This window comes from Corvus hawaiiensis, chromosome 7, assembly GCF_020740725.1.
Source record: "Corvus hawaiiensis isolate bCorHaw1 chromosome 7, bCorHaw1.pri.cur, whole genome shotgun sequence".
Lineage (NCBI taxonomy): Eukaryota > Metazoa > Chordata > Aves > Passeriformes > Corvidae > Corvus > Corvus hawaiiensis.
This window is the reverse complement of record NC_063219.1, coordinates 5326296-5439765: the sequence shown is the minus strand read 5'-3', so window position 1 is coordinate 5439765 and position 113470 is coordinate 5326296. Positions and strand designations below refer to the sequence as shown.

General features: G+C 38.8%; 3 protein-coding genes and 1 long non-coding RNA gene across 8 annotated transcripts in view; 3 read left to right on the top strand and 1 right to left on the bottom strand.

Moving 5' to 3' along the window:
• Positions 1-11997: 11997 nt before the first annotated feature.
• On the bottom strand, positions 11998-74163 carry NCKAP1 (NCK associated protein 1). Of its 4 annotated transcripts, none has more exons than XM_048308619.1 (32): positions 73961-74163; positions 63379-63396; positions 62150-62260; positions 52165-52257; positions 51913-51969; positions 50792-50934; positions 50614-50704; positions 48407-48544; positions 47719-47767; positions 47088-47244; positions 46443-46499; positions 45819-45915; positions 45468-45574; positions 44288-44420; positions 42939-43020; positions 42475-42533; positions 41769-41914; positions 40359-40491; positions 38570-38689; positions 38173-38312; positions 36864-36995; positions 34260-34478; positions 33779-33909; positions 33273-33370; positions 28864-28957; positions 28155-28237; positions 27617-27697; positions 22651-22744; positions 20976-21092; positions 17158-17267; positions 14230-14319; positions 11998-13639 (listed from the first exon to the last, which is right to left on the bottom strand). In XM_048308619.1, exons 1-32 carry the CDS (start codon positions 74066-74068, stop codon positions 13523-13525), a joined length of 3405 nt encoding a protein of 1134 aa, XP_048164576.1. In that variant the 5' UTR covers positions 74069-74163; the 3' UTR covers positions 11998-13522. The 4 variants fall into 4 exon arrangements, with proteins under 4 accessions (XP_048164576.1, XP_048164577.1, XP_048164578.1 ...); XM_048308620.1 differs by having other exon boundaries at positions 52165-52251; XM_048308621.1 differs by lacking the exon at positions 63379-63396.
• Positions 74164-79055: 4892 nt separating this feature from the next.
• Positions 79056-91352, top strand: LOC125328937. 2 transcript variants are annotated; one of them, XR_007204965.1, is made up of 4 exons: positions 79056-81937; positions 83698-83799; positions 85932-86163; positions 86901-91352. It is a non-coding gene; the product is annotated as an uncharacterized LOC125328937 (long non-coding RNA). The 2 variants fall into 2 exon arrangements; XR_007204964.1 differs by having other exon boundaries at positions 85893-86163.
• An 11396-nt stretch (positions 91353-102748) lies between these two features.
• On the top strand, positions 102749-109178 carry DUSP19 (dual specificity phosphatase 19). The gene is made up of 4 exons (XM_048309592.1): positions 102749-103040; positions 103139-103185; positions 104467-104619; positions 108277-109178. Exons 1-4 carry the CDS (start codon positions 102794-102796, stop codon positions 108496-108498), a joined length of 669 nt encoding a protein of 222 aa, XP_048165549.1. The 5' UTR covers positions 102749-102793; the 3' UTR covers positions 108499-109178.
• A 1096-nt stretch (positions 109179-110274) lies between these two features.
• Positions 110275-113470, top strand: part of NUP35 (nucleoporin 35) — a 9463-nt gene continuing 6267 nt past the window's right edge. The window contains exons 1-3 of the mRNA XM_048309860.1: positions 110275-110381; positions 111180-111350; positions 113304-113431. Of these exons, the coding sequence (XP_048165817.1) occupies positions 110348-110381; positions 111180-111350; positions 113304-113431 (333 nt within the window). The 5' untranslated portion in view covers positions 110275-110347. The remainder of the gene's footprint in view (positions 110382-111179; positions 111351-113303; positions 113432-113470) is intronic.

Here is a 113470-nt window from a genome sequence, read left to right as displayed (position 1 = left end):
GCACAGAGAAAACAAGCTGACGTTTATTAGCTGAATAAATTCTTTCCAGTTATAAACATACTGAGCAACTGCTCGATCATGCATTTATTATTCCAGTTTCTGCCACTAAATCAAACCTGTGAGTAGAAACACACCTACCACAAGCCACTGCTCAGAAACCAGACCAAAAACGTGAATGGGCTGTGAAACCAACCATGGATACAAACTCAAAAACACAGGGTCCTAAGCCTGGAAAGGCTTTCTTGCAGTTTTTAATTTTATGACTGCAGATGAAACCTTGATCCTTTAACTCAGCTGCTGATGTCCTGGCTCCAGCAAAGGCACATGCCAAGCAAACAAGGAGTTATAATATGGCCAGTGGAGTAAAGGTACCTTTTATTTGCCCACCTCCACAGGCAGTTGTTAGTTTCAAGGACCAAAGCCTTGTTCCCTGTACTCCTAGAAGAAAATTTGGGCCTCAAAGGGGGGAAGAAATGTTCACACACATGTGCATATGACAGCCTTGGGAGCCATCAGTCAGGCTGCCCCTGACCCTGAGCCTGCATCCAGGCTTGCAAAATAGCCAGGAAGGCAGGCAAAGGGAAGCTTGCTCATTTGCAGGGGGAATTAGAGAGAGAACTGTTTTTACTCATCTTCTCAGCTCTTCAAATTTAGTCATAGCAAAGCCTCAGGCTTGAGTTTTCCCTTGCAGTATAAAAAATTACATGTTAAAAAAGTATGTGGTTAATAAAAACCTTATCCAGCTGGTTGGGAACTGAATACATTGGGACCTTACCTGACTGTGGTGAGTGTGAGAGCGGTGCATCCCTGAGAGTCTGAGTCCAGTGAGATGGGCCAGAGCAATGCAAAGTACCCATTAACATGAATGAACTACTTGAACATGAATTTTCTGCTTCAATATGAAATTCTCCCATCTCTGTTTTTATTTCTGAGAATATTTTTTCAGATTGATAATTACACAGAACAGCTTTAAAAACATTTCCTGTGCTTTGCAGGAAAAAAGCATTGATAATACTGAATATTCCTATGCCTGCAGTAAGGCTATGAAGTCCAAAAATTTAATTTTTTAGCCCCAGGTCTACATGATTGACATGAGAGGACCTTGCACTTCTTTATTTAAATAGTAAAATTACTGAAAATTCTTTCAGGACAGCAAATGCTGGCATCCCCATGAGCTCACAAACATTAAAACACATTCCTATGCAATCTGGCTTCACATCTTCCAATGCTGGTGTGAAGATACCTCCCATCCATTCAGCTGGCAGAGCATCACCCACTGCCCTGCTCTGCTGGCAAGCTCCTGGTGCAGCTGGTGCCTGGGAGAGGATCAGCTGCCAGCAGGACTGGGGGCTGCTAGCCCACAGGGCTGTCTGCATTCATTACCTCTTAATGCTTCCAGTATAAATCAGCTTATATGAGGTGGTAAAAATTCACCTCTGGCTGGAACTAGGCAATCTGATTGCTGACCTGAAACACTGCTATTTTAACCAAACATTCACACCCCCGTGTCTGCCAAGTTATTTTCTGTAATACAGAAGCACTATGGCCAGTCTTGACACCTTTTTAAACACATGAGCAGTCTGGTAAAGCAGAAAAAGAGACAGTGAGGGAGGGCTGTGGTTTCATGCTATCAAAATGTGGCCACAGTGCTTTGCCCTGCATGTGGAGTTACATATGCAGGAAAATAAAATGGCTGGTTGGCAAACTACCAAGCTACTCTCTGTCTTCACATGCAGTTGCAGCACAACACCAAAACTGCTAATTGGAACTATAATAGGTTTACATACTGAAAATGGTGACTAGGGAGTTTGTATGTTAGCTGAGAAAGCATGTGCTGTGGTATCTGATATTTTCCACCAGTCTCAAAATAAAAAGTAGCTTTTACTCTGGGTGCTACCATAGTGCTGTCAGGAATGTCACCCCCTTTTCTCCCACCACTTTCTTAAGATTTACGAAGGAAACAAAATCTCTTTCTACAGCTTCCATCAATGCGGGCAGTGCTAAAACTCTGGGGGTGGGTTGTGACAACAATCAAATCCCTTATCTTGGACAACTCCAAAAGGGCTTAGTCAAACTATGGTATCATCATTCTATCAGCTGGATGTCATGCATGATCAGCAAGAATTTCTTAACCAAAGTATGCCCAGGCAGCAGACTGAGATCAGCACTGCATGCCTGTGAATTTTGTGGTAGACTTTGGGGGGTTGGTACAGACCTATAAATTTAAAGAGTAATAATACAGCCCATAGTATCACACAAAGTCATTTCCTAGAATAAACAAGGACTCAGTGGGGTTGAGGCCTAAGGCAGGGATTTGCCTCTAGAGTAGCTCATACAAAAATTACAGAAAAAAGGGGTTGTTTATTAGTAGTAGTAGTAGTATTATTAATCCCCACAAGAACTACTGTAACCCACAACAGTGCGTCCAACTTACTCATCCATAATGCCATTTAAAAAAACCAAGTTAGTTGCCTTGGAGTGCCATGAGGATGGACTTCAGCAGGAGGTGGCAGGATAACCCTCACAGCTCTGGGCATGGCCAACCAACATTATTTGGGGATACAGAAACAGAGCAAAATGAGGAGGGCTGCAGAGAAGATGAAAAGGGATTGTGGACTTTGTTGTTGCACCCTTCCCCAAAAGGAAACTAAGTAAGGAACGGCTTCCAGATGCCTGGCATTAATTTATTTCTGTGTTGTTTTTCCTTTACATAGTATCTATTCTTCCCCCCCTACCCCCCACTGCCTGCCCCCCTTTGTTCTTCTCTTGCAGGAGGCAGATAAACAGCAACAGGCTTAAGAAGCAAGAGCTAGTTTTCTGAGATGCTTGGATGTCCAGCTCCATTGTTAGAACTGTCCATTAGGAAAACTTCATGGCTTAAAATAAAAAAATACATGTATTTAAAATTTAGGCTGGAACAACTACGTTACTGAATAGAAATATAGAAATATGACCTCATTAAAAAATAAAACTGGAATCTGAAGCCTTCTTTGCAACAGTAAGAAACACATATGGGTTTGGTCAAGATGAACACGTTGCAGTCAAGGCAGTCCCAAGTGTATTTGTTAGCATCAGTTCTATCCTGAAGTGTTATAGTCTCCCTTTAGAGATAAGAAACATCCCCATATACACACCCCAGCATCTTACCTCTATAAGCAGGGGGTGCTTATAGGCCAGGGGAGGTACAGGGAGGATGAAAGACCAGATCAAAACAGGTCCCACCTATTCTGGCTTGGGGCAGAGTTCAGCAGATCAACAAATCTGTATTTACATTTCTAAGAGAAGAGGAACTAAGTATATACTGTGGATGCATTTAATTCCATAGTCTGCAAGTGGTTGAGACATGAGTATGTGTCTAAAACAAACTAGTACTGACAGGACAAGAGGGAATGGCTTCAAACTGAAAGAGAGCAGGTTTAGATATTGGAAGAAATTCTTGGCTGTGAGGGGATGAGGTCCTGGCACAGGTTGCCCAGAGAAGCTGTGGCTGCCCTATCCCTGGAAGTGTCCAAGGCCAGGTTGCACAGGGCTTGGAGCAACCTGGTCTAGTGGAAGGTGTCTCTGCCCACGGCAGGGGGGGTGAAATGAGATGATATTTAAGGTCCCTTCCAACCCAAGCCATTCTATGATTCTATGAATTTCAGAAAGGGAAAATCTGAGATCAGGAAAAGATGCAGAACAAGGGTGTTATTTTTCCTCGTCTAACAACTGCCCTGAAGATGCAGGGGCCTGTGTGCAGGCACATTTGTATTTTAGATACCATAAACCTCATTAGCACTGGAGTGAACAGCCTGCATTAGGCTGTAAGCTCTACGTGACATTATAATAAGTCATCTCTCCACTTTCAGTTTGTATGTTCTGCCAGACCCTTCAGAACAGTGACCTGTGGTAGTGTTCAGAGAAGATGCAAGCTCACTCTGTGCTTGGGGAGCTTCCCATCATCCCACTGGTTTAGGCTGCCCAAGGACCCCATGGACTGCTGTTTATAAACCAGGACTGTTCTTTATGGTCTGGTCCTGCCCATTCCAACTGAAAAAAGGTGACCGTATCTATTCAGAATGTTCCCAAGAATAAAACTAGCTGAGAAAAACACTTCTTTAGAACAGGTTTTTGTTCTCCTGTTCTCTTTCTTTGGCAATCTCAGGATTACACGTGATTTAATTTGCTTATATACACTGCCTTAGAAAAACAACCACAAAACCACAAACCAAAAACAGCCAAGAAACTCGCTGAAAACCAAACCCTAAAATACTTCTTACATGCCTGTTACTAAAACTATAAAATCATTGACTTACAGAGTCATAAAAATGGGATTTATTGTATATTTCCTGTTTCAGCCAGGATCTTGTTACAGCTCCCTCAGGTAGATAAGACACAGGGGAATATTAACTTATTTTAATAATCTTTTAGGCTTCTCCATGGATGGTGTGGAAGTAGCAAAGAAGAAAAGGTTCTTTTAATGCAGTCTTTCAGACTGCAATATTTGGGGCTGTTTTTATTAGACAGCTCATTATTAACTATCCCTTGCTCTTGGGGTCTGCATGCCTTCTAGATTTTTTTCCTAGTAATATTTACTCAAATTGCCAGTGTTCCTGAATTTGCAGCAAAACCCCTCTATTTGCCCAGTGTTTTGCATCCATGTTATGGGTAAAATTAGTAGTATGACTAGGAAAACACGCTGCTTTATCTTTAAACACCAAGAAGCCTAACTGACATGCATTTCAAAGACAGAATTATGCCAATTCTGTATTACAGGCTTTCAATTTATCCACAGAGACACATATGCACATAACTCTCCCATAGCAGTCTTATTTTGCAGGGTGATTTTGTTTGCTGCTTAGGACTTTTCCCAGATTTTTGTGGCCATGTCAGAGTTTACAGCTTCTGAATACTGAAATTTGCTACCTGCAGTGCTGATTTTCCACCTGGCCATTGGAACTTGGATTAGTGTTTCTGTGGGAAAACACTGCCAGATTTATTGTGAGTTGTATGTCCTTCTCAAAGCACTCAGCCATGCTGAAGGGACTTACAGCAGAAGACAGAAAGCTGGACCTCCTGATGTGTCTTAGCAACCTTCCCCCAAATCCTCCCAGATCATTTTCATTGTAAAATATTGTGCAGATGTGAGCCAAGAAATTCTGGTGGAACAGAAATGCTCCTGTTCCTTGTGTAGCTGAATTACAATGTCAACAGCTTTCCTGACCACTTGGTTTAGCACACATCAAGAGTGCAGTCACTTAAAGCAAGGGATGCAACTGCCATTATTTCTTTGGGAGAGCACATCTTAAATTCAGAGGCAATAAAAGCACAGTTAGTTGGTCAGTACCTGAACTCCGGGACTTCAAACTGGGAAAGCATTTGCATGTGTTTCAGAGCAAAGTAACTCCATTTTCACTCAATTCCACTGTTCCTCATCAGTCTGTATTAATATAACAATTCCCCAGGGCAAAGATGAACAACAATCTACAGTCACTTAACAGTACTGATTGACATGTAATTAGTGTCTTGAAGGCAGTTGTTTCTCCACTGGTTGTCCTGCTGCTGCTTGGGAGGGGACACAAAGGAGGATGCTTGGCTGCTTTGCTTCCCAGCATACAGTTTTTTTCTTTTTTTTTGGTTTAAACTCCTGCTCAAGTGTTTATGACTGTGAGACAGCCTCTGTGGTAGCATTATGTGCAGACATTCGATTTCAATATGCATTAAATTTGTTACTCTAATGTGGCAAATTGCTATACCCAATAGCAACTGGGTCAATTACAATGACCACGCAGATAATGAAAAATACATCCTTCTCTCCCACTGTGGACCACGACAGAGAAACAATTGCATCCACTGAACTCTCTCCAAGTTATAACTGCTTCCAGATGGAGCGTTTAAGACAAAAAAACCCAAACCCGCAGAGCTCTATAATACTCTACACATTACACAGCATTTCTAGCCTGGCCCCTGCAGAAGTAACTTGAGAGGCCTAGCTTAAAGGCCATAACCACTCAGAATTTAATTTCATTAAACCATAAATTTACTATTTCAGATTTACAGTCTCTCTGGTTGCATGGCCTGAGCCTGCCTCTGCTGCTGCTTACCCAGATTTATTAGCAGTGCTCAGCAGTATTAAGTACCAAATCACACCCATGCCTGAAAATAAGCCCCACACAAACAGCTGTGTTTTGCAGTACCAGCCTAATATCACCAGGTGCTGAAACTCAGACTCACCGCTCATTTCAGTGGGAGCTGATTGGGTTTGATGCACCAAGGATTAAGTAATACCTATAAATAGAGGCCAGCCCAGTTTCTGTGTATTTTTACTCATGTTTTTAGCCATTACCAGCAGGATCACAAAGGGCAACCTCAGCAAATTTGGGAGAAGAAGCATCACCTGTCCTGAGAGCTTTTAACACGCTTGCAGAGCCATACAAACAGCAGATGCTCCAGCATGCTGAAAACTATGAAATCTAGCCCTGTAAAAAAAATTTCATGTTAAAAAGCTAACCCACACACAGAGAAGTTTTTAATTCTCCCAGATTAAGGTTCCCAGTTGCCTTACCTGTATGCCTCAATTGCTCCATGCTCTGTCAGACCTTTGCACAGCTGATAGTGCTTTTCATATGCGTAGCTCCTGAGTGATTATTTTTAACTTCACAACTGAGTTTCTCTCATCCCATCTCTGATTTACTGAAAAGCTTTAAAACTGGGGAGAGTTGCTGAGGCTGCAGCTGCTGCTGTGACTTTGTCGGGGTGTTCCATGTTTTGCCACTTTATTTTTACTTCTGTGAGAGATAACAATGAAGGTAGAAAATACAAAGATACCCCAAAATTAAGGAAGAGCTGCTGGTCACAATATTTCAGTGTGAAGCCATTATACATTAACATAATCTACAGCCTAGTCTAAAATAAGTGCCCAGTCTCTAGAAAATCTTATTTTTCTGCAGAAGCCTTTCCTTGCCCACCAGATCTTTTAGCCCTTTGCAGCAGTCCACAGCATTCACCATGTCTAATGATTTACAGTCCCTTCAAAGTATGCACCAGGCTATACTGAAGCCCTACCCCATCCAAAACAGTGAGTTGAGGGATATTTTGGGAACTCTGGGACTTCCAGTTCTTTATCCCACACACACTTTAGTTGTGGTAGAATAAAAATCAAAGCCGGCAAATTATTACTATGCTTACTTTTCTCCAATTATATCCTGATGATATTAAGAATTTTTTTAAAAAAGTAAATAATAGGGTGACAGTGTTGAGAACTAAATGTTTTAAAGTTGCTTTAGTTCTCTACTCAACAAACTTCCATAGCTCAACTAATACCAAGGGGAAAAGCTAGTGGCATTTTTCTATGAATTATTTATAGGTTTTAAGTGTGGCCATTCTGCTGTCCCTCCCTTAGTATAAAACTAACCTTCCAACAAGCTTTTCTCAGGGTAGGGTGTGTTGTTTAGATTTTTTTGTCCCCACCTTTATAGACTGTTCTTACAACAACGCTGCTTTTTCCCCCTCCCTGAAGGGCTCCACAGGCTTACTAAAATTGGAAACACAAATCCTGTCTTAGCAACGTAGCTCATATGCATACACACAAATATTTACCAGTTTAACTGGTCAGGAATAAACTTGATCAACGTTTTGTGACTTAGAAAAGCTTGTGTATTTCACCTGCTCACTAAGGACTAATGAAATACCCAATGAGCCCATCCTCTGTTTGCAGGGCTGTCAGTCACCAAGCTGGAATAATTAGAATGTGAGCTTAGAAAAGGCCATTTTCCAGTACCATGGGACATTTTAATTGAGAGCTTTCCTTAGGAAGAAGGCAGCAGGGCTTTTATCTGCTTTGCATCTCAGCTCCAATACTTCTGCAAACTACCCTCACAGCTCCATCCCACTTGGTTCAAGCACGATAATTTTAAAATGGCCCTCAGATGTCATCACTGCTTTTAATTTCCCTCTCCTCTGCACACTAAGGTCACTGAGACCTTAATAGCATGTACATCTAGAAGCTGGGACCCAGGCACCTCAGTGTTATGCCATAGGCTGTGTCCTTAAATTGCAGTTCTTTGTCTCCATCTCCTACCTGCAAAATTACAATATTGATATGCAATTACTCTTTTGCTGCTTGCATCTTCTGCTAGTAACTGGGATTTTGAGAAGTTCTGATGTGATGTTGGTTTTAAATGCTCCAGCACCTTCCTCGAGAGGCATGTGATACCTATGGCAACTGTGCTAAGTGTCATCTCGGCCAACAAAATCCACAACACAATGTTCACTTCTACCATTTGGAGAGAGATTTGAAACAAATGAACTCTGATCCCAACACCCCTTAGCAAAAGACTGTGACCACCTTCAACCAGTGCCTGCGGAACCATGGATTAGCCAGAAAACAGTTAGTATTATATGATAAAATTAAAATTTATTGTAACTTCCTTGTTGCTAGTTTTTGAGTTTTTACTAGAAAAAAGTTCATGTGTTTTCTTAGCACTCGAACAAAAATTGTTATGGAAACAGTGGTGCAATTGTTCCCCTAATAAAGTTACCTCTAAAGCAAGCGCCATAGGGTCAGCTCATTTTCTTGGCCCTTTGAAGTGATTTGTTATCTAAAATAAGAAATGGCTGAGATGAACTCTTTCACTTACCTGATCTCACTGTAACACTCAACATCATTCCCGACATCTTCCAGTTTAGACATACATGGAACTAAATCCAAACAGTACATACCACCTTTAGTGTTTCATAACAAGCAGGCATGAGAGAGATGGTCCTATCTAGTTCTGCTGACTCGGTCTTAGCAAACACAAGTTCATGGTAAGATGCCTCAAAGTTTTACACTTTAAAGGATCCTTTATTTACAAACAGTCCTAAGGCTGGATAAGTTTGCTTCATGTGCAGTATGGAATAAAGAGGATACAGCAGCTGAAATTTTTAAGTGCAATTCTGAAGTCTGTGAGATACAATATAGATTTGATCCACAAAATGTCAAATGACTTCAGAGTCACAAAATGAAATCAGAGACACTGAGCAATGTCTTTTCCAACTTCTCTGATGGCTATGTGATAAGCACTTTCCCGTCTTACCTCCCTTTTCTTTTCAGGCCTCTTCTGTATAACCATAATTAGCATAATCTTAGTTTACAATGCATTTGTTGTGATACTTCTCTTTCCTTTGTGTGACTATGCAAGGAATGGTTTCACTGTTGCTGAGATTGTGTCCTTGCTATTGTTAAAATGATAGTTGAATTTGTATTGAGAAGTAATACTGCTTTTGCCAAACACAAGACTTCCATTCTCTGCACTGGCTGCCCATCGAGATTCCCTCAAATCCAGCCAGATTCAAAAGCTAATGACAAGGGCAGAGAGAGCAAGAAGAGTTTGCACGTAACCTGTGATATGGTCTTTCCCATATCCTGGTTGCCACGTGAGTGAGTACTGACAAGATAGCAAAGCATGTGGTTAGTGAAAAATGAACTGGATTCATGAGCACTGGGGTTTAAAACAGCTCTAATAGCTTTGCAGCTTGCATCTCTCTTCACACAGGTGTCAGTGTAATTTTTATTGCTTACCTTCACTTTTTGTGAGAAGGCACTTCATAAGATTACTAAGATCACGAGCAGGGCAACAACCTTAAAGTCTACACGAGAAATTACTCAAAATACCCTTACTTCATGCAAAGCTCAATAGAGGCTTTTCATTCTGAATTTAATACTCACAATTTCTCTTCTTGAATTGTGTAAGACACATTGACACTATATCCAGTGAACAGGTCATTTTGACCCAGGAGTGCTAGAAAAAGCATGACTAATAGCAAATGAATATGGTTTTGGACACAGGTCAGGGGGACATTTTGATTTTGTTATGAGTTAGTACAAATATTTACAGACTTTGTAACATGACAAATAGCAAAAGCATACAAGGAGTGGTCAATTAAAGTAAAAATGTTTTGTCACTTCAAGGGAAGATTTAGCTTTACCATTAAAATAATTTTAAAATTGTACTTACAGAAGAATACAGGTAGAAATTCAGTATTTTTGAAAATTGGTTATTTGACAACACTGAAAACCATTCTTGTCCATGAAACCAAATCATTTATGTGTGTAGCTTCCACTTCAATTACCTTGCTCTGGACAGCCAGCTGTGTCCATGTTTCAGGGCTAACCACAAGGACTGAAATGGAAGCAATTCCCTGCATTCTTCCAGTCCTTAATTTATCAGCCCCATTTAGTAGTGAATACAACTGCAATAAATTACTTCTGCTGAATCCAAAATGCACTATGGTTTTAAAGGATGCTTGAATTTGGATGTGAGACCAATTTGAAGTCTATGTCTAAAAAATCTCTTTCACTGATTGAACAGGATGACTTGCTACACGTAAACCCCTAGCTGTGAGTTTCATTCAGCTTGAAGGAGTCATTCACAAAAAAAAAAAAAAAAATTACAGCATTAGTTCAGACATACCCGAACTTTAAGAATTTATAAGTTACTAGTACGTAACTGAGGGTTCACTTTTAGTATGAGTCACAATGCTGAATCCTAGGACAAGGGAAGCTTTTGGAAAAAATACAGTTTAGAGGCCAAGCATATTTACTTATGGTCCGAAGTTCTTGAATCTGGAATGAATAAGCTCTGAAGTCAGTGAAAGCCCATGACGACCTGCTGAAGAAGACTTGTATCTTTCCTCAAATCACTGGCCTCGTTCCAACATTTGCTGGGGAGAATGCCTTTCTCCAGTGCAACAAAAGTGGCACAGTCCAAGTGTTACCAATTCCTTTTCCTATATAGAAAACAAATTGCTACAGCAAAAAAAGGTTTAGGAGTAGCCCTTGCTTTCAATGGTAATCTTTTGTCCTGGCACACAGGTCTTTTAAACTATAAAAATAGTTCTCTGGGCAGCAACGGGATGGACATTCTTCTTCTGCACTGTTTCTCAGATGAGGCAAAACCCTCCCCTGTGAACTAGACATTTGATCCAAACTGGCTCCATATGGGGCCAGCTCAGCCCAGCCATCTGCGCTTCGTGCTCCAGGAATTACAAACACATCTGGAAATGCACAAAAGGCCACCTGAGATGTCTTGATATACAGTAGCCAGAGCCGAACTTACTAAGTTGTGACAAAGTGTTGCAGGCTCCAGAGGAAAAATTCTTTCTCTATGTTCCTTCCCAACAAACTTGGTTCACCAGGCTTTTGATAGTTTGTGTAGTGCATGGACACAGGTTGCCTCGAGGACTAGGCCTGATGTGCTCTGCCTTCCATGAGCAGGCTGAACCCTAAATAGTTCTGTGGTAGCTCAGCTGAAACCAGGAACAACAGAAATGCAGCAAGACAAAGCAAAGAAACCCTTCCAGCCTTGCCCAAACCCAATCAACACATGGATGATGAGTCCACATGATTCTTCTCCAACTTTCCCCTTCTGTGGTTTGTTCTGAGCTTGCCCAAGTTCTTGCAGGAAGTAGTTAAAAAGCAGTAGTGTAGTTAAAAAGGTATCACCTCAGGGATTTGTGTGCCAGACACCACATGTAAGGGCTCCCACAGAAACTACCAAGTCTAAAAGGTTCATGTCTAAATCTAATCCAACTGTGTCAGAACCAGCTTCTTGCAGAGATACTGCACTCATTACCTATTTGTCAGTGATTACCTATTTTCTAGGTTTGGTTCACTAACACCACAGACAGTGGAAATCTAGGATCTGAGACAAATGGACACATACAATTGTTTTGTATTTAAAAAGATTAAAGACACAAAATAGGTTATTTCTTAAACTGGAGTTTTTCAAGAATCCATCCTGAAAATAGGCATTGTTTTCCCACAAAAGGCTACATCATAATCAAAATCTTAACTGAAATCAGAACATTTGAATGTATTAGATAATAAATATTACAGACTAGAACTCTTATGTCTTGCATTCAACCTAATTACTTTATGAACAAACTTCTTCAGTATGGTACTAACTTATCAATTTAAAAACACTCCCACAGTTATAACATAAATTGCACAATTAGGAAAAATATAGATGTACTGTCTTACTTCCTTAGGACAATTTTATTCCAATACTTTTTTCCTCTGGACAGAGGAAGCTATTGTAACTGAGCACACAACAGCTCTTTCATAATAGAAAAAGTTACCAGCATGCACAGAAGTTGCACCAAGAACAGGGGCTCTATACAATGTCCAGAGCCTGTTGAGGAACACACAGCTTTTATACATCGGGGATTACAGGGCACAACCATCTGGTCAGCTTTCAGACTAAATGAGCCCATGCTATCCTGCAAGGCCAATTTGCATGACTGATAAAAGAGGGACTATTATACATCTTTCTCCGTCATGCCTGATGTTATGGTTTTAGCAACATTCGCCTGTTCTAGGATTATTTCAAGTTTCATACTTTAACAATACACTTATTTCTATGGGTACAACTGGGATCACTACATGCTATATAAATGCTTTTCTTGCTTTATTATGAAAAAATAAGATTTAAAGGATAATGGCACTAAACTGACACTTTTAACATTGCTTTTAATTCCTTCTTCCAACTTTTTACAAGATTCACTATTGCAAAAGCCAAAAGTTGAAGGATTAAAAGAAGTCTTCACATAAAAGCTCTAAGGATTGATATTTAATGAACTGTGAGATTTAAATCAATGCACAACAGCACAGTTAAACCTTAAAATACTAGGATAACATTTATATTAAAAATAATTCACCTACAGATAATACAGTCTAGTGTTTATTGTATGTTATGGGAGGTACACTTGAATTTCAAAAATTTAAAACATATAAAAAGTGGTTAAGGGCTAACATTCTATCAACATGTGATAAATGTGTAAGAATGTTTATTATACAGCAGGGTACAATGGTAGTGTTAATGCCAACAGGGCACCACAGAAGTTAGTTTAAAAAAATTTCCACTATGCTTTATACAAACACCACCACTTGCAGTTGTTTAAGAGTATTGGGAGAGGATTGCTGTCTGTAGGATAAGCAGTCCTACAACATTTTTAATGTTAGATAGTGTCATAGTATGTAGATCAGTGAATGCTTCAAAATAAAACTAGAAATGCTGCAATTACTTCACAGAAATGCACATCCAATATTTGTTTTCAATAAGAATAGGTACAAGTTTATAACTCTCCCTATATGAAATAATTTACACACAGATGAAAACTACTCTATCTAAAATAATCACTACATACATTTTTCTTCTGGGAAATAAACAAGCAATTTTTGTTTTGCATGATCAATATCAAAAAACATATAGCAGAAGTAGTATTTTTAAAACACAACTGATGCTCTGAAGTTAAAAAAAAAAAGAAAGGAATGAGGAAAAAATTTTTCAATGAATGATGAATGTGCAACCTAAAATCAACCAAGCTTATATTGTAGTACAACCATATTAAGAAACCACTGTTTAGGAATACAACTTTATGGAAAAAGTTTATAATTCACAAAACTGTTTGTCAGGCCATAAAGTAAAATAGCTCCACAGTTTACGGATTAAACTGAGGCCACACAGATGCGTGCTATGTCTTATCTCCAGTAAGCAGATACTTAGGCAGAAGATGTAACACTTTGTTTGTAGACAGCATGGTATGCATTTCTCAGCAAGACGTAAGGAAAACAAGACTCCAAGAGATCCATTGTCAGGAATGGAGACTCCTGCACAATCTGAAAAATACCAGAAACACAAGGTTTTGCAGAGCATCTTCTACTGCATGCTACTGATAATCTATTTCACGTAGATCCTTCCGGCCTGCATCACACCACCACTCACATATTTCACAGCAAAAATAAATTGCACCAAGTTTATAGTAGTATTTCTCCCCTACATTTAAACACACTGCTTCTCAAAGCAAGTATTTCGCTTTCCTATATAAATAGTCATCTTCCAAAAGATACTGAATACTGAGAGGAAATCCTCTGAGCAGAGAGGATTTTCTCCTACACACTCCGAACACTGCTTCTTAAATGTGACATTTCGTTTCAATATTGTATGTACCAAGTGAACAATGAAAATTATCTGAAAGCGTGATACAATGTTCTAAGCAATAAAAAGATGATGGCAAAAATGTGTGCATGCTGGGGGAATGAAAAAAAATACTGACATTAGAATGCCAGGAAGAACAAAATAAAAAATTATTTCCACTGGTTTGTGAGCTACAACACTCAAGGTGAGACCCAAAAATCCTTGGCTGAACGACGCAGTGTGGAGCCTATTCCTTAAGTCAGTAGCACAAATAAAACACACAAATGCTCACCATGTCTAGTAGTAGGTAAACAGATTCTCGGTTTCTTGTAGTAGTTTTGTCTGTCTCCTGGCCAATCTTCAGTAGACTAGACGATGCAAGCTACATAAAATGAGCATTTCAAAGGAATAAATAAAGCATTGATGAGCTGCTGCTATTTTGTTACACAAAGCCAATGGACTCTGTATTGTACTAATAATGACAAAGGAAAGCAAGTAATCCTGAGCACACGAACCACTGGGCTTTAGTCTCAATGTGCCATATTGGCTTATTCCTAGTAGTGTTTAATAAATGACATATGCTATTTTAATATAAAAAATGAATTAATTTATTGCAGAGAACTTTTTGTTGTAATCATTGGTTGACAATTTATAAAGTCTCCTGAAATCAGTGACAGAACTCCCAGGGGATCAAGATCTCACTTCTCTGTCCTTCCCAATATACATTTCAACTTACTGCATTTTTGTAAGGTTTAAAGTGATTGAAATTTTTATCATTTGAAATTTTACCCATTTTGTAACAGAAGAAGTTTTACTTCCTAAGCTATGTTTTTAATTGAAGAAATGTCATCCGAACTGCAAATTAAAAATATTTTATCAATATACCTTCCGTACACACTCACTTCATGGTTACCAAACCGTGCCTGGATAAAAAATATTCATAGTAGCTGTAATTACAGCTGGCATCTGTATGATAGACGGTTGTGTAAACCGGTGGTGTGATTAAATATGGAGTAGAGACTAGACAAGGTAAAGTCTTGTTAGTCTCTAAAAAGGGAGGAAATTATGCCTATTGATTTTTGTCTGGTTTTCTTCTATGTATTCTCTGTATTTTTATACATACATTTGGAGCTCTTTAGCCCATTGTATTAGTGCCTAGTTTTCCCAGTACTTTTCCATGCCTTTTCCCTAGGCAGAAAGCCAACACATATTCCAGAGCTCCAAGCCCCAGGGGGTACAAGGCCCCTGTGCTATCGTGATTCTTCCTGGCTACCAAGGTTGAGAACAACTCTTCGAGATACATTTTTATAAACAAAGTACAGCTAGTACCAAGGGGGGGGGGGGCTCTGGAGAAGGGGCCTGACGGGGGGGGAAGGTGGGGAGGGGAATTGCATCATCACTTGTCCTCTTAATTGGTGCTTTTTGTCACTCATGCTAATTTGCTAAACTTATAATAACTGTATTCACCCCATGTGGGTGGGCTTTTGTGGACATTCTTCCATAACTGTCCCTGGGGCTCCAATAAAGATCCACTTTTATATTACCTCCCATACTAATATTATCTCGAGTATGTTGTTTCATTTCTAGGTTGAAAAAGGCATCACCATAAGCAACCCTAGAAACTTCTAAGATGCACTTAGGTATTTACAAGCTCAGGATCACAGAATACAGTAAAATGCTTAATTTGTAGATGTCTTGATACACCGTGTTTTCATGCCTAACAGAAATTTGAAAAAAAACCCCTTCCAACTTTCAGATGTACAATCATCATTTAGGCCCTCACATCAAGCAATGGCAACATGCCTAAACCATGTTTACCAGAAAAGGATTTTAAATTAAAATACTAACTTCAAAAATCTAACTCAACACTCCTCTTGAAAAAACTGTCATGAATCAATTTTTAATATGAAATCAATATGCATACTTCAAAAGATACATAGTACACACTCATCAGCATTAAAGAACCTCCTAAGTTCCTTTCATATTTAATTAGCTTGGACAGGAAAGCAGATCATCTTCAGCAGCAATTTTTTTCTCAAGAGAAATGTTTTTCTTTCAGACTAACAGTAAGTGTTAAAATAGAAAGATTAACAAAATATCTGAACCATCAAGTCATAGTCTGTGCAGTAAAAGCAGTGGTTGGAAAGCAGTCTGTAACACTGAAAGAATGCAAACCTCATACCAAAAGTGTTTTTATCATATGAAACTATACTGGTTTCCTTCACTTGTCAAATGTATGCAACTTGATACAACCATTTCTCTTTCATGTTTTACAGCCAACAGTTGCATTAGACAAGGTCAATGGCCATAGGGTTTTTTCTGTTTTACAAAATGCAATGAATTTCCACAAGTGAAAGATTCTTTTAAGGAAAAAAAAAAAAAAAAAGAAAAATTGTTTATGTGAACTTCTAGTCATACAAAGTTACCTAAAATAAAGAGGGAGGGGCTTTTTCTCCACACATTTTAATGCCAAACAGAAAAATCAAAATTCACTCAAAATCAACAGTAATTTTTAAAAATTAAAGTGATGCTGCTGTTTTAGCCTTTAGTTTCCTTCAAGTACTGGCTAATTAAGAGCCATTTAAAAAATTTTATTTCTACGCAAGCAGCACACCAAAATGTACTTAAAACACATCATCATGACCTAAAGACTTCTGATTTTTTTTCTAAGCATCACTAAAGATTACAAGTAGCTTTCATCATCAATCTCCTCTGAGGCATAAAAAATTTCATCTTCCCAACTAGCCCTGTAACATGCTGCTACCTGGCTGTTTAAGAAGGGCAGGCATGTCAAAAGGTACAACACAAAAGCCACTCTGAAGTTTATTTTACTTTTTCAAAGAAAGTAACTAGCTAAAGTATCCACCACATCATGGGAAAAAGTCAGCTAGACAGAATTTTGATTTTATATGCACTGCAATTTTTTTTATTCCAGTCACAGGCCACACAACATGAGAAATGGTATGTGCTAAAATACTAGAGATTATACTGAAAAAAGTTATGACACTTGCACTGATTTACTCCTCTAACTTTCCAACCTCCCACAAAAGTGTCTATAAAGAACTACTGCAAAGTTTAATCTATGTCTGGACTTGTATATAGAAGCATATAGAAAATACGCTTCTCTCTTGTGCATCAAAAGCAGATTTCTATGAAATCAATTGCATTGCATCCCGAATCAACACTACATCTTAAAAAGTAGCAATAAAGTTATACATACAGCCAAAAATTCTTTAAGACGGTCTTCAATGCTTCCCTTGTGGATGGTAAATAAAGCCGCAGCAATCTGATTGATAGCTTTTGCCAAGCAATGAATGTTGTTGCAATGCCCTAAACAAAAACATACTCAAATCACCTCAGCACCATGTTGGAAAAGACAGTATTCTTTGGAAAATATCACCAAAGATTAAAGACACTTGTGACAATGAAAGAACAACTTTTAGCATCTTACACAATGGGAGTAAGGTACTCTTCCACACTGAACTTGCTATCAGGAAAGCCACCAGAAGTACAGATGTCCCTTCCAAATCCTAATGATCACAACAACCTGAGAAAGATACTTTTAGAAATAATGGATATATTGGATAATGGGATATATATAGTCTACAAAACTTCAGAGTGTTAACACTTGACTAGGCCAAAAAGACTAGATTTTCACAAGTCAATTGACCATTTCTTTCCCTCTGTCTAAATGAACATCTCATGCTTACACAGTAATCCTCAAAGAGATCTAGAGCTGCTCAAGAACAAAGGTGTTCCATTTCTGATTTTCATATGTAACATCTTGCCCAAAATTCACCCAGGCTTCAGAGCCCTAGAAGGTGGTTAAATGACACCAGTTTTCAAAGGGAGAACTGCTCCTCAGTAAGCCTGATATTTCTTCCAGGCAAACTAAGTTAAATATACCACTTTACAACAAAATTAATATACATTTGGGCAAGTATCTTGGGCAAGTGTGAGCACATGAAAAGGTCTTTGAAGGAGTTAACAAGTACTCAAGTATGCAAACACGCTGATTCTTAACTTATTTTTTGACCATTGTTGAGAACTGAGCTCATCTTTTCATTCAGCCATTTATCATAACTCCAAGTTCATGCTTGAATAGTGAGGTCAGCTGGACCCCATCACTCCACATGAGAAAAATCCATTTTTTCTCCATGCATATCCCTGTTGTTACTTAAAATTAATTTTAGCTGTCATTTTTTTCCCCGTTTACTCAGTATCATACCTCTCTGCAGCTCTTCACTCCTCTAATACCCTCAACAACTTCGCATGATATATAAATTTTCTCACCTCACTCTTCAGGCCCCCCATCCAGGTGGTCTGTGAATATGCTGACTAGTAGGTCCTAGTGAAGATCCCTGTGGATCTCCATCAGCAGGGCCCCCAGATTTGATACTCCAACTTTGTCTCCTATTTTTACATGAATATCAGTCAAGAAAATCTGTTCTGCTTAATTCTGATTCAAATTTGAATTTGTCTCTGAAGAGGCTCGTTTTATTCAAGTGACTTCATTTTTATGTCTCAGGCTGTAGAAAAAGCATCAACAAGGGAATTCAGCAAAGGAACTGCTGTCTTCCAACTGCTTTCAAGTATTTAGAAAAGAACTATGGCTCTTGCAGACTTGCAGGTTCTATTCTATCCTCTAGTTGACAAATTAGACCTCTAGCCTGGTATTTTACTAGCAGTTCAGATTCTGTACTGGAAACAAAAGTAAAGGTCTGTTAGACTTTGATCTGGAACTAGTGTAAGAAACAGACTTGATCTTGAAGTAGGCAGAGGGAATGCAGACATTACTACAGCTGTCCAAGCACTGTCTGTATTTGGGAGATATGTCTTGCCAGACTAGAAAGCTGAAACTCCTTAAAATCTGTGACTTGTTGATGGATTAATTCAGGATTTGTCTAGGGAATTTACTTCATAAAGCAGAATTTATTAAGTTCACATTCTGGAAATACCATTTATATTAAGTGTTTCAAGCCAGATGTTCTACAATAAGGGCAGAACACAAGAAAAAGTAGTATTATGCAAGGAAGGCAGGAATGACAAGGTCTATTCTGTTTGTTCAGTTATTTTTGAGGAGCAAACATATTTTATGTATACCTTTTGCTAGATTTTCTCTCAATAAAAGAGCCCACTCAGTAAAGAATTATGTAATACATAGGCCATGTCTCACAGAACCAGTAGCAATTCCCAATATGGGCTTATTTGAGCTCAAGATGTAACTTCTCTCCAGTCACAGTTTCATGTCATCTATTAACCGTACTTTAAGGACTCACTTTGAAACAAGGCTTTGCCTGACTTCATCAGAAGAGTTATTTAATGTAAATGAAACGACATAAACTGGAACATTTAAGCTACATGATATAAAACAGGCAGAAAATAATTAACTGTTGTTTCAGCCTGCTAAAAACAATGACTAAGAGGGTCTCAGGAAGAGACGAAGTTTGAGGAAGGCAAACCCACCTGAGCTCTAACCTGCTGGAGAACCTCTAGCTAGCCTGACATATTCTTAGCAATTAATCTGAAGAGGGGTAAATGTGAAAATATGATCACCAGTAAAACTTTCAGTACTGCCCCCCTGGCAAGCCATACAGATTTTGAGACTCTACAGATGGTAAGATCCTTTGAAGGAGAAAATGGTAGCAGAAAGTGCTTCCAGAGGATTTCTTCTACAAAACTGTAACTAGGTAATTTTTAAGAGATGTGATCTTACATACACATAAACAAGTTCATTTGGACTGAGTAAAGACAGTCAACCTGATTGTCGTCAAACAAGGAAGTTTCTACCCGTGCCCCTCACCAATCACATTAGATATTCCCTGCTCTTGCCTATATTCCAAGATTTTTATTCAAGCATCATGACTTGGAAAAAGCTTGCAAAGAGCAATAGAAATACTACGAGAGCACAAATAACAGGAAACAACTCTGTAAGTTACAGATTGTTATCCCCATTCATGAGAAAAAGCTTTTACCTTGAAAATTCTTAACTTTTCAAATCAATATTCAAGTTCTACTCATACATCAGATTTATATAACATTTTTCACAACTGGAGAAGTCTACACTATCTGTTTTAAAATGAAACTAGAGTAAACAGATCCCTAATCATTCAAAACTGAAGAAAAGACTGATTAATCCCATGTAAAACAACAGTCCTGGGTCTCTAAAAAACGTGATTTGCATACTACATTGAGTGATACACAAAGCTTTCAAAATTTTTGGTATTTTCCTGGTACTTAAAATTTTCAAAAGCCAGTTTACACTTAATTTGTGTGTTACAATTTTGAGCAGATTAAAAATAATGCAACTTTAAAAACTAGTTAGAGAAAACAAGCATCCCACTGAATGGAAGCAGTATAAACATGGTCTTTTATGTGAGTCATGTTATACATTACAAAGGAAATAGCTTCAACAGCCAAAAGGTGACTTTTGTATGTATTGGAACAGCACTGTCTTTTTTCAACTTAAAAAGAGAAAGAAAACTTCTGTGGATTACCTGCAAAGAATTTTAATGAGGCAAAGATTATTTTTTTAAAATAAGGAAGTTGAACTATTGTGTAGGAAAGAATTCTGTTCACCACTTACACCTTCCGGATTCTGTTTTCAAAACTCTATGCTTGCCAATATGAACAACATATTAAATAAAGACACCTTGTATGACTGGCCCAAGGCCAATGTAAAGATTACTAAAATATTAATACTTACGAGAATATATTATATTAGATAATAAGTGTCACACTAATTAATGCAGAACGTGTGCTCCAACACTTACGTTAGGACAAGACTGCCCCCTGCAGTGTCTGAACTTTTCTGAAAATTGCAAGTACCAAACTAATTTTTCATAGAAAGTTCTCTCAGATAAGAGTTATGTAAATGCTTTTTACAGTACTTTCAGAAGAACTTGCCTGAATTAAGGCTAATTTTTAAATCTGCTCACTATAAAATGTAATTAAATATTAAAGGTGAATGTATTCAAGACACTACAAGAACTATTGTGAAGACAGCATTCCCAGCAAATACTGAGGTGACTACATTACCTTCGATGGCGGGGCTATACTGAGACATCACACTACTAGCCAAAGTTGGCAAGGAGACAGCCACGAAGACCATTAGAAGGCAAGCAATTTTATATTCTTCTTCTGGACTAATGTTTTCTAAAAACAAAAATAATAAAGTTCTTTAATTACAGAAGTAATCTTGAAATATTTCCTTTTAGTTGCAGGTAGATTAGAATGTAAAAGGTTTGACCAAATTGAAATATAAAGCAAAATCCAACAAAGTCAGTGTCTTTATTGTGAAAGGAGGAATATTAATTTCAGTCTTGCCTAAAGACACAGAGTAGGGCTGCAAAATGTCCAGTCTGTTATCTAGGAGAATAAAAAGGAGCCGCTGCCATGCTATTACTTCTAATGATTTAGTTACTAAGTCTTTAATATGATGAGCAGACTAGTAAACCTTTCATGCTGGTATATAAATCCAGTTATTGCTCTAAGGTAAGAAGAGCTTCTCTTGCACTCTCCCTTTGGCAAGTGAGCAGAAGGTGATGGTGTACTCATGTCAATTCACAGTAAAACCTTGTGCCTACAAAAATAGCAGCATCATCACACATTAGCCTAAGATTAGTTGACAAAAAAGGCAACAGTTGGTGACATACAGAATTTCTCTCTATGAAAACTGAATAGAAGCAAAATATTTCAAAATCCAAAGCTAACAATCAAAATACAAGATCATAAACCATTATGAGAATATACAGAAATTCTGTCTTGTTTACCTAGCTTAAACATTTCATAGTACCACAATGAAAATAATCTATTTAAAATGCCATTTCAGATATCAGATACCTTACAAAGATATACTTCTGTATACTATACATATAATGTAGACAGAACAAATGCACTTTGGGTTGCTTTTTTTTAAGTGCACAAAGAAATTGTGCTTGGGACTTAAATTCAAATATTGAAATGCCCCTCTGTATTTTCCCCTCTCAAAATAACTACTATTGAAGCAAGAAAAAACAACTTAGGTAGCATTTAAAATATTCATGGTCTCATTCTAACATTAACTATCCACGACGCACAGAGGGGGAAAAAAGTAATGGAATGCTCAGTAAGGAAGATAGGAAAAAAAGCTGAACACCATCAAAAAACACTTAGGAGTCATTCATGTCTTTGAACATGCCAGAGTAAACAAAACTGAAAAGCTTAGACAGCAGTGCCTTAAAGCAATGGAGAGGAAGCATGATATATGCTAATTCTCTAACGTTTATTTTACTATGTTTTCCCTTGTAAACTTCAAGTTAACAATTGTAGGACACACTGGTAACAAAATATTGTGAAATTCATGAGCTGCATTTAGCTCTTAATGCTTACTTAGGTGACAGATTCATCACACATCTGTGCAACAGAACGGATCAAGTTGTTCACAAGACACTCGTATTGTCACTGTTCTTAAATTACAGCAGTGGTCACCATTAAATTCCTTCAACATCTACCTGTTACCGTTTTCTAGGTCAGCATGTCCATTCATACATATTTGAAAAGATTCTCAAGCTAACACCAATAAACAGCAGGCACAAGTAATTCATCCTCTTGTGCCATTTATGAAGTTTATTGAAGGAATACAAAGGAGTCAAGATACACAAGTTTCCTCCCAGCACTTTAAACACTTCTATTCTTTTTTTAACATTTATGTTTTGAAACTGGAATGTCTTACCTGATTTTTGGGAAGACAGTGCTACGACCAAGGCAGGATCAATCTCACAAGGCAGTCCAGCAGCTGATGATAGTTCATATACATTCATTGCCACCTGAGGACCAGAAGAAAGACAACACTGAATACTTCCATGTAAAGATGATGAAGCACAGTTTTTGGGGTCATGTTTAAAATGAGTTTGAGGCACTAAGGAATTTCAGAGATTTGGCAAACATTAGACAGAGACTGCAGGTTTTGTTTGCTTCTAACCTCCAATGAACAGCTGCGTCTGTACTTCGGGCTCTAGATGGTAATTTTGTTGTGTCAAGTCAAACAAAACTCATATACTTTCCTACATTACCTCCAAAGCAACACCCTGACTTCCAATTAGCTGTTTCTACATCTTTCTTTAATGTTCAAAAGAAACTAACGTATTTTCTCTACTACATCTAAAGTATCAGCTAACATCTACAAATAAAGCATTTTTAACCAAGAGCCAAAAGTCACAATCTGGTGAAAGAGAGTAATGCAGAAATCTTACAAGATGCAAATGTTACACAGATTCAGAGTTCATTGACTCCAGGCCCCAAAAATTACAGTTTAAGTGGCCACAGCACTTTGAGGAACTAAGAACATCTTAAAATGTATTCCATTTCCCAGCCCATCCCAGGATGTCTGTTTTGTTACCATTAACAAGCATTCAACACTGTTGTTTTCTCTTTCCATTTACTATTTCAACAAAGTTTCTGAAACCACAGTTCAGACGACTCTCTGCAAAAGCAGGTCTACACCAAATACAAATGAATACAGGAAACACTAGTGATGTCTTACTGACATTAGTATTCGAGAAGCATTACACTTTTCCCATAAATTTTCATGTACAGTTGAGCAGTTCCATGTAGTGAATACTGTGCAGACTATCCTTGTGTGCTCCAGCCCGGCTACCTGAGGGCAAGCTTTGGTATGAAAAGCATACAATGCTGTTTGTACAGTCCTACATGAAAAGAATTATAGGGCATGCTTTACAGCCAACAGGCTCAAAAGAATCATAGAATCCCAGAATGGTTTGCGTTAGAAGGAACCTTAAAGCCCATCCCATTCCACCCCCTGCCATGGGCAGGGACACCTTCCACTATCCCACGTTGCTCCAAGCCCCATCCAACCTGGCCTTGAACACTTCAGGGATGAGGCAGCCACAGCTTCTCTGTGCAGCCTTTGCCAGGGCCTCACCACCCTCACAGTCACGATTTTTTTCCTAATATCTAATCTTAAACTACTCTCTGTCATCTTAAAGCCATTCCCCCTTGTCCTGTCAGTACATGTACAGTGGAACAAATGTAAGCCTGTTTCTAAAAGCCTGTATAGACAGCTCAAGAATTTAATATTAAAAATATCCAAATAAAAGGAGAACAAAATCCCATTTTGACTGTCACCCCAAATCATAAGTTTTGGGAATAGTAAAATAAAAGTAACATTTCATAACAAGTATTCATTTCATCAACAGCTTTAAGACTGTTTATACTTTGCTTGGTAAATTCAGTACATAAGAAATTACTGTTATTATGTCCTAAAATATGCCCAATTGGGCAACTGTTCCAATCCACTGTACTAAACCTTATAAAGATCTTGATGTGCTTTTCAAAAAAAAAAAAAAAAAAAAAGTTGCCTTATTGTCCCAAAAGAAGACACTGTTACCTACAGTTGCTCAGCTGGGCCAAGAGAAAGCTCACACAACGAGCTGCTAATTGTCCACAGGGCTTAATTGTTAGCAGGCTCTAAGAACAGTTCTGGCCCTTCCAACAAGATGTTTCCAAGACAAAGCTCTGGCAGAGAGTTGTGGGGGAGTACATGTCAAGAGTTTCCAGTACTCTCAACAGGCACTATGGACAAGATTACCCAGGTCTGGCTCGTCCATGCACAGTCCTCCAACATTATCCAGACAAGCTGTGAACTCTCCAACAAGTCTACATGGCATCACGTCACACCATAAGACACGACATCTATGGTTGGTATCATGTGTACACCAGCATGGTGGAGTACACCCACAGCAGTTAGAATTTATCTCAGACACTTAAAACTAAAAAAACCACACACCAATGCACAAAATAGGTATATTTAAGAATCACAGCAGAACTACAGCAGAGACAGAGAAGGCCAACAGCCAAATATTATGTGAAGCAGAAGGCAACTAGGTAATGCCATGTGGCAAGAGCCAGACAGCAGCCCTCAGCAAGGTTTTATTTTGCAGTAGATAGCATTTCTTCTTCCATGCAATTATTCCAGTGACTGTAAATTACTCTGCTGACTTCCAGAAAAGAAGCAGCAGTTACCACACTTTCTCGCATCTGCTGCTACGAATGAATTCAGTAATGTCTTTGGAGGTCCACTAAACTGTTTCAATCAAATGATCTGTTACCATCAGCTTAAAAATGTTAAGGGTAAAATACTGTCTTCAATGATTACTGTTGCAGCCTTTATCCCATCCTACTTTTTAGCACTTCCTTGATACCAGTAGGTGAAAGATGCTTTCTGAAAAGATCAAGCAAAGTAAGCACTGAACTTCCCATCTCATCTCTTCCGGATGCTGATTCCTCAAGTTCAATAATGTATTGAACATGATGCTCTGGAGATCAATCATTTTCTCCACAACTACATTAGGAATTTTAGAAAGGCTTTTCTTGAGAGGTACAAAGGCAACTTGCATCATTTTGATATAATTTTTATCATGAGCTTGTACATTTGAAGTTAATTTTCCATAGCATTTCCACAGAATTCCTCTGTTGTGGTATGAATTTCAGTATTTTCTGGGACATCTAATGTGCTGAGGCCTGAGTAGCAGGCCTCGGCCAGAGCTGACTTACAAAATAAATCCTGGGCACTGTGTGAACACCATCAGTATTATTTAGCTAAAAATAGATGACAAAGATACACATGCTAGCTCTGTATAACCTTGTCTAGTTATCTGCAAGAAATGTATCATTTTAAGAAACTTTCCCAACTGACATGAATAGAGGCTTGTTTGTAGGGTATTTTAGGGGAAAACCCTCCCAGCTGAGGCTTGGGCTCTGGCCAAACCGTGGCCCCTGCTGGCTGGGACGTGTGCCATCAGATCCAGGAGTTTTTGTGCTAAAAATATCATCAAGTCACTTTGACTTGCTGATTTGGGCCTATAAAAGCTGCACTAACTTTTGGGGCGAATTTGGAGACCTCACCTACGGATGGAGGCACCGCATAGGATTTTCCCAGCTGCTGGGAAGAGTTCACCAGGTCCTCGCTGCGAAACAGGGCTCCTCAGCTCCTCAGCTCCACAAACTGTGGACTCTGGGTGATGGTAAAGTATTTAGGCAATTGGTGATGTATCTTTCTCAATCACTATCCTTTCTCTCGTATTGCAATAATTAGGTACATTACCCTGCTTATTTTTGCTTGTTGCTAAAGCCGAGTGCATAGTTTTATTGAATGTATCATTTTACTTCTGTGTTGCCTTTATATTCATAGTAAAATAAGACCATTCTTTCCATTGGTGTCTGTGTTCTTTAAATTGCCCCATCAATTGGCAGAACAACATCAGACATTCACGACTGGTTTATCAGCATTGCAAGTTTCAAAGAGCATGTGATTATATTTTGGAATGAAATAGTATACATGTAAAATTTCAATAATTTTAACTGAAAATGATCCAGAATATAACTACTGAACTGCGTTTTCTGAAATCATGAAGCCCACAATGACAGACTCTGAACTTTTAAAAGGAGGAGGATGTTTCTTATTTGATGAATTTTCATACACACAGAACTTAGTTACTTTCCTCAAGAGCTAACAGCAAAATGTGAACTTCAAGTTCAGGGACAACAACATATTCTGGCCCTTAAAAACCATACTTAGCTCAAGAGCAGATTTCTAGAAGTTGTTTCTGGAAAAGTTAAAGAGATGTATGTGGATACAAAAATGCTGCTAGCAAGGATTTTCTTGCTATTTTCTAAGCCCATAAGAGACTTTTCTCTCTCACAGAAGAGGTAGCAGCGTTATGTAAACAACCAAATACCTGCAGCCTTGAAAAGTCTTGTTTATAGTACAGTAGAAAAATATTTTGACAATGGATGTTTTAGGATTTTAGCCAATCACCCCAAGGGGTGGCTGATCCTTTGTCCAATTAGATTATGAAGAAAAAAGTCTATAAAAGAGTTTGTAAAATAATTAAATAAATCAATCTTGCTGCACAATTCCTGCCTGCTGGATCTTCTCCTCCCTACGGCTGAGGCACATGGTAATATACCTTAGGGTTCTATTTTTTTTTAATAGATGTACATTGTATATCCCACTGCACATTCTCTACAAATCAAACTGCTGCAATACCATTAAGCAGCTGAAATCCTTCACAGACTCCAAGTTGCAATAAGAAATTAAAACCCTGCTAGACGTCAGCTACTGTGCATATGTGTTCAGAAGCCATGTGATGTGCCAACAAGGGTTTTTGGATGGAAACATACTGTCATTCAGAACCTTACTTAAGCTGCTAACTTTTTTTTCTCAAGCATTTCATACAGTGGGTTCACAAAAATTTTCAATTTAAGGTCAAAATCAGACTTGTCGCTATTACATGCACAGAGCTCCAACCACATACAGAGAGTCCTTGAAATATTTAGTTTTACCAGTTGTACTGCTCACAGCATGAAGCAGCTCAGCATTCTTCTGCTTGTCATGTTTTAACACTTGATAAATCTTGTTCTTAAGTCTATGAAAGTTCTTAAATGTGATCACAGGCATATAGAGATTTGTGCTTATCCTAGCAGTTGGTTGAGATTTTTTTCCCCAGAACATTAGGAGGCTGCAGATCCACAATTACTAAGCTCTTAAGGGGGGGGGAAAAAAAAAAAAAAGGCGTTCTTTTTGTCTGGATGTTCAACACTAAGCATGAAAGCCTTGCTGCTTACATATTTTTGGTAAACTCCAAAACGACACTATCACCCCTTCAGTCAAACATTACCTTCATGTCAGTCTCTCTTGGAATGTGATCTTTGAAGTCCTCAATGGAACTTACAAGGAAAGGAATGTGGTAGGATAAGACCTAAGAGACACAAACACATACAAAATGAGAAAAATTACTTCCCATGTTAATCATCAGTTAGACACTACCATTACTTTACTGGGCTTATTTTTTATTTAAATGGGTTTTTATTTTACGCATTTGTATTGCTTTGTAGATTTAAGACATTAAAACCTAGTAAATGTTTTCAATAAAGAAGTGAAATAAAAGCCTTTAAAATGAGTAAACACAGAAAACATGATCTAAACAAAATTTGATGTTTTAATATAACAGTTCCCTGAATAGTACTCAAAAAATAGATTCCCTCACCCCAAGTTGCAATCTGAAGTTCAGTTACAACTGACTATTGCCATTTCACCCACATGTTGTCAACCTTTTAAGAGGTAGCATTCCTGAACAGTGACGCTTTAAATATTCTATCATTCCATTTAGTTAAATACAATGAAAATGATTCAGAACATATTCAGTTCTTTCTTACATCTCTAAGAGCTTCCTGTGCCAATGACCGAAAAGACAAGATAACACCAATAATTGTCATTCTCTTCAAAACACTGTCAACAGCTGAAAAGAGAACAATGAACAAAGTGCTGATGTTTATTGTCAATGTGATTGTTGAAGCTCAATTCTTCAAATAAGAGAAACAAAGTATTTAACAAAATATTGAAAACAGCAAGGTACTGAAACAATGGCATTCCTTAGAAGAGCCAAAATAACCAGTGCTAAAGCAGGTTTTTATAGCTGAATCCACAATGGGATTTTCAGTAGAAGACTATCACAGTTACCACTTCCTGGAATGAAACCTAGTATACAGTACTGGATGCTAGCGCTGGTTCTGTGCTTTCCTGAGTCCAAAATTGTCTCTTTATTGTAATTATTTTTTGTTTCACATTCTACAGCTATGTACCAGGCTTCCAGATTACTGCTGCTACAGCTACGTATTATCATCCCTGAAATGATGCTTAAGACTCACCACTAATATACTGCCTGTGCACTACATAACACTGAAATCTCACTTTGTACATGAGAAGACCGGAAAAGTTTAAAATGATCCATCAGTTTACATGAGCTCACATACATTTTGCTGCTTATGGATACTCAATACAGAGAAATTAATTTTTCTCATTTTATTTACAAAGGCAGATATAAAAAATAACTGTATCTTTAGTAGGATCTTGTTAGTTACTCACATGATAATCTTTTAAAGAGTGCTGCCATCTGGTCTGGCTTGTCAAAGCTGGTCCTCATTTGTGTTAGAACTTCAACATTCTCCACCACAAGTTTCTATAAAGAAGCAAGGATTCATGTCAGCTATAGATTTCAGCATGTTAACTGGATAAATGCCTGATTTAGGACATTTCAACTTGGCAGAAAAGCAACCAACCCTATGGAATACAGATGTTCTTAATGTGTTCTTAATGGGACGACTATCAATATTATCATCAGTCACTACTATACACAAAAGTTCTGAATCAAAAAGCAGAGGATTAGATACCTCTTAGAACACGATTTTTGTACTGAGCAATGTGTACCACATCTTAAAGCAAAGGAATGTAACTCAGTAAAATCAGACAATAGGTCCCTGTGCCACTCAGCTGTTTAGAAGAAAAGTATACATATTGCAATAAAAATGTAAATTCACAAAGTAATCAATTCTTTTGGATTGCTGCTTTCAGTAATTATGCTGAAATTTAATGCTGGTAAAATAGAAAAATGGAATCAAGAGTGGAAGTCAGATTAAGCCCTGATGCAGTTTACTTGAAATTTTCTTCCACTATAATATAAATAAAAGCAAAGACATACCTTCAAGTCCCAACACCATAGCCTGAAACAGTTAAACTCAAGTGCAGTAGTTTTCATGTCAGTTTGGGCAAAGGAAAGAAAATGTGTCTGTTTCTAATTTTTAACAGCTCTCATACATGCAACTTGTACCATTAGAGTAAATGTAACAACTTTCCCAAAATCATTCTCCAAATATGTATCAGTTTAAATTTAAATTACAGAGATTGCATAATCACATCTCTAAAATGTCAGATCCAAATTTCCTGTGAGCTGAGGAACTTCAGCTGTGCTAAGCTGTATTTTTAAACTCTCTTCAAGCAAAAAATAGGCAGTTTATTCTTATAAAAATATTTTTGCAGTCTGAGTGCTAAGTATCCTATTTCAGAAAGGGAGAAGTGATTCTCTCTTAGAGGACAATCAACAGCTAAGAAAATGTAGATCTCTTAATGTTCTTCTAACATTGAAGAAAGTATTTCCTTCTATTTAAAGAAAACTTCAACTAATATTTTATATTAATAAATATAAATATACTAAATGATATCAAGGTAAAAAAGAACTGAAGGATGGAGGGAGAAACCAAGATATTTTGGATTGGGGCTGGTCTTCCAAAGTGATTATCAATAGTTTTATTTTTCAAGTAGGTACATTCCAATCCATCTTAATTACCAGAGGCAGCAGCAGGAAAAATTAATATTCATCAAACATGTAGGCTACTCTAAGCTTGGAACATGATTATATATATATATATATATATATATCATAAAACCTAAGAGACATACCTGCAGGAACCTACTGCTAAGGATCCACGAAGATCTAACCTTTGACAGTTTTGCTAGCTGCTTTAATAGTTTTATTTTACTTCACTTCAACCCACACTGAGAACAGGGCGAAACATAGCATCTGGCAAGCAGGCAGATTAATTTTAAGAGTAAATATTCCTGTGACCACAGGAGGAGAAAAAACCAATACAATCTATAATGCTGCTATGAAATCAATGGTGGTCTGTGTTTACTCCCACTTTGTAGTAAGTAGCCTGTGCAAAGCAGATCTGTCCAACAACTACACTGTATCATGATCGTACTATTCCCATAAGATCAAGTCTATCCATAATCCACCTACTGTCCTTACTTTCTCATTTTTAGTGAAAAGCAAGGAAAGAAGTATAGAAAATGCAGCAAACTAACCAAGAATCTTTAAGGTCACTTCTCTCCTGATACCTAAGCTTTTTATATATTTTTCATACATTTGTAGTTTTGTAGATTGCTAATGCATGGTTGTAGATCCAGTACTTTTCCTACCCTTTTCCCCTAGATTTTAGAACAAATAAGCTAACATTGTAATACATTCCTGAAAGTACTGTTTAGTCTTATTGTCAGGAAGAGGGCCTACAAGAACAACATTTTGTTTTCCAACCAGAATCTGAGAAGTCATAACAAGAAGTGGGGCAAAGAAGCCCTTGGATCAACTCCAAGGGGCTGACCCAGAGGTGGGTTACTGGGGCAACCAAATCTCCTACCGGATGTACCTGTTAGATATCCTAATTAATTAACCTTATAAAATTGTAGAAATCCGGTGGTGAGTGTGCCCATCACCACTGGGACACCTGTAAGCTTCCAATAAAGGTCTGCTTTTCACTTTACTATTCTAACACTCTTGCAAGGGTTTTTTCTCTTTTGATTATAGGCAACACTTCCAACCCAAACTGTTCAACGACTATGAGTAGAGTGCACATATGCATGCACATGATGTACTTCTATGCTGAAAAGCCAAAGCAAGACTGGTTTGCACTGAAATGGACCATTTTAAACTAACTGATGTATCAGAACTTGGCATTTTACTTTAAATCCCTCAAAGCTCTCCAGAATGCAAGTCTGAAGGCAATAGCCCATGCATATTGTTACTCAGTCAAGTTTTCAACTTTCCAAAGGATAACCAGCATATCAATTTAAGATTTAAAAGGAGTAGGCTGGAATACAGTTCAAATAGTGACTTAAATGAGGCAATCTTCCCCTTCTTGCCCCAGTCTTAAACTTCAGATACAAAACTGACACCTGGTCCCACTTTGCAGGAAGCAAAGTAAGCATGTTGAACCCTACTTGTAATAAATTCCCTGTGCTCTCCTTTTGCTGCTTTCTTCTCCCAAACACAGATGCTTCTCAGTGCTCTCTTGCTAAGCCAACTATCTCAGCCAAAGAGATGAACATTTTATTACTTTGTTTTTTCCTCCCAATATGTAGTCAGGCACATGTGGATCTACATTATGCTCTGCTTACCCTCAGAAGTATCAGAAAACAATGGATTTCAGACACAATTTAAGGTTGCTTTAAAAAAATACATCTACAGTATAAACTGTGCTGATTTTGAGGAAATATGATGACCCGTCAGTAAGTGCACAAACAGTACAGCAACAAACACTTGCTGAAGGCCTTTGTGCTTAACTTGAAACATGACAGATGCCATTTTGTGCATAGCAAGGAGTTACAGAATTTAACTTTAAAACCACACCATTCTCACCTGGAAAGCCTTATGCTCTAACTCAAGAATTGGAATAGGCATAAGGAATCAATTACCCTGGCAGGCTGGGCACTCAGGTCAGGATTGCTGCATGCTCTTAAGCCAGCTTGGAAAGCATAAGCAACCCCTCTTCTAAAGCTGTGAGAGTGAATAAAAGGCTTCAAACCTTTTTATCATACATCTCAGCCTTTCAGCAGCACTGCAATTCAAGTGTTTACAAAGAAAACAAGATCCTTGAAAGTGTAACACAGGATATATTAAAACCACACACTTCTAAAGGTCTGGTATGCTGACAATAAATTGTTATTGAATAAAAAAAGGAACTTCCTTAGATCTCTTAGGTATTCATGTACTTTTTCATGCATGCATGAATAGTTACAAAATACAGCATGCATGAATAGTTACAAAAAATTCCTTAGCTTAATCAGTGGTTAAATAAACTGAAAATTACGAGATGTTACAACAACTTGGAATTAAATTTGGAAATGACACTAAAAGAACAAGTCATATGAAAAAAAAAATCTAGGTCAATTAGTGATATTTTAATAGTATGACTACTTGGAGAAAGTAGTATATATTATTACATTTATTAAAACCTCTTTCCAGAAAGAGTTGCACAGGTACCAAGTGGTTCCCCTGACACTGTTTGCTGTTTTGAATATACATGAAACTAATTTCTTTGACATGTCCCCATTTCCAAATTTTTTCATTGCATCAACTTTATTATTTGTCTGTGTTGCTGTAGATGTGAGGTTTATTTATCAGAACACAGACTTTTATAATAAATTGTTACTGCTGAGCCAGAGGGAAAGACATATGTAAAAATGAGGAAAACTAACAAAGAAAAAAGAACCTGAAGCCTTTCATCCATGTAAACTAAACAATAGATGCATACACACATCATTAAGAAATAAGTCCTTACAGAGTACTAAGATAGATTTGAGATTTTCCTGCAACATTTGGAGAGTCAACAGTCTTGGGTAAGGGCTTCACGAACACCTGGAAATCTTGAGAAACATTTCTCTTCCCACTGATGATAAAGAGACTTGACTTCTAACTTACGGTATCTAACACAGAAATGAACAGTCTGCATAAAGTCCTGAACATTCAGCTGTCGAAGAATGTGGGATACACACATACTGGCTGTGCAAACTTATTACAAAAGAACAGTAAAATTCTCAACTTCATAGGTTTGATGCAGTTATTTTAAAAAGATGGCATGCAGAAACATAGGTATTAAATATGCTAAAGGAAGCTTAACCAGAAAACTACTGCCTTCCCACCCACCAGTTTCCAAGGTTACCTTAAGCTCAGCAACCTGCGAAGAGATGTGCCACATCAGACTTTCACTTAAGAACTTCATGCCATACGGTCCCAGAAGTTCAGAAAGGGCTCTCATTTCTGAGAAATAAAAGAAACTGTTATACTTCAAACATTCCGCCTTCATTTATTTGCAGCCCATCATGTCTCTAGCGTGGTGTTTTAAGTGCAAAAATATTTTATCCCTAAGTGTAACTTTAAAGACAAGAATTTGTATGGTAGTAGAATTGAAGCAGTAGTCACCAACACATAATATACCCATTTCTTTAGCTTAAATGCAATGCTACTTTGACCAAAAATAGGAAAAGTGAGGCAAGAGGCAGCATGAATAAAAAGTACTTAAAATACTACTGAAGGCTAACAAATGTTAACTCTAAGACTTAGCTGTTATTTCAGTAACATTTGCTCTGAGAGTTACTGTTATTCCAGTAACTCAAGCAATACAATAACTGTCCTTCACAAATATTGAGTAGAAATACCAAAGTTTACCTGATATGTCAGAGTATTCCTCAGCATTAAATGTCAATTCATTTTCTGTAGGCAAATTCACAAATGCCTTCATGGCTGGGAAATAGGCTATGTGACCATTGCTGACTTGCCGTAGCAAAGTTTCCAAATACCTTATCAGAAAGGGGAAAAGTTTTAGATGAAAAGGCACATGTTCATGGATACTCTATATAGATGAAGTATAGTTGTGTGACAAGGGACAACAAGGCTCATAGACTGAAGCTTTATTTTCATAGTTCAACTGATGCCTGCATTTTACTCTGTATCTTGTCCCTATAAAAAGTGTCAGAAGTTTGCCAACAGGCAAACTTTAAACTGCTTTTAACAGGTATAGAGAGAAGTAAACATGTGATGTTGGAAACTTAGCAAATGACTCCACTTCTCCAATTCCAGATTTTTCATTAAACAGCAGTAACAAAAAATCTCTAAAAAACTTGTAACAAGCATTCATATAATTACTTACCAATTTGTGTACAGACTGGTAATGGTTGGCTCACCATGACTATCTAAATGCTGGGTTTGCTGAAGCAGAACATTGTTGAACACTCGTGTAATGTCGATCTGGACATAGTTTTCTATTGACTGGAGGACTGTCATATAGGATCTTACACTGGTCAACAGCTCTGAAGGCTTTGCAATCTCCTGGGTTGCTTGATTGTACATAGTCATTCCAACAATTGACCTTTTAGAAACAAAAGGATTAGAAACAAATAAATTCATTTCTTAGTAAAAATTCAACAAAGAAGGAACTCTAAAGATGATTTCATATCCACGGAAATTCATAGAATCATAGAATGGCCTGGGTTGGCTTAAAGACCAGCTAGTTCTACACCTACCCCCCCCCCCCCCGCCATGGGCAGGGACACCTTCCACTAGACCAGGTTGCTCAAGAACCCCATCCAACCTGGCCTGAAATACTTTCAAGCATGGAAAATATTCATTTTACTTGAATACTTCTCAAATCTGCAACTACAAAACTCTAATCAATACACATACTACATTGTCACTTTTAAAAACTCTTTTAGGTTCCAAAGACAGCTGTATCAGTGGTTCCAGCAAAAATTTCATGAGACTAAGAGAACTCACCAAGTACTTTTCAAAGAAAGCTTTTTTCCCCCTATCTCTCTCTCTCTCTCTATCTATCTATCTATATATATATATATATGAGTGATCCACACTGTGCAAGGCTTATGTAACAAATATTTTGGAAAATAAATTAACGTTGACATCTTTTAAAATGAAGAACTTCTGGGAAACGCAAGAGCAATCATGTATTGAAGTATTCAAAGCATATTAACTCAAAAAATTATTTCACCAAAGCTGCTGTTATAATTTTAGTTTGAAATATCTTTAAAAAAACCAAACAGCTATAGTGTAGTATGAATTGAAAAATATATCCAATTTATACATTAAGTAAATAAATAGAAATCCTATTAATGAAAAATACATCTCCCTTTAGCTAACACAGTGGTTTCTATCTTTAATCAAGGAGTCAAGAAATTGCAGGACATACTTTAATTTGTTCAAATTCTCACTATAAATAAAACCAGGCTTCTAATAACAGATGTTCATAGGCTAGCTTTCAAGCTTGAACAGAACTGCATGAAGGACTGTATATTCTATTTTAACATACACGGACATGGACCTTACTCAGTATGTCACTGGAACCAGATCCTCAAACAAACTTTATCAGGGGATCCTTAAAAGCGAAGTCTTCTTAGTAAATAAATACTTGTTGTAGTGTTTACTTTAAGCTTATAATGGTCTCAGACTTTAAGAGCTAAGCTTTTAAGTAGTATGTACTTTTCAAAAGCAGAACAGGAATTAAAAAAAAGAAATCGTTAGATCACGACCTTCATCGTGAGTTAGTCTGGAGGAGAACACCACATTATTTAAAGTAACTTGTTGCTTGGACATATGTAAGTAAGTATTTTCTACAGTTTGCTTCTGAGGCAGTCTCTTATCTTAAAATAAATTCAAAATTGATACAATAACAAGATTAAACGGCATAATAATAAGCTCCAGTCCAATCACACGTGACACATAGCAGTTCGAAACAGTAAACAAATCCTAATAGTGAAACACAAACACTGTCTTTAAAGGAACACTGCAAACCTCTGAAAGAAATGCCACTTGAAGGTCTGAAAAATAATTAGAAATTGAATATCTATTCTGCTCAGCTAACAAGTTTCATTTCTTTCATGAAGCAAGAAGGAGGAAAGCAGTCTCAAAATAATGTGCCTGTTGCTTCAACCCCAGTTTACAAGCTGACCTCCCCCAAATTAAAATAATAAGCCAACAGTGGTCTAAGTTCATAAACCTGAAGAGCTGACTTCTTAAAATGTCATGAAGTTATCTTCACTTTTATGCCACCATATCTTATTGATGGAATGCTCCAGTGACCTAATATTATGTCTTGATGATTAAACTGATTAAGCCTTATACCCTGCTTGAAATATATAACTAGTAATTTTTGGTATAAAATAGTAGGATAGATGGCTCATTTAATATGAAGTCCTCTCCAGAAGTTGCCATTTGCCTATTTCTGTAAAAAATTATGAGAAGATCAAGGTAAGAACAGACAGCAACATCAAGCATCAACACTTTTTATAAAAAAAAAAAAAAAAAAAAAAAAAGTAATTGCACATATTCTCAGTTGGCTTTGTCAGGTCTTGCCTTCTGATTTTTAGACTTCCTTTCAGCAAGGCACTGGACTCAAACACTTGAAAACAACCCAGCACTGTGCAAAAGAATGGTGGGAATACATGTCTTCATAAATACCTAAAACCAGTCATCACCAGCTCCTACAAAATACACAGGACTGGGAATGCAGGATCTGGCTGTTAAATAGATTATATGGATTTCAATATATTTTGTTTTAAAACAGGAACTGACTATTGTGTATGTCTGCATATGTACCTTAATCATTGAGCTGGAATTCTAGTCATGGTTTTCACAATCCACCTTTAAAACCTAGTTTAATGTAGTAAGTACACAGTATTTCCAACATAAACTAGCAAAGGCTTATCTTGTGTATCAATGCTTCTAACTCTACAATATTTCTTACTTGGTAAAGCGGATTTCCAGGTGAGATGTCAAATATTCTCTTGGGGTAAACGTATGTTCCCAAACCACCATGTTTGGTACATAATTGATAGAGAAGCAGAGCTCAGAAAGTGCAGTATGCAGTTTGTCCAGGCTTTAGAATAGACAAGAAATTAAGAAAAATATTTAATATAACGTAAGTGTATATTATAATGGAAGGCACATGCTGAATGGATAATGCCTCAAAAGGAGGTACAGGTCTAACCCTTCATTATCATGCTCTGCTTTGAGGCATTTTTCTAGCATATTTAAAAAACAGTATTTTGGCCAAGAACACATCCTACAATTACATACTGATCTGCATTGCATACAGTGATATGAGATTTATTTTTTTAAGAGATAGATATATATATACACATATATGTTCCCCCCCCCCCCCCCCCAAAAAAGACTAGACTGTTAAAGTGACTTTTCCCTAACTGAACTAAACAATACAAATAATGTTTCCTAGTAGGCAGTAATAAAAACCTAAAAATATTGGGGGAACGAATCTTAAACTAAGTTCTTCTCCATCAACCTCTCTAATCTTTACATTTCTCTGCTGTTTGGTTGTTCCAGCTGTAGCAAAACCACTTGCCCCTCTTCAGTAGTGTGTGAATTTAGGCACCCCCAATCACAACACTTCCCTTTTTTTAGCTTACTTCCTCTTCATACTTTTATCACACTACCATCCTGATCTCTGATCTCTCCTTACACCTATCTTATAGCCATTCCTACCCTATAATCTCTTACACCCCAAACTGTATTTATTGACCTTTCCTCTTACCTCTTCCAGGTTTGCTTTTGGTTTTGCTACTGATTTGGTGGTGCTCTCAGTTTTTCTACAGCCACTAACAAGGAAACCTTCCCCACTTGATTCAGGCACTGGTGCCACAACTCCATGTCAGCCATCAGCCTTACAGCAGCAAGAACTTCCTGCCCAGCCTGTACTTAAGAGTGCTAAAGGTAGAATCGAAGATGCCGCCTACTCCTTGGACTCACATGCCCACAATTAATATGACTATTCAGGAAGCCTAGCTCCAGCACAGGGATTCTTTCTGCTCAGGAAACAGCCAAGGGGATAAATTCAAGTGACAAACATTCCTATTACCTTTGTAACAAAAGTCAGTCTCTATACAAGCCACAGAAGCATCATAAGCTCACAAACCACAAAGCTGTAGAACTTACAGCCAATTAAATTTATTCAAACAAATTAAGCAAGATGCACTGAATATGTAAAAACACATTTTGACTTAGGATTCAAGGTGAAAGGAACAGAAGAAGCAGCTTACTTTGTCACAACCAATCTGTTTTTCCTCATGCTTTCTACTCCTGGTTTCTCCCTTTCAGGTTCTCCTTTCTTTCCAGTCTGTTTTTTTGACTTCTTGTTCACTGCTTGACTGATGGTTTTGGCACAATGTTTTGGCAACAACTGGTAAACAAAAAGAAATAGCCCCTCCAAATTAAAATCCAATTTTTTAGCACACTTCACCACACAAATAACTCATTCTTCCTTTGACACAATATTAGTATTAAAAATTCTTGCTCAAATCACCTTCAATTTTATGAACAGAAAGCTTACCCAAAACAGAGGGAAAACATGTGAACAGGAAATAGAACCATAAAAATCCAGAAAGTTGAATGGAGAAAATCTCAAAGGAGAATTAAAATAGACACAACCATACTCACCTGATCACTCAGTGTACATTGTTCTGTGCAAATGTCGGTGATAAGATTTCGAGCCTGCTTAGCCATTTCATCCAAGAACATGTTACACAAGGAAAGACTACGATCTCCGATATGATGTCGCTGTAAAAAAGGGAGAAAAGGAAGCAGAATTTTCAGTTTCCCATCGGTCTTACAGCACTGCAGAGAACAGTTCACTAATCATGTAACTAGGATATGGAAAATGATAAATTAATTATTCCTCAATAATCTTGACTCCAGGCTAATTTTTTTCTTTTTGGAAGCAATTTGAACCATGAAATTTTCAAAGTCACCATTAAAAATATTTTCTGTAGAAAGAAGCAAAACCAAAAATTTTGAAGAAGTAGGTTTTCATATTTAATTTTGGAGCAAATCTACTTTAATGTGTCCAATACTCCAAGGTCTCTGTGAATGTCCTCTTCATTAATTTGTGCCAATACTAAGTCTAGGGGGAAAAGAGCATGCAACTCAAGCTACAGAGAAAGCAGTGTCCTTCAGACCACTGAAAAAGTCAATGATAAAGCCCTGCTACATTAATTTCTGGATTCTGTTCTTTTGTCACTGGATCTGCACAAGCACAGTCTCTGTCTTGCTGAAATCCTCCTTTCACCACTGATGTTTACTTTCTATTAGCCACACTACGACACATTATACACAGCACAGCAAAGATTATTTTTCCAATACGATAATAGTTACCAAGGCATACAATTCAGAAACTGAATTTCAATTTCTGCTGGCTGGGACAAAATGTGCTTGCTGTAGCTGAATGCACAGTAACTAGTGTCCAGTGGACTTTGGCTACTGATTCTTTACTGTTACTATAATTGTTCTCAAAGATGTCTCTTGTCCTGAAGGGTTAAGCTTTCCTGGAAACCTTTTAGTGCTTGTCTAGTATAAATAGCATTAGCAGCTATTTAAAGCAAAGCACACAAGGAAAATAACTATATAAATGTATATTGCAATGAAGTTTATGTTTAAATAAGTTATGTTAAATAGTATGTTTAATATACACAACCCGTATTGTGTATATTACAATAAATTTATGCAACTAATTGTTTCAGATGAGCACTCTTAAGAAGGAAAACACATTTGCATGAGCACTACATAAATACGACCAAGTTAACTCCCAGACCAATTCCAAAGTCAAGGCACGTACAGGAAATGTACTAAAGGATTTATGCCATTACAACAAAAATAGAAAGAATTTCCTCAGATTCAAACTGCTTCCTTTAACAAAGGGTCCATTTCTTCAAGCAACACTGTATTTTTCAATTTCTAACTATAACCAACAGAGTTTCCATTACCCAGTTCTGACCAAAGCAAATCCTTGCATTATACTGTGTATCACTTTTTTTTTTTTTCTTACTGAAGAAAACTATAACAAGCCATACAGAATCCCCAACTTCCTATTTTCTTCTCCTAACTATGAGTTTACAAACCATTTGACAGGAAAATGGTTGCTTCTAAGTTTTAATAGGCATATAGAATTTATTAGCATCTAAGCCTGAAAAGCCATCTAATTTTTGTATCTAACATAATCTCTCCTTAAAGCAAAGATCAAAATGCCTTCTCACTTCAGAACAGGATTTAGAGAGTTATGCATGAAGAGTCATGTAACAAAGTATCTACTTGTTTTACTTTCATTTTTACATTTTTAGCACTCTCCTCCCTCAAATCTTAAATTGCCATAACAAACACCTTCTTGAAGTGTTCGGCTCTAGTTCACTCTACATTGAATAAGAGACGAAAATAACTAAAATTTTAAAATTACCTCTTCAGGGCAGAGTTCATGGGTACAGCTCATAAAGTGAGTACAAAGCAGTGGGAATGCAATTGAGTATCTTGATTGAGAGGGAAGCTCCAAACACTGCTGAAACATCTTCTCAAAAGCACGACTATAAAAACTGAACAGAATTAATCAGTTATTAATCAGACATTTAAATACAATATATATATTTTTGCTACAAATAAGGTTTATTTCACACAAATCAGATGCGATTAGCATCAGATTTGTAGTTATACCAAAAATTGCCCCACGCTTTCATAACGTTTGTTTTCTGCATTTACTTCTCATGCATTTTATTTGGACTTCTATTTTACACTATTATTATCATCATCATATTTTTATTCTGACATTTACCACATAAGCACTATAAAAACTTGCACTTTTTGCAAAAAAGTATTAAGGAAGAATCTGAAAATGGTTCGTGGTCAATTACATGACTACTTGGAGAATATCTCTGACAGATGTTCATAAATACCTTTTTCAAACTAATTCTTCTAGAAACCAAAAATTCCTATTGATTCTTCCACTGGCCTATCTTCCTACGTGTCTTGGGGATGGTGTATTATCCCATACCATTTTTGGGGATTTTGGTCTGTTTTGTTTTGTTTGTGTCTGGGGTGGCTGCTGTTCCCGCCCCACCCTCCATCCTCCCCAAGCTGTGCGGAGGGTGTTTGGGGGCAGGGGGGGGCAGCCCCCCGGCAGGAAAATGAGGGTGTTCCTAGATCCTGGCAGGGCACGCACTGGCTCTGGGCTTCCCGACAGCAGAGCAGCAAAAGAAACCAAGCCGGCAAACTCAGTCACAGTGCCGAAGCAAAAAAAACCAAACCAAACCAAAAAAAAAAAAAACCCCACAAACAAAACAAAGCAAACAAACAAAAAAAACTCCAAAACCAAAAAAGCAGCAGGCAAAACCCACAGAAACAGCAGGACCCCTGGTCCGAGATACCGGCTGCATGTGTCCAGTCGAACCGCCTGCGCCGGAAGAAAGGGGCTGCCGCTCGCCCCGCCACCAACTCCCTCTGGGAACTGCGTCTTGGCTCCCAAACATCGCCATAGCCCCGGAACCAGGGAGGATGGGGGTGGGGCGGGGACAGCTGCCACCCCTGGGCACAAATCAAAACAAAACAGATCAAACCCCCAAAAATGGTATTGGATAATAAACCATCCCCAAGATATTCCATCCCTTATCCCATACCAGGGAGGATGGGGGCTGGGGCACAGACAGCAGCCATCCTAGGCACAAACACAACAAAACAGATCAAAATCCTCAAAAATGGTATGGGATAATCGACCATCCCCAAGACACTATGAAGCGTGCTATTTAAAAACTACACTTGCAAGGACAAACCAAACAGTAAGTAATAAAAAAATTGTACCGTCAGGTTAGTAGCATACCAAAAGATAGAAAGATCTGAGGTTTCAACCAACATCTCCACCAAAGAATCTACCATTTTTGTGTGGAAAATAATTGTGTTCATCATTTTTCCTAGTTCTCTATGGTCCGCAAGACCAAGTGAAGCTTTAGAAACACTGGTGTAGGCCTGGAAAGACACAACACAATTTATATGTTATATCTGCAGCTGCTTTTTTGCAAATTCCATTGCTATTGCTCAATACCAATGTTAAATACTGCTTGCGCAGTATTTAAAGACCATGTAGGTATCCTTCTCTTTCCACTACAGCTTAAAAAAAGCAAACTGCCTTTCAGTGAAGTCTCTAAATATCCGTTGAATACAACACTAATTCACAGATAAACTGCAGAACAAATGTATTGACAAAACACAAACTTGTAAGCACTCCTTTACCAGCATAGGCAGGCTGAATCACACTCTGCACACCCACCAAATGGCTCAGCCTCAACACATTCTATTTCTGAACTGTTATAAACACCTCCAAGGGATGATTTGCAAAAAGTGCCCAAAGCAGATGAAGCTATATGAAGACATAGCAAATTATCTGTTAAAGTATTTGTTTAAGAGTAGGTTATTTTAAGATAGCCTGTCACCCACTTGCAGTGTGACAATAATCTAGAACAGTAGTAATCTATGAAATATTTTGGTTTTAAGTCAGTGAAGTGTCATGCATATTTATCAATTCTTACCTGCAATCTAAACCAATCTAATCTCATTCCTCTGAAGTCAAATACCTCTCCATCTTCAACTGCATCAGGGAAAAATATAGAACAGAAAACCCTTAGAAAACAATTACAAATTCAGATATACTATATCAGACCTTCTAAAAACCCCAAAGTAGTAAAGAATGATATGGGTAATGAACCTCATGTTTTTACCCAAGAATTTTGATCCAGTGCAGTTACAGCAAAAGAAATTAAAATACCTAGATGAAAATATGTGTAATGTTTTCTATATTAAAAGGTAGGATTACTACCCAATAGCATTCTTTGGAAAAGGGACACACCACAAGAAGCAAATATAAAAATGAAAGAGAAACAAAGGAACAAATGCACTTTATCTGCTTCTACTGATTACAGGAAACAAAAGTGATGAAGCTTTTCAGAGGAATCTGCCAGTCTGTTACCAATTTTCCAAGATCATTTAAACTTACCTTGTTTCACACTTAATGAAGTCATTGTGTTTACAAAAGAGGACATGATGATTGATTCATCTTCTGGGCACACTGAAAGATTCTAAAATAAATGCTGTTATTATTATTATTATTACTTTAAACTTGGTTTACGAAACAATGTCAGTACCCATGCCCCGTTCATCAGCTATACTCTGAAATGTTCAAAAACCTACACAAAATAATTCAATCAATGGAATATTTCAAATAGTGCTATTTAGTAGTTTTCATGTTTTAATTCATTGGTTGATGACAAATACCTAGAAAAGATTGCTTCTAAAGCAACATCAGCTCAACATGAGAAAATCTTTCAGTAAATGTAGCCATGCTACATTTTCTGTCCTGTCTGCAAAGAAAACCTGGCCATGGCAGGATATAATGGAGCCCATGTCAGCATCACTTTGCCTCCAAAAAATTCCTCTCTCAATTTTTTTTTTACAAAAAATTCGAAAATTTTTTACTAAACATTCAAATTTTACAAAATCCAACAAAAATCATTTTAGTTTTAGCCACTAATAGGATCACATTTCTGTTAAATAATGCAACACAGAAGTTTCTCATAATTCCAGCAATAACTGACATTGAAACCTAAAGGCTGAAAAAATCTAAATTACCACTCTATCACTTGTATAATCTGGTGCTTGATAGCTATTATGAATTAATGACAACTAAAATTCACGTCCATTTTTTCCCCTCATTTCAGTTTGGGCTCCATCTAGTGGGGTCACTAGGGAATACAACCAAAGCACTTAAAGTTTATCATTTCTTGGTTGGTCTAAATAAGAAAAGGTTTCTACACAAGTCCTTCAGTGACAGTACCTGTTTCACTGTCTCTAAATATAACAGTGCTTCATAATATTCCTATATGAATACTGAAGTATATAAATTCATACCACTCATAATGGTATGAAGCTGTGTCAGGGGAGGTTTAGGTTGGATCTTAGGAAAAGTTTCCTCCCCCAGAGGGTGGTCAGGCACTGAGCAGGATTCCTGGGGCTTGGGTCAGAGCCCAAATACTGCCAGAGCTCAAGGATCATTTGGACAATGCTTTCAGGCACGGGGGGGATTGTTGGAAAACTGTGTCCTGTGCAGGGCTAGGAACTGGACTTCAATGAGCCTTGTGGGTTCCTTCCAACTGGGATATTCTGTGATTCTATATACAAACCGAAAGTACAACTCTAAATCCCAGAATTAAAGAACAAGTTAATTTGTCTTATTCCATAAAGTTCATCAAAATCCACAAACTGGGATGCCTTTCATGAAGTCATTTTGGACAAAAAGCCCTTGTTAAAATTTGCATTTGAGAACCCAGAACCATGATGTTGCCATACCTGCACGAGCTCATTTAAGACCACTGCATCAAAGCCAGAGAGATACTGTACATAGTATCTCTGCATCACTGGTCCGTATTTTCGCACATGTGCCCTGAGCTCCTCCATGTAGAATATTAGCTCAGCTATGTGCCTAGGCAAAAAGACAAGAAAAATCTTACAAGTATCACTCAAATTATTAAAATTTCTATCAGTGGGATGCTTTTCAAGGGGATTTCCTCCTACACCTTGCTTTTAAAACAATTACCAATAGGTAATTTCGGTATGAAAATATTTGTTGATGTTGTAAAAGGAGCTCACATAGGTAATTTTCTCTGCAAGACAAAATCCACTCAACAGCGACTAAGTTAGCAGGATACCATCATAGTAGTCCTCAAAGGTTTGTATAAATATTCAGTTCTTTTTTTGAATACGAAGTCCTTCTGTAAATCTCAACTTGAAAAAAATTTGTTTCTCAAAAAGTGGTAAAACCTGAAAAATACAAGTTTAATAATGGCTTTTCTGGTTTTTTTTCAAGCCATGAGGATGGTTAAGATGGTTTCAGAAAGGCTCTGGAACCTCCATCTTTCCTTAGCACCTAAGTCCAGCGAAGAGAACCCAAGATTTTCCCACTCCAGCTCTATAAATGGCCTTGTGATTGTTACTTGTTTAAATTCCTGCAGTCTTTCAGTTCAACCTTGTGTTCAATAATCTTGAGAAGTCTCCTGCCTAACCACACTTGTAAGATCTCGTAATCATATTTCTCATTTTTACCATCTGTTTAGGGTGAACTAACGCCATATTACATAAATAAAGCTTAGCTGATTTAAAAGACAGTTCTGCTATAAGAGACATTCTACAAATCAACAAATAAAGCTTTTTGAAAGTTTTCTTGCCTCCTTCATTGATTTGATCAATGCAACACAAAAAAGCTTTATTTTTGCCTATTCAAAGTTAAAAAACCAAAACTTAAATAGAATATTTTTATTTTATAAATGAATTTTCACTGATGTGCTCCAATTTCTAGGACAGTATTTCCAGTTTTCTGTTTTGATGGGACACTTAATACTCCCAAGTAAAAATTTTCTGAACATTCCTAACTGCTCCATACAGCCAACCTTTCCTGAGATTCCATTGCCTTCAAATTTATTTTGTCTGTGAAATTCTAGTACTGAAGGTATTGCATTAAAAATGAACATACTTATCTATGAAATCATCTGCGCTCTTCTTTGGCATATTATCTGCATGACGAAGAAGCCAAATAATTTCATCACGAGCAAAGGATAATGCCATAAATACAAAAAGTGCCTGAAAAACAAAAGTTGTTCACAAACTTATCAATATATACAGCAGCTGGATAGTTTATGCACTCAAGAGGCAACTAGTCTCTAATCTCTCAACTTCTCTAAAACCCAAGAATTTAAAAAATTAAGTAGGTTTTGTCAGAGTGAAGTGAGGGGTCTTTTCCCCCCAAAGAAAATAAATATTGGATTTACCATTGAGAAACACACTGGAAGATTGCACAAATGCAAACCATAAGAGCCATCATTACCTTGGGCCCCAACAGGCCTGGCTGATCAGACAAGACAGTGGCCAGTTCTTTGAGTGCAGAACGTAAAAACTTGCGTCTCTCTCTATGCATTGAACCGCTGCATCAAAAGAACATACATTATCCACTATGCTAGCCACAGAACATTTGATTTTCAAAAGCATTTAAGATCAAGCGTAGGCAGATTATTATACCAACTTCAAAAGTTCATAATTTTGAAGAATGTGGTTCAAAAAATTGGCATCCTCATCACCAACACCGTATATTCTTGAAGTATCATTAAATTTAAACCCCAAGTTCTCTGCCCCCTCTCTGTGATACGCATTTGACTACATTAAAACATTTCTATTTAATCTGCATTCACATTTGGTAACCAGACAAAACGTAACTAAAGAATAAACTAAATGATTCCATCCTGATAATTTGAAAAATAATCTAAAACTTGGGAAGTTCAATTGGTAATGACATTAAGCAAATCCAGATTTAAAAGAACAATCAGTACATGATCTCATTTGAAAATGCATTACTAATTCAGCATTTCACAAATTCTGTTTGTACAATCTTTATAAGTTTGTTTTAAGAAAACCAATACTAAAATCTGTCAGAAAAATTTTTTAAGACACTTACGCATGTGAAACAGCAGCTTCTTTGCACTCTCTGATGTCGTTAATACGCTTGTTGTAGCTACAAGTAAAAACCAATCAGATACGGTATAAGAATCAGTAGCACATTTTAGCAAGAGCTGAGTGGGACTTAAGAGGAGCTACAATGTAATCGCAAGCAGGGTACAGCAGAAAACTCACATCAGCTCCTGAGCAGAGCGAAATGCCAAAACTGGATATCCAAGGCAAAAATACTTTCTACCAAAGGGCTCCTGGTGTTTGCTGGTAGAGGTCTCAGCTTTGTTTCTGAGTTTTCATATAATGTACTGCAGAAACAGTGGCAGCAAGATGCAATTTCTCAAGCAAACTCTAGATTCGTAACATAATTTCCCCTCAGATTTGTGGGTGAGATCATTAATCCTAGAGACTTGCCATTTTAGAGACTGATTCGCCAGGCTTTCAGTACTGAGATAAAAAAAGGTGTGGTGGTTATGAAATCAGGTCCCTAAAATTTATGCATTAAAGAAACAGTCAAGATACCAAGGGGGAAAAAAAAAATCTTTGTGTACTTAAGCAGAACTTGTGTGAAGCAGAAGTAACCTGTTTGAAACAGTTCTTCAAGAAATAGGGTGTTTTTAGTAGAGATTCTGAAAGGAGAACAAAAGCTTACCCTCTTATGTTTACAAACAAATCTTCTGCAGCTTTGTGAATATGGAACACTTCGTCTCGAAACAGAGCCAAGCAAGAGCTGCTTTGAAGTGCAAGTTTCCAAAGATTCAAAGCTGTAGCATCACTATTTAGGATTCCATGGCACAAAATAAATCCAACTTCAGAAGTTCACATTGATGTATGTCACAAACCAGATGCACAAAGACAGTAAGAGAACAGTGAGATTATTATGTATTTTGTCTTAAATAGTTTGCATAGATCATTAATAAACTCTTTAATGAATAACATTTTCTAATACATAAAAAATACCTCCCTATTTCTAATGGAGGTATTTTTGCAATATTTTTGTAAAATTAATTACTTCATGCTGATAGTACTTGACTATTTTCATCAGAATAACTAAAGCCCTCACTTCCAGTCAAAGTCTGGAACATACTGATGACAAACTCTATTCCAGCAGCATGCGCTGAATTCTAGCTTCACTGCATGTATGTACAAATGAGATTTAATCAAGTCCTCCAGAATCTTATTTGAATACAACAGGTATCGTACAGTACAGAAAGCAAGTAGTCTTTTAAATGTTAACCGATTTTTTAATACAACCATGAGCCGTTTCAGAATATTTTACTCACAAATGATCCATTTTTCCATTGCATCCAGAGATAGGTATTCACACGGCATCTGTTAAAAAACCAGTAATTTGTAGCACACTAATTATAAGTACTTTTTAGCAAAAAAGGACAAACAAAGCCTTAAATGCTGATGAATCATAGAAGGCTGCTGACCGCTAACAGCGATTCAGTGTTTCAGCACTTCAGAAACTGAGGGTTAAAATATTATGTGAGTTTCCATACCCTCCACCACCTTGAACAAATTTTGACAAATATTTATTTTCAATAAACATTGTATTTAACAATATTTAAGAACTAAAAGCTTTTGATGGATACTAATCATAACTTGACAGCCGTTAAAGCTTCAATTTTTTTCAGAAAGATAACCATTCATATCACAACTGAGGCAGCAAGAGCAAACAAAAATTTTAAAGGAAGGACCAGTTCTGATTTCCAGTCTCCTGGATCACAAACACCTGAGAGGATACACAGGATTCCTTCCCTCTACGGCTGCAGAAGTCAACATTGCTTCCCTTCATCTTTTGGTCAACAAATACTGAAACTGAAGGCACAAGTTAACGTAACAGAAGAAACTAATCAGCCTATTTACTTCTCTGATTAAAAGTCACATAGAGGTAATTCAACAGGCAACTATTTTACAGAAAACCTTACTTAACTCTATCATATAATATAAATTAAAAGACCATACTGTGTCAGACTGTGCAGGATTAAGCATTGTACTGGGGGCACTGATGAGGCTCAGTAGTTGTGCATTTCTCCACTGGTCAGCTGAGAGATTTCGTCGAGGATACACCATCTGGAGTGAAATCAGAGCATCTGAAAGGGACTAGAAAGCAGTCTAATGGTTAGTTTGAATGGTTAGTACTATTTCATCAGTAGAGCTGTTTCCTCAGCATTATTACTAACAGTCATCAAAACATTTTAGTGAAGTAGTTCTGAAATTAAACCTGAGGTTAAACCCCATTGCATCTAGTTTATTTAACATATAAAAGACTACTCCAGGCTAGAGGAAAGATGCAAAGAAACAAGAGAGTTTGATTTCTATTTTTAGCTAGAGTTACAAAATCCTGAATTCAGAATTAGAGGACATGGAAAAAAACCAATAAGGCACAAAAGCCCTCTCACATACAACTGGAAGTTGTTCATTATTTATTCAAGTATTCCAATTGTTGTGTTACTCCCTTCCCTGCCACTTCCTTTAGTACGTTCTTCCCTCTTTGGTAGCAAACTATAATTGTTTTGACCAGATATTGTCTGCAGGAACATCTTTGTAGCAAATTAAGCTTATCCAGGCAAGTGTATCCAAAGTCTTTTCCCTGACTTTTGTACCAATACTGGTGCTTGTAAGAATCCTCAGGGAGACAGATCTGAGCACTGCGAGAGAAGAAGTCACTCACGCAAAAAGACCAAAGTCATCTGCCGAAGCTAATGTAAAGGACTAAACAACTGTCAGGTTTGCTGCAAAGCAGTGGGACGACAACTTAAAAGTGTGCATTTCCATGAGAGTGCAATATGGCACCTGAAGAGATCCCTGACCTCAATTTATACTTCTAGCACAAAATAAGCATAAGAGCAAAAATCAGACTGAAAGGCATTTTCACAAATGTTTCAATGAAAAGGACTGATCCACTATTAAATACAAGAGCATAAATAAAGATAATACTGAGAAGTAAAGCATCTTTGCTAAAATGTTATTACTTGTAAATATTACTTGTAGATGTTGTTACTTGTAAATGTAATATTACTTGTAATATTACTTGGAAATATTACTTGTAGATGGGATCCTTAGCTAAGTAAGTCATATCAAGACAGGAATCATGGAGAGGAAAGTGTAACAACAATAAGATTACAGACAAATTTGAAGTATTGGAAACTATTGCACTTCAGAGCACTTAGCAAAGTAGCTGGAAAACCCTGAACTTCTACTGACAATCCTAAAAGATTTAAGGAAATAGCAAAAAATCTCAAGAAAACTAGAGAAGTAAAACACAACCAGTACCTAAACTTCAAAACAGGTAAAGAAAAACGCAAACCTTAAAAACTTTAGGTAATAACTTAGAATTTAACTTAAGCTCCTGCCAAAGATTCCAAAGTAAGTTGTAATTGTTAGGCAATTAATTTGCAAGCACCTAGAAAGTAACATCTTTATAATAGTTGGTCAGTCCTGATCAGAGAAATCTAGTTTCCTTTGACAGGATAGCAAATCTAGTGAACAAATGGGAAGCGATAAAACAGGATCTACATTGACTTTGGCGAGGCTTCTGAAGCTTTTCCAAGGTATTCTTACATGAAAATACAGCCTAGATAAAACATCACAGAACTGCAACACAACCATGTAAGAACAGAAACTTAGAAACATCTGTACAGAATGGACTAAAGGAATTGAGCTCCTTTAACTCAGTGAAGGCAACTCAGCAGCTTGAGTACAGGAGCTACTGTTAAAGAGGCAGTGGTTATCTCCAGGGTTCCCAGTTTAAGGACAATACAAAGCAAAACCCCTCGGGTTACAAAATAGAAAATCATATTCATCTAGGACGGCAATCTAACAAAACAACCAACTTCACAGAAACACTGTGAATCTCTTTAATTTCAAGCTACAAGCCTACACAAAACACAGAAGTAGCTATTCTCAGATGATCTACAACTGATTTTTAATTAATTTCTAATCCTTAGTGAATAAAATGGCACCTTCCAAATGGGTCTTATCATTCCTGTATTTCTGCAGGTTCTGCTTTTAAATAGGGTATCAATCCCCAGCCCTAGATGTTCAATGTAAGCAGAAATCTCATGTAAATTTTATAACAAATGGCCTTCGACAGAACAAACTCCATTTACTTTTTATCTCTGTTTCTCCCAATTAAGGTTACTGCATGCCTGTGAAAAGTAGTTACATACTTTACTGTGAGGTACAAATTCCTCCATCATTTTCTTTAAAGGATTTTCATAATCCACAATCATCTGGCCAAGGCGTGGATATTCTCTGTCACTAAAAGCAAAACCAAACAATTCACTTAGGTGTAGCTGTTACTATCATTAACATTATACCCATCTTTTATACAATAATTTTTTTTACCTTGCTCCATGTGTCATTTCATGGGCATAGTTATACAATCCAATGATAGCCTTCCTTTCTTCAATTCGGGACAGCAGTATCATTAGAGTGGTGTAGGTTATAATCAAATCTAGGTAGTTCTTTGTTAAATCAAAGTTTACAGTCTAGAAATGAAAACCAGTACATTATCATTCTAAAACTTTTAGAAACAAGCATATAACATTTTACCTTACACTTCCATCAACTTTCAGAATTTTTTAAATACAATGGGCTGTCTTTTGAACAAAGTTCTTGTTCTGGTTGCACATGACTTTGTATAACCTTAATTTATTCATTCAGATTCCCAGAACTGTTTGTACTCATGAAAGCAAAGGATCCAATTAAATCCTTCCAGGCCTAAGTGTTACACATTACCTGACAGATAAGAAAACTTTTCTTGTCACTAAGCAGTCAGCGGTGCCGTGCCTATGAACTGTATTTTAGTAAGATCCTAATGTAAAAGACTAGCACATATCCCACTGGCCTTGTAACATCATTTCACAGAACACATACCTGTTCCTTTTTCATATTATGAATCTAGTCGAGCAAATTTAGAATAATGACAAAAACTTACAAGATGACATTATGAACATTAAGAAAGTTGAAACCAACAGGAAAAGGTGTTGGAGGTTTTCTTTTAGGGTTTTAGGGGGTTTTTTTCTATGGTTTTTTTTTGGGGGGGGAGGAGGGTCAGGGTGGGTTTAAATATAAGACTTTCAGATGCTTTTGTAGTTGCTTTAGTCAACCCCAAAAGTGACCTCCTCACATAGCTTAGGTGGACACCAGTAATATTCTTGTCTTGTGAGTCTCACAAGGCATAAGCATACAGATGACTGGGAATTAACTTGCAGATACAATAAATCAAAAATTACTGGAAAATTTTTATGTCTCGTAACAATACTGCTACTACTGTCTGTAAGAAGCGTACTGAGAAAAGTCTGTCTCTCTATTATAAAAGTTAGAAATCTGAACCCTACATTGTTTTTATTTCTCTTGCATTTATTACTAGAGACGTGATGTTTCTTGGACTAAGAAAAGCAAGTCCTTCTTCCCACAGGACTCCGAATAGAAACATTTTTGAAAATTTAAACCTAGAAACTTACAATATCAAAGAAGACTTGGCAAACATCAATAGTGTTCAGCAGCTCACAGACATGGTCCTTGAAAAACAAAGGAATAACTTCAGTTTAACAAGATATTAAATCACATTACTACGATTAGTGATGGAGCTTCATTTTTTTTAACTTGAAGAACAAAGCTGCAAGTTCAGCTATTTCATTATATAGTGTTATTTCATTAATAAAATTACAGAAACCTAATGTGACAGAACAACTTACACATTTGTAATAGCTTACCTTAAATTCCATAACATCAACGAACGTGAAGTAGTATAATGCCAGGTTCTTCAAAATCTCTGATTTTTCTTTCTGGAGCTGAGCAAGCTGTTGCTAAAAGAGAAACACAAACATGCACACTGTTCTTAGAAGATCTTGAGAAGACTGCTGAAAAGTAATACCTGTGAAGCGCAGAGTAACCACCAGGCTATGCAAAGAAGCTGTAACACAGTTTTCTAAGACTGAGGTCTGTGTGCCTCAAATACACACAGAGTACTCAGCACTGATCATTTTAACAGCTGCCAACCACATTTTGAAGATAAAAGTTACATTAGTACACGTTAGTACCAGAGTCATATTGTTTAGCTCAGCTAGAGATGAAAATGGTAGTTAGGAAAAGTGTTACCATATGTATGATTTGCAAAAGCAGAACAGTACATGAGCACAAACCAGTATGCCAAAACCAAAATAATTATGTTACTTGAGGTGGAAGAACATAATGTGGCAGGTTACAAACTTTACTACAGAAAAACATTATGCTTTTAAATTCTGAACTTACCAAAAAGAATATCCAGGCAAAGCCACGTTAAGCATGCAAAATAAAATGTAGATACAAACATAAAATACAGTAACGGTTCTTTGACCAGTTCCATATAAACACAATAATACATTCAAACAAAAGCGACAAAAGAAAGAAACATAAAAGAAGCAAAACACTAGCATTAGACACTGGTGGATAAAATGGAAGAGGCAAACATGAATACAAAGGTAAAATAGTTAACATGGATTTCTTTTTTCTTAATATTTTAAACAGAAAATGAAATATCATTTATTTTTAAAGATTTTCTGAAGGAACCAGATTGATCACTTAGACAATTAAGAACACAAAACAGCAGCTGTTAGTGAACAGCCATTCTGTTTATCTATGTATGACAGTCTCACAGCACTGCAAGATATTTAACTTGCAATATCCAGCTACAAATTACGTCTCCTTCCTGATACAGGAATTTAAATGAGTTAAAGCAGTCACAATAGGAAAAAGTGCCCTCCAAAAATCTGCACGATTTTAAATTAAAGATGATCAAGTTAAATAATATATTTTTCTCAACAAGAGCAATCAATTATAAGAAAGATTTAAAAATTGCTTCAAATCAATTAGCTTACTTTCATGAGAGGTTAGAACTGAGTATGCTTCTTCAGCTCACTCATTTATAAAGCTGTGCTCTGTATTCTCTGTTTTATGTAAACCATCAAAATTCCTCTAAATTCCTAAAACAAAGTGCCTGGACCACAACGAGGTATCATATATAAAATAAGTTTCGCTTCTTTCCTCTGAATTTTTAGAGGTGATGATAATTTTTTAGAAGCCTTGAGCCATAAGACTTTCATTATTGTCAAGGAAGACAAGAATAGACAGTTAAGAGCAAATCAGAATGGCTACATTATAAAAGACTCCTGCCTACTCTTAAACCATTGCCAAGGATTGGGCTTTGAATGCTTGCCTGTACATTATTTAAGTCTCTTTCACATAGCCATCAGTTGAGGCTTAATTGAAAGCGGTGCAAGTACGTGTTTTATTTTGTAACTTGTCCTGATAAATCTCATGCACCAGGAAATAGGTTATTTCCATTTAATCTGCTGCTGTACAAAAATTTGCTTTCAAATCCCATGACTAGTATTTTGATCCTCAGCATGAAGATTAAAGCTATACCTTTCCCAGTGTATAGCTTTAACTTCAGCTGCCTTGAGCTCAGAAAATAAAGCATCCAGCATCATCACACACAGACTCCGGAGCTCCAGCAGGTCTGTGCAGCTCCAGTACACTTTCAGGCCAGCTTGTGTCTATACTTGGAGCCACTCCAGAGGAAAGCCTGCTTTGTACTTTCAGGACTGCTTCATCAGTCAACAGTTCTTACGCAATGAAAATTCAGGTAAGATGTGTGGTTTTAATTTTGCACCCTGGCCCTAGTGCTTCAAGCATTTCTTGCCAGTTTGTAGAAGACTAAGCAGAAATAGGGGTTTTTTCTGTGCAACTAATACAAGTGTGAACCAGATGAATCTGAAAAGTCCTTTCAAGAATTTTCAGGAAGAGACGACAGGGCGTGACCCAGAAATAAGATTAATTCTAGTGCAGAGAGAAGACAAAACCAAAACTCATTACCACTGCACATAACGCCTTAACAACGTTTTTCCCACTGCAATCCTAACTCATAGTAAGCAAGGTGCAATGCTGAAGAAGACTCTCAAGATTATAGGTTGCTGTACACCACACCTATTTTTGGTATAACAAATAGTAACTGAATGTCCACTCCTGCAGGACACCACAATTTCAAGCCAGAATACATCAAGTGGGGAGATACGGCAAACAGGGAGATGGGAATTATGATTGCAAAAGAAATAATAGATTTTCAGAAATTCTGTGAAGCTGTACAGAGTATAGGGAGGTATTTGCCACACTCAGCTAAGGATTATGGAATCACTGCTGTGCATTCTTACCTTGCTACCTATATTCGCAGAAATATTTATACTTAAGCGATGCTAAAACTTTCCTACAGAGTTAAGATGATCATTCTTTGAATGCTGAGTGTTGAAGGGGTCAGTAAACTTTTACTTAAAATAGTACTATCAAAGTAAAATGATATATAAACTGACTGTTATATCAGTATGGGGCCAATAGTTCAATTTATAGAGCACAGCCTGATCAGTGATGTTTAGAAGAACAGCTTACAAGCATGCAGTGTCTTGGATGTTTATTTGCTTTTTTATCATTCAGGAATGTGGGTGTAGCTCTTTGCACAACCACAGCATTAAAACTTTCCATTACTAATTTCCTAACAGCTGGTTAGAAGTTGCTGGTGCTATTTTGATTTGTATTTGCTTTTTTCCTTAGCCTGCAATTCATTATTCAAAGTTTACAATAACCAACAAAAGTAGGTATATCCTAAAATAGGATATACTGAAGAAATAACTCTTTAACCATCATTCTTTTTACTATAGCTGACTACGCCTTGTAGACTGGTTAGCTGTAAATTGGTTTATTTATTCTTGGAATTTGAAGTACAAATTATACCAACAGTATTTTTGTTGCATGAGGTGAATTAGATTTAAGACCTGTGAAAACCTGTAGAAATTTCAGCGTAATATGGCAAGACCGAAAAAACTCCCAAATAATTAATCTGAGATTATTTCTTTTGCCTATTAACAAAAAACCACATCTCTGATCATGTTTTAATATTATTTATAAATAACAAAGAGTGAAGCTAACACTTTGTGAATATATTACCTACAGGAGAAGGAACTGATCTTTAACTTGTGCCTTTCCTTCTTTACATTAAATCCCTAAGATCCTTCACAGTCGATTATGTAAACAGAGAAAGGACATTAAAAGAAGCATAAAACAAATCAGAAAGTGCAAGACAGCCTCACTTAGAGCTTATATGAACACAATGGCTCAGACAAGGGAGAAATGATACAGCCCTGGCATACTAATCACGTGAATAAATACCAGTTTAATACCACAGCTTGCAAAAAAGATTAGACAACTAGAAGAGGTTGTTCAGAGAGGTTTATGTGTGTAAAAACAAAGGGTACCCCTAGTCCTAGAATTTTTTATCATGTTTATTTGATTGGTAGCAGTAGTATGTGAAAAAATTACTTATTTCATGATCCAGAAGTAGACAGTAGGAAGGGGAGTTTTCTGCTTCTTATATCAGTGTGATATTTTTCCTGCAAGTTTGATCATTAAACACTTGTATTTGTTTTCTACAATCCAACACCATAGATATTACCACGTCCTCAGTGAAAATACCATCAACTTAATCTTACCAGCTGGAATATAAGCCCCCAAAAAAGCAGTATTATAAATTCTGACTGTTAAATTTCTGGAGAGAGAGGTAAATCATCACTGCCAGTATTCTTACTGTCATGTTATACTCACTATGCTTGTCACCTATAGAGTCTTTAGAAGAACATCTGAAACAATTAATTTGAACAATGTTTTGTGTCTACAAAATCCATAGCAGAACAGCAGGGAAAGATAGAAGCAACTAAGAAAATGAAGAAAATTAGTTTTAAATTCTGTAAATTAACTCTAGAATTATGGATATGTCCTTGGTTTTCTTATTTCCAGTTAAAACAGTTTCTGAAGTACTGTGCTGCATATAAAAAGATAAAATAGAATATTTAAAGTGTTTACTAACGAATGTATGTCTACCACAAGATCTATTTTAGTTTGTTTTCAAGTTTCTAGCACTAAGGTAACTGTTTGGAAAAGGAAATAGCCACCCGTGGTGCTCCATAACTGTTACCATTCCCAGAGAATTAATAATGGCAGACAACTGGAGCAGGGAGGCTTCTCTTTAAAAACTCATCCGCCTCTCAGCCATAAGAAACAGTTTCCCCATTTTCTCAACTTCATTTACAACTTTTGCAAATTTTTTACAATTCATACTATTTTTTGAATGCCATCTCAGTGGGGTTTTTTTGTTTGCTTTCTTGTTTTTTAAGGGCCAAGCTCTTAAATTGTCAATCATTAAAACAAAGAGAGTTTTAGTGGATAAAGCAGAGGGTAAAATGTTACACACAGTCACTCCTCTGCAGGTACTGCAGACACTATAAAGCAACAAGGGAGCAAGATTTATTTACCTTGGCAAGTGACTTGTATGGACTTACATGACTTACAGCAGCGTACTACAATGATTTATTACAAATAATGATTAAAAAATACAACATTTGGATGCTATTCTATCTCAAATTCAGGCCCAGTCAAAGGTTAAACCATGTATATAAACTTTGTAGCTGACAGTACTTACTATTTTGAAAAAATATGTTATAGTATGAGAATTCTGTTTGGTGAAACATTTTGAAGATATTTCAGGATTTCACATGACCTCTTGGAGTTGCTATGAAAAAAATGCTCACTCACAAATGACTGTTAGACTGAAAAACTTTATATACTATATTCTATTATATAGGATATGTCATTTTAAGTCAGTCTTCTACCTGTAACAACTGAAGACATCAGACATGCTACTGCATACAAAACCAGAACAGTAAGTATGGTTGTATCAGAGCAAGGCATTAGCTGAGCAATTTCAATTCTGAATGACTTTTTAGTAAAAATGTAGATAAAATTTTATTATTTGTAGATATTTTGCAGTTTCTTGTGAAATAAACTATCATTAGTATATTCTGTTCTCAAGCATAAGACATCTTAACTGTTCATACAAAGCCGAACAGAGAATAGTTGCTTATCATCTGACTTCACTCATGCAGGGGAAACACAGATAACCTGAACTGCTGCCTCAGTGACTTCTGGAAAATTTATCTCTTTTGTGGTCCTTTACCACTATAAGCTCCCTGAGCAGGAACAGAGCTGAACAAGAAGCCGTGCATGGCACCCCCTTACTTGGAAAAGGTTTTGTCCTCACGGTCAGAAGGCCAGTTAAGTTTTACGGTGGAATATGGGGAGTTGGGGGTTTTTTGATTAAGAAAGCTGGAAGTTACCTGAAAAGTCAAGTCTCCCATGCAAGAGATCTAACACCCCAGAAAGGTGGAGAAAAATATTAAAATTTACTGAATATGGGGATAATTTAAGTTAGACTTAAGAAAACAGCTGTGATAACTTTAATGACCATATAATTTCCTCAAAAATAAATGACTAGTGAAAAGGGATTACCAATACATGAGGCTGAGAGCTGAGACCCCGAAGTTATTTTTCCAGAGATGACAGTTTCTAAATTATCTTCGCTAGTGCTATGAAAATTACAGTACTAAATGCTTCATTAGAAACAAAAACAAATGACATTTTCTTTGATGTACTGTACCACTTACAGGGGCTGAAAGAAAAAAACTTTGAAAAACAGGTTATTATTTGTATTAAGTATTTTGAAAAAGGCTAATTACTGGAAGCACCTATCACAAATTAAAAACCAAGACTGGTTATAAAGTGTGGGTTTAATTTTTTAAATAGAAGAAGGCATTTAATAAAAGTATGCATTAATAACTTCTAATAAGCTTTAGCCAAGGAGGTTCAGCCACTCTGTGTCCACAACACCTCTCCCACATCCAGCTAATTTGCTATGCAACCAGCTTATTATGAAGTGAAACTGTGAAAGACACAATAGGCAAACCAAGCACACACACACACTGGGATCGAAAAGGGAAAAGGCAAAAATTTAAAAAGTAAAGTGAACTAATTTAAAACTATAGAACCTAAACCTGGGAGGCTGGAAATGCTCACACTGCTTGTCCTCTGCTCCCAAGTGATCTTATTTCCAGTACCCACAGACACAATACAGCAGAAAAATAGTCAATACAAAACACAGATTGAATTGATATGAACATACCTACTAGATGATGAAGACTAGCATTATCTGGAAAACAGACCTTTCTCTCACTAGCCATACACTTAGAAACTTCAAAGTGATGTTCCACTGGTCTGCTTTGTGCTAAGCAATGACTGAACCTCAACTTTTCCAAGAGACATGTAAAAATATAAGTTTTTCTACAAGGAAATTGCTGAGGAACAAACCAAGAAAAACATATGTTCAAGAAAGAAGGCAGATATTCTCACTACTTGTCATATGTGGTGTTTGGGAAAGCAGAAAGCGGGCTACAACTTCATGACACAAAGACGTGGAGCTTTACCTGCACAGGCAGCAGATTTATCAAACCCTACTCAAAATCTACAAAAAATTTATGTCCTTTCTCTCTGCATCTCCAGTTCCCCATTATGAAGTACTTTATTATGGTTTTAAAAGGCATTAAGTATTAGCATTGACTGAGAACAGAGTAACTTTTAGGTCCTACAACATTTTTTTCGAGTTCATCTCGATTTTTCTGTGACAAGAGCCTCGCCTGTACACCCTTATAAGAGGATGAGGTCTAAACAGCCGTCAGAAAAATCAGGCTGCTTCTGCATCCCTTACTTTGGAACTTTCCTTCTGAAGCTAGTCCAGGAAATTCAGTAAAAATAAATGCTACTCTGAGTCAATACAAGTACAATCAGATCACAGACCTGACCAAGAACAATGGTGCTATAAAGTTTTTGGAAGCCATCTGCAGCTTAGAAGGCTTTTTCAAAACAAAGCTTTAGTCAATTTAAAATAATTATAAACAGTAAAGCTCCCCCAAACACAGAAGAAACTTTCCTTTCAAATGTTCTTTATAAACCTTCTTTATGCTCTTTAAATTTGGAACCTGTTTTGCCTTAAAGTATTTTTCCCCTGATCCTTATCTCACTCATGAAAATGAAGTTTTAATTCCCCTCCTCTGCTCAGCTATAGCAGAGGAAAGTAAGTGAATAGTTTTTCTTGGGTGCTCAGTGCTTAATCAGTGTCAAACCGCAACACAGGACTCTATCTATCTATCTTGTTTGTTTCTCACTTTCCAAATCCTTCAAGTTTTTGCTTATATACATTCCTTCCTTTGCAGGTTATTTCATGCACTATGCAGCAATATTACCCTGGCAGCCTATTTGATTAACAGTTTATTTAAGAGCCTGGTCTCCAAGCTGCACACTTTCAAGGTTATATGATTCACAATGGCTATTGGAAAAGAAAGGGTAAGACATCACAGGGACTGCCCTCACACAATGGGAGAGAGAGTTATGAACTGATAAGGTGCAGAGTTATCTATAATTAATACTTTGGAAGATGAACTACTCCATTCCATTTTCCAGCCTGGTCAGCTAAGATTGATCAGCCACTTCACTGTTTGAACTGTCCACAAACTTTCACTCTCAGTACAATACCAAAAATCAGCAACTGTCAGACATTGCTCAGTATGTCAAACACTGAAGGAGGAACAAAACCAGGAACTGTATTTTCCATGGATAAAGATGTAAAAGATATCAATAGCAAATATAACAGAATTACTTGCTTCAACAGAATGAAAATTCATGCTTTTCAAGATCATCTGATTACAGCAAACATTGCTCATACTCTTCAGTAAAATGTGTCACTCATTTCTAAGACACAAAACACTGTAGATGACAGTACCTGAGAAAAAACAGCTAAAATAGGTCAAAAATAAAAATCAAAAAAGCTGGCACTACCTATTCTCTAAAACTGAATGCAAGCTTTTTTGGCACCATCACCTACTGACATGTTAAAAGATACTACTAACAGCATAGGTACACAGTGCTAGGCAGTGGCAACTGCTGCATTTGAACATACAAAATCCAAAACCCCCTCTTGAAAGCGTGTCCTGGAATTTTCACTGCAAGGAACAAACACAACTTATGATTTCTTAGCTATTTTCACTGCTGTAATCCTTTGTGATATTTCTTTAACCATTAAATAGACATTAAATAATCTAAATTAAATAGACATTAAATAATCTTTATTTAATGTCTGTTCCAATTAGCTTCTTGCCCTTTTAAATCTCTGACCACCTTTTTCTTTTTTTGGGAGTTACAACACTCTGTGGGAAACATCTGTAAATAACTAAGCAAACTGCCGTCAGCTTTGACCACAGGATGGAAACCCCAGATACCTACTGCTAGAGCTCAAAATCCTACTTTAAACTGTGCTCATACATAAGGAGGGTAGGCTTTCGTCAACTCTGCTTAATAAACACAGGCCTGGATGGCTCATAGTAAATAAATACATGGCAATGTCAAAACATTATGAGTGTGTCCTATTTTGGAAACTGTGATTGTCAAAATATAGCAAGTTTTCTTTGATCTCTTTCCATAAACTTCACAGCACCAAATCCTTAAATATCTATCATTAGTTAAGGTCCAAATTCATAATCAACAACTGGAAAACATTTAAAGCATACATTCAAGTGCTATAAGTACATTCTATGTATATTACCTTTTAATAGCAGATCTGCCACCCAAGCTTAGAGAATACCATTTACCAAACACAGTTTAACGGATTTACTATTTTTATATAAATTCGATAAAGAATGTCCGTATTTGTTACTAAAACAACCAAATTCAATACAAAGATGAGCAATTAAAGAGTACAAAGCATGTACAAGTTTTAAAGTGAAAAAGCACATTGTTAATGAAATTGTTTCCTCCAATTGTTTTTTGGGGGGTTTTTTTGCCCATTGGAATTACTGAAGACATTACATACAAATTTGAGATGGCAATGTAAAATAAACTAATTATTCTCATTGCTATCATCACTACCATTCTGCAGAAACCTGAATGCTTAAAGCAAGCCTAAACCTCCCAAGCACACAGGCACCGCAGTTGCATGCAGGGAACATGCAAACCCAACACCTACCTCCATTTTCCACCTTTGGAAAGAAATATAAGCAGGTAAAACAAACATCTTTCCCTTGTCTTTCAAACTGAATCAGGGAAACAAGTGCACATCACCTGCCAAAATGCCTGCCTCTAGCCTAATAATATTAACTATCTAAAAAAAGGCTTCAAAGTCAAATTCAGCAATACTGTGTCACTCAAATGTAAAACATAATTTACTTCTGCAGCTAAACTCACTATATGAAGAGGAAACAATTATATTTCCATATTTTTGTACTTCACAATGTTTCTCCTTATGTACTAAAGCATTCTTTATTCCCACAGGGACTGACTCCATAGGCAAGGGTACCTGTAAAATACAAACACTTCTTCCCACCTTGCAGCCAGGTGTTTTTTACTGATATGCTGGTTAGGACACATCACAAAGTTATACAACTTCAACCTTCTGCAAATCAGTCTGGTCACCAGGAATTTCTCCTGTTAAAGTAAGGCATGATTTTTCCAAGGATTTCTTCCCACTGACAATTCTTTGAAACGGAATAGAAGAGAGCAGGCAAAAAGAAAACCAGAAAGTGTCCTGTCTTAAAAAAACCCATCCAGAATTATAGTATACTATTCTCTCCTTAGAGATAGGTCCTTCTGAAGTATCCTGTCAGACATTTGAATCAACAACTATATTCCAACTGCAACTGCCAGCATCAGATGCTTTTTAAGAAAATGTAAACCTCCCAGATTGTGCTGAAAGGCTAGCGAGAAAAACAGTTATACAGCCATTTGATTACTTACGTTGTTGTTGCGTGTTTCTACTGCTGGAAACTTCCTGACTATGAATTTGACAGCAGATTCCAGGTTTTTGTCAATTAGATAGGATGGTTTGGCTTTGGGGTCACCACATGCCTATAAAAAAATACAATACGAAATGAAGTAGAAACACAATCATCCATGTAAAGCTAAGTGATAGTTGCCAATCTGAAGATAAACTAGAAAGATTCCTCTTTTTGTTTGTTTGGTTTTAGTGAGCAGGTGATAAAATGAAAGGCAAAGTGCAGGGACTGTCACAGCTGAAATATGCAATGGGAAACAGTACAGAGATGCTCTTCTACTGAAAAAGATGCATGGAAGTATCAAAGCAGTTAGTGCAGAACAGCAGTGAGGGAAAAAACTCAATCCTAAAAGAAGGAGAAAAAAAATGTTTCCTTTTAATGCTATTCCTGGTTTGAGGTAGTGTTGTATTCATCTGGAGTTAACAAACTGTTAGAAAATTCAGTCATGTCATCATCTGTGGAGGACAGTGCTGGGTACATTAAATGATTCAACTATCCTTTGTGAAACAAAACTAAACACCCCACCACCAATCTGCATTTAATTTTTTTTTTCCAGTTGTTAACTGTAAGACCATTTTCCATCCCACAATCAAACCACCAATATTTGCCTAACATAGTCTCTTTCCTGAAGTTTTACCCATGTTCTTTATTCCTACAGCATCACAGGCTGAGCTTTAAAAGCAGGAATCAAAAAGTTTCACTAAATTTTAATGTGAAGTCGCAACTGTAAGGTCTCCTAAGTAACTTATGTAGATGGATCTGAACAGCTTCTGTGGACAAACACCTGAGGAAGCAACTACTGTTGCCGGCTACAGTGCATGCTGTCAGACACTACTTTTCTGCTACTCTGACTAGCGAGCCATGCGATACCATTTCATTTGGAGCAATATACTAAAAGCAGCATTACTTACATGACAAAATATGTGCTCAAACTGTAATTCTCTCAAATATTAATTTAGTTTTATTTTCCTCAGAGGGGTTTGCGAAGGAGTTTCACGTCTCATGCAAAACTGAATTACATGCTAGGCATTTCTATGCAACAGAGTGAACTCGAATGACAGCTCATTTAAAAACTTTTCCACATTGATTTCTATGACTGAGTTGTGGACTGTAGAGACAGAAGTCATGGAGTATGAGACCGATTCTGAAAGCGGGCAAGCGGGCAAAGGGAAGGTGAAAAGCTTTGCAAACCTTCCAAACTTGTCCTTGCTGGGAAAGCAGTGTAATAAAAAGAGAGAGAAATTACATATAAACAAATTACTCTTAAATTCTAAAGTATTACATTTATGTGAACTAATACACTATTACCTACATCCAAGAGAACATTACAACCATCTGTTACTCTAGTCAGCACACTTTCTACTAGATGTTGATTATTCTAATACTCACAAAAAACTTTATATGTACTTATTAGAATTTCACTATTGTGCAAAGCACTATATAGTGAATATACCAAGACATGTAACTACTAATAGTACTTCCAAACTAAGTTCAGGTAGAGAGGGAAAAGTTAACAAACATCACATGCAACTACAGGGGAAAAAAAGGAGAGAAACTCAGTGAAGTTTTACATACCTGAAAAAGAAACGGTAGCCAAGAAAAAAAAAAAAACAAAAGAGTCATTATTGAAAGTTTCTAAAACACCTACCAGTAGTACATGACCATCATGATGTATACTCATGTACTATTCTGATATCAAAACTCTCATATTTGCTAAGTTTCCCACAAAGGTACTAAACTTTATTACAGTATTGTATCTATAATATAAGAGGAATTTATAATGAAAATAAATTCAGCAACATCCACAGTACGTTAGATATTAAATTGTTGCTTCAATATCCTTAGAGCAGCAAACCACATATGCCAAAAAAAGACCTATTTTGTACACACCTTAAAGTCTATACAATTTCAAAAGTACAAACTATACTGTAAATAGGCAGTAAATATTAAACAAAGAGCTTCAAATTCACGAAGTTTTAATTAAATCCGTGTCATGGGTGTCAGAACCTTTGTCAAATTATTTTGTTGTTCTTGCTGCAAAACATGTAACTTTCTCTACTAACAAGATTCCTAAGAAAACAACCTAACAGACACATATTTGTGCCCTGTTAAATTCCAATATGGTTGCTGTTATATACGAAACAAGAAATCTGCCACTGTTGACTTCATAAATTTTTCAGTCTGAATTCAAACACTCCTTCCACATACACTCCTTATTTTTCCTAGAAACATTTGTTTTCCTTCCTATAAATCAGCTCTCCAAAATGTTTACTAAAACTTAGGTTCTATCCAAGCCCTTACACACACATTCACAAGGAAACAGAGATTTGAAAACATCAACATGCACATCTTCCTGTGGCTTCAGAACTCAGGCCCCAGAAAAGACAAGTGTAATCCTCAGTCTAACTGGCAATCCTCTCAATATATGTGAATATGCTCCTCGTTTGCTTCTTTCCATCGGTTGTTAGCTGACATTATACTTGAAGCAACTGTAACTCTTCCTACTAATAAACTACACTAGACTGATTGATAAATAAGAAAATTCCTGCAAGATGTTAGAAGTATCCCTCACACACACCAAAATTCCAACTTCTAGAAAGCTGTACAAGCCTACCTAGACAGACTGAATTAAAAGAGGACAATAGACATCACTGAACGAGTGGGTCAATGCTTTTCCTTCACTCTCCCATGTTCCACAGCAGCTCAGCTCCTTTCTAAGAACTGGTATTAACAGTTTACTAGCTGTTGTTCCATCAATACAGTTTTCATCCATACAGTTACCTGCATTCAGTATCACAGGTAAAACAGTCTCCATGAGTTAAACCTCTCCCAAAATGGTGAACAGACCTCAAACTCACTATAGTTTACCCTATAAAGCATAAAGAATGAACATACAAATCCCAAACCTAGCACTTTTGCACAAGCATGAACGTGTGTTAAGGCACACAAACAGAATTTTGCTCTAAAAAGAACAAAGACATTGAGGGCAATATTCTTAGAATGTAGATAAGAAATGTAGTTTTTGCTTTTAATGGTTGTATTAGGCAATACAAAATCCTTTGTGAGTACAGTAATGGATAGAAACATTGTGGTAGAACATACAAAAGCCATTTGTCCATATACAGCTCTCCAGTATTCACATAGAATTCTGAGCACCAGCCAAAACCAGTAGCCCTTTCTCAGCCTCATATACTACTTTTTTCCCCCTTGTGGGTTGCAATAACTATTCCTCAATTCATTTCTTATTAGGAAAAAAACACACAATCCAGAATTACTACAATTTTGAGCATTAAAAAGAAATTCACAAATTAAAAATGTTCTTACTAGTGCAGCATTCACAGAACACAGCTCTGGAGCTATGGGGTTCCAGCTGCTTCAGTCCTGAAATATTACACTGAAAGAATCTCCCAGCAGTCAATTCTGAATTTCTTTGTATATTACTAAACAGCTGTTAAGCAGCTATGCTGAAAAAGATCATGAAAAGCTATGGTTAGAAACTAATCTACATAATTCAAAAAAAAATTAATGGACTCAGATGCTGGGTTTCCTTCAAGTTACACAGCATTTCTTTCCACAGATCTTTAGAATGGTATCCTTCTATGATAAGCTCTCAACTAAGTAAAGTTATTCTGTGCACCATTCTGTGCAACTACCAACAAGAACAATATGATTTCTATAGTTAAGAAGTTTGCCATTCACAATACTCATTTGCTATCATATGCACAGTTATCAAGCTTCAGAGAGATCAGACTAATATGCACTGTTTCCACATGCTTCACTAGGCCATGTTTTGAATTAAAGCAGCATTTTCCTACCTAGTGAGGTAAATAATTATATTATTATTAAACAAAATTCAGATTCTCTTCCTCCCTTGATGCTATTAGATTCTTCTATACTAATTTAACTTTGAAAATTTAGAATACTACATATCTATACTTGCTATGTTGTACTCACTCAGAAGCAGCCAACAACAAATCATTCAACAACAAAAATCTTAATGCTTTAGGCGTACATCTAAGATAAGGAGCCTCTAAAGAGGAAAACAGAATATAGTTCAACTGCCTTTGGCCCAGAATACACCAACATTAATACACAGCAAAGAGACCTTTTGCCCCAATACTGTTACAGCTATCACTGCAAAAATCTGAGCTTAACATTTCACTTCCTACTTGAGGGCAGAGGATGTTGAAGGAGAAGAAAAAAAAACATCCATCAACAAAATTACTATATACATGCAGCTGAAGTGGCCTGAACAAAAGGAAGTTTATGTTCAGGTACAATCATTGTCAGTAGTCAGTGCCCCAAACTAGCATTTAAAACCCCTGAACCTCACTCATGACTCAACATCAACCTGTTATGTACCCTTGAATAAGAACACTGGGAAGTAGCACCTGAGTTACATGGCTTAGGATGGTAAAAAAATAAAGCCTAAATATTTACTGTATTATGGAAAGACCTATTATATATTTTCTTTTGTTGTTGCTAAACCCAACCTATTCCAAATTAGCAGCAAGGCTGTCTCCCAATAAAAGAGAAACAGGGCCATTTGAATTAAAAATTACCTATTTTCATCCCCCAAACCTCCTATATCAGCAGATTATCACAAACCATACTTTGCAGCAATTTAATGTGTTTATTACTTCAAGAAATCTTGATTTACTGTTACTGCAGAGCTGAGATAAAACACTGCCACTTGACTGTGGCAACATATACTGAAATAATCTCAGCCAACAAATCACTTCACCTTTAAGCTTCATTTACAAATGAATCTGCACTAAAAACCTCAGTGAATTTAACAAGGAAATTAATGGAATTTCTGTGACAGTATAAACTATGCCATCCCCCAAATTAGTAACTTGGATTCGTAAATGGAAACACTTTCAGGATGTCGCACATTCAAAAACAGGAAAAGCTCCTGTATGTCCCGCTTGCAGTTTACTACAGCCCTTTCTCTTGATACAGCAGAAAGGCAGGCACTGGCAGAAAGTCAGGCACTGCTCTTCTTTCCTCGTAAGAGCTGCTGGCACCAAAGACTTCATGCTAAGATATATCTCTAAGTTTACATGCCTGGTTTCCAGGTGTACCTCCTGTAAATTATATTAAATATAAAAGTCAAAGAAACATTCAAAGAGACATTTTCACCATTAATTACATTTTTGTAAGATAAAACCTATTATATACTCTTTGTTTCTGCCATGCATTTAAAACAATTAAGAATATGAACTCACAATCTCTAATTTTGAAAAAGCAAAACCACTGAGAAGGAGAGAGAGATGAATAAACAATAAAGAGCTGCTTTGAATAGTGGTTCACACTACATTTGCTTTAATATCTCTGATTAAGCCTACCACAACTGCTTGCCTGTATTTTAGGTTGTGGAAGCCTAAGTTCATTATTAAACAGGCTAGTCCCAGGTAAGTTTTGTGAATAAAGCCTTGTCCCTCTTAAAGTCTCTCCAACAAGGTGCAAGAATTAGTTGGTCACACATGGACAAATTATTATAGTTTAATACTTTTGATGGCTAAAATTTAACTGTCCTACACCAGCATCACTAGGATGATCTTGTTCTAAGTAAATTACATTACTTATTCTTGTAGTTACATAAATGATACTTGATGAAAGGTAAACCTGTATCTTGATACAAATTATGCTAATAGTTTCAAGCAAGATCTGGAAGCTGAAGAAAGTCTCTATGTAACTACGTCAGGAAGAGTCTCTAAAGGCCTGGGGCATATCCAAAATATGGCACAAAATTATTAGAAATTTAACAGCTGTTGCACTTTTTATTTACTAGGGTTCAAAACTTGAAAAATAATGTAGCTTCATTTCAATTCAAAATTAAGTCCAGTGTTTCCTAGATCTAAGCAAGACATCTTCCCTGCATTTACTCATTATTTGGTGTGTGTTGAACTCCAAGTATATACCTTACTTTAAATCCTAGTGTATCACTACTCAGAAATTCAACAAAGTAAAATGTAAATGCACGTGAAATCAGAAGAAAAGGCTAGAAAGGACCTCGAGAAATTGCCCACCTACCTCTCCTGTTCCAAGGCAGGATCAACTGTATCTGTGTTGCTCCCGGGACATGTCTGCCAAATCTTTACTTACAGGTCTCGAACATGCTACATTCAAAAACATTCTCACAATATCTTCCAATATTAAATTTCATTTTCCAATATTTAATGTAATCCACCACTTCTTGATCTCTGGTGGTCATACTGGATGGCACAAACTATTCCCCATCTCTCTAGAGCAGTTCTAAATATTTAAAAATTTGTATTACTTATAAGCTGACTTGAAAAAACATTCCCATTTTTTAATGGGTCCAATTTTCTGCACCACCTGTCCTTATTATTCTGCTCTGAACTTTCTCCATTTCGTCCACATCTTCCTTGAAAAGAGTAGTCAACCAGATACGTTTTCAATGAATCTCCATGAAGGAGATGTAGAGCAAAAGGATTACTTTTCCTTCAGATATCTTGCTCACAGATTTATATAACCTCATGTCATCCCTGATTTTTTGCAGCAAAACTTACCTGGCTCTTGTTTGCCCTGGGATGTCTCCAACCTTTCCCAGATATTTTCTCCAGACTTGATATCCCATTACTTCTCATTTTGTTCTTTAAATTCCACTAAGTACAAAATAGCTTACAATCATACCTGCTCAGCCACCTCCAAGTCTGTTAGACCATACCGACACTCAAGCTGAATTTCAATTAGATTCTGTAGCTTGGCCCAGTTTCCTATGTATAAATTTATTAAGCTCACTGTAGCCATCATCTAGGTTATTGATGCAAACAGTGATTGGAACCAGAGGTAATACACAACCCAACAAGACCCTGTTGATCTCTGTCTGACAACGAGATCTTCACAATCATTCCCTAATATGGTGATCCATCTGCTTTCATGATCACAACTTCATCCAGACTGTACTTCCTTAGACTGTTCATAAGAACAATCAGATGGTCACGTCAGCAGCCTTGCTAAGGTCAACACATAAAGTATCTTCTGAACTGTCCATACTAGAGTGACCCATCACCTTGTCGATGACTGAAATATACAGGGTTTGACACCATCTGTACAGTGATAAATTCACACTGTCTTCTTGTGTTTGTAGCACCCATTTAAGCACTTGGTTCTATTAATCAAATATGGGGCAGGTGAAATGCAAAGGATAAAAAAAATTAAGAGAAGTTTCACTGCCACAAAAATTTTCCTCAATGTAGGTTATAAAGTAACATCTTAATAAGAAGAAGCAAGGCAGTGGGAAAGCCTTGTCTATTCTGAACCTCAAATGGGAACTGTTACTACTTTTTAGGTGTATCTCCTCTGCAAACAACTTTAAAAATCTCTTGTAAGTAAAACTGGATTTGGTTTTGTGTCAACACAAAATGAACAGTGATTGCAGGGAGCAAAGTAACTTGTATTTGCAAGCCAAGAAGCAAGGCAAAATAATTCTGGGCATCTACTCTTGATACAAAAGGAAAAATCCACTCTGTATATTTTAGAAGATATCATGGGACATTTTTATTTTATTGGAAAGTCTTACTGTTTCTTTATAAATTTAATTGCTTTTCTGAGTGTATGATATAGTATCACCAGTCAGTGTTTGCTTCTTGAGCAAAGGAATTTTTTTTTTTTTAATTACCAGCACCGTGAGTTTGTTTGGGGCTTCCTCCTCTGCTTATCAATGAGACAGTATTATAAGCCATTCCTCCAAAACCACAGACACAAACATATACTACCATTTTAACCTTTAAAGAACTGCTGACACCTATGGAAGCAATACTACCCCACCCTGAGACACTTCCCAGTGACCTGAAGACATTACCTGACATTATCTGTTCAACACCAACCTTACAATTCAAAACTAAATTATTGGTAAGCTTTTCCTCTCAGCTCAAAGGTCCGCACTCCAGCACAGAGTTTCGTGTCCAAAGGGTGATCAAATCCTACACCATTCCAAACTTCAGAACTCTGCAGATTGGAAACTTCCCCATGGTCTTCCAGTCACCTAAAATCTCTCCCACTGTGTCCTGAAGAACCACTCAAGTGCCTGAGCAAAACTACTTACATTTAAATAACATCCTCAATATAGGTAAAAATCCAGTATTTTCACTATTACATCTTTAAAGAAAATATAAAGTCAGCTAAAGCCTCTGCAAACAGTTATTAAGTTCCTTATTTACGACTTCAGTTTGGTTATGCAGTTCACATCCAAGAATTGGTTTAAGAGTCTCATTTTTCAGATACTACGTAATCGAGTTGGGAAACTCAAAAGAATTTTTTTTGTTAATCACATTTAAAAAACATCTTGCAAACAAAGGTAAAACCTATACTGTGAAGAACAACAGAACACTGCTAGCAAAGCAATTCATGCTAAATAACAGACTCATCATGTTTGATTAACATATACTCTAAATAATTCAAAACCTTAACTTTCATCCCTAGCAGGTCTGTTGACTGCAGTACTACTTCAACACTCATCAAAATCACACCCCCTTGATTTGCTCTGGCTAAATCTCTACTTCAGGTATTTCAAGATCAAATTTCTTACTGTAAACACATCCTAGTATCCAAGGATTTTATAAACAAACAAAAGACAGGCCCACAAAAAAGATTATTCTCTGCTGCCACCACTCTGTAACAAAACAGTTGTTAGTAATGGCAGCATTTACACAAGGTTTACCAACACAAGACTCGGTCTCCTCTGGAAGGTAACCATGAAATCCAAGCTTCACCTGACCCAGGATGGCATGAAAAACCCTTGCTGTCTTTGGTTTATAGAGGTGCAGTTGTACACAAATAATGACAAAAATTACAGGGTAGACAATAACCTACATAACTGTGGATAAATTCTTAAAAAATAGAAGGAACAAACCAAGAGAGAAACCACAGTGTTAAGAGTTCCAAGTTCAGTACTAATACTGGTCCCAACACAAAAGACAGCTGAAAGCAGCAAGCAAAGGGCCATCCTTCAAAGTAACAACAGCAACAAAAAAATCCACCTCCTTACAGGGTGGAAATATAAGCTCTGTCTCATCATCCACTATTACCTGAGTAACTTCACTTTTCCTAATTTCCATGTCACTCTCAGAGGCAAAAAAACCAAACAGCCACACACTCTGTCTTAAAAACAATGAATTTTTAACTGTTTCAAAAGACAACAGTGGCACAGAAGGTCAGTAAACAGGAAACTATGAACAATTATAAGCTATAAGCACAACAGCAACAAAACTGAAATTTGTATAGGAAGATGAAGTATAAAAAAATCTGTGTTTCTAACTGCTTTTAACAACTTCTGCGATTCTTTGGGAAGTAAAATTTTCCTGCTTTGATTCTAATAGTTGAGAAAATTCTTAATCCTTGAAAATCTGTACTCTCTAGACAGCATCTACAGCAATCTCTACTGCTGCTACATATACTTCAACCTCTCACTTCCTCTTATTAAAAATGTCTTAACCATTTCCTTTAACCGCAAACCCACATATTGTGTGGTTATCAAATAGCTTGAGTTTCAGTATCATCTTCAACAGAGGCAGCTATGACAGAATCTTAAACAGCAGCTTTGGAACTGATAGCTTACAGAGAGGAAAAAAAAAGAAATAAACAGAAGTGTTCCAAGCAGTCAGTGATGCTGCAGCTGGGCTGAAGAGAGACTCACAATACAACAGTCAATCCCAAGACTTCTGGGCTCACCATCTGAGCTAGCCAGTTACCCCTGTCAAGCAGTACTGACTGCAGCTAAAGAAAACTACTATTTGAATCACAAATCACTACATGAATACACAAGAGTTGTGCCTGGGACATCTCCGTATTTGCAAAACTACACATGACACAATAATCAAGCCACTTGGTCATGCCTACTCTCTCTCTGTATCCAAGACCTAGCAATTTTGGACTCGGTTCTTGGCATTTGCAGGAAAAAGTGGTGACATCCCCAGTGCTGATGCTCCCCTGCAGAGAGCCTGTCCACCTGCATCACTTCCTAGACATAAGTAACAGCAGAGGCTACCACCATATGGGCCAACATGCTCAGGACTCCGCCATCCAAACATGCCAAGCAGAAACATGTCTGTAGGCACTGGATCATTTAACAGGAGTAAGTGTCCCTATATCAGAACACTGGGAATGAAAACAGAGCCCAGACTCACAATGGCTAAGGCAGAGCTATCAAGACAAGGTTTAATTTCTCCAGTCCTGTTTCCTGTCCCACAAAGCAGGGCTGTGCTCAGGAGAAATTCCCCTTGCTCATTTTCACCTGATATATTTCTCTCAAAGTGCAACAAGCACACACACAAACAACTTCCTCATTTTTATGGTTTTCCCCATAAATTGTGAATTTCTGTTTGTTAGAAGTGTAATTATATTGTTACCATTATTAAACTGAAGTGATTTTCCAATGTACAAAACTACAGACTAAAAGGAACCTTTCAGAAAGACAGGAACTTGTAATCACCTAGTCAGAATGCTTTATTTATGTCAGTGAAGATTTGTAGAAACACTCAATTGCACATCAAATACTGAAATGGCTTTGGATTAATACTGACTTATAAATACTTCAATCACTTGGTTTGTTGGGTTTTTTCCCTGAAAAACCATCTTAATTAAAATCAACACTGCACTTGATAGTCCTTACTTCTCTGGTCTCCCATATGAGCAAAACTTTGACAAAACACATCCTTTACCTCAGATCAGTCAGGCCACTCCTGACAGAAACCTGGGTCCAGAAGTCAGAGGACCAAGTAAATACCTAAAACTCTCAATCTCCCTTTGCCACTTCAGCTGAAGCCAGCATGGGAACAGCACTGAAGTTTTAATGTGCTGAACCCACAAAGGTGTACTTGAAGGTAATAACTAGCATTTTCTTTGAAATAAGAAAAACCTCTCAAATAATTGTGCTCAAGGCAAAGCAATAAAATCCTAACTAGTATTCATTACTGGAGGTGGGTTGAGGGGCCATACACTTTCAGACAATATTTCACTCATTAGGAAAATGAAGCTGGGAAGGATACAAGCACCCAGCACAGGGGTTGGAACTAGATGATCTTCAAGGCCCCCTTCCAACCCAAATAATTTTATGATTCTGTGGCCATGAACTACATTCTTTCCTACAGGAAAACATAACGATTACCTCCAGAAGAGAAATTAACCGAGCACGAAGGCGTGACCCATCCTTCTCTCAACATCCAGACCTACAGCTTCCTGCACCGCCGAGCCACCTCACCCAGGCCAACACCGATCCACTTCCTTCGGCAGCCGGGGAGCAGCTCCAGCAACCACGGCAGCCCCAAACACCCGCTCCATCTCACGCCGAGAGATGCTAAGCAACGGCGGGCCTCGAACTTATCGAAATCAACATTACGAATTTTACCCCAAACCTCTTTTTCCGTTCGGTAGCGACAGGTTTTGGCGTGGGAAAAGCCCCGCGGCGCTGCCCGCTCGTGTGAGTCACGCACGGCAGCGGGGCGGCAGCGGCTCCGGGGGCCGCGCCGGGACCAGGCCCCGCTCCTGCGGGCGCCGCGAGGATCGGCCCGGCCTCCTCCATTCCTTCATCCTTCTCTCCCGGTATCGATGCGGCGGCCGCACGAAAGCCCCGGCCCTCCCTTCCCGGGCCGGGCGGCGGCGACGCGGCTCCCGCCTAGCCTCCCGGGCCCCGCCGCTAGGCCGCCGGCACAGCCGCAAGCCCAGCGGAGCGCCGGCCTGAGCGGCGGTGAGGATCGCGCCGGGGCGGTTCCCCGTTCACCCCCCTCTCCGCCGGGGCCCCCCGCACCTTCTTGATGTTGTAGAGCCGGGTGAGCATGCCGACGCCGCGGTCGTTAAGGATGGTGAGCTTCTCCGCCAGCTTCTGCTGGCTCGGCTGCAGAACGGACCGCGACATCTTGGCCCTCCACTACCCCCACCGCCGCTCACAGCCCCGCGGCCGCCGGCCTGGCCCGGCGCTCCCTCTCCGCCTGGCCCGGCGCTCAGTGCCTCCGCGGGGCGTGGGCACAGGTCACGTGGGGCGGCGCTCGGGCTCCCCCTGCTGGCGGGCGGTGGAGGCGCCCGTGCTGAGCGTTCCCCGGTTCCCGCAGGTTTGGGGGCACGGATGGATATGTGAGGGGGGTTTCGGGTAGAATACCAAGGTGTGCTTCGAAACAGTGAAGAACGTCCGTTTTCCTTCAAGGTTTATACCGAATATAGTTATGGATGCCCCATCACTGGAGGTGTTGGCTGGATGGAGCTTTGAGCAACCTGGCCTACTGGAAGCTGTCCCTGTCCCTGGCAGGGAGTTGGAACCAGATGGTCTTTATGGTCCCATCCAACTCAAACCATTCTGTGAGTCTATGAAAGCCCCATTTTTTTACTTAATCAACTTCCCTTTTTAATTTAATCAACTCCATTTTTTTACTTAAACAATGAAAGTCCTACACTTTGGCCACAATAACTCCATACAGCTCTACAGACTGGGGCAGAGTGGCTGGAAAGCTGCCCAGGGGAAAGGCCCTGGGAGTGTTGGTCAACAGCAACTGAACCTGAGCCAGCATGTGGTGAACCTGAGCCAGCCCAGGTGAGCGAGAAGGCCAATGGCACCTGGTTTGTGTCAGGAACAGTGTGGCCAGCAGGACCAGGGAAGTGAACATGCCTCTGTACTTGGTACTGGTGAGGCTACATCTCAAGTGCTGTGTCCCGTTCTGGGCCCCTCAGCTCAGGAAAGATATTGAAGTGCTGAAACTTGTCCAGAGCAGGGCAAGGAAGCTGGTGAAGGGTCTGGAGCTCATGTTCCCATGAGAAGCAGCTGAGGGAGCTGAAGTTGTTTAGCCTGGAGAAGAAGAGGCTCCAGGGGGACCCCAACGCTCTCTAGAACTCCCTGACAAGAGGGTGGAGTGAGGTCGGGGTCAGTCTCTTCTGCCATGCCAGTGAGAGGATGAGAGGAAATGGCCTTAAACTGAGACAGGGGATATTCAGATTAGACATTAGAAAACATTTTTTTGCTGTTTGGGTAGTCAGGCATTAGAATAGGTTGCTCAGGGAGATGGTAGAGTCATCGTCCCTGAAGGTGTTTAAGAGTCATCTGGATCTGGCAGTGGGTGATGTGGTTTAGGAGTTACAGTGGCAGTACTGGATTGACTGTTGGACTGGATCATATTAAAGGTCTATTCCAACCTTAAAGATTCTTTGATTTTTTTACTTAACCAACTGAAATTAAGAACTGGGGCCCAGCAGACCACTGCACAGAGTAATACTGACACACTGTCACTGTTGGTGACCCTTGTTTTCTGAGGGCACTTCCATCAGCACCAGAGCATCACATCTCTGTGATGGGAAGAACTTGGGGATACCCCTGGGGCTGTTGCCATCCCCCTGAGCTGTTGCTCTAGACCAGTGTACAGCAAATTCAGAGAAACACCATATCACCAACTAGATGAGTCACATCGCTGCTATTTTTTTCACTTGAAGCCACGGAAATTAAAAGCATATATTTTTAAGGAATGATGACATTTCTATGCCGTGAATATCAACAAGAGACCTCCAGAAGAGCCATCCCTTATTGTAACCTCTTAGGGAGATGATTGCAGCGCAGAGATGCAGGGATGATTGCAGCTAGGATGCAGGGATTCCCAGTCTAGGGAATGAGAGACAGGCTTAAGAATTAACCTTCTAATCTCATTTTTTTTATATAGTGGCACCACCATCTGTGCTCGTTTTTTGCGTAATAATACTTCTATTTCATTTTCAGTTCACATTTTTGCACTAGAAATCAGAATCAGACAGTCTCAGTCTTTCAGATGTTTTAATCTATTTTTGGAAAGCATAGAAATGAATGTGAGAAGCCTGAATGTAGTTAAATTGTTACTGACCTCTCTCTTCACTTTAGCAATTACAAGACAATTTATGATTCAGAATAAAACCAGGAAGCAAGAACTTAGAGTTCCAATCTGAAGTCTGCTATTGACTCATTCATTGGCCTTTATCAGATGATTTTATTTCTCAGCTTCGTGTCCAAGAGTCAGGAGTACCTAGCAACAATGTTGTAATGATTAATTAGGTCAGACCTGTTAGACCTGACTTTTCACTACTGGAGTCTATGGAAAACATCAAAAATATTCAAATTGCTATTTAAATTTATAAAGCATAAAATGCTATATGATTTAATGTGATTTAATGAATATCTGTAGTAATACTTTCCACAAAGCATCTTCCTTCCATTATAAATTATTTTTTGAAGTATCGACTGTAATATTTCTAGTTGAAACAAAGATGTTTCTCACGTAGTTGTACTGCAAAATAAGAATCATAGAATGGTTTGGGTTGGAAGGGACCTTAAAGATCATCTTGTTCCAAACCCCTGCCATGGGCAGGGACACCTTCCGCTAGACCAGGAACTCCGTTCAACCTCTCCAGGGATGGGTAATCCACAGACTCTCTGAACAGCCTGTTCCAGTGCCTCACCACTTTCACAGTAAAGAGTTTGCCCCTAATATCTGATCTAAACTTACCCTCCTTCAGCTTAAAGTCATTAAAGAACAAATACTACTACTTTTTTTGTTTCTCACCTACACACCTATAGCTAACACAACAGCATCCCATTTTTAATTTCATAATCAATTATTTTTAGCCATATTGGATATTCTGGAAGTTTCAAACAGTAACAATCACAGAATTTGTAATTTATATATGGCCAAGCAAGTGGAATGACATCACTGAGCTGATTCATTGTGAGTTTTTGTGTGTCGTATTGAAACATCTATGATCTAACATCCTAATCTTTCTTCCTCTGGAATTAGTAGAAAAACTACAGATCACACTGGAGTCAGAGCTACTTGATTTGATAAGGCTTGTGCTTAACGGAGCTCACTGGAAAACTCTCAAACTCTCTGTAACTACTTGTAACTACTCTGAGACGTATCCATGCTGCATAGATAACAGGCTAAGGCACAGAAGGGAAAAATTACTAACTCTCCCCTTAGTAGTAGAATCCTGTTTTTAAACTCTCACATTATTCAGCAGCCTGTTTACAAGATCCTATTATAAGGAGCACCTTGAGTTACTATAATTTTTTTAATGTAAATATTGCCAAGTTATCTGCATTTCTTGAAAACATACCGAATATTGGAATAGGGAAAGGATCAATATCAGTACAAAAGAACTTTTGACACAAGGAATTTTTAATACTATGCCATGATACAGACCTAATACTAAATAGATGATCTGAATTATCGCTGTAACATGGTTACACACAGACTTTTAACAATGCTGTTGGTCAATGTCAATGTGTGTACTTAAGCACTCCACAGTTTTGTCACCAATTTTAATGGCAACAGTGTTAAGCCTGTGTTGTCATACTACTTTTGCTGCAATTTTATGTAGAAACTTCAGGAATATATGTAGATTTTCCAGTAGGAAAATTTATTGGATATTAGATGATAAAAATGTCTGCACTACACAATATGTGTTCACCAGTCTAGAAGCAAGAATAGCAATAACGTTGAAATAAAAGTTTTGTCAGTAATAGCACAGCTCTTACAAGTGTGGTAAAATTAAATGAACAAGAGAGTAAGGCTAAGAATTATTTTTAAAACAAACAACTTCTATTTCCTCGATGATTTATTAATGATTAAGATTTGAACAGCTTTCTATTTTTATTCCAGAAGTATGAGTTCAGGGCAAGTTTGAAACAGCACTTCAGATTTGGGTCAAGCTCAACTCTGGTCCTTTTAAAGTCAGTAATCTGTTCAGTACAGGGTTTAATTTGCTATGGGGGTTTCAGACAGTAATGAAAATCATAAAATTATTTGGGTTGGAAGGGACTTTAAAGATCATCTTGTTCCAAACCCCTGCCATGGGCAGGGATACCTTCCACCAGACCAGGTTCCTCCAAACCCCATCCAACCTGGCCTTGGACCTCCAGGGATGGGGCAGCCACAGCTTCTTTGGGCAGCCTGTGCCAGGGCCTCACCACCCTCACACTACAGAATTTCTTATGTATCTAATCTAAATTTCCTTTATTTCATTTTGAACCCATTCCCTCTTGTCCTATCACTACAGTTCCTGAGGAACAGTCCTTCTCCAGCTTCCCTTTAGACCCTTCAGATACTGGAAGGCTGCTATGAGGTCTCTGTGCAACCTTCTTTTCTCCAGGCTGAACAGTACAACGGGATTTATAGTTTTCTAGCACTGCTATTTTAAAACCTGTAGTGGGCAACTTACTACTGCAGAGTAGGCTATGTTGCCACCTAAGTCTTTGCTACAATTTTAACTTACTTCTCTGTAGTAGTATTTATATATTTTTTTTCCTTTCCTGTCTGTTTTTCCTTAGTTTAACTTCTGGCTTGGATTTTCATGTGAAATGGCCATGTGCTGGCCAGGATTTTCAGTGAAACGGCAATCATCAACTGCATTCTTGTCCTGGGTTGCAGTGTATTCTATTATCATCCTCAGGAGCTGTTGAAACCAGGTGGGGCAGTGTTTCCTTGCCTCCTCCCCTCAGACTATCTTTCTGTTAATGGTCCATCAATGCCTTGCCACATGACTCATCATCCCATTGTGAGATGCTCCACCCAGAAGGAGGAACCAAGCATTCCATCCTGGATATAATCTGAGATTCCAAACACTACAGACAACCTTTCCACTGGATTTCCAGAGGACAAGAGCTACATAGCCACCACTGGACTTTCTGAGGAAGAGCAGACCCTTCTACAGGACCACAGCTTCAACAGAACCACATCCAGCACTTCAGGAGGACTGCAGCCACCATTTTATCGGACTGCTACCGCCACCCTGACTAACAGTGCATCAGGTTGTATCCTGACTCTGTCAGTTTAACCCAGTGTTTTCTGCCTGTTTTGTTTTTTTTTTAAATTTCCCTATTAAATTGTTATTCTGACTTGGTGCCTCCTACTGGTTTGTTTTCAAACTAGTACAATTCTCCATGAGCAATTTAGCACAGCCCATTGCATGACTTCTGCACCTTTGGCCAACAGAAGTCAGGAAACAATTTTTATGGACTTGTCTTGTTCAATATTTCCTTTTCAGGTAGAAATAATTCAAAACAGGAAGACAAACTGTAATTTTAACATACCAGAATTTTTATATCGTCACCATAACCCCAATTATTTTGGTCATGTCTTAGTATTTATTTGTTAATAATACATAAGTATTTATGACATTATTGAACTTGCATGTAAAAGCACACAAGCTGAATAATTTACCATACAAAGGCTATAAGATTGTTGAGAGACCCTAAAAACATAAGTAGCATTGAAAAATACAGTTGCCTTTATCAGACAGACTTTTAATCTTATGTAAAGAAGCAACAGGTTCAAAAGACCTATCATCCTCACTAAACCAAGCTGACAGATCCATTAGACTTCAATCTATAATTTTCTGGATGAATCCAAACCTTTTTCACTATTTAATCCATCATAAAGCCAGCATAACTGCAATTTCCCATGTTCTCTTCTTTCCTCACTTTAAAGATATTTGGGCATTATTTTAATCTACTCTCCCTTTAACATGCAAGCTCATACATGTGCCAAGTCCCTGCTCAATTATGTGTGTGTCTTGGCATCCTTTTAGCTGAGGTTGTATATGAACACAGCAGTTGTTCAGAGATACCAGACCTTTGAACTTAAAAGAACATGAATGTAGGAGAGGGAGGACATAAAAGAGGTGTGCAAAGTAATTTTGAAACAGATGATAAATACCATAGCAGCTATTCTTTCATGAAGTGCAGATGCCTGCCAGTTCCAGAATGCACGAGCAATCCTGCTCATACCGGAGGGACAAGTATGACAACTCTGCTCCAGGACTACTAGCCCAACACTATGCGAATGAGTCTCGATCAGTAGAGAAGCAGGTTGTTACCAAGATTTGAGAGCCAGGTTTCTCAGCATGTCCCAGGTCCATTACTAACCCACGATGCTTAACTGGCTAATCAAATGTCAGCCTGCTGGCTATAGAAGTTTGGGACTGCAAGAAGAAATTTGTTTACACGTGAGTTATCAGCATGGCTAAACAGAATGAACTTAGAAGGCATTGGTGGGCTAAGATTTGGCCTGTTCCAGCCTGAGGCACTGCCTACTTTTAGAGCAGAAGAGGAATCAAGATTCAATTGTTTAGTTTCAGAGTTTGGATTACAATTAACTCCTGCAGAAACCATTGAGCAAACAGATTAGACTTTTCCCACCGGCTATGAAACAAAATTTAGGAGGGCTGTCAGAATGAGCTACACAACTAAATTAAGTTCTTGAACTGATACAGTTGTAGACCTTAAATTAGATTTCTAAGCAGGCATTACATTGCTAGCTTTAAAAATCTCCTGGCAAATACTGAAATCAGAAAGGGCACTGGATTAGGAGTCCACCTAGATTAGAAAAGGGCATTTTATTTGCAGTTTCCCTACAGGCTGAAGAGTCAAGTATACCCAGTGGTGATCTCCAAGATTTCTATGAGGCCACTAATTATACACAGAATGCTTAATGGCCTTCAAATCTTTGTCACAAAGATGAGCTAGACTATGCTAACTGCCCACTGACCAGAAAAAACACAAATACTCAGTTTGCAAAGAGCAATCTCTGACTTCTTTGAAACTGGGATGTGTTCAAAATATTGTGCATTGATGCTGGAATACAGATGGCAAAGCCCCTATTATGGTGTTCTTGCACACAGAAAAACTGTAGGTCTTCTGTTGGGCCTACAATTTTAACTGCCTTCAGGTACCTACAGAGCCTTTTTCGGCAGGCACTGAATCAGGGGGATGGGGAAGCAGAGGTTAAATGATTTACTAAGAATTGGTTTGTTAGAAGCAATGCATACTGCTTGCCCAACACTTATTGTGCCTACCAAAGCAGGATGAGAAGATATGAGACTATTGATAAGGTGAAGGAATCTTGACCAAAGATCCTGTTTTTAACCTAAAACTAACTCAAACCAGTCTTGAAGTTTGGACTTAGCCCAGGGGAATAAAGAGCATGCACAGGGAGGAAAGGTGAAAAGTTCAGGATGAGGAAGACTCTTTACTTCATCTGAGGAAGACTCTTATTTCATCTCGGAGACCCCTGCCCACGACCACCAGACAACACTGCACAAGCGCAACGTGGATATAAATGACTTTTGGGCTCATTGTAATACGAGGCGAGGCTAGGCGGGGCTAGGTGATGAATATGTATAGGCATATTGGGAAACTCAATGAATATGGAACTTGTAACCTGATATATACCAAGCTGAATGCAGCTATCGGCATGCATGACTTTAGAGGAGCTATGCCCCACGTGTCCCAGTGCTGGAATAAACATACCTCCTTTACTACTTATTCTAGTAGTGGAGTCTTTCCCGCTCATCATTTTGGTGGGCCAGCCAGGAGAAACTCCGTCTGATCGCAGGATCGGCTGAGGAGCGGACGTCCTAGGCATACCCCAGGGCTTTCCTGGAGGAACTCCGCCCCTCGGCTCGCTCACTGCGATGGAGGGACAACGATCTGCTGAAACTGCAGATAAAATGGTATGTTTTGCATTTAGAGTGCCTGTAAGTCGAACGCGTGGCCAGGACTGCTGGTAAGCTGCGAGGAGACGTCTCGCGCACATCATAGTCCCTGTGAGGTTAAGGTGGGGCTTGCAAGCAACTGGCTACAGGAGCCAGCAGGGGGAATTTCCAGCCGCCAGAGTGGCTGCCAGCAATCCTGAGAGTGGATCGGGTGATTCCAGGGGGGTCCCGCCGGAACTTGTTACCATGTTGGGAAAATATAAGCAGGACCCTGAAGCTATTACAGGTGAGTGTTGTGAACATTTTTGCTACTAGTAGCTGGTTTGAATGTTGCTGTGTTGCTTATGTGTCTGTGTTGGATTGCTTTTTTTGTGTCTGTGTTGGATTGGTTGTTGTTGGATTGCTTTTATGTGTATGTGGCTGTATATTAGCTCACCTATTCATTTGTAAATTGGAGACGTGCGTGTTGCCGTGTGTTATTTGAGTGTGTAGTATTGAAGCATTTGTTTGGGGTGGTGCTTGATTGTTGATTTTGGAATTGTGGCTAGGCAAGAGTTTAGAAGAACCCCTCCCCCTCAGTGGTTCGGTTTGGATTTGTGGGAATTTATAAATCCAATAGGACATTGGCTAGAGAGGAGAGGCGAACGAGTTCCTTTAGAGGGAATATACAGAACCTCTGCAGGAAGATTAGTGACTTTAGACTGGGAACAACCAGCAGCAGAGGATTTAGGGCTTGAAAGAGTACGTGGAATAGATTGTTTGTGTGGATGTGTCAGAACTTTTTATTCAATGGGAGGGTGGCATGTTGCATGGGTATTAATACAGTGTAAAGTTTGTAAAAGGAGGTGGTACTGCTCTTCTGCCAGGCGGCACTTCTCAGTGCTATCAGGGGTACTCTAGTGAAGTTGATTTTGAGCCTGAGATTTTAAAGACTGTGTATGGAAAGTCACATTTGGTACCTGAGATTTGGGAGGTTCAGGAAGAAAACTGGGAAAGAACTGTGAGAGAGTGTGAAGAAAGGTTTGGGTGGAAGCGAGATAAAACTAGGAGACGGAGATAGAAACAACAGTGGCTAAGCAGGGAGGGAGGTCGTTGCCCCCTCCCTCAGTAGTTATATGGTAGAGGTATAGCCCCGACTCTTTCCGTTCATGTGTCCTATCTGCATGAGTGGTAAAAGGGACTCCCTGCTTTGTGTGTGGGTATAAGAAGACTCCAGCCCCACACCATCTGTGGGTTTTAGCTCAGTGTGGATTTTGTAGAAGTCAGAGACATTACAATTCTATTTATTTAGCAAGCAAAGATCTGTGCCCGGAGTGCTGGCAAAGCAAGGAACATTTTGTTTTAAAACTTTTGTGTGGCAAGGAGCATCACATTCCTAAAATAGTGTGCTAGAAACAGATTGGGAGGAGGTAGTAAAGACTTTTGAAGAAGATTTCAAGTGACAGCGAAGCAGGCTTGGCAGAAGGCATAGGAGAATTTATAAAGAGTGGCTTATCACTATACAGGCGACCCCAAAGGGGTGGCACAGTATTTGAGTGAACTCAAACTCTGAATAGGATGGGAACCAGACAGAGTAAGGAAATCCCCAGAGCAAGCCCACTTGGCTGTGTTTTGGCACATTGGAAAGAGATAGTAGGAACTGGAGGCACAGAAAATAAAAGAACTCTTATAAAATATTGTACCCAATGGTGGGCACTGTATAAATTAGAAAATGGAGCAAAATGGCCATCTAATGGAACTCTAGATTATAATACCTTGCTACAGTTAATGCTGTTTCTGAGACGGGAAGGTAAATGGGAAGAAGTTTCCTATGCTGATGCATTTTTCTCTCTCCAAAATCACCCTGAATGGCAGAGAGATTGTGGAATTAAACTCCCCAGTGATCCTATGGTGTTAGCTATAGAAAAAGAAAATAAAAAAGGCTGAGGAAGAATTAAGTGGTGTTGTTCGTCGTGCAGTATAGGTCAGAGATGCACAAGGTCAGACAAAGTCTATCAGGCAGCGGCTCAGGGACAAGACGATGACGAACTAACCGATTTGCTTAAGCCTCCCCTTAGGTGAAGGGAAGAGGATGCAGATTCGGAAGGAACACCAATGCCAACCCCCTCTCCCCCGGGCAGTCCTGTCTCATCCCGAACCAGGAAGCAGGTACTGATGGTGCCCCTGAGAGAGGCAGTGGCACCTGATGGGAATACAATGTTGATTAGAATACCTTTCTCTACTGCTGACCTAGATGCATGGTATAACATTGCCAAAAATTACCGAAGTGATCCAGCGGGTACCGCTGAACGCTTGAGACTTATAATCAAACAGCATAATCCAGACTGGGCTGATATACAATTATTATTGGGTGGACTAACAAACACAGAGAAACAGTTAGTTTTGAAAATGGCTCGAGACCTGGTAGAGGACTATTACAAAACACAACAATTAGATACAAAAGATTACTTCCCACTCCAGGAACCACACTGGAGTCCAAATAGAACAGCTGAATTAGAGAAATTAAAAGGTTATCAAGAATGGATAGCAAAAAGGATGGAAAGGGCTATTCCCAAGACCCTAAACTGGTCAGCTTTGTATGCAGCAAGGCAGGGTCCTTCCGACTCACCATCCAAATTCCTGGATCGTCTGAGAGACGCAATGTGCTGCAATACATCGCTGGATCCTGAGACCGAGGTAGGGGTACAACAGCTTGTATCCTTGTTTCTCGGACAATCCACGGGAGATATCAGATGTAAATTGCAAAAACTTCAGGGGCCAGAAGGGAGGAGCCTGGAAACTCTATTAGATGTAGCTTGGAGGGTATTCAGTAATTGAGAAGAAAGTTACAAGCAAGGGATGAGGAAATTAGTAGCAGTAGTAAGGGAAGGAAATAGAGAAAAACCTAGACAGAGACCCTCCAGACAAGGACCTCCCAGACAGGGCCCACTCCAGCTAGGTAAAGATCAATGCGCAATTTGTGGGAAGTTTGGTCATTGGAAAAACGAGTGCCCAGAAGGAAGACAAGAAGACCGCCAGAACAGAGGAGACCAAGAAAGATGGAGGGCGGTTGCACATGTGAAAGAAGATTAAAGAGGACTGGGGGATTTTACCCTAGCAGATCCACTGGTTATAATGAAGCTAGGGGAAAAGGAAAAAGAAATAGAATTTTTGGTTGATACGGGGGTATTACCGCTGGCCTGGTTCCTACGGTATATCACCGTGTCCTGCAGCCATAGGGAGGAGGAGGAGGAGAAGATCCAGCAGGCAGGAATTGTGCAGCAAGATTGATTTATTTAATTATTTTACAAACTTTTTATAGACTTTTTTCTTCATAGTCTAATTGGACAAAAGACCAGCCACCCCTTGGGGGTGATTGGCCAAAATCCTAAAACATCCATTATCAAAATATTTTCTACTATACCATAAACAAGACTTTCCAAGGTTGCAGGTGGCTTGGTTGTTTACATTCCCTGCTACCTCTTCTGTGAGAGAGAAAAGTCTCTCACAGACTTAGAAAAATAACAAGAAAATCCTCGCTAACAGCATTTTTGTACCTACACGGGGGCAGCATATTCAGTTTTAAATAAAGCTTTAATGCCTGTGGGCGATGACTATTGTGGTACATGGAGCAACTGGTCAATCTGAAAAAGCTTATTTTTGCAAGCTGTTGAAACATAAAATTGGGAAACAATGAGGTATTCACAAGATTTTATATTTACCCAGTTGTCCAAAAGCACTTTTAGGATGAGATCTATTGGAACAATTACAAGCAACCATTATTTTTAGGAATGGGGGAATTATTCTGGAGGTAAAAGACCAACAGTATGTGGAGATACTGAGCTTAATATTAACAACCAAAGACTCTGCAAAGGAAATTAGAGAAGAGAGAATGAGTCAAGTGTTCCCAGGAGTCTGGGCCACAGATGTACCTGGGAGAGCCAAAAATGCAACCCCAATACACATCAAACTCAAAGAGGGAAGACAACCAGTCAGAATTAAACAGTACCCCCTCAAAAGGGAAGACAGAGGAGGAATTAGCCCAATAATTGAAAAACTCTTACAGTTGGGATTGTTAAAAGAGTGCCAGTCTGATTTCAATACTCCTATCCTGCCTGTCCGTAAACCTGATGGGTCTTACCGGGTGGTACAGGATTTGCAGGCTGTTAACAAGATAACTGAAGATCTCTGTCCTGTGGTAGTGAATCCTTACACTCTGTTAACATGCTTAACACCAGAGCTAACTTGGTTTACTGTTTTAGATCTAAAGGATGCCTTTTTTTGCCTCCCTCTCCATGAAGTCAGCCAGAAGTTTTTGCATTAGAATGGGAAAGCCCTAAGAGTGGGTGCAAAACCCAGCTCACATGGACCGTGTTGCCCCAGGGATTTAAGAACAGTTCCACCCTGTTTGGAGAACAGCTCGCAAAAGACGTAGAGTCCTGAGAAGCCTCACCAGGAGAAGGGAAGCTATTGCAGTACATGGATGACCTTCTAATAGCTACCCAAACAGAGAAAGCTTGCGTAGCCTGGATGGTAAGCCTCTTAAACTTCCTGGGACTCCAAGGGTACAGGGTATCTAAGAAAAAGGCTCAGGTGGTGAAACAAAAAGTGATCTATCTGGGCTATGAAGTCAGTGCTGGGCAGCGAACTTTAGGGCAAGACCACAAAGAAGCGATATGCCAAACCCCAAAGCCCCAGACAGTGAAAGAGTTATGGACTTTTCTGGGGATGACAGGATGGTGCAAACTGTGGATTTACAATTATGGGCTGCTCGTGAAACCACTATATGAGCTCATTACAAAGGAAAGCAGAGATCTCCAGTGGACAAAGGAGGCCACGCGGGCCTTCAGCCAGCTAAAGAATGCCCTCATGTCAGCTCCAGCTCTAGGACTTCCAGACGTGAGTAAGCCATTCTTTCTATTTTCCCATGAGAAGCAAGGGATCGCCCTGGGAATACTAGCACAGGACCTGGGCCCCTACTGATGGGCAGTTGCCTATTTCTCTAAGCAGCTAGATGCAGCAGCCAAAGGATGGCCTGGATGCCTCAGAGCCATTGCAGCAGTCGTGCTAAACATCCAAGAAGCACACAAGTTCACCTTGGGTCAGAAAATTACTGTGCTGGTATTCCACACAGTGTCCACAGTGCTGGAAGTGAAAGGTGGTCACTGGCTCTCCCCACAAAGGTTCCTGAAATATCAAGCCATCATGGTGGAACAAGATGATGTAGAAATAGTGGTAACTAACATTGTCAACCCAACTTCCTTTCTTAGTGGGAATCAAGGAGAACCGGTACGCCATGATTGCCTGGAAACTATCGAAGCCACCTACTCCAGCCACCCGGATGTAAAGGATACCCCTTTAGAAGATGCAGAGACCTGGTTTACTGATGGGAGCAGCTACGTCATCAGTGGAAAGCGGCATGCTGGGTACGCAGTTACCACCTGCCGCGAGGTGATAGAATCTGGACCCCTGCCAACAAACACCTGTGCACAAAAGGCTGAAATAATCGCCCTAACCCGTGCCTTAGAGATAGCAAAAGGAAAGAAAATAAACATCTATACAGACTCAAGGTATGCATTTGGAGTTGTACACGCACACAGTGCCATTTGGAAAGAAAGAAGACTGTTAAATTCACAGGGAAAGAGCATCAAACATGCACAAGAAATAATGTGACTGTTGGAAGCAGTCCAGATACCTGAGAAGGTAGCAATCATGCACATAAGGGCACATCAGAAGGTGAGCTCAGAATTGGAAGAAGGAAATGAACTGGCGGACAGAGAAGCAAAAGAAGGAGCTAAAGGTGAGGTAACAACAACTGGAGCCTTGATCCCAGATGGACAACTTTCCCTAGAGAGTAAGCCAACATATGATAAAAAGGACAAGAAATTGATTAAAGATGAAGGGGGAACATTTAACCAAGAGGGATGTGCTATCACTGCAGAAGGAAAAGTGGTTATTCCCTCTCATTTGCTATGGTCAGTAGTTAGGGAGGAGCACCAGAAAACACACCAGGGAACAAATGCCTTATATAACTACTTAATTGGGAAAATGATTGCTAGAAGCTTATACGAAACTGTTGTGCAAGTAACTCGACAGTGTAACCTTTGCCTCCAGACTAATCCCAAAAATACCCCCAAACCAAAAATGGACCAGATTGGGAGAGGCCATGGGCCTGGACAGCAGTGGCAAATTGATTTTATAGAATTTCCAAGAAAAGGGGGGTATTGATATTTACTAGTGCTGACAGATACTTTTTCAGGATGGCCAGAAGCTTTTCCTACTAGAACTGCTAAGGCTCGAGAAGTAACCAAAGTGTTACTACAAGAAATAATACCGCGCTTCGGAGTTCCAGCCACAGTGTCCTCAGACCTCATTTTATTTCAGGGGTGGTATAACAAACTAGCTGACATTTAGGCATAGATTGGGAACTCCACACTCCATACCACTCCCAGTCGAGTGGTCAAGTAGAGAAAATGAATCATTTGATTAAACAGTAAATTGTGAGATTAGGGCAAGAAGCTAACCTACCCTGGCCCCAATCTCTTCTACTTGCATTGTTACGAATTCGAACCAAGCCCAGAATTAAAGAAAAGCTAAGCCACTTCGAAATGCTTTATGGGAGGCCATATGGCGTACAGAAAGGCATATCTACCCAAATAGGGGAAGAGACGCTAGCCACCTATATGATTGCTTTAGACAAACAGCTTAGAGAAATTGGAAAACATGTGGCTGGAACTTGAAGTTGAGACTTGGACGGTCCTGTACATGACATTCAGCCTGGAGATTATGTATATATTAAGTCTCTTACAGAAAAGACTCTAGAACCACAGTGGGAAGGACCATTCCAGGTGCTTCTCACCACTTACACCGCGATTAAGATCAGAGAGCAGAGTGCCTGGATTCACCACACCCGAGTAAAGAAGGCTCCAGAGGCCCCTTGGAAAGTGACCCCTGGGGATGATGAACTGAAACTGAAGTTTACCCGAACAAAATGAAAATGTCAGGGTGGCACGCAAGTATAACCCAGAAAATTGTTTTTTTCACAGTCATAATTGTAGCTTCCAGTTGGGAAGTTATTCATAGGAGAGAAGACATATGGTCCCAAGCCTTTATGCGGTTTACTGGACTCATGGGGAAATATTCTGATTTAAAAGATTTAAACCTGCTGACTGTGGTCATGCACAGAAACCAAGTGTATACAAAGCAAGAATGGGAAAAACAACAAAGAACTTGGCAGCTTCAGGGAACTGTAGGAGAAGAAATCAAAATAGGAGGCCGAATGATTAACGGAACTACTCATAAAAAAAGCAACCCAAATTAGTGTCTCAACTACTCCTACAGACAAACATAATGAAATCTGTAGTCATTCAAGTGAAGTAGATTGTTGGTATAATTTTACATTAGTACAGACAGTTGAAGTAGTTTGTCTTTGGGGCCAGGACAGTAATGGGCTCTCATTCAAATTCCAGATAAATGTCATGGCTAGGCCTAATATGACCTACACCAGCAATCGGATCCAAACCTAGGTCACATCACTTAAACTTGAGCCAAAAGTTTATGAGATTGGCTCCTATGTAGTGAGGAACACAGGCCAGCAATTACTGCTGTTTAATCCAGAGTGGTCTCTTAAGCACGTAGAACTACTAATGCAAATTAACATTTCTGATATCCAACCAGCCTGCTCCCCTTTAATACAAACATCCTTTGAAGGGTGGACAGCCTGGCTGCAAAAGCAAACACCCCTCAAAGGCAGAATGCGGAGAGACATGACTGACATGCTGGGAACAGGACTGGGAGTCATAAATGGAATTGATTCAGAGATACTGATGAATAAATTGGCCACGGCAACCAGTGACCTGACCAAATTAAAACAGCCCCTACAATCCTCCCTATTAGCATTAGGAAACAGCCAGTGGCAAGTCTCAAAAATACTCCCAGACCTCGCAAATATCAGCGACCTGGACCACGAACTGATATTAAGCACACTTGGCACAGCTCGGGACAATGTCTCATTAGCCCTTAGCTGCATACAAGCTCAATTATGGATGCAGTCCACAGCTTCCTTAATTATAAGAGAAGGTAATGAAGGCGTTTTCCCTATAGAAATCCGAGGAGCTGTTCGGAATAATGCTACTAAGTTAGAAAGAAAGCTCCAATCCTGGTGGACCTTGGTAAATTTCACCTATGACCCAATGACTAACATAAGCTACTGCCTTTGCGCTTACTATACGTAATGCCACAGTTTATGTAATTCATCCTATTGTTGCATTGGGACTAAACTATGAAGGAACAGTTTTTCACCCCTCTGAACATAGAGTATGGGCTCGGATGGTAGGAGGAAAATGGCAAACAGTAAATTTAGAATCTTGCATCACACGGGAACAACAAGGATTTATCTGTGAAACTAATACACTTGATGACAAAGACATATGTCTTTATGCAGAACAAGGCATTTGTCACTTTGAGATCCACCCAGATACTTCACCAAAAACTGTACTTGTATGTATTGGCCAAGGCTGTGTGTGCTTAAGAACTATCTGCACTTTTATGATGATAGATAATATAAATATAGCTGCCAGGAATCACTCTAATTTTTGTATTAGTAAGTTTACCAAGATTGTTGGGTGTGACTTTTTGTATTTAGCACCAGTTGTGTCTCATCAATTGATAAGGTCTAACTACACCATATACCATAAATTGCTACCCACACCTATTGGGATGGACCTAACATTAGTAAAGCAATTAGTGAAACATCAGGACCTAATTGAGATTTTAGGAGAAATCCAAAGAAACGGGAAAAAGACCTTAATCACCATCCATCATGACACACAAGAAATCAGCAGAATCTTGCAAAGAGTAAAACAAGATGCAAGTCATAACTGGTGGGACTCGCTTTTCGGGTGGTCACCTACTGCAACTGCTATCCTAAATACGTTATGTCACCCCATAATTGTCTTATGAACCTTGGTTAGTGCCTGCCTTGTGCTATCACATTGCTTATTTGGAACTACAGAGTACTAAAAAGGTTATCAGTTTTAACTGCTTTGTCAAACACACATGGAAAAGCATTGAGGGATGCCTACCGAAAAAAATCATTAGGAAAAGAATTTATGAATTAGTAAAAGAATTTACTAACTCTTTAGAAAAGGGGGGACTGAATCAGGAGGATGGGGAAGCAGAGGTTAAATGATTTACTAAGAATTGGTTTGTTAGAAGCAATGCATACTGCTTGCCCAACACTTATTGTGCCTACCAAAGCAGGATGAGAAGATATGAGACTATTGATAAGGTGAAGGAATCTTGACCAAAGATCCTGTTTTTAACCTAAAACTAACTCAAACCAGTCTTGAAGTTTGGACTTAGCCCAGGGGAATAAAGAGCATGCACAGGGAGGAAAGGTGAAAAGTTCAGGATGAGGAAGACTCTTTACTTCATCTGAGGAAGACTCTTATTTCATCTCGGAGACCCCTGCCCACGACCACCAGACAACACTGCACAAGCGCAACGTGGATATAAATGACTTTTGGGCTCATTGTAATACGAGGCGAGGCTAGGCGGGGCTAGGTGATGAATATGTATAGGCATATTGGGAAACTCAATGAATATGGAACTTGTAACCTGATATATACCAAGCTGAATGCTGCTGTCGGTATGCATGACTTTGGAGGAGCTATGCCCCACGTGTCCCAGTGCTGGAATAAACATATCTCCTTTACTACTTATTCTAGTAGTGGAGTCTTTCCCGCTCATCAGGCACATATAAGCTCCTGTGCTCTGATCTACTTTCTTCAGCCTGTGTTACACTTCTGTCCTAGTGGGGTGGCACAAGTGGCTACAGTTGTAAATGTACAAAAATAACCTATAGAGGTTACCCTCCTCTCCTGTTCTTTCATGAGAACCCAGTGGAATAGCATGTCCCTTTTAAAATACAGTAGCTTTTATGATCCATCCAGCAAAGACTAAAAAAAACCAAAACAACCCTGCCTTAAACTTACCTTATATTTAAGGGAGAAAAATTTGAATCAAGAAACATCCAAAGAATGAAGGGTTTCCCCCACTGTTTCTGGAAATCACATTTACCAGACAGTGAGGATCTTTAAAAGTTAGAGGTTTACATGTGACAGAACAGTGCAACTGTAGATTTTTAGAGATAAAGTGGGTGTCAAAAAGGAAGCTAGTGCAGAAGGATGACATGAGTACCACCCAAATTGTGACACCTATGATTGATCTGGGGAAAAAGATTGAAAACCCACTACAGTTATCTTCCACATTTCCATCTACAATGTTTTTCCATTTGAAAAAGAAACATGAATTTTTTTGAGGGTATAAAAATCCCCAGTTGTTTCACACAGCACAGAAATACAAAACTTACACCAGAAATGGAATATGATATGACAAAACTCTATCCCAATATGCTGTGTGAAACCCTGTGTGTGGAGAAAGGTAGAAGGACAGGATAAGGCTGTGAACACTAAGGAGTATAAAGGTCATACCTCAAATAATTGTAGCTAAGAATTGAAGTTCAGTGGTTATTAAGATTACCACAATAAAAAATCATGTGCGGCCATCAAACTTATGTCACTCAATAAAAACAGATGGGATGAATCGGCATCTTAAGTTTAGCTGTTCAAATAGCCTATTTTGAGTTCTTCTTTGAAGTAAGATGCAGAAAATTTTGCTTATGGGGAAACCTGGTACAGTAACTTTCCTACAGGAAGCATGAATACTTCAAAAGTACTTATTTCCTAACGATTTGCATAACTTCTTTTACTGAAGCAGAGGACTAGATATCAAAGAATTTGCTGTATAGAGGAGTCAAACAACTTGTATTTTGTGTATTTAAAATTTGTTTTTTCAACATAAGTAATATTGTTAAGAGTTACAAAGCAGAATGTGAAATAACAAAACCACAATTTTAAGGATTCCTAACAAGTAATAAAACCATTCATCAGAAGATCGATAACAATCATTACTAGTGGATTTCCTTACACGGATTAGTTCTACTGCATTTAGAGCTTTCCACATACATTTCTCTAGTGATAAAATGTTTAGGGTTTTGTTGTTGTTGTAGTTGTTGTTGTAGTGTTAAAGGTTTTTTAATTTTTAAATTTTTTTGAAGGATGTTAATAGCATAAATATCTTATAACATGGTTGAAAAAAGTTTGGCTTATAGGTATAAGTCATAATATATATCTTCCCGGTTTGTTTTGGTTTGTTTTCCCTGCAATAATTTTTGATGTTGATAATAAAATTGTTAATGATCTAGCAAGTGTTACTCACACAAAATAATCATGTCTAATCCAGAAAACTCTTTTCTCTTTATAGTGTTCATGACAAAAATAGTCTCTTGTTCAACTTGCTGAATTAAAGAGGAATTAACAAGGAATGCAATTAGCAAAGTAGCATCAGAGATTTCATCTGCTTCAATTAATGAAGCTCATTGTTTAGAGTTGGACAGAAAACAGCCATTACATCTCATGAAAAATTGTGACATTTTAATATTAAGATGAAGCCAAGAACACTCAGTGCTGCTCACAAAGAGTCGTTGACTGGTACTCCAAATACTAGATGGCCTTTTTGGTAGGACATTTGTCCTGTCAATCAAACTTGAATGGAAATCTTCGACATTTGAGGACTGTTCTTCGGTGACCTTCTGATGATTTTGACAGTGTGGTTAAAAATGTGGGATGGAAAAGGAAGAAAGGAAATACTGTTCATGACTTGTTTTTACAAGATAGTCCCAAAGGAAAGAAACCTTCCTAATTAAGACATTAACAAGATAGTAAATTAATTACATCAAATCTATTCAAAATGACATCCAAATCTAGTTTTATACCATTAATTTAAGTCTAAATGATTTACAAGTTTTTCTAAAGTAAATCAGAAAACATGGCTACATCATCCCAAACTTCCTTTATGGTCCACATATAGAAACTAATTTCATATAAAAACAATCAAATAATTAATCAATTACTTTAATAGGCAATCAGAATGGAAACTTTTGTCTAATTTAAAAGTAATGATAAAGTAAGGTAAGCTTAGGAACAGCTTTTGAGTTCAAGCAAAATGCTTCTGTAATTTTTTTACTGAAATGCCCAAAGAGAAGACATAATTAAAAACCCCCTAACCTTTCAGTCTGTCTGGTTATTGAAGAAAAAAAGAAAAGAATGAAACACTAAGAGACAGTTCAGGTCAATCTGGGTCATTCTTTGGAGTATACCATAAAAAAAAAAAAAAAGTTTTTTCTGAGTGTGCCTATGTGGGTGTGTTCCAAGATGTCACCTCTTTTTCTAAAAATGTGTTTCCTTTAAGTTACCAGTTCTCTTCTTTCTGAAACCCCGGTTTTCAATACTTTCAGCGATCCTCCAAATGTTGATACATTTGTCTCAGTCCTCACAGAAAAAAAATATCCCAGAAGTACCATTTTCTTTGCTGATACATGTAACATTTAATTACAAACTTGGTTAACATTGTAGTTTTTACCCCATCAACACTACTTACAAGTTTGCTTTACTCTGTCACCTGCAATATACATTCTCTCAAAGTTCACAGATGTAGCCTCTGGAGTCAAGGATTTATGTAAATAAAATATGATTTTATGGAATTTTTAAACTTCATAATGTTGATCTTACTCATTTTTATTATTCGTTTGACCAGAAGGAAAATAAAAACCTAAGAACGGCAGATTAAAAGCCCATCAAGTTTAGTATCCTGTCTGTATCCTGTGGCCAAAGAATGGAGCACTGAGGAAGAGCATGAGGACAAGCACATATCACTGCTTCTGCAGAGTGTACTCTCAGACTCCAACAGGTTGCAGCTCAGGGACTTTGAGAGCCACAGACACTGTCTTGAATTTAATACTTGTTGATCTACTTATCTTTTATGAATGTGTCAGAAGTCTATGCAAACCTATGCAAACATCGAGGATCCCATAGCAAAGGCTCACTTAGCTTAACTGTGTCTTGTATACAGAAATTTAAAGAAATAATATAGGTCATGTCCTGCCTCAATATTTTGAGAAAAAAAGAAAAGTTAGATCTCTTCTTGTAAGTGGAATGAAGAAGTTATGAGGCAGCTCTGGGCTGGCTGGATCAAACTATAGACATAGAATAGACATAGAGGCAGGGCTCAGACAGCTTAATTTTCCTTCACCGCCTGCAGGGAACTGCGTCCAACACACAAATACCAAGCACAATGCAATGGTAGTGATTTGGTAAGGCAAGAAAAGAATATGCACAGGAATAGTATTGTCCAGCATTTTTTTTTTCCCCCAGGATGTGAGATGCTGTGTTTACGCATGTTCCACTTCGCTGTTAGCCTACTTACAGAAGGCATCACTTCATGATGAACAGTAAGAGCAGGTACTACTTACATACCTAATTACACTGTGTTAGTTTCAAACAGTCTAGGTTTTTTTAGTAGGCGGAGGGAGCCACAGCGCCGGCTACCGAAAGGTCAAACTACTCGAAACTTCTGCTATATCCCGCATAGGGCGAATCGCTGATGGCTCTGACGATAGGCAGGTTGCTGGTCCAATTAGAGAAGTTGGTAACGCCTCTGTGACGACATATTTAACAAGGGAAAAAGAGGGGGGCCTTCCGTTTCTTCTTCCGGGGATGGCGAGGTGGCTTCCGGGGCCCACCTCGCCGGGGTCCACGCAGCCGGGCCATGCGGCCGCCGCTATCTCGGCATGGCTCGTAATGAACTTTGCTTGTTTAGTTGCTTTTAACTAGCCGTGCTGGGAGCCGGAAGGCAGAAGCGGCGGCAGCAGCTTATTTTTTTCGGCGCCCCACATGAAGAGAGACGCTGAATAGAGCCGGCGCCGCGGTGGCCGACAGCAAGGGGCGTGGCGAACAATTCCCCGATACGGAGCCCAGACGAAATCAACTTTTCAGCTCTACAAAACCGTATAAGAACTTTCAAATTGATAGAACTTGAGAACAAGCGAATCTACGGACAACAATTTTCTCCCGAGTCAAATAAAAGGAAAAGGTAAAGATACGTGAGGAGAACAACATGGCAACACTAAGGTCAGTGAAAAGAGGGAGAGGGAAGAGGTGCCTCGGGCGCGGAGCTGAGATTTTTCTACAAAGTCGTGGTGAGGACTATAAAACAACAAACTGTTTCCCTGTAATTCATGAAGTGCATGGGAGCATGCAGAGATCCACTCGCAGCCGGTGAGAGCAAGTGCTCACACTGCAGCGAGTAGTTGCTGAAAAAGCTGTAACCTAGTAGGAAACTCGAACGCAGAGAGAAGGTAGAAGATAGAGAAGAGAGGATACTTGGTTTCCAAACTAAACCAGCTCATCTTTAAAAAAACTACACCTCATGAACTAATGACCCATGCAAAACAGTTGTGGGAAGACTGCCCGTGGGAGCGACTCACGTTGTAGCCGTTGCAGGGCGGGACTGCTACTCGTGAAAGTTAAAACCACGCTGGAAAAGTTCACAAAGAACTGTCTCCCATGGGAAGGACGCCACGGCCCAGCAGAAAAAAAATAAACTCCTTTCCCTAAGCGAACTGAAGAAAGATTTTTAGAAGGGACAAACTGACTAAAGAGCCCATGTTTTGTGTCTCTGTGCTGTCAGTGGGAAAGAGGGAGGGACTGTGAAGAAAAGGTGTTCTAAAAGTTTATTTTAATTCTCATTACCCTTTTTTTTCTATTATATCTGTTAATAATAAATTTTCTTTATACTGTTTAAGTTTTGAACCTGTTTTGCCTTAGCATGTTTTTCCCGTAATCCTTATCTCAACTCATGAAGCCTTCATTTTGTTTTCCCCTCCTCTGCTCAGCTATCGCAGAAGAAAATGAGTGAAAGATTTCTCGTGAGTACCTGGTGCTTAACCAGCATCAAACCCCGACATACACTATCTATAAAATAACTTTGCTACTGTATTTGTTCTATGATCCTGACTACAAGTTATAATGGTTTCCTTCCTGAACTCTGTGAAACAAAAAAAAACCTTGCTATTCTTCCTGGTACAAATGGTAACATTAATATTTTGTTTTGTGGAAGCTACACATTAACAAAAGCTATACATAAGATGCTACAAAAACTCTGAAATAAAATTTGATTTTTACCTTCTTTAATTTTGAGGCTGTGGGCTTGGTGTTCAAAGCAAGAGAAATTTTTGTGGATTTTTTTCTGAAGTAGCTCTCCTGTCTTCAAATGACCACTGAAACAAACCTGTGGAGAAACAGAAAGGTTGTGAGACAGATTAATTGCATTTTTACAGAAGCAGACTGTTAAAAGCTGAGGTACAAAATGGAAATTTGAGTATTCTGACAAAAAAATCCCAACAAATTAAGAGCAGTCATAATAATCATTGAAAAATCGTAACTTTATCTTTTACTTCACCTCTGCCACCTAAAATAGAGAAAGAATACCTTGTTTCAGGTTTCAAAGGACTTGAAAGCACTACAGAAACTCATGTTAACGTCATCTCTCAAAGATGAGCTCAGATTTTCTTATTTCTTTTTGAGAGTCCTGACCCTTACAGGCTTTTTTCAGGATTTACTGCAAGGTTAACTTCTCTTAGGTTGGTTTTTCTGAAATGAAGGTATATTTAAAAGGAAATAATACACAAGTGGTGGAGAAAAACTGCCTTGGTGACTGATGGTCTGTGCTAACTGCATAGTTAGTCATCACTCCTTTGCAGAGCAGCCAGCCTGAATGGAAGGTATTTCATACATGTGCATTTTTGTTAAAAAGTTCTTGTAGTCTCTTGATATTGTTCCTTTCCCTGATTAACTTTGTGTAACTACTACTGAGCTGTCATACCTGATTTTACACCAAGCTATGTGAACATGTGAACAATTTATATATATGTGTGTGTTTGTGTGTATATATATATATGTATCTTCATCTACGTTTGCTAACACATGACTGCAGAGAAGCAAGTTCAAGTCCACCTGAAGAACAGAAACCTGAGCACAAATGGAACTCAGATCCTACTTATGTTACATAGACATGAGTGCTGCCAGATCTTCCTCAAACCAACAGGTCCCTAGGGTTACTCCCTTTGGCTACTAAGTATTTCAGCTTTGCATTCTACCCTATTCCTCAGTGGTCTTCATTAAGAGCAATCCCTGATACACTATAAAAACACACATCTTTAGATCAGTGAATCTGTCTGTTCATTTGTATGGCTTGCCGACAAAGTGTGGTGAGAGCAGAGAGGGATGCTCTAGTAACTGTTTGTAGGGCCATGCTTTTGGTTATGGGCATGACTTTGCTTCCAGGGACATTTCCCTGCACCAGTATGAGGAGATATGCCAGTGGAAACACCACTGGATCAGGATAGCTTTATAAAAACCAGCAAACTATGCTGCTTGAAATAAAAAGATTAAACAAAGAGAAGCTGCCTACCCCTCAGCCAGGGATAAAAGGCCGTGTTTGAAGAAGGTCACAGACTTAATATTATTAGGATCAACCACTAGGCCTCTGCTCACAGTTGTTAGCAGTCTGGACTGGGCTTCCATATTGCACCTTGTCAGAGTTAGATTACCAACTCAGTCTCCCAAACTCCAAAGAGTTGAGGAACTGGCTCTGTTTCTGGGCTTGACTAAGATGCATCCTCTGCTCTTACCTAACACACTGCAGAGATAAAGCTGGTCAAGAATGATGGAGCATGCATTAGCAGCATGGCTTTAATGGATGCTTTGACTCGTATGCCAAAGGAATATAGGAAGAGAGGATATGTAAATGTGTGCTTAGGATATATACTTCCCCTTACAGTGGAAAACCCTCTGCAGCAGTGTATGAGCATAACAATTATGAGGAAAAAAAAAGCACAAAAATATGTACAGATGACTCCCACCACCTCTGGCTTCACCTTATTCCCACACAAAAGTAACAGCACTTTGTTTAGCCAATAGGGTCTAGCACTTCCAATGTGTTAGAAACTGGCAGAGCCAAAAATTCAGAACAAACTAACACCTTCCAGCAAAGCTTGGCTCACTCACAACCAGGTCACAGTATGTGTAACTCCAGCACTTTGTGCAGTTAACTTTCTGTACATAGCCTTCAGCATGGTCTGGCTTCCCATTTGGACCAACTACTACAGCAACACATTTAAAATGCTATATACTTAATCTGCCTCTGCCTTTACCCCTTATTCCTGCCATCCTAGGAAAAACCCCCAAAACCCACAATAACCAGCAAACTTACAGTTTCTTAGGCCTTCACAGTTCACCTCAGCAATGGTCTCAGTACACAAAACTGAGAGTCCTTGTGGATGTTTTACTCTTCACTATATCAAGTTCTGGAAGAGGTCTTGCTACAAATTCTTTCTTCCTTGTAAAATAACATTTCAAGATTTTGTCTGCACTTCACTAGCTTTTTTAAATCTCACTTTCTAGTCAGGATTCCACTTAGGATAGACTTTCTAGGCGTGTTACTGGATACCGAAACAAAGGAGTTAATATCTGCATCCTCATTCAGGATGTGGGACAAAGGTACACAACCAGGCTGGAAAAGAGGACAAATCACTCTCCATCAACATTGCTGAGACTCTAGTTTTCTTCCAGAATATTCCTTCCCTACCAGATATTGGCAAGTCTAAAGGATGAAAAACAAACTGATGAGAACAAATAAGTGGTTGTCTCTCAGCCAAAACCTCTCTACATGAAGGAAATGGCATGGAGAACAGACATATGCCACTGCAGGGAAATGGGAGCATGTCATACTCAGCCATCCTCCAATGTACCATCTTGCCCTGTTGTTCAGGGTGTGAATGATCCTGAGCTTGTGACTCCAAACTGCTTCAGAAAGGGAAAGCCCAGCAGGAGTAGGCATCATGTCTCGACAACTTTGCAAAGATGAAACCAAGACTCTGCTCCAGCTAAGGGCCTCCAGGCTATGTGGGACACAGCATCCTGGAGTGTATAAGCGTGTAAGTCATTGCTAGAAGTGCGTATGTGTGTTTTGGCACAAATGGTGGTGACATAGTCCTTCTGCAGGAGGCTACTCCCTCCCAAGTCATCATGGACAGGAGCTGCCTGTCTCGAAGGGATCCATGTACCATGAGTGCTTTGATGAGAGTCTGACATATGCAGTTCAATTTAAGCTTTAAACTATTCTTTGCACTTGTTTCAAGTATGAGATCAACTTTCCTGAATACCATCATCCCCAAATAGCACACTGCACTTCCAAAAATGCTTATTAGAACTTTATACAATATATTTCCTTCTCTCTGTTCTAAATATCTCCTCATGCATTCCACCTTCACACTTGCATTTCTCATCACCACACTACATTCATGATTCACAGTCATCCAGTCACCAACTGGTGCACAGAGTTATTTTCAACTTCTCTGTTATTTTCAACTAAGGAACATAGAGTCTGAAGCAGAGGCATTATTAGAGTTTGGTACTAGCTGACAATAGTTTGATTTTCTCACCCATTTCTCTTACTCCTCAAAGTCATCTGGTAAATGCAGTTTGAAATGTGATGTAATTAGTGTAATTAGGGTTCAGTTCCCCAGTTAAATTACCAACGTCAGAATCAACTGTCAATTTTCTGTATATTTTACAATCAATCTCAACCCTCTAACCTATGCATTTTTCAGAATGCAAGAGTGCTTTTTCAAAGTCAGCTATCTAGAATATCTGGTTATCACTCTTCTGACAGAAGCCAGCTCTTTTGTATCATTAAGTACAGGCAGTACCTACACCAAAATAATAGTGGAAGGAAATAGATACAGCAGAAAGATGATACACTGCCATATGGGCTTTTTGAATAGGTACAAGCTGCTTTTTGTAATAATTAGTAATTACAGTACACATTTCTTAGTTCATACCCATAGAACAGGTTCTGCTGAGTTTCTTGACAGAAGAACCATAACATTAAAAATTACTTAAAACTACTGCATTTGCATTTATACATAGCTTACTCAAAACCTGAAGATCCAGAAATACCATAAATACATTCAGCCAAGAAAGTAGAGAAAGCATCCAGCTCCTGCCACAGCTTTAGAGAAGTCTTCTACTCTTAGTAAAGCATGCAAGAGGAATATAGGAATTCATCTGTGAACTGAAATCCCAGTTTTAAACTCTAATTCATTATTCTCTTCTGTAATGAACAGTATTAACAATTTGACATCATCATGGAAAGGCCTGCTTTATAAGAAATCGTGTCTATGAATATCCAAGCTAGATCTAATGCTTATGACATGGACACACTAAATAATAAGATACTAATTCTGCATATAAATATCTGCAGTGTGTTAGGATTTCAGAGAGAAAAGAGCAGCACAGATTTTATGTCCAGTAGGGACCCCTGGTGTTTAAGGAAGTTTTAACAGGATCAACATCCCTAGCAGAAAAGGAATCCATTACTTTGGAGTCAGCTGCCTTTCTGCATCTGCACCTGTTGCATCTTCCTCTTAAATTAAGGAACAGCACATAGTTGTATTATTAATTGTGAGTGTCTTACAGATCTGTCTTAGTCTTGCAAATGCTTGCACAGCACACCTCATACTCACACAGGCCAGAAGTTGGCTACAAAGCACCTGGTTACTCGAAGGGCAAGATTCTGGGGCTGAACTGCAAGCAAATTTAGCTAAGGCCTTGCAAATTTCCGGACACAAGGTTCTCTGCATTCTTGCAAGATACCCTAATGTCCTTGTCTTTCACAGAGGCAGCTGTAGTGAGCCAGTATGGCCTGAGAACAGACATGAAATTCTATGTAATTGCTGGCTTGGGCCAGCTTCCTTTCTGATCAACTTCATCAAAATAACTGATAAGGCCTTAAAAAAACCCAAATGAACCAACTTATTCATTATTGTTGTTTTAAGTTAACTGCTATGAAGCACAGCCCACTTTCAGAGAAGCCACATATCTACCATGCAGAATGCTACAAAACCTCATACTTAAAGGTGCGTTTGTCACCCTAACCTCTGATCTACCCCAGATCTCCGTACTGTTCCTCTCCCTACACTAAGCATCTTTGATTTTATCTTAGACTCTAGCTTCTGCAGACAGTGTGTGGGGTATTCTGCCCTTTTTTAGATTACCTTGATTTTATGTCTAATTCCTGTTAGAAAATTGCCTCTGGCATTCCCAGAAATAACTAATGCTCTTGCAATTCCTAAGAGCATTCTCTGCGTCTTGAATTGGCAAGGCATTTGTAGACCTCTTCACATGGAGCTAAGTTGCCTTTGGTCTGTACTGCATTCTGGGGAATTATCAGGAGGATCTTTCCAGAGTCATCATATCCCTCCAGCATAAGTTTGAGGAATATTACAAGAGGAGAAGTACTGTAGCAATATGTCCTTATTCTATAAGCCAGCACAGAGGATTGTTAGCAAATTGAAATGTACTTCTGGCAGCATTTAACTTAACAGTATTACCATCTAACTTTGCAGACAAACATTTCACACACTTATGTAGCCTTCCATTATCTGAAGGGACCTACAAGGAAGAAGGATTCTTTATCAAGAACCTCAGTGATAGGATAAGAAACAATAAGCTCAAACTGAAAGAGGGGAAATAGATATCTGGAAGAAATTCTTTACTGTGGGGGTGGTGAGGCACTGGAACAGGTTGCCCAGAGAAGCTGTGGATTCCCCATCTCTGGAAGTGTTGAAAGCCAGGACAGGGCTTGGAACAACCTGGTCTAGTGGAAGGTGTCCAGGCACATGGCAGGGGAGCTGGAACGAGATGATCTTTAAGGTCTCTTCCAACCCAAACCATGCTGTGATTTTATGCTGTGTACCAGCTGTGGAACACTACAAATGGTACACTATGGAGAATACGTGAAAACATGGGCGTTAAGTCATTTGGGAATAAGGGGGAAGCAGCGTCACCTTGCCTCCCTTTTCTTCATTTTACCTCTTCGGTAAACATAAGAAGCTGATTTTGTTTAGTCTTTGGTCACTAGTCAAATGACTCTGGGGAAAAAATAGACCCAATATATTTAATTCTATTATTTTCCATTTAGCTGCTTACAATGTTTTTCTATGCTTCCCGACAAGCAGGTCCCAATTAGAGTCAGACAGGCGTTGCTGCATGGCCTGTTGCCCAAAACAGCAGGGCACTGGAAACATGGATTTTCGATTTAAAGGCTGCTTTAGTTACGACAGGACGGAACGGGGGGAGCACTGCGCGCCGAGGCACCGCCCCCGGGGGGCGCGTCACCGACGGTCGGCGCGGGCCGGTCGATGCGGAGCGGTGCCGGCAGTCGCGCCATGCACTCCCTCACCCAAGAGATCCGGAGCTTCTCCAGGGCCAACCTGCGGAAGCAGCGCACCCGCGTGACGACGCTCACGGGCCGCAGGATCATCGAGACGTGGCGCGGCGCCTGCTTGCACATGGAGGAGGAGGAGGAGGCGGCGCCCGGCGGCGGCTTCGTGCAGGACCTCAGCGCCGACCTCCAGGTCGGCGTGGTGAAGCCCTGGCTACTGCTGGGTGAGTGAGCCTGGGGGCGGCGTGCAGGGAGAGGGGGTGGTGCGCCGGCCGGGCAGGGGCTCAGCGCAGCGACGGGCACGTTCTTTCTCTCTCTGTAGGGTCACAGGATGCTGCTCACGACCTGGAGACGATGAGAAAGCATAAGGTAACGTTACAGGGACATACAAATGCATCTCGCGTAATGCGTGCAGTGAGTTTCACTTGTAAATTAAAAATTCTAAAATATTCTCTAGCAAATCTGAGTAAAACTGTATTCCACTTGCATTTTCAAAAGGCTGCTCCATTTGCAGGTGGATGGGTTTCTGTTGGCTTCACGAGAAACTGAAGTGTTTTCAGAGAATACCAGAATCTTCCAAGGGACTTTTGGAGATTGTCTAGTGCAAACGCCCTGCCAAGGCAGGGTCACCCAGAGCAGGTGACACAAGAATGTGTCCAGGTGGGTGTAGAATGTCTCCAGACAGGGAGACTCCATGACCTTCCTGGGCACTTGTTCCAGTGCTTGGCCACCCTCAATCTAAAGAAGTTCTTCCTCATGCTGAGGTGAAACTTCTTATGTTTTAGTTGATGGCCAATGCTCCTCGTCCTGTTGCTAGGTACCACTGAAAAGAGTCTTGCTGCCCTGCAAGAATGATGATTGTTTAGAGCTGTTTAATGGAACAGATTTCTATGCTGCTATATGTGTTTCCACTTCAGACACTAAGCAGCACCATTCCCTCTTGCCTTATGGGCATTGATGAAACTAGAAAAACAAAGCAGCTTCTCTAAGTCTGTCCCAAACTTTTGTTTTTTCTCTCTTGCAGTAATGGGGTGATAAGGCCTTTGAACAGTGGTGCTTCTGCAGGACAGGGTGTGCACCAGGTTGGCATCTGGTGCCATCTAAATGTCAATTTACTGTAACTTAACCCACAACCTGACTGTAGCCTGGACAGAGCAGAGATGGCAGGAGGCCAGAGGTGGTGTCGTCTGCCAAGAACAGTTTACTCTGTAATCTTTCTGCTTCAGCAAGTGGTTCTGGTAACCAACCAGAAGGAGCATTAAGCTGATGGGTTAGAGCAGGCTTGAAATTTGGGGGATTGTTGGGTGGTCTGCTTTCATTCCTATTGCTTTCTCTTTTATTTTCCAGCCATGTGCTGACAACTCCCTTTTCTGCTGAAAATCCACTTTTTAGTCTGCATTTGAGCAATGATCTTTTCATTTCCTCTCAGAAAAACCCTGAGATTTATCACAGTATGTTTTAGCACACTTTGAAACTTTGCTTGGAGAAAAGCATACCACAGACAGCATATGTATGTAAAACTGAACGTTGCATCTTGTGTAAGGTAGAGTCTCTATATGCCTGAAGATTAACTCACCTTTGTTACTACTCACTTTGTTTGCTGTCTTCAGAAAATGCCTTTTTTTTTCTTTTCTTTTTTTTTTTACTTAGGTCACTCATGTTCTAAATGTGGCATATGGAGTCCAAAATGCCTTCCTCAATGACTTTATATACAAGACCATTTCCATTCTGGACCTCCCAGAAACTGATATTACCTCCTATTTCCCTGAATGTTTTGAGTTTATTGAGAAAGCCAAGATCCAGGTATGGTCTATCAATAATTAATGTTAGTAGTTATCCTGTTTAGATTATTTATTACGCTATTCAAGAACTAAAGCAGCTTCTTTTGCTAAAAGAAAATACGGTACCAAATGAATAGTTTTGCCATTGTCTTTTTAAATTTTAAATAGAAAATCCAAGTAAATTCTAAGCATTCCTAGAGACATGGCACTGCTGTTAATCTTCATTCCCTCCAGCACTGCTTTTTCAGGATGACTGTCTTGAGTTTTAGAGAAATGCTTCTTTAATACAGTTAGACCAGGGGTTGAGTTTAGATAGAAAAATTGCATCCTAAATCCAAGTCAGTATCCCTGACAGAAGGAAATGGAGGAAATTTACTTATCCATTGGGGATGTTGTTTTGGATTAGAAACCAGCCTGGATTAGAAGCAAGAAACAGGGCTTTTACAGATCTGTGTGGTTTATCATCAGCTGTTCACCATCTTTGTGCTTTTCATCATAGAATCATTGAATGGTTTGGGTTGGAAGGCACTTTAAAGATTATCTAGCTCCAACCCCCTGCCATGGGCAGGGACACCTCCCACTAGACCAGGCTGCTCAAAGAAGAGGCTATGAATCCAAATATATACCAAGAATATCAGAGAATGTGTTAGTAGTTTTGGAGCCAAAAGTGATTTTAACTGCTCACAAAATCCTGAAAGGATGTGACATAGAAAATAGGCTGAAAAACCCTTCTGGGGTTGCTTGGCAGAGTTATCTGTAACCAGGAACATGCTCAACTCACAGCTGTTAAATTCAGGCTTACTGTTTAATTTACGACAACCATTGTTTTGGTATCCAAACTATAACTCAACAATCAAACATTATTGCATGTTATTCTACCATATCTGTCAGGTTCATTGTTTATGTAGATTGGGATTAAAGATGATCTTGCCCCAGTTTTCTTTGTGTCACAGTGTTCTTTCCTTCTCTCATTTATAATTTACAAGCTATGTGATAACATATTGTCACTTAATGACCTTTTCAAGGTTTCTAATTACAGTTTCCAGTTCATTTCTAAATGAGAGTGTCCATTCATAACGGCTCAATTTTGCTTTCTGCCTCTGGTGTTTATGTCCCAGTTACTATTTTGTAAGTTAAGGAGTTTTCAGGAAAACTTTTACAGCAATATTAGTAATTTTCTGATGGGAGAGGTGAATGAAAGAGAAGGTAATTGATGGAATAGTTGTTCTCCAGGATCCGTTCAAAAAGCACATGATAGTGGTATACAGAGACAGATCTCTGGGTGGTTTGAATTACTTTATTTGCTTTGTCAAAATAGTGTTAAAAGAGCTTATGATAAATTGTGTCATGAAGTGCTCTTCTGTTTAAGTAATCACAGAGATACTACTGTTTCATCTCCTAAAATGGGGGAGGAAGAGATGTTCACTGGTGAGAGAACATGGTATATGAGAAATTATTTCTAGAACGTGGTTAACTCAATGAAGGAAGTATGAGAGCACGTGAATTTGAGGATGCAAGTGAAGCCTGCACTGTTCTGTAAGTCATTGCCAGCTGGGTATTTGTAACAGGATTCACTTTTCTAAGATTGTAATGGCTCAAGTCTCTAGACACCATGGTACGGATTCTGATACTGATCAGAGCTCAACTTTTCTTCTAGGCTCCAAACTGGTAGGCAGGTTTTCCATGACATGTTCAGTGACCCATGTCACGTCATAATACTGAGGGAATATGAATGAGGGATACTTTTTTATATGTTTAATATCTAATAATAAAAATTCTGAAATCTTGTGTTTCCAAAGAGAAAATCTTTGCTTATTCATGAACAACGCTTCTTATTGCTCCCTCTGTCTTTCCTAAGGAAAAAAGCCTCTGTTCCACTGCTAAGTAAAATGGATCCATAAAGACTATATTAGTCTTCAACTTCACCAAAAACGTTATGCTACTTTTAAATTTCTTTCCTTGATGAGGCTTTTTGCCCACTGTGTATAACCACTGTATAAACCTTTTCTGTTGGTGGAAGGTGATTTTGCTTCTCTCTCCATAAAAATTAAAAAAAAAGCCCCAACTTGTTCTTGAATCTTATATGGTTCTTGCAAGTCCATAGACCATTTCTGGGCAGGAAAACTTAGGGTATCAGGATCAGAGCAAGGAGTTCTTGGTAAATAGAGATGAGTTTTCTATTTGCAATCTGTTTCTCACTTTTATTCTGTATTCATAGCTAATACAAAAGTAGTTAAGAATGACATGCCAAATTTGGTTTTGTATGAATTGTAAACAATGGACTTTAGCAAGGAAAGATAAATATTCTCAGTATTACAGTTGGTTTAATATTATGGCCCAGATTCATTCATGTTCAATAATTTTCAGGATTCATGGGTATCACTATATAATTTTTGGCAGTGCAAAACAAACCAGTTATTTAAAAAGACACATCAAACTTAAATGTGAAAGAAGGAAACAAAGTATGAACTGTACAAAGGAAAAGAAAAATTGCTTCCAATGCATATTATTTACCCATGTTATTTTTGTCTCTGGGTAAAATTCCCATTAAGTAACTTGTGCCTGTTAAGGGCAGACAGAACAGGCTCTTTATAACGGGAATAGTTCTGTTTAGCCTCAAGTATCTGAGCACATCATGTCATGTTTCAGTATCTTCATTCAGAATATGGAGGTGCTGGGGATTTGGTGGTTTCTTTTTGTGTCAAAGGGGCATTTGGCAGACAGTTTGGACTGAGCCCTTTCCAGATCATAGTCTGACATACAAACATGACAACATCACAAAGCCTGGGCCTTGCAAATATTGCTTAAGATGTGCTAGATTGTCTAGTTGTCTTTGCATTAATTTGGGTGTGTTATTTCATAACAAAACTTGCAGTGCCTAAAAAGAGCCATTCAGGTGTCTCAAAGGTTGTGTGGGAAATGTTTAAGTAGGATAAAAACCATTAATTTTATATATAATTCAGGATAAGCCTGAATTCAACCCTCAGAAGAAGCATTTGTGAGTTTATGGGAGGTTTAGTAGTTTTGGATTCTGCACCCTCATTCCCAGTTAAGGGACCTTAGTTGTACCAGCTATACCAGCTGCTGCAGTTGTACCAGTTGTGTGATGGGAAGGAAGAGATCTGTTGCAAATCACATGGTATCTTTTCTAATTTTTCTGTTCCTGTGCATGATCCCTGTTACCCAGAATCTTCCGTGCAGAGTACACAAGAGACATGCGACTGGAACTACAAGATGTTCTAAAATCTGCCTCTGTGCCTAGCTGTTTGTTGCCTTGCTATGTTTTTAACCTTTAACAAGATCCTGTCAAGTTCCTTTCCATATTGAAAATAAAATCTATTTCAAAATTGCCACCCAGTTAGATCAGATACTTTAGTATCCCAGGTGTCTGTGATTTAGTTTTAAATGAAGGGCCTCAGGAAGAAGGACAGAGGATGTGTTTTACTAATATGGTATGAATTAGGTTTGAAGAATTTGGTAATAATAAAGGGTTTGGGGTAGAAAAGTACTTAATTTCACACTTATGCTTATATCTGTATTTGGACTTATATGTGTAAATATTTGCTTTGAGCTCAGCAAGGAGCTTTCAGTAAGTCTTAAAAGAATTTTATATAAAGTTTCTTACACTTGTTATCTACCTAATGACTATCCCAATTTATATTTCATTTCTTTCTTGGAGGATGGCGTGGTACTGGTTCACTGTAATGCAGGAGTCTCCCGTGCAGCAGCTGTAGTCATTGGTTTTCTAATGAATTCAGAAAGACTGAGCTTTGCCAGAGCCTTTTCCTTGGTGAAAAATGCAAGGCCTGCGGCTTGTCCAAATCCTGGCTTCATGGAGCAGCTTCACAAGTACCAAGAACAGATTATAAAGGCAAACGGAAGCATAAACAATCATGACTGATCCAAAGGGAGAAGTGAAATAATCTGTTTTGACTATACAGGAACATATGTTGGTTATACTTTAATGTGTCATTTTGAAATCCCCTTTCAAATGTGCATTTTCAAGTCTTTATGTACCCTCCTTTGACCCTCTTTTTTCCAGCATGTCATCAAAAAGCCAAATGGTGTTGTACTGACTTCAAAGAAGTTTTGCCTAAAACCAGGGCACTAATAAAAAGATAAAGCTCAGTTTTCCTTGAAATATTAGAAAACAATAGAATTATGGTTTGCTTACTGAACCATCAGAAAATGCAGGCAGTAGAGAAAGGAAATAAAATAACTGAAATAAATTGCTTTCTTTCCAAATCTGTGCATTCCTAGTTGGTTGTAAAATCTAGATAATAAAATGTTCATATAATGAAGTACCTTGATACTGGATTTTAAAATTATATTGCAACTATAGATGATATAACGGAATTTTGTGGGCTAGCAAGCCATTAATTTTTTTTTGAAATTAAAATGATGGTCTTTTGAGGATGCTCAAAATGCTTAGGATGCTTTAATACTTTGTGTATTTATACTGTTTTTCATCTAGTAGTGATTTGAAGTGCATTATCGTGATGATTTCAGTCTTGGAACTAGCAGGTTTGGGGTTTTTTTGTAAATCATTTCAGCAGCGATTAAAAAAAATGTTGATCTGTCTCTGCTCATGGTACTGTCTTTTCTTCACATTTGGTCCTCACATGCTGTCCTCTCACTCCATTCCACATGATATGTAAAGAACAGACATCATAGGGTATGTAATTTTGACCCTCCTGAGAGACTCCAGGCTGAAATTACTGTCTTAATATGTCATGTTTAAAAAAAAAAAAAAATCTGTACAAGACTTTAATAATATTTTGTGGCCTTCATGCCAGCTCTTAATGCTTTGATATATTAATATGCAGCAAAATAAAGAGAACACTGTGTTTGGATAAATTGTGTGATAAAGTGATTTTAAAGGTTTGGTTTCAAGATTGGTGTTCTGTCCTGGTACCAGTAGTTTGAACTGTAGCATATCATTATGTTTGAACCACGACCTCTCTTGTTCTCAATATGAATTGCTCATGCTCAAGAACATGTAGTGCCAGGACAAGGGGGAATGGATTCAAAGAAAGAGAGTAGGTTTAGATTAGATTATTTACAGTGAGGATGGTGAGGCCCTGGCACAGGTTGCCCAGAAGAGCTGTGGCTGCCCCATCCCTGGAAGTGCCCAAGGCCTGATTGGACGGGGCTCAGAGCAACCTGGGATAGTGGAAGGTGTCCCTGCCCATGGCAGGGGATGGAGCTGGATGAGCTTTAAGATCCTTTCCAAGCCAACCCATTCTATGATTCTATGCTAAACGTTAATGCGGGGTTTAGGCAACCCCGCTGCATCTGATCGCTGGTCGTGGTCATCGTTCCCCCGTGTCCGTGCGGGTACAGCTCACTGCGTTGTCCCGGCGGACGCGGGTGGCTGTGGTGCTGGCAGCCTTGGCAATGACTGACAGCCCTTTCCCTGGGGAGGCAGTGTAGAGAAGCTGCTCTGAGTTCTCAGCCTGTGGAAGCAACCCAGGACAATCCCCTTAACGGTAACCGCGGTTCCTTCAACTCCGTTCACGACCTGGCCCTCCACGGGGGGACCGTTTGCCGAGGAGCCGTGAGGCGACAACCCGGGCCGGCCTCATGCCCGGCCCCGAACACCTCACCCCCGCGACGAAGTTCCTCCCGCCCCGCTTCATCACAATATGTCAGGGGGCGGGTCGGAAGTGACGGCGGCAGGAAGCTCTGTCTCGTTTGAAAGTGCTTGGCGGAGGCGCTGCCGCCCCCTTCTTTCCGCCATCCGGGCCGATATGGCCGCCTTCGCCATGGAGCTGCCGCCCGCAGGTGAGCCGGGCCCACGGGCTCCCTCCCCACTCACGCCGTGCTTCGGCTTTGCTGGGCGCCGCTTCAGAGGGCTCCGTTTCCCGGCCGGAGGTGCCCGGCGGGTCTCCCGGCGCTGCCTGCTCTCCGGGAGAGGGGAGTGGGGCCGGGGCCGACCTCCTGCTCTAGGCGAGGGAGTGTGGATGCTGCTGAGCTGGAGTGGGCAGTGGGAGATGACGCCGGGAAGGGGCGGTTCGCGCTGGGGTGAAGCGAAAGAGGAGGGGGTTTAAATCGATCGGCCGCCACTTGTAGTTGCGAAAAATGCACGGTTGTGATAAACTTGGCTTGCCTGTAAAATGAATGATTAAACCGCCTTCGATCTCATCAGTAGTTGTAAATATCTCAAAGGCGGGTGCCAAGAGGGCGGTGCCACGCTCTTTTCGGTGGTGCCCAGCGACAGGGCGAGGAGCAATGCCCATAAAGCAAAACATAAGGAGTTCTATCTTATCATGATGAAGAAATTCTTTACACTGTAGGTTGCCGAGCACTGGAACAGGCTGCTCAGGGAGGTTGTGGAGTCTCCCTTTCTGGACACATTCCAAATTCACCTGGAGACGTTTCTGTGTCTTCTGCTCTGGGTGACCCTGCCTTGGCTGGGGGTCTGGACTAGATGTTCTCCAGAGGTCCCTTCCAACCTTAGCGATTCTGGGATTCTGTGATCTTAATCACTTATTGTATCTTGTGTTACATTTCTTTAATAGAACCCACAATGGGAAAAGTTAGCTCACTTGTCTTTTTCATATTTTAAAATTTTGTTTTCAGGAGCTGAACCAATGACTCTTGGCTCCCCAACGTCTCCAAAACAAGGAACTAGTGCTCAATTTCTCCCTGGGTTTTTGATGGGTGACTTACCTGCACCAGTGACTCCGCAGCCACGTGCTTTATATGGCCCTTCAGTTGGTGTAATGGAAACAAGGTCTCCACTACTTGCAGGTCAGAATATGTTAAATGCTGAAAAATTGTCCTGAAACCAAAAAATTGGTTTGTCTCATTGTTCTGCATGCTGTTGCAGACTTGAATCCTTATAGTTTTATATCTTTCTATAAGCAAACTCCACTGATTGAATAAGTGGTGAACTCAGTGTATTTGATTATAATAAATGTTTTAAATGTGGCAGTTTTGGTATCAGGAAAAGTTTGTTTTACAGGGAAGGTAATAGGAACCTCTCCTAATACAGTATCAATTTATATGACTCTTTACAAGTCAGTTACATGTATATTGATGTGTTCTGTTTGTTTAAAACGGAGATATCTGCTGGCAAACTAAACGCAGCTTGTGCAAACTGCTAATTTCTTTGCAGAAATTTTTCTATTTCTTTGAATTCTAAAAGGCCACTTACAGATTGTCAAACTTAAAAAAACTGGGTGGAGAAAAACTAAAAATATACTTCTTAATTAGTATCTAGTGGTTGTAGCTACAGTCTTGATATCTGCTGTCATTGGACTGGAGTAGTGACTTTTCCTAGCTGTAGATACTCATTTCTCTTCGACCACCTAATTAATCAGACTAGGAGAAGTTCTTTACCCATGTTAGTACTGTATGTTTGTTTTCTTCTCTGAGAAGAATGAGTGAGTAGTTGGCATGTCATGGGTAATCTTGGCTTTTGTACTAAATCAGTTGGCATAATATAATATCTGATGGTGTTAATTTGCTAGTCATTTTGAAGGAGAAATTGAGGATTAAAGTACTGCAAAAATTTATCTTAATAAAATATTCTCTTCTTTGAATGTCAGGCAGAATTGGATTTGATTTTCTTTCTAGGTCCCTACCAACTTAAAATGTTCCATAATTGGAGGTTTGTTGGTCTGCTTCTTGCTCTTGTCTGCCTGCCCTTATCTGTCTGGGGAGCAAACCTCTTATGAAAATATTTATGAAATTGAAAGTAATCACATAAATTTCACCTAATTGTTTTTTAAAGGGTTTATTGCAGCCTCAGAGTATCAATTTTAGGAAAAGGGGAGCCAGTAAGATACTAACACAGAATTCCCAAAGGGAGTGATCAAGTAGATCACTTCAACTGAAAACCTTGATGGGAGAGTGCTTTATGTAATGCACATTATTCCATGTAACAGTACCAGTTCTTATATGTGTTAAACAGTTTAGTGGAGTCTTGAAGCTCAGAATTTAGGATTTAAGAGTAATTTGGAAAAGCTTCGTTTCCAAATGTTTTGGAAGTGTAAACTTGATGCAAACTACTTTTTTATTCCCTGGGGTAAATCCACACAAAGTGTTAAGATACGTGAAGTTCTTTTAGGGAGTTTAATTCTCTGTTATACTGGAAGTCCCAAAGTTTACAAAATGGGAGGGCAGCTGGTTTAGCTTCATCCTGGCTATGTGCAAGCTAGTCCCTGCTCTCAAGAGCTTACATTTCTATTTAATGTGAAATTAGATGGGAAGCTAAGGAATTTGGACAGTGGGAATGGGACAGCAATGTGCATTGTCTCTGTGCATTTTGGTATGGTTCTTCAACATGTAGGATATCTCAAGTCTTAAAAATCTTGCTTTTATGTCTCTACTATAGGCAAGTTAGTCTTTGAAGCAATTAAAATAGACTCCTAGCCTGGCTTAAAATTGAAAGATACAGCCATGCTCAGAACTTCAGAAGAAGAACCTGTAGACAGTGAATAGAATGGGTTAATAAGAGGTCTGAAAGTTCTAAATGGTACTTCTGTAGGATGCCATTTGAGACACATGTGATGCTCCTACCTAGAACATTCAAACCTGAACAGTTTGCTAGGACAGATGGCTTTGCAAACCTCCAGTGAAGCAATCAACAGTCTCAACAACAATCAACATGAGAGCATGGTTGAATTTATTATTGAAGAACAAGTAGCACCAAAGCAAATTACAAGTTTTCTCATGGTCTTTTGTTCCTTTGAATTACAGGAGGGTCTCCCCCACAACCAGTAGTTCCCACGCATAAAGATAAAGGTGGTGCTCCACCAGTTAGAAGCATATATGATGAGTTATCTAGTCCTGGGCTTGGATCAACACCTCTATCCTCAAAAAGACCAGTAAGTGTCTTCAGTACTGGCCTGTTCTTAGCAGAAGAT

Excerpts from the sequence above, each read along its gene's own strand:
- NCKAP1 (XM_048308619.1), bottom strand. The coding sequence starts at position 74,068 with ATGTCGCGGTCCGTTCTGCAGCCGAGCCAGCAGAAGCTGGCGGAGAAG. Across the intron at positions 45,916-46,442 it reads GAAGCTGCTGTTTCACATGC|CGGTTCAATGCATAGAGAGA; the intron begins GTAAGTGTCTTA and ends CTTTTGATGCAG. Across the intron at positions 21,093-22,650 it reads ACTGTCTTCCCAAAAATCAG|AAAACATTAGTCCAGAAGAA; the intron begins GTAAGACATTCC and ends TTTTGTTTTTAG.
- DUSP19 (XM_048309592.1), top strand. The coding sequence starts at position 102,794 with ATGCGGAGCGGTGCCGGCAGTCGCGCCATGCACTCCCTCACCCAAGAG. Across the intron at positions 103,041-103,138 it reads GAAGCCCTGGCTACTGCTGG|GGTCACAGGATGCTGCTCAC; the intron begins GTGAGTGAGCCT and ends CTCTCTCTGTAG. Across the intron at positions 104,620-108,276 it reads TTGAGAAAGCCAAGATCCAG|GATGGCGTGGTACTGGTTCA; the intron begins GTATGGTCTATC and ends TCTTTCTTGGAG.